This window comes from Panthera onca, chromosome B4, assembly GCF_046562875.1.
Source record: "Panthera onca isolate mPanOnc1 chromosome B4, mPanOnc1 haplotype 2, whole genome shotgun sequence".
Taxonomy (NCBI): domain Eukaryota; kingdom Metazoa; phylum Chordata; class Mammalia; order Carnivora; family Felidae; genus Panthera; species Panthera onca.
The window spans coordinates 117972690-118116868 of NC_138345.1; the positions used below are offsets into that span (position 1 = coordinate 117972690).

General features: G+C 38.3%; 1 protein-coding gene across 1 annotated transcript; it reads left to right on the forward strand.

Moving 5' to 3' along the window:
* Positions 1 to 35953: 35953 nt before the first annotated feature.
* LOC132693916 (uncharacterized) lies at positions 35954 to 106549 on the forward strand. The gene is made up of 10 exons (XM_078449574.2): positions 35954 to 36518; positions 37109 to 37217; positions 37744 to 37856; positions 38390 to 38581; positions 39638 to 39764; positions 74762 to 74966; positions 93628 to 93835; positions 97414 to 97504; positions 102024 to 102186; positions 102287 to 106549. Exons 7-10 carry the CDS (start codon positions 93775 to 93777, stop codon positions 102320 to 102322), a joined length of 351 nt encoding a protein of 116 aa, XP_078305700.2. The 5' UTR covers positions 35954 to 36518; positions 37109 to 37217; positions 37744 to 37856; positions 38390 to 38581; positions 39638 to 39764; positions 74762 to 74966; positions 93628 to 93774; the 3' UTR covers positions 102323 to 106549.
* The last annotated feature ends 37630 nt before the right edge of the window (positions 106550 to 144179 follow it).

Consider the following 144179-nt stretch of genomic DNA (forward strand, 5'->3'; position numbering starts at 1 on the left):
GGAATTTTTACCATATACATCAATTTATATTTTTCTCTTTCAAAATCCACTTTACAGCTTATTTTCTCTGATGAAAGTGAGATGAAAAGGAGAAGAAGAAATCTTATTATGGCACATAATTTTGTTCACACTGAATAAAAATTCAGAAATAGCTAGCCTATTTAGGCTATATGTTCTTTGGAAATTAAAAAAAAATAGCATGAGGCTGGGATAAAATATGTGTTGTAATAACCGTAGGGTAAGGCCCATAGATCTATATATCTTCTAGAAACTCAAAGACTTCATTATGAAATATATAAGAATATATTATATCTTAAGTACTTTCATAGAAGTGTCCTTTTTCTAAAATGACAATTATTTTTATGCTTATTACCATTTTAATAGCTTATTATATATAAATAGAACATGAACTTTAGCGGTAATTGGCAATGGTGTTATTTTTGTCACAATCTTAAAAAACACATTCAGAGCTAAAAGTTTACTTGTAAAACATCTACAGCATCGTGACAAGAATTCAATATACTTAATAAGTTGTTAGAGTACAGACATTTCTCTTAGGATTATAGCAACCTATGACTAGGATTATTCAGGTGCCAAGATTATTAAATAACATGAGAGTTGGAAGAAAAATCAGTATAACAGTTAACATTCATTTAAATGCTCGGTGTTCATAGGGAGAAGTACCTAAAACAACACAGAACTAAATTAAGGACTGAACCCTCACTTCATGAAGTGCTAGGCAGACATGCGTGTGTTTCTTCCACAAGTTTTTACTGTTTTGTGTGGACAGTCTGGATTAATTTAAAAATGCGGTGCCCTTTTTTTTTTTCTAACAGAAAAAAAAAATAGAATCAGCTGAGAGATAAGAAGAGAATAAACACTGAAATAAACATTGCAGCTGAAACTAAAGTAACTGAAGTAAGAATGTTTTCATAATGAACTTTTATGTTGAACAAGCCCAGACACTTGGAACAGTGTAAGCTATATTAAACCCTTTTATGAAAGGATTATGTTTTGCATGATGAGTGTTTTAATATAAGTACGGTACACAGCGTAAAATACTACTACATTTAACTCAAAGTAATTACGAGAATTCAGTCAAAATTATTTTCTTCTGCACTTTCACATTGATACAGAAGGGAAAAAAAATGCTTCTGGAACCTTTCACCAACATGTCTCTGTTTCAATTATTTTTGGCAGTATATATTGCGTCTCTGCCTCAGCTACCTTTTATATCGACAGTTGGTAGCACAAGCCTTTTAACGCACAAAGGGTAGCAGCTCTTCAGCCAATCTGTGATAAAAGGAAAAAAATGAAATCACTATGGAAACTGCAGGAAGGATCTAAAAGCTCTCTTTATAAAGTAAACGTCTGATGTTTGTGACTGCAGGGGTAAAAAATTCATAAATCTGTATGATGCTATCGTTTCTGATTTGTTATCACTGCAAATGCCAACTCAAAGTAGCCTGACCTTAGCTTCATTAAGTGCCGTCTATTCAGAAATAGTTACTATTCAACAGGAGGAAGACGTGGTCTGCAGAGAGGTCAGGGGTTTAAGGGGATAGTGTGGGACTGAGCGAAGAAACTAATTTGCTTAGAATGTTTCCTTTCTTTTCTCATTTGATTGTCTTTTTCTTTTAAATCACAGTGATTTGATGGAATCAGGCACACCGAATTGTTCTGCTCTGCGTTTGATTTTGATTTGTTTTTCGTTCAGAAATGGAGCAAATCTCAAACCCAAATTCAACTTAGGAAACTATGTCTGTCTGTGATTTTGAATTGAAAAAACAAAATAGCTAACCCTCTCCTTCCAATCAAAAAGCCAATAAATATGAGGGGGAAGCCATTCTCACTTCAGCACCCTGGACCCCCAGGAGGAAGAAAATGCAGGAAACCGCAGCTACGGAGACAACTGATGAATCTGATCTGACGGGCGGACAGCAACAGACACCTGTGTCATGGAGGAAGTTTCAGGGTGTCTCGACAGTTCTCAGAAGTTAAGTGACTCTCAAAAGATAGTTGTATGGTTTGTTCAAATAGGAAGCTTTTTATTTGATAATAGGTCACCTGTGGAGGAGGGACGATGAGGTCAAGAGGACACTGAAAAATTCTCAAACACAAAAGTCTGCAAATTCAGTAACAGTCTTGACTGAGAGGAAGACGAATATTCAAGTAAGTAGACCAGTTTCAGCATTGCATATGCTACTATGCTTATTTTTCCGGTGTTTACAACTGAATACTGCTTCATTAGTTAGGTTTTCAGGCAATAGAAACTATGGCTTTTTTAAATTAATTAATTAATTAATTTATTTATTTAGTTAATTAGTTAGTTAGTTTATGGCAACTTTACCACAGTTACAATGCATTGAAATGTCAAAGATTGATGTGCATGGTAATTGATTTCCTGTCGTCATGCCGTATTTAGACAATTATAAACATTGCTAATCTAATGTTTCAAGGTACTTATGAACAATTAGTGATTCTGCACTAGCATCTCAAACACACTTTTGATGATAATAATATACTGAGACAAGTTCTATAAATCCTAAAAGGGCTGTTGTGTAAATGATGATTAGGACAAAATTAGTGTTTTTTTCTCCCCCCCCCCCCCCCCAGTGAAATGATTAAGGCTTTGAAAATGAAAACACAAGTATTTTGGTTGTGAGCATGCAAAAATTCAGCACAATTAGCAGGGAGAAGACATTACTTTATAGTGATATACTTGTTTAAAATGAAAGAATATGACTAACTTTATTGAACTTCTACTACCACTAATGACTAACTCAGCTGTTTGTGTAACCTTTACAGTCTCATATTAGGAGAATGTTAATGGTCAATGATACAGAATCAAATGGAAGTATGTGTTTGGGTGCCCAAACATAAGTACATGCATACTTTCATTTGAAAATATTTAAATGCCTCATACATATTGACTACACTGATGCTTTTTGTGCACATAATGAAAACCAATTATCTGTGGAGAAAACTTGACTGGGTGGAAGGAAATTAAATTGGTTTTTAAAGACTTTCTTAAACAGCAGTAGCTAGGGAAAGGTCCACTAACATTTTAGCTCAGGATTATAATGACTTTGCTATATTAATAAATCATGTTTTATCCTGACTTTTATCATGGATCAGGCCACTCTCCCAGTCCCTGTGAAGCCTGGAAACCACTGTAGGAGAAGGCAGGTACATCCTAACTCACTCAAAGGATGGGATACAGGACAACATGTGTCTGTTAACAAAAACTTTCAAATTGTAATTCTTGAAGGAAATGGTCATATCCTGGAATATTCTGTGATTTTTTTTTTAAATGCTGTACAGGGAAATCTTTACCAACTTTTCTGCATAATTCCCTTCTGGGAGTTTCCCAACTTCTATGAAATGCTTTTGTGTTGAGTATCAACTCTCATCAATCAGCTCCATATTACTTTTTTTTTCATTGTGCTTAAGTCTGAGACCACTTACGAGGACATTTATGGAAACATGGAGAACACATTGTTTCACTTACACGTGCAACAATGCAAATTCTTATCCTTTGTTACTATGCAAAATAGTAACATTCTGTTCTCTGTGGGCTCTCAGAGTTGACTTCCAGCAGCTATTGTAAACTAAGGAAGGCAAAATACTTCACTGTTACCTCAAAATATCTGACGGCTTACTAACTGAAGAGTAAAATATTTCACTGAGTTTTTCTGAAATCAAATATTTAATTAGTTTAAACTGTATGTCAGTAAGTTGGTCAGGTGGACTCTGTGAAGTATATACATTATTGTACTGCAGTGAGGGGCTTGTTAGGGATCAGTGTGCATCTTTCCCTCCGTTAATTATCCAATGGGTAAACATTAAATATTGCAGGTGTTTGGGTGATGTAAAGTAGTCCCTGATCCTTTCCGTTACGTTTTCGTTGCCTTTTCAGAGCAGTGCTCTCAGAAGTAGTGTTTAATTTAGTGGATTAAACCCAACTAGCCTTTACCCCATCCTGGATCTTAAATATTGAAACCTTTAGCTCTTATATTTTATGATATATTTTCTAATTACCCAGTTTTCACAATCACATTTTTAAGGTTTCAGGCTGGAATGTAATCATGGTTAATATTTTACTCACACCCCACAGAAATTTCACCTCTCATGTCTGTCTCTCTCCAACTCTCAAGAAAGTCAGATTCTGTGGGATAAGTCACCAGGGAATGCCTTCATGACACTGAATACCCGTGGTCTAAAGGGGGTCTTGGAAGTTGTTCGTAGTTTGGTATTATTTTCTTTCCGTTAGAAATACTTTGTAACTCTGCCATTCACTTCCAACTTTGCAACCATCAGAAATCTCAATTCCATATGAGCTTTCACTCTGAAATTTACTTTCTGATCTCAAATCGGCCAACTGAGATAAGACAAAAAGTTTTAATTAGAATTTTAATATGTAACTGAAGGCATTTATAGATCATACACACAGGTGATCTTCTATGTATTTAATAACTGTGTGGAGAACTTAGATAATGTTTAATTTTGTGCAGAGACTATTTTTAACTTTACTGGAATCGGGTTACCTGCAATGTTCCCGGAGTGTCTCTCAGAAGTTTTAACAGTGTGAGGTTTATTGTGTGAATGAGTAACTGTAGGTGTCTCTAGCAAGGCCTGGGGGGGGGAAATTATAAAAATTGGAATATTCTTTAATATAAAGAAGCTATTCTGTTTTCCTTTCACATTTCTCCTGGAAAATCTAGCTTCACATCCCTCAGTTCAAGCGTTGTAGATGAAAAGAGATAAATGCCCAGCGGAGTACCAGGGGGATTAGCCTCCCCCTTGCTACTATTAATGAGTGGTGCCCCTAACCTCATGTGTTTATTCCTTAAAAACCTAGCACATGAAACAGTTTTTTTTTTCTTTCAAGAAATAGTTGGCACTTTATCTTGGACTTCTGCTTGACATGAATTATTTGGCAAATTGGGGACTGAAGTGTGAACTATAAACTTGGGACTGTGTAATAGGCTTCAGGGGTATTCTAGGGACAAAGACATCCTGGTAGGGATGTCACAAAAACAAAGTTTGTTGAGAAAAAAAATGATCTTTTCCTCTAATTCATGAGACAACAACAAAAAAACGTATACCTTATACAGATACCAGTATCCACACACACACACACACACACACACACACACACACACGCACACACGCACACATGCACACGCACACACACACTTTGCTGGAGTGTATCCTCTGTTTTTTATTTACATGTGCACATGAGTCTCATTAATGTTGATAACCCTCTTCATATGCCTCCAGAAAATAATGGACCCCGACTGTGAGAACTGTCTGTATTCAGACATGTTAAGAGCTGAATATTTAAAATCTGTTTGGCACACTAAGCTTGGTTTTCTGAAGACAACAGAAGTTGGACAGAAAGATCAAAGGAAAAAAAAAAAACTACTGTAAAAGATAATGACATCTGGATGGGGCCTGGGTAATGCTCTAATTAAATGTACTTACACCTAAGTCTTATCACATGCTCAGGAGTGAGAGCTTAGATGCTCCTTTTAAACTGCAGCCTTAGAGGCAGTCATGGGGGCCTTGCCTGGGAGCTGTCACCTCTGCTGTGATCCAGCTCGTTCTATATGTGGACCCATAATCCATCCTCCTTTCTTTCACTGAATGGGCTTCCGCTATTTTGCTATTCAGATAGTCATGATAAATTAGGTTATCCCTTAAGCTTACAAAGATATGCATGTTCTTTAAAATAGATTTGAAAAAAAAAAAAAATCCGTTTATCCACTTAGAAAAAAACAAGCTACAAGATTTCTTGCCTTGTTGCTGGTCATAGGTAAAGGTGAGCTTCATAAGAAACCTTGGATACTTTTTTCCCTGTTTGGGTAGTCATTTGACATCCTTTCCCTTCTGAACATAATAGCAGCTCGCCCTGAGTACAAAACACAAAGTAGACTTTCAGAAGTCACTGAATCAGGCAATTTTAACTTCTAAAAGAGTTTCTAAAGCCTATATTAATTGCACAGAGTTCTTTTTAAATTGGCATGACTTGAACTGATTTCAGAATTCTGGGATTTAGGGCAAGAAAAAGGAGGGAACTGTGTTTTCTAAGTCTTTTTTCTTTCTTTTTTTAAATGGAGTTTTGAAACATCATGATGCAATCTCTGATTAGGATTTTATTTTTTAATAAATAAAACAAACCCTACATATTTAGAAGAAACAATTGGGCAATGCATAGACATAAACTGCATATCTCATTACTATTGACAGCCATGCATAGTTAAACCTCCCCCTATTGCGCAGAGCATTTACCCTCTGGCTTTGTAAAGTGATGCTTGAGTGTGGGTTTTACAAAGGAATTTCATAACCATTTTATAGACTCTGCAGCACACCTACAAAATCAGAATATGCACCACGTTTCTTGGTTATATGGTAACAATTAATGAAATTGGCGTTCATTCTAGAAAAAAAGTCTAAAGTGCTTGTACATTGAGTCTTTTGCGGGGTGGGGTGGGGGGGTGGAGAATAAGTCCATCTCTTATTTTAATTCAATGAGAAACTACTTTTTCTTTTTTTTCTTTTTCTTTTGTTTTTCTATGCTCTGCCTTCTAATAGTTCCAGACAATCAGATGCAAAGCATTTTGCCTTCTACCACTCCTTAGGAGAAAATTAGTTCATTAATACACAAAGGTGAAAATTAGAAACCCACTGTAATCCAGGAAGGTCCAAGAATTTAAACAATCAAATATACCCTCTGGATCTCAGAATTCATCAGGGAAAATTTAGAACAAGTTATTTTTCTCTGAGCTTCCTTAATTTTGTGTTACTGCCTTAGACATAATTTAAATACTAATAATTTAAATACTGGTGAGGTTTGGGGAAGGCAGATGGTTTTTTTTGGGGGGGGGGTGTTTGAGAAAGCAGTAAAGTCTAGAAAGAGAGAGTTCAAAACCCTCCAGCCCCTAGGAAAACAGAGGTCTACCAGGTTAGGTTTTTGAGCGGGATGTAGTCAATGTGCCACACCCCTGTGCAAAAGGTTGGAACCTTTTGGCTAAGGTAACACCACTCATGTTCTGAAGTATATATATTTATATTCAGGGTGCTGTGAATAACCCCAGTTTCTGCCTTCCTTTGAAAATTGGCTGTGCTATTCATCTTGGATGTCAAGATTTTCTTCTACTGGCTAGGTCGTCCTGGTTTAATCTAATGTTTCATTTCCTCCCAACAAAATAAGATATTTGCATCAAATTCAGCATTTCAATAACAGTAGTGAAAAGTCCCTCTTTGTAAAAAGATACAGCATTACTTCCTGCCATGAGTTCATCCGAATCATCTCCATTTATTTCTCCTGGGTGATGAGAAGACCTTTTGCATTTGACCAAAAAGCGCTAGTAAATAAGGAGTTAAAATGAAGGCAGGCTCACTGGTTTGCTGAGATCTGTCAGAGTCTGACTGGCTGGCTACATATCTGTCTCTGGAACAATAGGTACCTGTATTCTGCACGGACTGCTGGGCAGCACTGACACTCTGGAGAAGGTCTGCCTCTGTCTGCGCTTTCCTGGTGAGAATCCCCAATGACAGTTCCACTTTTCAGTGGAGGAGAAAAAAAATATCTGTCTACTCTCTTGATGAAGGACAGAGCTTTGATCATTTTTATTCAGGCTTGTCGTGGCTGGAGGTTTTAGGTTCTTAGTCTCAAGTCAGCAGTCTCTCTCTCCCTTTCCCTCTCTCTCTCTCTCTCTCTCTCTCTCACACACACACACACACACATACACACACACACACAAGCACACACACACATCCACTCCCTCCCTCTCTCTTACTCTCTTCCTCTCTCTCTCCCTCCCTTATTTCCCCTCATAGGTTCTATGCAGGCAGATGAGTGCCACAGCTGTAACTGAGGCACAGAATGATAAACACAGTGAAGCCAATTTCCAGGATGGCGAGAGGGGGCACCGGAGGTGACAACAATGACAAGGACCCAAGGACCACCCTTTGGACAAGTTTTAGGTAAGAAAACGTGTACGCCCCGATTCTTGCATGTTTGCACGCTTGTGGCTGAGAGAGACGTTGAGATAGAAAGCGAGTCTCAGTAGGAAAATATTTTCGCGAGGGTATCATCTGTGCTGTCACTTGCCTGCAAACCTGTGTTCTCAGGGCTTTGTGTTACGAGAATCGTTGGAGGTGAGGCGTGAGCAGGGCTGGGCGGACGGGTGAGCTGCTTTTTATGTCTGTCTGCTGACATTTATCATGCTGTTTAAATTTGTATCTGGAAAAAATTCTGTTTGATGATAGTTAGCAATGTTTTGTGCAACGTAGAGCATATGGCCGTGTAGAATTCAAGTGATGCTCTTTCATTCTTAATTTGAAATTATTTTTATACTCAACTGTACTGAGGTCAGAGAGTTTTAAAAATTAATGAGATTCCCTGTGGAGTTCAAATAGTAATGTCTACGTGAGCTGACACAAAAAAGATAAGATATAGCTGGTATATTTTTAAGGTGGATTTAACTGTCTTAATGGAACATACTCCATTTGAAATGTATGAATTGTACAATAGTTTATGGAAACCTAAGTATTGGGGGATATTAGTCCTTAAATTTTTTTTTTTAATGACCTGGAGACATTTTGTCAAAACTAGCTATAGAAGAGGAATATATTGTGTGGAGGCATTGCTAAAACTTGATAGACATAATTGTTCTGGCAGTGGAGAATACCTTACACTTTCGAGGAAATGACAAATAATGAATGAACCACATGCTAAAAAATATGCAAGAGGGTGCTTTCATCTTAAGTAATATATAAAAATTCAGGAGATTTTTAGGGTGAAAAACTGCTGGCACGAACAAAGAAGCAAGTGTACCCATAGATGAGAATTCTTTGTCACAAAAATGAATCCCGGGCATGGATTTAGGAGGTTAAGTGATTTCTACATTCTCAGTGCCCCACAGAAGGGGTGAGTCCAGACATTTAAAAATGTACTGAAAACTTTCATTTCCCACAATTTAAAAACATTGTTTATGTTCTTGATACAACACATTGTTTAAATGAAGGGGACTGAAAAGCAGTCTGAGTATACAGTAATCGGGGCTAAAGATGCTTTTTATCTGAGTTCCCCATTTACAAGACCCATTCTGAGCTTCCTGTGATATATTGTTATGTAAATACTGTGCAGCCGGGGAAAGCAGTACTATGGAGATTCAATTTACTTTGAAAGTTGTTCATTATAGCAAGGATGAATGTTATTTATTTGATGTGATTCAAAGGCTGGAAATGACTTTTTCATTGTGGCGCCTTTTGTAATGGGTGCAGGGTGATCTAATCTTTTTAATTTTGGCTTTCACACCAGTGGAGATGAAAAGAGATCTGAACTCATTTATCGGTTGCTAGGTCCTTCTGGAGACCCAAGTCCTGTTCTTGGTTGCTATGGCCAGTCTGACCTCAATCTCTGTGGTTTTGGGGACTTAGGCAGTCTTTTCTCTTTCTTTCTTTCTTTCTTTCTTTCTTTCCTTTCTTTTTCTTTTCTTTTCTTTTTTTTTATTGAGGAGCATGCACCTTGATTTATGTCCAAAATTGTGGCTGAATGTCTTTGTCTGTAAGTGATAAATGGTGCCGAACAATTCATCAGTTCTTACAAGTAAACACCGCTGTCCCACTAAAAATATGTTTTGTTCTGAGTTAATGGTATGGAACAAGGCAGCCTCCGCAAACAGCTATCTTTTATTGCGGAGGGGCCTCTGAAACTTGGAGCAAAGTGGAGGAAATTGGCACGTATTTTCTTGTGCATTAGCATTTCACTTGTGACTCGGTGATACCACTTTAGGCGGATTGGGGATGAGAGGGCAAACCTTCCGTGTCCTCACTTTCTCCCCAGCTGGGGCTGCCTGAGACACAGGCCCTCTCCGGACGCCTGGATTCGGCCGGGGGGCCCTCGGAAGTCAGGCGGAGTCCCTGATGGGGATGGGGTGGGCCTCCGCTCTGCAAGCGCCCAGCGCTGAGGCATAAATGGGCAGATGTGGTGCGGCTCTGCTGCCTTCAGTCTCGGGCTGGTTCTTTGAGGGAAAGTTGTATCCAATACTGGCGACTCCCAGGGATGTTCTGCTTGTGTGCTACTTAATGGTCCCTGGATGTGCTTGCATTCTAGAACCTTGTTAAGAAAGGAGCCGCGCTGATTAAGGGGTTGTGGAGTATACAGCCGTGCTTAGCAGATGAGCCCTCCTGCATTTCCCGCTCCCTTAAAAAGTGCTTAATTGATGCTGCAGGGAGCATACAGTCCGCTAATAAGATGATGCTGACAAAACAGCTACCAGAACCAGGCACTTATTGCTTATAAGCGCCGTCCGCTTCCCTCTGAGAGATTGCAGCTTTGTAGGGTGGTTTTTTCTTTTAATAGTAACGTGCTAATGGTTTTTATCCTAAATCAGCCAGCGCTGAGTATCTTCAGGAAAAATGAGTTCCATAAGAAGTGGCATCCTCCTCCAATGGGAAGGTAAAAAATTAAACATTTTTTAGAGTGCGATTTTCAAGCCATTTCATGTACTTCTTGCCAGTAGCATTAGAAAGCCGCTTTCTGAATAAAACTAAGATTTGCGCCATTCTTTCTAGCCATAAGAGGTTTAAAGAAGAGAGTATTAGGGAATTTTATCGTTAGTCATTTTCTAAGGGTTGTCCAGCTTTTGTTAGCAAAATGCAATCGGGTACTTCGTATGTTTCCTGTCAGCCTTGAAAAACAGCAGGTTTTTGGTTTTTAGAGGACATTATCCTTTGGGGGATCAATAAAAACGATCTTTATTTTATGTAGATTTTATTCCTAGGACTGGTAAATAAGCACAGGGATTAGGTGATGTCGAAGGTCTTCTGTCAGCCTGAAAATTCCTCAAAGAGCACTAGTTTTCAGAAAGAAGGCATAAGGACGCCTTTATTGGTGTTAATTGAGCTTCTTCAACTGTTCAGCTCTTTTTCGTTGAGTAGCAGTTAAAAGTTCTGTGCTCTGTGGGACAGGTAACCACTGTGGCTGGAAGTCATTTTCAAAAACTGGATTTTTGGAGGTATTTTTTTTTTTTTTAGTGCTTTATGAAGACTTGGGTTTTGCAAAGCCCAATTGGGGCTCCTTAACTTGGGTTTCTCACTTCAGGTCTTCTTGAAGGTAATACTTTATATGAGTGGCTAATTTCACGAGAAATGTTTAATTCTAGGTATCTGAAGGCAAATGTTTCCCAGTATGTGGTATGTATCTCTGTGTGTATGTGAACATATTTTAATATAAAATGTCTTATAAATTTTACATCGTGCTTTGCTTTGCTGTTATTTCAAAGGATTTAAGTGAATGTTGGATAGCGCTCAATTTCCTGAAATGATTAAATTCCATCTCTGAAGAATCTGGGGAAAAGGCCTATAATGACATTTTGATGACTTTCATTTTAAGGAATAATAGAAATTGAGTAAAATATTTTAATAGCTATTCTCTAATATCTCATTCCAAATACAATGTTTTTACTGCTCATTCTAGCTTACAATTTTCTGGTGATAATAATGTTGGCTGGTAATTGTTTCTTATATAGAAATCATTCTATCCTTATGTAAAAGTTATTTCAGAAAAGTCTTCATGCATTTATCTCAGCTGAAGCAACCGCATTGAACTCTTGAGATAAAACAGTGAGTATTTCCAGATTCCTCCTATTTTATTTTGTACTTCCTTACAAGAATTAGGTGTATCTTAAAGGGAGGAATATGACAAATGATAGTTTGTGGTATAAAGAGGGAAAACAATGAGACAAGTCAGGAGAAGGCTGAGAAGACAGAATAAATATTATGCGCTATCACAAAATTGACTTGGCATCTCCCAGATGTCAGGTACTTTTAAAATTTAAAAACAGACTAATATCAAATATATGTATGTAAATATGCAGTCATTATATCTGTCTATATTGAACAGGTAAATGCATGTATGTAAACTTACTGTAATTCCAGCTAATGTTACCAGGAACACCTTAGCACCTCAATTCTTTCAGGAGATGTAGACACAAGTAAAGTTAATCACGTAGCTTTTAAAGAATCAAATCTTTTGGGAACTGGAGTTGTGACATGTTAGATCAATTTTCACGTAACTCAGAATAAAAATCTTAAATCGGTTTTTCTGTGCAAGTTACACAAAGCCATTAGCTTCCAAACTGCGTTGTTCTAAACACTAATTAGAAAAATTTGTATGCAATTTAACTTGATTGTAGTGAATATTTACAGTCAGAATATTACATTATTGCCGAGTTAACATGCCATCCATGCAATTTTTTATAGAAGCAAAATTAAGCTCTACTATCTGCTTATTCTCCTCTCTTAATATGTTTACCAGATTTCCCCAAGTTTGCTTTCTTTTTGCACTTCATACTGCCTTCCAGATACCAGTGTTGTGGAGAAATTAGTTACTCTTAGTTTCTTTCTGCCTACTATAATTCTGGGTTTTGTCTTTTTTGGTATGCCATTATTCTTATCTGTCATCTAGACAGTTATATTGACTTTGAAGCTATTTGTGTGACCTATTCGTCTGTGTTTGGGCGGGAGAAGCTTATTTCATTAGAAATTGTGTATCGAGTGCTGAAAGATTTGAGTTGCCTTTGGGATGTTGTGCAAGGGCCTCATATTGGGATCTAGAGTTTCCCAGTGGTAGCAAGTTACTTGCATAATTCAATAAAATCTTTCCTTCAAGCTACCTTACCTTATTTTCCACCAAGTGGCAAGCCTCAGATTTTCACTGAGCATCATCTAGGAAACTTAGTATGAGAAAAACTGGCAGGGGTGGGACCCTCTTGGATAGCTAGTGAAGGTGTCACTCTAGGTTACTCTTCTGAGATGTTGGCAAGGATACATTGGAAAGTTTTATCTACTGGTATGTTGTGTTTAATCACCTCTGTGATCCAACAGCAGATTTTAATTTACATTACCATCAGTCAGATTCTTTTGTTTAGAGTACCAGAATGACTTAAGAAAATACAAGCTATGCTAAAAATCTTAATTACACACTCTCTCACTCACTAATAATTAATCGAAGCATTAAAAAATTTGTTCAGATTTTAAAATGTGAAAATTGTAGCTTGCTTAATGGTATTTATAATTTTTTTTTCATCAAGAGATGGCTCGTATAGAATCATAATCCCTGAGATTCTCTAAAGTTGGTAGACTTTATGATCCTACACCCTATAGTGAACAGAACTGTTTTACATTTTTAATAACATCTCTGAGCCATAATTTATGTTCTTAATGTTGCCTGGCATTATTTAAGCACAACGTACTTGTGATCTATAAATCTTTGAAATTCCTGTATTTTTCTGACGATCGAATTCACAGTTCAACTGCAGACTGAAATATACCATAAGGCTAAGAATTTCCTTAGAGAAAGAAAGACAAGGTAGCAGGCACACCGTGGTCAGGAACATATGGTGTACAGTTAATTATCAAAATCTCAAGGGTTTTAACATAGTTTACTGCAGGCATCTTCAACAATACTGGATTTTCAGAATATGTTTGAAGACGAATTTGATTTGCTAGAAATTTGAAACCGGGAAACCAAATAAATTATTTTTAAAATGTTCTCCCATAAGGATTTAGAAAATATTCATTCATTCATTCCATAAACATTTATTCAGTGCCTGCCTTGTGCCAGACACTATTCTTGTGGCTCTTAATTTAATATTCACCATTAATTCAACAGTCATTATTTGCCTGGTTTTGCAGATTATAGGAGTCTCGCCAGTTAGTCATACCCTATCAGCTAATCACATCACAATCCATAACATTTTGGAACTTGTTCTTCAATGATCTGTTCTTTAAATGGCTTAAAATATATTCTCTGCATATATACCAATTTAGAAGAATATATTGGCAAAGCAGTCAGAATATGTTTTAAGAAGTTATCTTGTCGATGCGTATTTAGAAGTGTCCAAATGCATCCTTCCCCCCTCAGTAGCTAGGCCCATGATGCAGCAAATACTAAATGGGTTTGTTACATTTGCTTCCTTCTAATGCTGCTCATACTATGTTCAGGGACCTCTAATTCTAATTATTAATGGTTAACATTTATTTTCTATATGCCAGTCAAGGTACTAAATCCTTTACTTTTGTATTCTTGTTTAATCCTTCAATTACATTATGAGAAAGGTAGTGTCACTATCCTTGCTTGTAGAAGAGGAAACTGAGGTTTTGAGAAGTTAACTCCCTCGAGGTCACAGAGCTTGCAAGCAGCTGAGATGACTTAAAATCCAACCGTTTCAGATTCTATTCATCCTTCCAGTCATTCAACCGATGTTATCGAGCTTTGATGATGTCCTAGGCCTGCTCAACATGTTTAGAATAAAGCAGTGGCTAGAACAGGCAAGCCTCTGCCCTTAGAATAGGAGCACGTAGTCACTTGATACATTCATTATGTTATTTCCCTTTGCATCTATGGATTCTCCAGAACCAATAGCATAAAACATTTGAATTTCAAACCTTCTTTAGACCTCTCACTATTTGGCTTCAGTCTTTCTTTCCAACTGCATTATTTACAGATTTCAAAAGAGGAATTTGCTAACCCGGAAGACCGGTCTGCTCATTGCCTCCGTGAAGTTTGCCTTGTGTTTCCTCCCACCATTGCTGCCCCGAAACACTTTTGCCACTGCTTTCCCAACACTTCCCATCCTTCTGCATCTGGGTCAAAGCCCACGGTGCCAACGAAGTGTGTCTTAGAAACGAAATCCTAAAGTTGTTTCATCTGCATTGATCATTTGACACATGGCATTTGCAACAACTAAAGAGAGATGAGGCTAGGTAACATTTCACATGTTTCCTATGTCCTGGCTGCTTTAGTATTTGTACATGTGCCCAGCTGACGTGTTAGCAAAGAGTTCAGGGAACCAACAGTAAAATAAGAGAAGAAAATAGAAGAGGAAAAGGACTGGAAAGCTTGGAAACAAGAGCCCCCCAGTCTAGCACAGTGCCTGGTATAGAATATGCAGTTAGTGTACATTTGAGGCTGGGAAGGGGAGAAGAGCAGCACAAAGGAAGGAGAGACTGACAATAGGAGGAAAGTTAGCAGGGAAAGAGAAAATAATATTCCTAAATTGATAGCCCCAGGCCTTGAAAGATCTTTAAATACTTAATTGGTGTCAGAGAGCCCATTAAGGAATGCATAGATATGCAAAATCATGAAAGATACACACTTGCATGTATGTTTTTGCCTTTTCCAGGAATAAACTGTCCCTCTTATCAACATTAATACTTTATATATGGAATGAACTTTCTGGTGTTTCTAAGAGCAAGGGCAATTGTGTTATGTTTGTGTATGCTTATCATCACTATTCAGGCCCACGGTACAGGGGACTCTAAGTTGGTTGTGTTATTTTATGCTGTGTATGATTATTTCTCTATCCCTTGGGACATTATTTAGTATCACAGAAATTGCTGGCCACCTTACCCCCCCCCCCCAAGAGACTTCCTCTTAACCATCATAAAGTTTTATTGGTTAATACTTTATGTCAGATTTTTTTTTTCAATAAAAGCTAAGTTCGGTATTCAAAATCCTAATGCAATGTCCCCTCTACCAACAAGCAACTCTTGTGATTAATTTTATTTATGTTTTTCCTCCATTGTATTCAAAAGCATAGCCTTGAAATCTCTAGAAAAATATATATGTCTGTATTTTGTGTGGGTTCTCAAATCAAGTGCTTAAGGTAGAAATTTTATTTCATAGGAAAATCCAGGTAGATATTTCTTAAAGCAACTACTATGCGTGACCTTTGCTATGGAGTTATTTTATGGACTCACTATAAGAGCCATGGCTTGTATACGTAGTTATGAGTTGTAGGGCTTACTTCAAGGATGGATCACTAATACATAATGTATCTGTACCGTGTATTAATCTCCCTGGGTAAAGTAAGGTAGAAAGGCTGCACCTTGAACCAGGGAACATGATAGCCTGTGTGTACCCTCTACTTTTATGGGAGTACTCTGTTGAAGCAGCCCCATTCTTTGGAAATCCCTACTTGCCAGTTGAGGTAAGTGAGGATAAAGCTTTCTCCATGAGGCTTTGAGCTACATCCTGCTTTTAGGAAACAAGGAATATTTCCACAGTCTGTATTTGTAATAGTAGCAGTTGAACAGCCCATGAGAGTTCCAAAAACGAAAATGTGCTCCAAGTGCTTATCACAAGCCGTATTGATGTCAGTAAAATGCTGAGGATGAGCTCGTCTCCCTCCCCCTTAACCCTGACTTTCCATGGTCCTTTCATTTTGACACTAATTTCAGGCATGAACCTTGGCACTTAGCTATAGTGTGTAATTGTTGGTATCTCGCTGCCACCTGGGTGCACAATGGCGAACAATATTTAGCCCCTGTGATTTGCCATAAGAACACACCACATGCAGTTGGAGAGGGAAATATTTAATCAGCCAATTTTCTCCATGCAGTCATAATCCGTTGAGTTGGTTGAAGACTCTGTTTTCTCTGAATTGACTGTTTGTTTTGTCACTGCAAAAATAAAACCTTTGGCTCCCTCCCAGATTCTTGTCATGCAAATTGGGGGACGTGGTCTATCAATTTGAATGTCCAAACGAAACGAAGGTATTTTAACAATGCAAAATTAAAAACTCATTTTGGTCAAAAGATCTTTTTTTAAGTTCCCTGAGTCCTCCGGTTTGTTGGCTCACTGTGGACGTAACATGTGAAAGGCTGTGACGCATGAATGATACTCTTCCATTTTTAGGCATGATGAGGCTGTTGATCTTTAAAATAAATTCCCTTTGGTGATATTTACAAAAATAGTTTCACTTTAGCTGCTTTTAATTTTAATTTTTTAATAAATGACAAAAATGGTATAACTTTCCAGTGATGAGAAAGTCACCTAGGAAGTGGGTACTTACTTAATGGAAACAGGAAATACCCATTGCTTCCCATCAGATGCTGTGCTTATAATCAGTCCAGAGAAATAGCTTTGACTAGTAGGAAAATGGCATAAGAAAAGGATTGTCTGTCTAAACAGGCAGCATATCATCTTAAAGACTAAGGTCTATTTTTTTAATCCTGGTGCTTTCAAAGTGCTGGAAAGATTTGAATCCAGAACTTAGTCCTCATTGTACTTTAATTCTGCTAATTCAGTGTAGTGCAGTGTGATCCAGACTAACCTGCTTCAATTCACTGTTACTCATTGGATTTCTGATATTTATGAATATTTTAAACTTCCTTCCGTCAATTATCTCTTTGATAGTATTTATTTTTTTAGCTGGGTAAGTATAATAAGAGATGTTAGTACATAGGACAAAGAATTTCTCATCTTTACCACAGAATATAATATTTTAAAGAGTTCAGAATTTCTGTGTAGTTTGGGGGCTTTATTGTTTTCATTCTAAGCTGAATTGAAGTTGGTACAGTGTGAGACCTTTCTAACTAAAATGGTATTGTTTTTACTTAGTAATCATGATTATTGTCATAAATTGGGAGAGACTTCAAATCATTTATTTACTCAATTATTCAGTTGGCTTTTTTCCCCCTTAATTATCTTGTCTGACCAGTGTTGCTAAAGGCACTGAGGATTTTACAACAGGCAAAAATATGATGTTTCCCTCATCAACTATCATATAATTGGAGAGAGAAAAAGAACTTTCAAGAATTAATTGGATAATATAATAAAATTACTTTTAGCAATCATACTTCAGTTCTGTGAAGAGAGAAGCTATTCCCTCACAGGTAGAAAGCAGTATTAACAATCAAATGTAGCTTTTTGGCTCACAACATTGTTTCAGACTGTTTGTTGTGAGAACAGTAATGAGTACGTTCAGAATAAAAGCTAGTTCTTGAAAATGGATTTTACAATTTTCAATTTATTTCATCAGCGAAAAGATTTCATTTCAAGAAGACTTAAAAAAAATTAACCATGTCACAGGGTTAGTTATGAACTGTCCAAAACTTACAAATACTTTATTGAAGGTTTATAATAAACAATGTGTGTGTGTGTGGATGGGGGTGGAGTTTATTTACCATTGCCTCAATTGTACGTCATGATAGTCTTTTAAAATTTGGACCCAAATGAAAATTGAAACGTTTTTTGAAATACTTCAACTTCCTTGCTGTCTTGAGAAGACAGACTGAACATATATATTCTAGGCAATGGAAAATTTTTCAAAGCTGTATTTAACAGTATCCTTAGGTGTGTAAAGCCCTGCCCGGACTTTGTTCCCTGGCAGAAATATTACACCACTCACCCACATGGCTGAAAACACTGGGCCAAGCAACACCTAACATTAAGCAAAGAGCTTTCAGATTTGTTCCTTATTCGTTCTTACTACAATTATAAAATTTGAGGATTTTAAGGAAAAGCAACTTCGGATGTAGGTACTTGCCATTTACCAGGGCAGCCAAAGATCAGCTAGCCAAAAAATTGTTAAACTTTAATTTACAAACCTTGAAGTTGTTGCCCTTAGTTATGTTAAGACCTCCATATTGAAAAGCCCAGTAATAATCCAATTATTCTTACTTTTGATCTTGTGGAGTTTATAGACATAGAGAAAAGAGCCTTGAGCATTTCTGCCCTCTCTTCTCAGGGAAGGGAAGAATTGGAAACAAATGAGCACCCCAGTCCTAGGAGACATCGCCTGTGGACAGTGTATATAGCATTTGATAAACCAGGAGGACAGATCCCCTCATATTAAGGGACCAGGGGGAGGGTGCAGCAAAGGACTCATTCTCCCGAGTCTCCTATTATGAATGGACTTGTACTAGATGCATCATAGGGAGACTCAGACAGAAGGATACTTAATGATCCCCACTCAGAGAGCAGCTTCCTGTCTAAAAAGTGGCAGCTCTGGGTTCTCAGTGTCTTTGAGAAGCAGGATCCACCATCCGTCTAAACAGATAAAGAGAGCAAAGACATTATGCACCTTCTCTCTGTGACTTGTGAATGCCTTTGGTGTCCCCAAATAAGGAAGTCCTTTCACTGCTGTCTACTCTAAGCTGTATTTCATTTTTGATAGACATTTGCAGAAGACATTTTCAGACTCCATGAAATGTAAAGAAAGTATGTCTGAGAAATTCTTCAGTTATATCTTTCCTACCTCCCCCAGCAGGTGATTTGGAACATGAAGTTTATAAACTTAGACACCTCCTATCAATCTCTACCTTTAAAACTATACATTAGGGATGCCTGGGCAGCTCAGTTGGTTGAGTGTTCAACTTCGGCTCAGGTCACGATCTCGCAGTTGAGGAGTTCGAGCCCCTCGTCAGGTTCTGTGCTGACGGCTTGGAGCCTGAGTTGGATTCTGTCTGTCTGTCTCTCTCTCTCTCTCTCTCCCTCCCTCTGCCCCTCCCCCGCTCATGCTCTGTCTCTCTCTGTCTCAAAAATAAAATAAACATTAAAAAAAAACTACACATTTAGACTCACACCATTTGAAGAAAAAATGAAACCAACAAAAAAACTTGAGAAGGCAAAAGCATTCTGTATTGGGGAACACAATATATGGTTAAATCTGTGAATCAGAAGGGATGAAAGACAGCGTTTAGAAACAAAGAGATCAAGTTTTTGTTGAATTATGGATTCATCTATTCGCAGTTTCGCTTCCTAGATCATAATGTCCACTGTCTTCTTAAAATTTGATTTACCTCTAAGTATGGTTCAGTGTAGACATCCTTTCCTTGTTTGCTCTTTCTGGGGATGACACCTTTCTGGCACCTCTCGAGGGTGTTCATACATGACAACTTAACATTGGTATAATTTGCTTTTTGTCATCCAAGTCTTTACCCCAGAGTATTTTGATTAATAATGCTTCTGATGGCAAATACAAATTCCTGTGCTTCATCTTGAAATATTTAAATATGAAATCAATATTACAGTGCTGTGTCAATGGCCAGGAGCACAGAGCATTTTTCTCACACCTATGGTGAATCCATATCTTGTCAATAATTGACCGTTAGCTTTTCAGGTTCGTGTTCATTTTTTAGGCTACCTCAACTGGTCATGTCATTGTTATGTTTGAGCTTAATGTCCTGTGATTTGAGGGTCTCAGATGTTTTTCAAAAGTCTAATATTCTAATATCTGAGCACACACTTTGAAGACAGGGTGATAAGAACTCAGACCTCCTTAAAGGATCATCCAGATGGCAGTTGGAGCATTTTCTCAGTTGATGTCTCCTGTTGTTGTTCACTCTAGGGCCCTAAATTAAGCAGCAACCTTTGAGGCAGGGAGGAGATAGTCTTTGGAATCAAACCAAATTAGATTCAAATCCAAACTTTGCTATTACTTTGGACCAATTAGTTAGCATCTTTGAAACAGTTTTTTTCCTCTGCAAAATAGGGATTCTAATACTCACCTTACTAACACTTCTTGAACATTTCCCACATGCCAGGCATCAGACCCACAGGGGCTATAAGGCAAATACTGTTATTATTCATGGTTTACAAATTACCACACTGAGGCTGAGAGAGGTAAAGTAAATCCACTCCAAAATACACATTGGTGCTAAGTAGTGGGGCCTCTTGTTGGTTCTTTTATTTCCGTAGAATTTCTTTTTAAGAAAGGACTTGCAGGGTCAAAAGGTATGTACATAATAAATTTAGTTCATTTCTAAACATCTTCTAGTTTTAAGCCCTTGACTATGAGAAGCAGTATTAAAGCTGTATTTTATATTTCACCATGTTGCTGCATTGCAGACTGTTGCTGTTTGAGAGTGTTCTTTGTAAGTGGCCGTGGAGAGCTATATGCTATGAGAACTGCTTTATATTTTTCTTCTTGAAGATAGTGATGATGCTCTCATCTTGATGAGCACAGTTCCTTTTCAGTAACGATTCTGGATAAATGGCTGTTGCATGGAATTGGATACTAGCCTACGAGGCAATTGTTATGCCTTAGATGAAGAGTGGATGCCATTTCCAGAAGAGTTTGACATTCTCAAGGAGGAGTTTTATAGCCTTGAAGAATTTTATATTTGTGATTTGTATGGCTCTTGATAAAGAAAAAAAGAGAATTATTTCCTAGGAATTTAAAACTTTGATTCTGTTGTGCTTCATCTCCTGCCCATTCCCCATTCACAAGACCCTGCTAACTTCAGCTTCTTCTCCTACTTCATCTGCAGGCTCTTGAAATCTGTGGGATGCCTAAGTGTGTACGGAAACACGGAAATAGCACAGTCCCTTTGGTTAAGAATAACATGTCAGTTTTCTTTTTTTGCTTTTGTGTGCTCTCTGGAGCTCACCCATGCATGATGTTCCAGTTGACTTCAAAGGCAAGTCTGTGGTTGGATTAGCTCCACAGGACAGAAAGCAAGGTAAGAAACAGGCTTAGTGCTTTCAAGGCCCACTGGGGAGCTGATAGAGCCAAGCTATGGGGTTACCGAGACGATTTGTTCATTTATGTCCTCGTGGAAAAACAGGGAAATTCGCATAATACTTTCTATCTTATTGTCACTATTAAAATCATTTTTAAGTGGTGACTGGACAATCCTCAAAAGGTTGCTTTAGAGCTATATAATTCCTATACTCGGGGAGTTTAAAGTCTAATAAAGAAAATATAAATATAACAACGATTCGGAGTGAGAAAATACTACTAAAGTCACGAAGACATGGAATATGCAAATAGGGTGATTTTAGGGTTAAAAAGGGATGGCCTAAAGAATAGTGTGTGTTTGGAAATTGCTACTAAGGCACGTTTGCTCTCCAGATTTTGCCAGCAAAAGCAGAGTCCTGACAGAAAGCTAGAGCCAGGAGTTGCTGAGGGAAGTATGGAGAAGGCATCATCACAAATGAGGGCACACTCTGGGAGAAGGCTGAGAAATGGAAGAGACACGGCTGGATGACGTAGGCATCAAGATGACATGCTGGAGAAGAATATGGCAGACTGGAAGGGGTGGAGAAGAATATGGCAGGCTGGAAAGGGTGCGGAGGCAAAGCAGATAGGGCAGGGTGAGGTGCCCATGTGGGCTGTGAGGCTGGGGAAACCTCCCAGATGAAATGCCAATGTGGAAACCTAAGGAGCAATTGGGAGACATGAGGTCCATGGAAAAGCATGGGAAACAGCCCTGGTGGTTCTGCTGTGTATTGACAGTAGGCTTATTCAGGACGTCTGGAAGCGGCACAAAGGCAGATGAAGAGTCTTAAGTTGAGAAATCAGAGGACCCGCTGAAAGAGGCCACAGTCATCCAGGTGAGGGATCACCAAGCCCTGGACTAACACTGAGGACACCGTGTAAAAACGAGGGTAACGTGGTAGTGACGGAGGATATAATCAAACAGAATAACAATTACATCCACAAAACCCAACATCAAAGAAGGAGGGCTCCGAAACAGTAAAGGATGGAAAGGGACTAATAGTTTGAAGGTCTTGCTTCTTCTCTGATGGTGAAATGATGGATAGAGCAAGTCCAAAGATAGACAGGATCCCAGCAAATCCTAGAAAAAGGACCAGGCATACCTATTGTTATGTTTTTGTGTTTTTTTTTTTTTTTTCTTCTGTCTCTGGAAAGAAGAAGAAAGAGAATAAGATTATTTCTTTGCACTATGACTTACTCCATTTTATCTCCAGGATCACAAAATATGTATTAGTTAAATTTATATTAAACTAAAAGCATTTTTTTAATTTCCTAGTCCTCACCCACTAGAGTTCTTTGAGATCATTTTATTCCCCATTGTCTAGGGAGACACTACAGAGAAACTGCTGTCTTTGTATTACTGAACCTCAGACTGAATCTTGACTGTAGTTATGTTCTTCTAGTGAATAGAGCAGAAACAGAAATGAATCATTTGTCTCCAGAAACTGTCATTCTGACTTTGCTTTTGGAGACACTGGCATGTGTACTGTGACTGGAACAATCCTGCTTTGATTTGTCATCAAACACTTGTTACTGGACTTTGAAAGGGAAGAAAAATATTGTGAGATTCAAATGAGCTTTTCATTTGGAAAAAGAAAAGGCTATGTGTGTAGCTCTCTGTTCTAATTATTGTCAGTAGGTGTTTCTCTCCCAAGAAGTATGCCGTAATTTTATGACCTCAGTACTGCTCAATATTTGCTTCAGTATCTAGAAACCATATTTTGATTTAATTTCCTAAATCTTACAAAATATAATGGAAGTGTCGGTCATAGTTGTCTTTTGGCTGGAAATTCTAGAAGAGGAAACCATTGAGTGGAAGCACCTCAGTTCAAAGTTACAAGAGAGGCTGAACTTGGAGAAGGAGTTTGTTTAGAAGGTCACAGGCCTACGTAGTGACAGAGCCAGGAAAAGCTCACATCTATTCATACCCAGATGACCCTCTTTTAACTATGCTGTGCTGTCCCTTTCCAGTGTAGGAATTTCTGTGCTGTAGAAGGCTAACTGCACATATAATTGCCATCCACCAACAAATCAGATTTCATGTGTGATATCTCATAAGGTACCTGCACATCTGTCTCAACAGCATTATGACAAAGTACCATATAAGCGCTCTGGTAATGACAGGGCTTAAATAGGAGTTAAAGAGGTTTGGTTTTTTTAAATCCTGGGAGCAGGGCAAATTGCCCAAAAGGTTTCTCAGCTGGGAATGTGGTATAATAGAAAGCGTAAGTAAAAGAAGATAAGAGGGTGGAACAGCCACTGATGGAGCCACGGCTGAGTTTGCTGTGGGCTGGGTTAGCAGTTCAGAACAGCAGTTCAGGGCCGGGTTAGCAGTTGTTTCATTCTTTAGCACAGCACAGTTCATTAGTTCAAGTGTATCCCTGTGTTTCTCCTGTTTTAAGTTTCCTCCCCTTGTCCTGGTTCCTGTCCATCTTCATTCCAATATCTCTCTCCCCATCTCATTCTAACCACTCGAAAATTTGATGTATATGTATTTTGTGCATTTCCTTGTCTCCACTTTGCAGTCCCCAGCATCTGGCACCTGCTCTCAGTTCACAACTGAACTCATGGTTCCTAAATTGCTCAACCAAGTGGGTGTTTTGAGCCTTTCCTGGATCTCTCTGCACATTTGGACTGATGGATCACTCTCTCCTTATTAAAGTTTCTCTGGTTGTTCCTTCCCCGTCTCTTTTGTGACTGTCTCTTCTTCCTCCTTCTTCCCCAGGGTTCTTCCTCAGCCCATTGCTCCCCTCCCGTATTCTCTTCGACTTTCAAGATTTGCAGTTACTCATAATTTTATTTGTAGTTCAAATACCTTTTTTTTTTCAAATATACAACTGTCTGCTGTATCCATCAGGCACTCTCCAGTTTAATGTGTAAACTGATCTTATCATGGTCCCCCTTAACCTGGTCTCTCATTCTGTGCTCATTCTACATCATATTGTGGAACCACGTCCACGCGTTCACCTGGACTAGACCCCTGAGATTCATTTTTGGTTTCCTTTTCACCACTGTCGTTATCTTCCGTGTCCAACCCATTGCCAGGACTGGCTCGTCTTCCATCGTAAATACTTCTTGCATTCGTCTGTAATGCCCATCATTACTACCACTGGTATAGTTCAGAACGGCTGCTATTTGGCTATGATTTCTCTTTTTCTTGGGCATCTGCATTATTTAAATGGCCTTTCTTCCATCAACCTTATGACCATCAAGTCCCCCTGACATATTCATCCCAAGGCAGACCTGCCTCTTGCAAGCTTGAAACATGGGTGTGTTTTCCTGCCCTGCTGGATAAAATCCAAAATAGTCCCAACTTAAATTCTAGCCTAAAAAAAACTACATCCTGCCCTGCTCATCTTATCTCTAACAATTTCCTGTTTTAAACTTTGCTTTCCAGGCACAGACAACAGCTGGGAATTCTGCCTATGAACCCTATCATTTCTTGGCTTTTTCTGTCTCATTTGCCTTTAAGTCACTTCTCTGTCCTCTGTCCTGGCCCACTCCTAGGTCTCTTTTACTAAACACAAATGTGTCACCTCTTCTAAGAATCCTTCTTTTGTGTGTTTTCTCACCCTCCACCTCAACTATCCTTACCCATGCCCTGAGCATATTCCAGTCATGGCATGAGCTACATCATATTCTAGTTTGTGTTTGTGTGAGCTCTACAGTCGATTGACTGTTGTGAACAACTTGTTAGCAACTGATTTCTTTCAACTGAATTCAGACTGACTTCTTTGGATGAGAACTTGGTAAGTATTGGAAAGATCTCTCTTCCTCTGCTGATTTCGAGTCAGGGAGCTCTTCATGTAAGGAGTTATATGTATATAATTTACCTTTAATTTAATTTTACCTTTCATTCTTTAGCGAGCAGTAACCTAAGTCACAAATATACAAGTATCTTTATTTTACCTTCTCTCCCAACATCCACACTTTACCTACATTTTACTGCCAAAACAAGCTGAAATTGAAAAAGATGAAGTTGGGGCACCTGGGTGGTTCAATCGGCTCAGCCCCATGTGGGGCTCCATGCTCCCTTAAGATTCTCTTTCTCCCTCTCCCTCTTCCTCTCCCCCCACCGCTCCCCCCTCCCAAAAAAAAAAAAGAAAAGAAAAGAAAAGAAAAGAAAAGAAAGAAAGAAAAAGACTAAGTTATTGGCTTGCATGGAACACCCCCGTTCGTTTAGAAGGGTCACAGGAATCTGTTTTCTCAGTTTCCAGATCTAGGCTCTTACTGCTTTGTGACATTGCTTCTCTGTGATTTTTAAAACATTTAAAGATAAATTTTATATGACCTTCATTCACTCACATGTCTAAAACATTGATTTTACAGGATAGTCAGTTACCATGCCAGAGGAAAAATTTTAAAGCTTTATTTATCCACATACACTTTTTTTCATACCAAGAAGTAGCACACTGAACTTTGCTGTCCCCAAAAATACTATAAATGCTATTTTCTCAGGAAAAAGAGTGAGGTTTATTTTTTGTTAATGAAGTGCCAAACAAGCTAGCCAACTTGCTGGGCATAATTAAATTGGAGCATGTTTGGCAGCACACTATGTATCTCCCTCCATGCAAATGTTTTGCAAAAATTTAGCTTAAGCAATTTTTTTTTTTTTTTTTTTTGGACAGATTCTCTTCAGGAAGAGACATTCAGGAATTGGGGGCAGTTCTCCCAATATTATAAACATTTTCAAAGACTGGTTAAATAAGCTCCATTATTTTCCTAATCACTTAATTCAAGTCTTTTCTTCTAGGCCCACCTACACACATTCAAATTTCAGCACTTGACCTATATAGGTGCGAATAAAGTGGTGGCCAAGTTCAGATTTAAAAACGTTGTTTGTAAAGTCCCTCCATTTCTAGTTTATATTCCTTCTTCCTGTGTTTTACAGTACTGTTTATTCACTATCTCTTTTTGTTCTTCCTAGAATCAGAGAGGGAACACACACATTCCTTAAGAAATCACTCTTAGAATATCCTACAGAAATAGATTTCCAAAGAGAACATGCCAAAATGGAAGACAAATAGATACTTTGTTTTTTTTAAGTACACCTTCTGATTTCACTTAATACATTCTCTCTTGTGTCTGCTCACCTCTTCTCTTGTAGCTCAAAAGCAGGCACAGATAATACATAAACAGATGAGCGTGACTGTGTCCCAAAGAAATTATGTACACAAACAGGTGGCAGGCTGGATTTGGCCCCCTGTCATACTTTGCCAACTCCTCATTTAACTCGGAACTCTTTTATTTTGATTTTTAAAGTCATGGACATGAAAATTAATGCTTCCTTCCTTAGTGAGTAAAATTTTATGATCAGAGACAAATACGTGAATTCTTCAAAGATTACAAAAGATTAATACTTTTTAAGATCTTTTCTATATCTGAAGTTATTGCTTGTACAGTTGCAAGTTTCTTGAGGGAAGTGCAGGGATGATAATTTATCACATACTTTCACCATGACCAAATGCCTGCTTCATGATACAGGCATCTTTTTATTCTTTTCTTTTTTCTTTTCTTTTCTTTACTTTTCTTTTCTTTTCTCTTCTTTTCTCTTTTCTTTTCTTTGTGCTTCTCTTCTTTCTTTCTTTCTTTCTTTCTTTCTTTCTTTCTTTCAAGTGTTTATTTATTTTTGAGAGAGAGAGAGTGCATGAGCAGGGAGGCACAGAGAGAAAGAACAGAGGATCCAAAGCAGGCTCCGCATGCTGACAATGGAGAGTCCGATGTGGGGCTTGAACCAGAAACCATGAGATCACGCCCTGAGCTCAAGTCTGAAGCTCAAAGGACTGAGCCTTGCAGGCACCCCCAGGCATATTTTCAAACAAATGAATGAATGATTAAGGCTCTATATGCCAACTGGTAAGTCAAGCTGATCCTGTTGCAGACAAAGTGTCAGACCCAATCTTTAAGACTTAGTTCCTTGCACTCTCCTATTTCCAAAGATGCTGGCTTAAATGCACTGATAATGGTATAAAGAACAAGGCCATGGTCAGTGGCGAAAGTGGTGTGTGCTTCCACCTGAGCCCGTGTTCTGCAACAGCTGATCGTGGGAGTGTTTTATGGTAAGCATGTATGGATAGGATTTTAACAAGTATGGTGTGGTTTTTTCTTTAGCGCTGTAATCTGTCACATTAAAAACAAGAAGGAAAACCCTTTTGCCTGTGAATGTGGGCTGAGGAGCATGATGGATTTACTAGTATTTTTGACTCCTTACATTTGAGGTTATCATGGGCATAGCGTCTTGGGTAGAGCTTTGGAAGTACTTGTAACAGATAAGTGGTCATATGCCAAAAAGATGCTATTTACATCGGTTAAGAATATCTACTCTACAGATCTCAGTGAGCAATAAAGATAGTGGTAGGCTCAATTACAAAAGACCTGTAATTACATTCAACATTCCTTGAGTATAGGTGCCATAACTTGTATTTCTTTAAACTTATGTTTCTTTAAAAATTAATTACAAAAAATAATAATAATCACAGTGAAATTTTAAGAGGCAAAAGGAGCTCCCTCTCCTCCTCCTGCTCCCCCCTCCCTAATTCTACTTCCCTTCCCAGACAGGACATCTATTAACAGATTGAGCTTCATCTTCTTTTTACACTTTATCATACATACACTTTGTTTGTGTGTTTGAAACCTACCTGGGGCTATGTTTCTACTAGTTGCTTTTTATCTCTTTCTGTCTATCTATCTATCTATCTATCTATCTATCTATCTATCTATCTAGTGACCATTCCATGCTGGCTGATTTAAAGCTCCCTCATTCTATTTAGGAAAGGAGTGCCCATTACACAACCACTTTATACTTTTCTCCACTGCCCCCTTTAAGCTGTGTGCTGTGCTTATAGCCGTTCCAAATATACTTGCATTAGAAATTAAGGAGGTGAAAACAGCCCTTTCTGTGTGGAGAAATGAGCACCAACTTTAATTAATCTAGTTGTACTTTCAATTGATTTTTGGATGATTGTTGATCGCTTTGTAGAGTTTTATAGCACTCTGCCAAATGTGTCCTGGGTTCTTCCTATGGCATATTTTTGTATAACTGTGTGTTTATAATTATTCAACCATAAGGACCCATGCCTGCACACGCATGCCCATGCACATGTGCAGATTTGTTTATTTCAAAGAGGCAATTCAGATGGCTAAGCTCAGAGTGGAAATCATCATGACATGAATCTGCCTTTTGTGACAATGGCACCCTAACAGATACAGTGTGCAAACACTGAACTTTCAGAACATTCTACTATCCTGCAATAATTGCTACATGCTTTTGGCCTTATTAACAAGAAGTTTCTTTCCCCTTCTACGTACAGAAACCTTTATACCTTACCATTCAGAGACAGCTATTTTTAAAATTTCCAAATTCACTTGCGGCTCTGTTCACTGCAAGATCTTCCCATCTATTCCAACTGTGTCAAACTATGACAAAAACAGAAGAAAACAAGAATAGACTATACATGTCACTCATGTTGGCTGAGAGTTGAGCTGAGAAAGCAAGAACTGGATGATGGAGGAATAAACATGCCATCGTTTGAAAAAGAACTCTTCTCTTTCAATCTATATATAACATCCATCATAAACTGAGCAAGACTATTGAGAGTAATAATTACAATACTATCTTACACTTGTCTAGTGCCATATAACTTGCAACGTCTTCTTCAAATTTTAACTCATTTCATCTTTCTGACAGTCCTATCAATTAGTCAGGACCGAGCTTATTATTTCCACCTTCTCTCCCAGCCCTGCAGTTACTTCCTGCTGTTCTTTCCAAACCTGGTACATCCGATTCAGAGAAGTAGAACTCCTGGCCTTCAGTGCCACCCAAAAGTCATCATGTTGGGCAATATGCTTGGTGATATGTTTCACTGTGTACCTTTCTGTCGTGGTTCACATCGCCCTAGAGAGAATACAAATCACTAATAAGCTGAGGTCAGATAATTTAGAATTATTGAGGTAATGCTACTTTTTTTTTTTTTTTAAATAGAGACCTGTAGTAGTATCCCAAATAGGTAGCAGGGATTAATGCCTAGGATTTATTCTCAGTTGTAACGTAGAGTCATTTGGATTCCATCCATTTCTCTAGGAAATTAGCCACTGATAATCATAATTATGACCCCTAGGTGTAGTAAGACAATGAAATGCCTCCTGAATTATTAAGACGTGTTAATTTATGTCTACTCTGTATGTAGTTTCAAATAGTTTACTGCATTGTCATTTCTTGAAAATTGGTCACCTGTATAGATGATATATACATAAGATTAAATTTTAAGTAATGGTAATATTTCTTTAGAAAAAAGCCCTGTTATTGGTGCTGAATAAACATGCCATTGTTTTATATGGATTTTTCCCCTAGATTTCTGTTTGATGTCCATCTTGACATATTTCCTCATTAGCTGTAGGTCGTTATTTGAGAAAAAATAATGCCCAGCATTTGTATCCCATTTTATTATGCTATATATTGCTTTCACTGTCACATACATTGTCCAATTTATTATATAAAATAAGCCTCAGGGAGCGTTGGTGGTTTGTTCAAAGACACATGGCTAATAATAAGTGGTAGAGAAGAAATCCAGTTCCATCTGTCCAAGTCAAGAACTTTGTCCATCAATCTACAGCCATCTTGGAAACCAGTCTCCCAGAATTTACATCAGGAGGTGTCAGCTGGCCGTGGGCCTCTCTACTTGTAAGCCCATCTGGCTGAGTTTCTTTCAAGAGCTTGTCAGTGTAGCTAATATCAACCAACAAGTCAGAGATTCAGGAAATTTGTTGTGATCCTGATTATCAGTGAAAAGGGATAATGTTCCCAGTATTAGATTGCTTTCCATCCACTTGAAGAAGTGCATAGGATACACCATTTTGGAGGCAGATGACTTTATTCATCCTACAATACAACCAAGAACGGGCACCTTTGTTAGCTTTCCTTTTTTCTTTCTTTTTTCTTTCTTTCTTTCTTTCTTTCTTTCTTTCTTTCTTTCTTTCTTTCTTTTTTTAACATATATGAGAATAGTAAGCTTTAAAAGAAATATAGGTGTGGGCATTCTCCATTCACCTTGGATACAAAATAGATTTTCAGCCTTTGATGAAAAGAACAGGCAGTGCCCCATTCCAAGGAAAGAGTGTGAAATCAGAGAGAGAACTCTGAAAAAAAGCTCCTGCTTACCCCCCATTCTAATCAGAATGTTTTTAAACAAGCTGCCCTGATATTAAGTGACAGAGCAAAGTCACTGCTTTTATGAAAAGTGGCGCGAGAAGGTGAGGGACACCTCTAAGGAAGAAGGGCCTTTGCCATTAATAATTATCTATAAGGAACAAATAGTGCCTGGGAAGTGGGGCTGGATTCAGAGAAATAGAAATCTAAAACATTAGGGCAGACCTCTGCTTTTTCATGAGATATTGCTGATGCTGAATGCATATCTCCAACGAGAACAAAGCTGATAACAAAGCCATCTTGCACGCATCCATTCTGGAATGTTAAAGAGAAATGTCTCCCATGTTATTAAGCCACTTATAATTATTTCTGACATGTCAAAAATACTGAGGATACAGAGAATAGTCGAAGATTGGGGGTAACATCTTCTTAATGTGATGTCAGTCTTCAAAGAATTGAACAAGTGGCCCCAGAAATGATCATTTCTTTAAGTATGACACTGCCACTTAATAAACCAGCAGAGAAAATATTGGAAGGAATTCTGTCAACATTCTGAGACTAGTGTAATTTTGAACAATCAAGCATAATGGCAAGATCAAGCCTCGTGTCAGGCTGTATGACTTGTAATTCTGTGAAATTATAAAACTTGTGAACAAAAGGGAATGAGAAATATGTGACTATGGAGTGGAGGTAAAGAATCAGGAAGCATGAAATTCCAGTTCTGTCCCCTCTGACCTTACTGATATGCAAATTGGCTCATTATGTCAAATCGGCCGAGTTGAAACAATAAAGGTTTCCTAAGAAAAGAATTTCCAGTTTTACCACAGAAAAAGATAAGTTTTGCATTTGGAATGTCTGAGAGCATCTGAAGTGTTGTCTCATTAAAATTTATGATCAGAATTAATTCACATTCATTTTGTTAAGAGCCAAATCACCTGGGTTGAATTTGTGTGGGGAATCTTAAAAACAGATAATGAGAAGTGACAGCAGGTCTGCAGAGTGGCCAGTGAGGACCACTCATAAATCTGATTTTTTTCTTTTTCTTTTGTTAACTTTCCATTTGGCGTTTAGCGATTGGCGTTGGGGAATCAATGTCATTTATTGGCATTTGCGTTTGTTATGAAATAAGTAGAATCTTTTTTTTTAAATAAGTAGAATCCTTTATAAATCACTCAGGTTGAAGGATTTTAACAGCCTTAAATAAGACCCAAACATGTGGCAATAAGACTGCTGGAAGAAAATAATAATTTTGTGCCTGGTACTGTGCTCAGGTGACTTAATGATGCCCGCAGACAGAAAGCCTGAGCATGGAATGGATACCCTTCCCACAAAGTTGCTGAAATGGTCTGTTTCCTTTGCTATGGATGGCTCATCATCTCAAGTGAGAGACCAGATCGTGCTGTTAGGCTCCAAATCGTCCCCTATTCTCCACATCCTCTTGGTGGCAAAGGGCTGAGCAGAGCATTTCCTCTTCATTCCCTTGTTGTCCGCGTAGATAATTCCTAGTGGAGGATGCTGGCATCTCTTGCCAGTAAAAGTCGCCGTGCATTTCCTGGCCCTCCATTTCCCTTCTAACTGAATTACTATCAGGAAATGTACTTCTTCTCTAACACTTTAACCACCTTCTTCTACCTCCATTAGTTCTAATCCCTCACTTGATAATACTATAGGCAGGGATTATCATCCCTCACTTGATAATACTATAGGCAGATGAGTATTTCTGGAACACACCTCGCTCATCTACAGAACCAGAGGCTAATTATTGTTAAAATCTCATTTCAGAATGAAAGTCAGCTGCCCTGGGGAGTTTAGGAGTCCATGCCTTCTGAATGTTGATGGCAGTAAGCTTTCATGGGCACAGATGTAGGATTAAAAATGGAGATCTTGTGGGCTTTCTTTCACCATTCCATTTTCTGTCTACTTTCTTTATGCCAGACGAGGCTGCACATTGACCTCTCTATTCAAAAATTTAAATCTTGACGGGGATGCTACACTAGACATTAGTACTTCCTTCCCCTCTGGATCGCCATGGAATATGCCATCTCTGAGGTACTGGGACATGAGTTAAAGATTCTTCTCCTCAAGTGGTTCCCAAGTCCCACGGTACCTGAACCACAAAAAGGTAGTTCTGTGCATCCTGGGAGTCTACAGGCAGAAGTTTGAGCTTTACCCAGAATAGCTTCTCTCTGGTTCTTCTGCTGGGCCTCCAGCCTTCCCACTCTCTCTCTGGTGACAGTGTCCATTTTAGAACCAAAAAGAAGAAAAGTTTTAATCTGTTCTTTCTGCTTTGTATAACACTTACCAAATAGCTCAGTGCAGGTGGGTACTCAGTGAGTCATTTTCCTCTAATACTTGTGTTACCCTCTCTTTGCAATGGAAATGTCTATTTCAGGTTCCTGAGCAGCCATTTGTAAATCACCCATGTGCCCTCAAAGAGTTGGGACTTAACCATAAGCCTAAGCTTTTAGAATATAGAGAAGGTAAAGGAGCGAAGAAAGAAACAGACAAGCTGAATATGTGGATAGTTTTACTACTGTTGAAGTGCACAATTGTTAAAATTGCATCCCTACTGTCCAGGTCTGTCCAGATCAATTTCACTTCAGCAACTCTGGGCAGAAATCTGGATTGTGTTATAAAAAACAAATAATTAGGCAAGCAATCCTTTTATGTTACGTAAAACTTTACTATATAGAAAAATCTATTCCTGGCTTTTGAGGTAAGTGTCTGACAACATTGTTAGCTCTGATGACTTTTTGAGTAGTTCTGTCATATTCTGTGATTTGCCTGAGCTCTTGCAACATAAAGGGGAATAAAATTATTTGTGGGATCTGTCACAGTGAATTTTTAAAGCCAAATTGTCCCCAGGCTGAAAGGGTTTCCTGTGACTACAACTGATTTTCCTAAAATCCATGTTAAGACTTGCAAACCCAAATGACAAAACTTTTGATTGTTAGTGCTTGGTGGCCGCTGAAGGCTACAGGCTTAGTTGCAGCCACAAACTAGATGTAATAAAAGCAATGACATGTGTTTATTGAGTGCTTGGTTGAATCATTTTATGTGGATTAGTTTATTTAATCCTCATAACTCTAAGCAGTAGTACTATTTTTATTCCCATTTTATAGATGAGGAATCTAAGTCATGGAAAAAACTACCTGCCCAACTTGTAGCATCAGGATTTGACCTGAGGAGGCCTGATTCCATGAGGCAACAATTAGGTACATGCTCTATTCAAAGCCCCTATTTAATTAACAATTTTTATACTAGCATTTTATTCCTTATTTGTTATTTTCCACATTCAGTAAGCATCTTCCAGAATTTAAGTTTCAAAGGAGTAAATGGTGGGGGGCCTGGGTGGCTCAGTTGGTTGAGCTTCTGACTCTTGATTTCTGCTCAGGTCCTGATGTCACAATTTGTGAGATCGAGCCCCGGGTCGGTCTCTGTGCTGTCAGTGTGGACCCTGCTTGGGATCCTCTCTCTCCCTCTCTCTGTCTCTCTCCTGCTTATGCTCTCTCTCTCTCTCAAAACAAATAAATAAACACTAAAAAACAAATTAAGGAGTAAAGCGTATCCTGAAATGATGATCAGTGAGAACTGATTTTGCTTCTGACTACATCTAACTTATTCTGAAAGAAGGAGATAATGGCTCAATATGGAACAAAATGCCTGTGAAGAAGAAGCAGAAAATGAGCCAAGGGGCCAGAGCAGTTCATAGAGCGAAGCTTTTAGTTGCAGGCAAATTAATTCCACGCCTATAGGAAAGAAAGTACCAATTTAAAGGAATCACCGTTTGATATAAATCCCTGTCCATAATGACATCAGTTTGGCTAGCATGGCTGGGCAAGGAGAAGAGCAGCCAAGTAAAAGCATAGACTCTGGAGCCAGACTCTCTGGATTCAAATCCTAGCCCCACCACTTTCTAACCATGTGATCCAGGGCAAGTCCCTCCTTGCCTCTTTGACTCTGTGTTCTTATCTGTAAAAGAATGATAACAGTACTTGCCTTATAGGGTAGTCATGGGGATTCAATGAGACCATGTATATAAGGCATGTAGAACGGTGCCCAGCATATACTAAGTACCAGAAGGATGTTTGCTTTATATGTCCTTATGAGGTACTCAGTGTGCGACCAAGATACAGACAGTGGTTTTATATTTAGACATTCTTAGGGCTTTCATATAGGAAAAGGACACAGTAGATTTGATTCATCTTAGATGCACTTTGCTAAATAAAGTAATTTTTAGATCACCTAGATTTATTTTAGTTTTAGAACTTGAGTGTTAATTTGTAAGGTCAATCAACTAACCTGTTGCCATGACTCAGTCGGAAGGTGGAATTTTGCTCCCAGCAAAAGGGGATTTAGCATATAAATTGAACGATTATCAAACAGAGACAGACTGGCCACTATCTTGAAAATGGGAGTGGCAAAAATGGGTGATAATGCTGCCTGCAAAATCCAAGGGATTAGGGAAACCAACCAGGGTTTAGAGTTTGACGTAGCAAATGTATTTTGAGGTGATATTGATAGAAATAAAGTGTAGCTCATAGATTATAGTCTGGATAGACTTCCGCACATTTAAATCTTCCCTCCTGCTTTCTTCAAAGAGTTGGAATGGATGGTCCGTGACAAAGCCTTCCATGGAGGTAAGAGAGGCTTTATTCCTTCAAGGCAATTTGGTCCAACTCTGCTAGTTCATCCATGGGGGAAGCCTGGCAAAATTCCAAAGGTGATTAATGTTGCATCTATTATTTCACAGGGTGGAGTGTGTTTGGGTAGATGGAGGGGGAAACCTATAATTTCATAGCTGCTGGTTGAACATTTCTGCTAAACTTCTTTTTATTTTAAAAATTGGTGAAAAGATCTCAACATTCAAGATGATACGAGGGCATTGAACTATCCCCAGAATAGAACGTACCCACAGTGGTTGCTAAATCTTGGTGTGGTGCAGGTTGGAAGTCTCTAAAATATTTCCTGCAAAATATGAGTTACTGTTTTGGCCCATTTTTCTGGGAGATCTAAATCAAGTTTTTAATTACTTGAAGTCTGAAGGTTTTTCCCCATAAATAGAAGATCAGAAGTGAAAGCTTAACCTAGACCTTTTAGGAAAAAAGGTTGCATTTTAAAATCATGCCACCACTGTCTTGTTTGGGAAGAGTTCAAGTTGGGTCCAATCAAATGTTGAGTCATCAACTATTTCAATGCCCATATTCATCATGCCTAAGAAATATAAGCATTCTTATTTTTTTAATAGGCTCTTTGAATCATATTCTAAATGAGTGCCATGTAAATAAATTAGCACAACAATCACGCCATGCTTTTTTGTCATCATGGGTCATTTTCATCGGATGCTTAGTGATTTCATTGCACTTGTGTAATCAGGTGAAGAAGCTCCACCGGAGCATCCATGGGTCAGCTATGTAGACTCTAGCTGCCAAAGGCGCTTCTCCTTCTGAACAGAGCGCTTTGCTCAGCCAGTGTAGACATGGCCTGATAAACAATGGAACTTCTCCCTTGAGCTGGAGTTTGGATTGATCTAATTCTTTAACTCAAACATGTGCACAGGTTTGATGAGTGTTTAAATGCCTGAATTTTAGTAAAACAGGAACTTAAATTGACAGTAATGTGAGGAATCGCATAATTTATAATGAACTTGAAAGGCAGGAGCACTCACTGTTGCTCAAGCTAATCAAGGGACTATCAAATCAAGGGTTTAACATGAGCTTAAATATATGTGGCAGGAGGGTTGTTCTTGCAGGCTTATATCTGTCAGATCTTAACACTAAACCTGTCAGGGTGCAACATGGCCGTGTCACTTTTAACCAAGATGTCACATATATTGTGAGAAACAACCTGCTTTGTGTTTTCTTCTCTGGGATTTTACTGGGAAAAGCAAATGTAAAAGGGATTTTTTTTTAACACTGCATTTTTATTTTGCAGATTCTCAGGCTGATGGAGAGAGTGACGAGTGGGTTGCCAGCTATAGTCAGCGTGCACAATGGCTGCGGGGAATATATTCAGACATGCCCAAGGAGGTCTGCCCAGGGGGAAACACATACCTTTGAGGTTTAAATCAGGTGTGTGAAGAATGCTAGAACCGTGACTTCTCCGATTTTGTTTTGTTTTGGTTTGGTTTTTGCATTTATGTTTTTCAAGGAAAACAGGATGGATGGTGGCTCTTGGCTGTTCCTCAGACCCTTTTAATGCCACGAAATACACCCCAAGTTTAACCTACTCTCTCTCCTAGGATGTGATATACTCTACTTGCTGCTCAAAAGGGTTGTCCTCTATTTTATCAAAACTTTAGATTTTAAAGAGGTGGTTTTTCATCTTCAAAAAGGGTTTTGATTTTGGAGATATTTTAAAACTGAGAACTGAAGTTTTTCAGTTTGTTTTTTACCACTTGTCTATTTGCTGGGAAAAATAAATGCTATTTGTAATATAGGAGTTAGCCACAAGAGACCTAAGAAAAATTATGTTCACATTATCTTTAGAAATACGTGTTCTCATTATCTTTAAAAAGTTGTTAAATGTCTCAGAAATGTCAAGAAGATGTAACATTGTTTAGAAAATATAAACCACATTTCCTTGAAGGATGAAGTTGTGCTTAATAGCTCTGTTTAATTCATTCAGAGACTACACGATTTTTGTTGCTATATTTTGTTAGAAAGGAAGGAGAGGCTGTTTCTACAGGTGTCATAGAAAAATCAATATTGAGCCACGGATTATTGGATCCCATAGAACCATGGAGACTTGGCAGTGAAATTCTTCCAAAGGTGAGTAGGGGCATTGATTTTCCTTCTCATGCCTGAAGAAATATGACACAGGAACGGAGGCTAAATTTAGACTGGAAACAAGTCTGATTTGAAACTATGTGCCTTTAAAAAACTTTGTGACAGTTTTTTTTTAATTAAATGAGGAAATTGAATGTGAGCATATAAAATTTTTCTCATATATGTTTCTTAGATTTACTTTTTTCTTTATTCCTTTGCGTGCTTTTGAAAAAAAAAAAACGACTATTTGACCAACATTTTGTCTATAATTAAGATCCAGTGATTTCCTGTACAACATAAAACAGTCTCGCTCTTAAACCTATAACCAAGACTGCAATAGTCCTTCACCTTCTAAGAAAAAGCATATTATTTATACAATCACACTTAAAAATATGTGCCATGATTTTTAGACACATACTTGCTTACTTGTTTATTTGTTTTACAGTTTCTCCTAGATTTTGAAAAGTTGAAAAGCTCGACATAACGCATTGGTTGTTTTCCTGCATTGCTTAGCATTCCATCCTTGCAGGCAGACCGTGTTCCTAGGTTTGGAAGGATAAATCCCAGGGGAAGTGAGCTGAAGAACATTTCATGCATCACTCATCCTATTATGAGCCCTGTGCTGTTCCATCTCTCTACAAGGTAAGAGATTTATTGTGAGTTGGCTTCTGCCAGTGGAAAATGACATATGCTAATGGCTCGTGCTTCCCAGTGTGTGTTTGTGGAACTCATAATTGAGAGTATAGCAATTGTTTATACGCTGAAGAATAATTGGAAAATTTAAGTTACTCATACACGCTCTATCATGCACATCTGTCCCCAGGTAGCATGTGGTTGCCCTATCCTGGGACCCACATTCTGTAGTATTGTCTTCCACATGTGAAGTGGGGTGGCAAATTGGTCATTTTTATAATGAATTTGAGCAGAGTAGATGATCAAGAAAGATAATTCATGTCCTAAAGTAGAAAATGGCCAAATTACCACTTTGCTGTGTCTGGGCATAGATACAATTTAAGTTTTAATACTTTGTGGGATCAAGAACTGATCATAAGAAAGTTAAAATATAAAATGCTGGTGAGTTCATAGTAATGCATAGAATTATATTAATATTAAGCTTTTCTTTCTGCTGTCCAGTGGAAAATTCTTAATTCCTTATCCTTTTCCTGAACTTGCAGGCTGGCTGAAACAACAACAGAAATTGGTGTGTAATTCGTATTCTAACTTTGGATCACCTGGTTAATACTCTGACTCTGACTACCCAGAAAGACAATGTTCTATAAGAAGAACTATCTGTTAAAAGGCCTGCTGCTGCATTATTAATAAAATAACAGGGAAAATGCGATAATCTGGATGTCCCATCTGATGAGGTAAGGTTTTATCATGTCCCATAAAACGAGATTACATTTGATTTTATTTATCATTATCCCAGCCCCAAGAAAGTTCGCATTTGTCAATTTGACACAGAAATCTGTAATATAAAGCTTAATATACACTATCTAAACTGCGACCAATTTCAGGTATTAAAAGCCAGGCTATTTAATGTATTTTATTTATGTGTAAATTACATTATCGTTACTGTTTTTCTATCCTTTTCAGCTTGGAAAATTGTAACTCAGTATATCACACAACATACTTCAATAAAAATAAATTGTGTATATTATAGTTCTGATGGGGGGCAAAGGCATACTATTTTACTGACCTTTGGTGAGGTTTCACTTTTGATGTGTGAATTTTTAAATGTGAACAAACCAAAAACAGTGGCATACTTGGAAGTAATCTAAAGCTAAAATGGGAAATGAAGATTTTGTGGTAAGTGCCAGCCTCCTGTTTGCTATTGCCATACTTCAGCATCCGCCTGAGAAGAAAAAAAAGTACAGAAGACAATGGAGAGATGATGGAGGAGCTGGGCATATGGAAAGTTCCAGGTGCCTGTGGATACAATATGAGGATACTCAAATATCTAGTCCTCTTTTTTTGATACCTATCCTGTAATCCATCAGAGTGGCCAGGTGCTCTCTTTGTAGTTCAAAAATATTAGTGTTTTCAACATCAGTGCCCATTATGGCTATACCAAAATCCCCTTCTATGTGTAAAATATATCTTACCCATATCTGAGCAACATGATTGTAGCCCTTCTCTCTTTAGGTTAAGCACATTGTATGACTTCTCTTAAAATGTTGCAAAGATGAATTTCCACTAGATAATTTGTAGTTGGTAAAATATCATGAATTTTTCAGGGGAAAAGTGGCAATTAATGGAAACATAATTATCTTCAATGTGAAAATAGTCTGGGATGCTAACTTTGGCGAGCACAATGTCTCTAACTCATTATCATTTTCTTTGCTTATTTTGTTGTCATTCTTCGGGTTCTTTCTGGATCCATCTCTCTTTTGTTTCCCTTCGACTCCTCTATTGTATTCCAGTTGGCAGTTAAAGAACCGAAACAGCAATAAGACTGCGCAGCCACATTTTCCCAGTGCCACCAACTGGGCGTTAAGCTGACTAACGTTTTGAAAGCCCAGCCCATTTCGTTCACAGCAGGCAAGGCAGGTAAAAGCATTTCTGTATTAAAGTACACACTTTGTTTCTGTGGGTTCTTCTGATCTAAATTGTCTTGTTTGCCAGTTGGGGGAGAGAGACGAAAAGAAGGTTGGGGACCAAATGTCTGGAGTATTTGATCAAATGCCCAGCAACTCCTGATTATAGGAGGCAGAAATTTCACTTTCTGGGATAACTGTGGTGGATTTTGTCAACCCAAATGGGTGTCCACCTTCACCCAGCATGTTATTGGGCTGCTCCCTACCACTGTCTAAATACAAAGCAATGGAAGAATTCCAAATAGTTTTAATAGTAACTCCTGGGTTAGAGGAAGCTACATATGCAGGGTGAAAATTCCCATAAAACATAGGTATACGGGAAGTTCCTCAAACAGTACATTTTACATGTTGTTGTTTTCTTCTATTAGAAGAAGAACGTGAGCATTTATTTCACTATGTTTTGTTAATTTGATTACTGTTTCGTAAGTGGTAAGTATACACCTCCTTAAATGTTTTAGGAAGCTCACTTAATCAAGCAAATATGCTAAAGCACATCACTGTATTGATCCTTGACCTTTTGACCCGTCTCTCTGCCATGCGGGGTGCCTTTTTCTCAAGTTCTCCCAAATGAAAGCTTAGGGAGCCGACAGAGTGAGGAGAGGCGTCAGCCTTCTGTCTGAGCAGCAGCAGACTGTAGAGTTGTGTCACTGGAGGGGATTTCCTTGCGAGTGACAAAATTGGGATGAATAATATCAGTTTGCATTTTAAGGAAGCTTATGAGCACTATGCTGAATTGTCTAGGAGGGATGAACGTAACATACAGTTAAGGCGGGAAGACTAAAGTTCTGAGATGTGTTAGATTACTGCAATAATGCTATGGCTCATTTTATGAATGAATCAACATATTCCCCACCTGGTGCCCACATGCCATATATTGAAATAAATTTAACAGAGCCTCTTTCACTGGAGTCAGAGCCTTTACACACACCATCTTACCACGGAGTAGATCCCTAGTTTGTTTTATGTTCTATGACCATCGTATGGCCATTTCTCACCAAACGGGATCAAAAGTTAATAGAAGGTGCAGTGGAAAAATGCAATAACTTTGTCTTTGAACTTTTAGTGAAAGAAAGAAAGAAAGAAAGAAAGAAAGAAAGAAAGAAAGAAAGAAAGGAAGAAAGATAGATGACAGGCCATGGATGCCCATACCATGACTATCCGTGGAATCTTTTCAAGAATGTGAAGTCCCTTCTACTTGAGCAGTTAGACAAATTCTTCAGCCAATTTGACTTCAACTTGGCAAAGATTTTCTATTTATAAATGTCCCTTGGGGGTCCATGAGGAATTTCAGATACCCACTTACTTTCTAAAAGAGAGTTCAGGATCAATAAGTTCAAAATATTTCAAAGTTACCATGTACTTTGCTTGACTGAAGCGGTAATGCCGTGGATATGGTCATATCCTTTCAGGCGCTTGACCCGGCTAAACTCCACTGCACTATATGGCCTTCTGGAGGCCCAACATCATGACGTCTCACATTGTTCGCTTAGTGCTTTCTGGTTTCACGACTCTTTCCCAGGATGGTCATGGTTGGGGGCAAGGGGTACAAGGGTAGGGGATAATTTTTGTGTGTATATTTCTTTTCCAATTTGTTAAGTGAAAAATGCTGGAGAATAAAATGTCCTCCTTTTGTTTATCGTTCAAATAATTGCATGAAATGCGAATCAAAGCATAATGGTCATGGTGAGTGAGGGGAGGAGGCAGTTACCCTTCAGCTACTATGGTTCTCAGGGGCCCACTATACTATCTTAATAAGCTGAAAGGAATGATGTACCATTTCTCTCTAACATGACATAAAGTTCCTTTAAATGGAACAGTTCCTTTAAATGGATTCATTTTTAAATCTGAAAGGCAATGGCCGTGATCCAGGTTGAATACGTGCACACATGTAGTCACATGCATGTACTTCTTGTACACGTTTTTTAGCCAAGTAATAAAACTGGTGGAAAGGTGACCACAAGGACTCCTCTAAGGGTCTGGGGGATGGGTGTTACCCTAAACAGGTACAAAGGCAGGTCCGTTTTTTAATTTGAAGCTTTGGGCTTTAGCTTAGAAATTCACTGACATTTTACACTCTGTTTCATTATATGTCATGATTGTTTTACTTAAAAGAAAGTTTTAATTTGCTTACTGTTGAGTGAATCTGATATTTTAGATGAGTATGCTGTGTTTTCCCTTTCATGAGTCACTCGAAGAACATTTATTGAGCTTCTGCTGTATGCCAGGTACTATTTTACCCCCCCTTCTCCAACACCGTCACATATCCCAGACACTCCTATTTGAGGCTGAAAAGCACAGAATAGAGACACACAGAGATGTGAAATAGGTGGACTGGTAACAGATCTGTGAATTGTAAATTACTGTAACTCCTTGATACTGGGCACATTTTTCTACCCAGGGATTTTAGATGATCATTGTCAGAATTTCGCAGAAAGCCCCATCAAATCTGTACATTTTTGTTGAAGTTAAAGCAATTCCTTCAAGCTCTAGAAGGTTCCCTTCTTACTTTCGGTTTTTCGGGGACACAGAAAGGTCTTCGTTTCCCATTTCTACTTTGACACATGCTCCACACCTAAAGACTGACACCCTTCCATTTTCCCTCTTTCCCTCTTTGTTTCCCATCTTTTCTGAAGATAAACTCCTGCATTTTTTTTTTTTACTTCTTTGTCTAATTTTTGTCTACTTGACATGTGTAAAGTGAAGAGATTAAAAAAAAATCAATGGATGGGGGGGGATCTGACCTCTCTGCTGCAGGGTCTAGAATGTTGATTGGTGTGTGTGTGTGTGCACGTGTCTGTGTCATATCATGAAAATATTGCAGCTTACGTGTAGTGCATAAATGTAATGGTTACACAGGAACTGGATTGACTGATTTGAATTCCTGCTGTACTGCTTAGTAGCTGTATAAGCGGTTTCTAACCCTGCTTTTCAGCTATAAAATGAGGAAAGTAATCGTACTCACCTCCATTGGGTTGCTGTAAAGATTACAGGGAATAATGAGCGTAAAGCACGGTGCTTGGCATATGGTAGGAGGTCAATAAACGTTAGCAATGATCTTTAGTGTTGCCATTACTTATTTCATGTCTATGCAGACACACACATACCCCCAAATACACAACTTTCCTATATGCTGCATTCGTCAAAGAATGATGGTCTTAGCCAGCATTGTGAAAAGGCCTTCAGAACTGTCAGCTTTTTGTTGTGAAGGTGCATTCTGTCTTTACCCCCTTTGAAGGCCCAGTACTCTGCCTCTCTTCTTGCCATTACTGGTAAAACCTCCTTCCAAGCAAGGACCTGAGATTTATCCACACAAAGGTCTAGATGACGGAGAACATTTGAGGTGTTGCCCTTGTAAAGTTCACGGCCCTCTTATCAAAGATCAAATACTAAGCTGATGAGATCGCAGTCATCCAGCAGCAGCTGGAGAAATGTATTCACCAGTGTGATTTCTCCTGGTCCTTCTGGAGATCTCCCCAGAGTAGGAATGGTTAACTAGGCCAAGAGGTGAGGTTAGTTCTGCTGTGGAAGGTGCCTGCTGGGGCTCTCCTAGGGGTTGTCTGACATCCTCAAAGGCTGCCTCTCCAAGCCTGGGGCCATTTAGGAATATCTGTCAGCTTTTCCATTTTTTTTTTTTTTTTTTTCACAATTGTGACTCTGGGTTTTGAATCTAGTTATGCTTTAGACCACAAGCTATAGCCCTTTGAACATTTTTTTTCCTAATACTCTCCTTTATTTTTGGATATGTACATTTTTTTTCTGTACACACCCCATCCACATATTTATTCTTGGTTGCCCATTGTATTTCTCTCACAAAGGCCTGTGTTCGTGATCTAAAGTTGTTTGCATGTCAAACTATTATGCTGAGACATTCTCCTAAAATATTCTCTCTCTATATATAACAGTACTTCACCGGTATTTTTCATGCCTATATTTGAGAGTTTGAAGGGCTGGGTTCAAGTTAAGGTGTGCCTTCACCCCCAAAATATGCTTGGAAAACCATTTAATTCTCAGCCTCAGCTTGTCAGTGAAGCGGTAATAAAAGGATTTGCCATTGGGTTGTAAGAATCAAATCAAAGTGTTCACTAAACTCAAAAGTAGCGTAGAACTTTTTGGGTCTTCCCTTTATCCATCAGAACTACCTCCTCAAGCAATTTTTTTTAATAGAGGACATGAAGAAACACATTATGTTTAGTAATTTGTGAAAGAAGAGATCGAATTACCTTTGACATTTTCCCTCATTACCTGAAATCGCTCTTCTGTGCATTCTTTTATCACTGTCATTTGCCCTCTGTGGTCTTCTGTGTATTTTTTTTTTTATCACTGAATCAGGATGGTCCAGGGGAGAACGTTCTCAGTGAAAATCTTAGAAGAGACATGTCCACTGGTAAAGAAGGGCCCACACGGATGGGCTAGGTCCACAAACAGCTTCTCAAAGGATCCAAATCGTTCTATAGAATATGTGGCATGGTCAAGCTATGATGCCCCACGTCACTCAGAAGTTTGAACTAAAGCCACGAAGCTCAACATTTTCAGGATCCTCTACACAAGTGAGAAAATAATAAATAAAAGCTAATATTTATTGAGTAGCTACTATGTGCAGATACGTTTGATAATAACAATTAACTCTGGATTTTTGTAGATACCAAATAGGCACCGAGGTACAAATCTTACCCAATTATCTAATCCTTACAACAATTTAGGGACATTGCTATTAGGTCCATTTTACAGTTGAGGAGACTGAAATCTCTCTGACACCAAACCATTGTTTTCTGGATTTTCCCAAGGATCCTGAGATAGAGGCAGGATTAGGTACATTTTGTACATGAGGTAGTTGGGTCACATAGGGCTTCAGTAACGTCCCCACCACTGTAGGTGGAATCCCATCCAGGTCAGCCTCACCCTGCACACTATGCCACACTGCCATTCTGAGTGCTTTAATTTTCAAAAAGGACCCCCTTTTTTTACCCCCCTCTTAATTTGTAATCTGTTGTGGATTGATACTTTTGTAAAATATAATAAAAATGCACTACTGGAAAAATAAAATTAAAAAAGACATACAAAACACAAACTCAATTATTTATTATTAGATCCAACAAACATGAAATTACCCAGGTTGAAAATAAAATTAAAAGCCATGGCCCCTATTTTTTGTGTTTTTTATCTCACCAAAGTTCAAAAGCATGTCTTAACAATAGACCTTCACAAACTAAATTAATTTTGTATGAGATATGTCTATTGTTGGAAGGCCTATCATCTCAGAACCTACAGAACCAAGAAAACGTAGAGCACTGTAAATTAGCTTACTTGATATAATGGAGATACCACTGTGTCACTGGTATATCATTCTCTCTCCAGAGGGCGGGCTCATGGTGGTGTTGATTAATAATATTCTCTCACGCTGCATCCAAGTAGGTTAAAGAAATTAAAAGGAGCATGATAACACAAAGCAGCAAAGCAAACTGGTTAGCCCCCATGGTGACTAGTGCTGTGCTGGGCAGAGCAAGTTAGCTTAGTGGATTCCACTTTTCAGCATTCCTGAAAGCAGATTTTCAAATAGAATGGCCATGAAAAATAGCAAATGCATATTTCCCAAGGGAGAACAGGATCCATAGCAGGTGCCTATCTCCATATCCATCTGTAGAAGTGTCTGCCGTAAAGATGAGAGAAAAAAGGCTTAATAAACAGAAAATGTCAGAGTCTCTATTTTTGATTTTTATTTAGCAACATCATATCTCAGATTTCGAGACAAAACTGTTTTCGCCTGATTCCTGGCCCAGCCCTCCAGGCGAATCCCTGCTGTTAGGAATGCAGCATCTACAGGCAGAAGTGTTGGTATGGTTAATCTTAATTGGGTTTTAACTTCAAGGAAGAGACGCTAGGTTAGAGGATCTGTTTGCAGCAATCACTGTGTCACCAGTGTTATGTTAATGTAGAACTTTCTCTGCATTCCATGGAGGTAAAAACGGTGACAGAATACAGGGATTCTTGTTTGCACTTATAGTGGGCCCTTTGCTGACCATTACATTGGTGACCTTAGTCCCCTGAAATTCAGATGGAGCTCCATTCTTGTTCTTAAGCAATGCCCTGCTTTGGTATCTAATCCATTATTGAAATATAATATAATCATTTATATACTAATCATTCATTTATGGACTACCCACTAAGTGCCAGGTCTTGTGAGAGATAGCTAGATGGTGAAGAAACAATTGTGGCAACTTGGTTCCACCTTCAAACAGTTTCCAGCCTGGTGGGGAGGCACAGGATACAGAGGTAGATTTAGGACATTGCAGCACTGGCCATAATGAATGAAGGGACTGATTGGCCTGTGAATGTAGAAGTGACAAACTCAGGCAGTGGAGTCAGAAAATGCTCCACAGAATAGGTGACACACAGCCTAGAGCCGGAAAAGTAAATAAGAGTTTAAAAGTTAGTAATGGTGGGGTGCCTGACGGCTCACTTGGTGGAGCACGTGACTCTTGATCTCAGGGTCATGAGTTCAAGCCCCACTTTGGGCGTGGAGCCTACTTTAAAAAGTTTAGTAATGGTAAATACTTACAACAGTATTTTTATACAATGTGATTTCTTTGAACTCTTTTCATTGATTGGGACTCATATTTGGTCTCCCAGTGGAATTAGTGTCTTAATGGATTATTTCATATTGTTTCTCTGCTTCTCCACATCACATTTCTTGTGTGTGGACCGTAGCTAAAAGTCAGAGTGGTTAAAAGCAAAATTTTATTTATGCTTTCCAACATCTCCCTACTGTCTTTGCCATACTGACTGTCAGGAGTTTCCTTCTAGTTTCAAAAACTCAGCATCTGTGATGATTTTTATTTCCTTCTTCCCCCATGATAAAATTCATCAGTAGTTAATGGGCTCCTAAATATAAAATAGGACTTCAGCCTTGCCTCAAGGATCTAGGAGACAAGGCATACCTAAGATAGCTTTTGATTAAGAAAAAGAAAAAGTAAGCTTATGCTTACTCAATATTAGCTATGGGAGCCTTGACAAAATAAGGGCTTTTGTTTTAGAAAATGAAAGTAAGTAAGCAATCTGTAAGGAGATTAGAAAATGTTTTAAAATACTTAAAAAAAAATAATTCCAGAGAAAAAGAATGGTACAATAAATAAACACTTTTTTTAAAATGTCTATTTATTTTGAGAGAGAGCAAGCATGAGCAGAGGAGGGGCAGAGAGAGAGAGAGAGAGAAAAAGAGAGAGAGAGAACCCCAAACAAGCTCCACGCTCAGTGCAGAGCCCAATGTGGGCCTTGATCTCACAAGATCATGACCAGAGCTGAAATTAAGATTTAGACACTCAACTGGCTGAGCCACCCAGGTGCCCCAATAAATAAACACTTTAAAGAATAAAAACTATAACCATGCACTGCTAATTGGCAAACTATACATGGCCAACAAATAAAAAAGATAATGTTGAAGAGCAGGAAAAATTGCCCAAGTGAGTTACATTGGCTGCCTGACAAAGCTTAGCTATGAACTAGACATTGGATGGGGCCACATAGAATTTAAGGGTCATTGGCAAGGAGTGTCACGACTATGGTCAATGTCAGCTAAAGGATGAAGGTAGCATATCCCCGTGTACAACAAGAAAGTGGCAAGAATAAATCCCAGTATCTTATTTGTGAACAAACATACACTGTGTCCCCATCCTGAATCCTACAACTCTGATATGAATTAAGACATCTGAACATCCGAAAAAGTTTGATAGTAAGTACTCAATAAATGTCAGTCGCTATTCATTTAAGGTAGACTGACACAATTAAAACACTATTTTTAAAACCAAAACCAAAACCTTGACATCATGCCTTCACATGCCAGTACTGTTATTCTAGGGATGGAGACACTGCAGTAAATGAGAAACACTTATTCCCCATTCTGTAGCACTTATGGCTCAGACAGGGAAACAGATATTCATGTGGTGTTAAGCATGTGACAACAGGGTAAGTAGAGGCACAATGGGCGTAACTAACAAGGAGAGATATAGCCAAGTGAGGTTTCAGTTGGGAACTGCAGGATCTATTGAAGCTAGCCAGGAGTAAATAGAGGCTAATATTGGGCAGAGTTTGGAGTCCAGGAATAAGATAGAGTGGGGGAAAATGTTGGGCAGATGTGAGTGATAGGCCTGGATGTCATAATATGGTAGACCTGTTGGCTAAAGCCCAGGATATAAGAATTTGGGGTCTAGCCCTGGGAGCTCACAGGAGTGGGAAGACCAATTACCAGGGGACGAAAGCCCTGAGAACTGGTGCCAAGTCAGACACTTACCAGGGGTCAGCTTAGATGTCTCTCTTGATCTGTTACAGTTTCCTTTCTTTCATCTGTAAAATGGTGGAAATATATACCTTGCCTAGTTCTTGGGTGACTGTGTGGATTGTATTATGAAAGGTCTTGTAAGTGATAGTCTGTATATGAAGATAGGTTTTCTTTATTAGTAATTTACATGGCTGGGGAAACCATTTGGGAAAATTCTCTCAAAATATAAATCCATTTGGAAGATCTAGATCCAAGATTGTGAACTCAAATGAGCCAGGCAGGTCACATTAATATTGAAGGGGGCTCAAGCAGAGTAATGATACAGAATAGTGGGGACGGTGGCAAAGTGGAGAAGGCATGCCCTGTCCGAAAATCAGAGTAATGTGTTGTTATCTAAGAATATAGATCTAGCGATGCCACATCTTCTAATTTTAACCTCTAAATTTTTAAAGACCTTCTAATTTTAAACCTAGAAATTCAAATGTTTATGTGAACCTAGTTGGTGACTAGTTCAAGTATTCAACGCTGATACCTTGGGTCAATGTGAAACGATGTCCCTCTCCGCACACACCCCAAAGAGCTGTGAATTCTGACCTGTGGACTGTGATGTCAGGTTCAGATGAATAATGGAGAGTAAATATATCCCTAATCATTTGAAATTAATATCAATGTCATATAAGTGAGCCACATTCTTTGGTGCATAAAGACAGTTATACGAGGGTAGACTATTTCAGGAGGTGCATGATGGTCTTTGTGTTTCTTGTCACTGGGCTGCTAAGACGCTTTGCTTACTCCTTCACCTTCTTTCCCTTCTATAAAAGTCATTGCAGTCCTCGGAGTCCTACTTGCTGACTTCTGTATTAAATATGTCACTCCCATCACACACAGATTTGATCTCAGCCTACTTTCTCTTGCTTTGTTTTCTTCACTCATCCCACCTAATCTCTTCTTTCTGTTCTATTCTTTCTTGTCTACAGCTTACTGAAAGCCAGCTACGTGCCTTTTTCCATGCAAATTGAGCCTTCTGAACCCATTTTATTGGCTGTCCACTCTCAGAGTTCTTTAAAACCACAAATAGACAGTTGCAGAGCTTATAGTTGTTTTTCAAGGGCTTACAGGAATTTTCTTAAGCTGAGCAAGAAATGTGGATCTTGTTAATCGTTTATTATTATGGCTCTGTCTTATTAAACTTTATTAAATCTCAAGCCAACTGAAAGAAGATGTAAACACCTGATTAAGAATGCAAAGACACACACACTTTAATGGCTAGGTTTAATCCAAACTTTAATGAGTACGTTTCCTAAAATACACTTCCTATTTTATCTTAGCATTTCCATCATAATATTAAAATATCAGCCTAAAAGTATTATTAGCCCAATAGCCTACATGTGTAATGGGTGTGATATCATAAAACCTCAGCTTTTGTCTTTGGCTTTTGCGTTACCAATAAAGGAGGACTCTGAGTATTGTATGCCTTTTTTAGAAACATGAAGAAAAATGTTCTTAGAAAAAAATTACATGTGCTAAAATGGGTCACTTATATTTATTTTTCTATTTATTTTCATCCTAATACGTATGGTTTCAGACTTCAATTTGTTTTATATCCAGGATATGAGGATGAGGAAAATGAGTGATTTCCTTTCACTTATTGCTGTACTGAGTTCTACCCTTTGGAAACATGGAAAATGACTCTTAGACTTGTTCTCTATGATTGGAGAAGGAAGTGGTAAAGGAAATAATAGAAGAAGGATTACCTTCCTGGAAACCTTGTCACCCCTGTTTGAGAGCCTCTCATTTTTATTTTCATGGTGTGTTCACTATTATTTCACTTTGCTGTTGATGGCCTATGAAAGATTTTACTTAGAAAATGTGAGGTTCTCATTTCTTTCTAGGATCTATACTTGAAATGGGTGAAATTTGGTTGTCATGTATGTGCAAATTATTCAGAGGTGTCAGAGGCAAAATCAACGTGATGGTTTCCCTTCAGGTAGTCAATTAGAAAAATAGTAATACTTAACTCCTATTATTATGCTCTGGGATCACAAGTGAGCATAGAAACAGTTTGGAGTTAAGAATACCTAGGTAATCGGCGAGGAACACAAATCTCAAATGAACGACCGCTTGCAAAGAACTTGGGTTTTGACAAAAATTTACACAGAACTTGACAGCTGCATAGGACTGTGTTCAGATTTCTTCTACTGTGGTGCAGCAGATGCTTGGATATGACAACAAAGACTGAAAAGGTTTACAGTGAAAACTAACTGAGAGCAACACTTGTCTTTGGCAGTAATAAATACATCAGGCTTTTTACTGTGAATTGCAAATGGTCTCTTTCATGAAAACCATAAATACATGTGGTGCCAACACCATGCATTACTAACTCTCTCATTCTTTTCCATTAACCGACAAGGCGTATGTAGTTGTGGTTGCACGTTCACAAGGGAGTGGATAATTCACAGGTGGCTTCTGTTTTACTAAAATCACTTTCATTTTTATTCTTCTAGAGCTCTCAATATAATCCAAAGAGAAATTTCAGAGGTGGATGTAAGTTTTAAAACCACTGCCACGACGGAGTGTTTAAAACAACTTTAGGAAAACTTCTACTTAAATAATTCTTATTGCAAAAAAAAAAAAAAAATCAAAGTTTGATAACTGTCCAATAGGATGGAAAGAAAATATGGTCAGATCTAAGTATCTGAAAAGTAGTTTATTTTCTGATACATCGCCAAGAGGATAAACACACAATACATTAAAATAGGAAGCTATGGATCATGTAAAATATTTAGTGACTTCTATATGTATGAAGTAATTTTCTTATTGAAAACCATTTATCTTAATAAAAGTAGCCATTAAGCTATTGTAAGTTCATGTAATGGTACATTATATTCTCTTCTTATTTATTTATTTTGAGAGAGAGAGAAAGTGCACACAAGCTAGGGAGGGGCAGAGAGAGAGGGAGAGAGAGGATCCCAAGCAGGCTTTGTGCTGTCAGCACAGAGCCTGGTGCTGGGCTTAAACTCATGAACCGTGAGACCATGACCCGAGCCGAAATCAAAAGTCGGATGCTTAACCAACTGAGCTACCCAGGCGCCCCTATGATACATTATATTCTTAATATATGTCAGATAGATAGACTGAAAAATATAAACATGCACGACCACCCAAGATTTTATATAATAGACAAGAATGTGTTAGTTATCAAGCTCTCTTGTCAACTGTCCAAATTTATCTCATTAATACAGCTTTATAAAATGACTTAAAAATCTACTTCCTTTATGACCTCTTTACCTAATTTGTGAAAGTAGCCTATGTATTTAACACAATAGACATATTGAAATGAAAACAGTAGTGAGTTACTTTCCCTGATTTCAATTTTATAGGTACTCACTGCTTCCTATATCCCAGGCACTGTGCTATGTTCTGGAGATACAGAGAGGAGTGAAATAAATTCTCTGTCCTAAAAGACTTCACTGTCAAGTCAGAGTGACAGGAAAATGGATAAATTGCCACACAAAAAATTAGTGAAGATTTAGTTTCAGTTACCCACTGGGGTAACTGGGACAGGTTTTACCTAAAAGGATGACATTGAAGCTGATTATTAAAGGGTGCAGAATGGAGACATGGGGGAAATCATTCTAGGCGGAGAAAATAATACCCACAAAGTTTGCCCACAATTACAGTGAGAAAATCAATACGGTGAGGCTTTGGGTATACGTACCTATGAAGGAAGAGAGGTAAACAGTGACTTAGAAAAATGTGATGAGGCCAGATGGTGATGAGCTTTGAATGCAAAGGAAAGGAATCTGAATTTTTAATCTTGCAGAAAATGGCCAACCAAGCTACATGATTGCATTTTTGTTTTCCAAATGGGCTAATGATTTGAAATACCCTGTTTTTATTACTGTTTTTTTTTTTTTTTTGAGATAGCTAAATATGCCAATCATGGAAAAAATATACATATTGCCTGTAAGGAGAAACAAGAAGGGAAAGATAAGAAAGATGTTATAATTTTCTATCCCTCCAAATAATAAGGAGCTGATTTTATGCATGGTGATGAGAATGAAGAAAAGAAGCTAGATTCAATAAACATTTCTGAGTTTGATAAATGTTAGTGACCAACAAATGTGATGGAACAGAGAGAGGGAAGAGTTAGGGACGGTACCAAATGTTCTGGTTCAGATGACTGAAATGGATGATAATGCCATTATGATTAGTATTAAAAGGGGGGTAATTTGCCAGAGACAGGGAGAGAGAGAAATATTAAGCTTGAAATACTTAAAAGAAATGCTAGTAGCGATCTCCAGAGGTCATGGAACTCAAAAAGAATTGTGATTATTTCATTATTATTTATACCTTTTGAGGCAGGTGAATGTTGGTTGAACAGAGGAGGTAGAATATATGTAACAGTAGAACACCTTTCTCTTCCACCTCTAATCTGGGAGAATGAGTTGAAAGCATTGAAGAGTGCCCCCATGGAAACTTGGCAAACTACTGCACATTTAAAGGATGAATAGGATGACAGAGTCTACCAAAGGAGACAGAAAGAAGCAAGGGAACTTTAGGGAAGAGTGATGCCGTGGGAACCAAGGCATAAAAGAAAAACATGGATTTTGAACAGAAGGGAGTCTTACTGGTGCCAAATTTCACTAAGCTGCCGAGCAGTATAAAGATGAAGCATCCAACCTTTGGTTGGAAATAAGAAAGTTTATGGTCATCTCAGAAAGATTGAATTAGTGGGAATGTAAGCCATATTATACTAGATGGAAAAATAAATGTGACTGAGGAAGTTAAGAGTAATAGTAGGCAGTCTACATTTTCTACACATTTGGTGTTGAAAGAAAAGAGGGGAATAGAATGCTACCGACAAGGAGTGGTAGGCTCAAAGGAGGTTTCTGAAAAAGCAAGAGAATTGAGCACATTTGAAGGGAAAGATACCGATAATTAAAGAGAGAAACAGAAGCCAAGCAGATTACCTAATGGAGCACCTCCTGGGGGAAGTGGAAGAAGTTAATCCACCTGGAGGAGAGACCTTAGAAAGAAAAAGGCATACCTGGGCGCCTGGGTGGCTCAGGTCATGATCTCGAGGTCTGTGAGTTCGAGCCCCGCATCGGGCTCTGTGCTGACAGCTCAGAGCCTGGAGCCTGTTTCAGATTCTGTGTCTCCCTCTCTCTGACCGTCCCCGTTCATGCTCTGTCTCTCTCTGTCTCAAAAATAAATAAATGTTAAAAAAAATTTAAAGAAAAAGGTATACCTTTCTCCTCTAAGAGGGGACGAAAGAAGCTAAGGATGCTTGTCAGCTGGTACAATGAAGATCTTGCCACCTCACGGGCTCTTTTATCCTTTAGGATGTAGGAAGCAAGGTAGTCAACGAGGGTGGACAAGAGAAGAGTAGTAAAGGTTTGTAACATCTCTCTTGAGAACCAGGGCAGGGAGACGTGTTGGTGTAAGCGTAGGAGTTTCCGAAGGCATCCCTTTGTAATGGCATCAATCTGCCCGTTAGTGTAAGCTTTTACAGCACCAGCGAATAGCTTTGGAGCAGGAATAGAGAACATCTATTAATTAAACTACCCAGAGTTAGAAATCAATCCAGGGATATGACAGAAGGACAGCGGGGCAAAATATAAAAGTCTGAAATTGATGGTGCAGGGATGTAGGCTGGCAGAGACTAAATAATCAAGACTTACAACATTGCTTTTATTTTTTACTGCTATCTTGGAGGTTTAGGTGGAAAGACTTAATGTATTCTAAGTCAGCTTTAAAAGAAGACACATATTTAGACAGGAATCAGCTTGTCTTCTTCACTAGATTTATCATTGTGGAAGATGGCATTAGTGGAGGACACCTCGACTCATTGGCTTAATTTTTTTTTAAGTTTTTGTAGAAAAATGAGTTCTTAGAAAGTTCATCGTTTGAATAGGATCTTATCCAGGAGACCATTATTACTTTGTCTCACCAGCTTTCTTTGTAATTGCTTGAATTCTCACTCACATTCTAGTTAGTAGGAGAGAATAAAGATAGACCTTTGAGAAGGCGTAATTATAAATTTATTTGTAAAGACCGTTGCAGGTATACAACCGATACTAGACCTACTCTATTCTGTTGGTGTCTTAAAGTCAAATCTTTAATTTACTGTCACAAAAATTTGTTGAAGTCGGCCTTCAAGTATAAAAAGCTTTTTCATTAATATGTTCTCTGGGATGTGACATAGTGAACTATATGCTGAACTTACTGGCCCCGTTCTGCTCTCAACCACTTAAATCCAAATACATCACTTTGTAACTTAGGGCTTCGGTGTAATCGGTATGAAAATGACTGTGCTTTCCTGCAAGGTTCAGGTTGAGAGCCTGCCATTCAGGAGAAATCATCTTATAATAAAATTGTCTTAGATCGACAGTTAAGATGGCTCTATCTTCTCTGGCTCCCTTTCCCTTTCTCCTTCCTGCCCCCATAGTGAATGGGGTCAGAATATCCTGGAAACGAATACAAGTAAAGTCAAACATCTCCTCATCTGTCACTCTAGTCTGCAGCACAAGTGTCCTAGCTTGATGTAGGTGCCTCCCGTGTTTGTTTCTAGTGCAATCGGGATTCATTCAATTGTTCATCTAGTCAACAAATATCTGTTGAGTGCCTGCTGTGTGATAGTCACATTTCTGGGTGACATCTGTGAACTTAATTCTCTGTGATGCTATTTTTATCCCACTGTGTTGAAATTTTATGCTCATATTTATGTCTTATCCACTAGACTGTACCTACCTGAAGAAAAGGATTGTGCCTTAATTCTTCAATTTCCCATGATGTAGCATAGTGTTTGACACATAGAGGGTCAAAGATTTGTTGAGGAAGTTACTTAGCGTAGTTAGATCAGTTAACCTGAGCACATTTGTACTCTGAGACTTACAATTGAGGAAACATATTTAGTTTATACTAAAGAAGACTTAGTATAACTATCTCTCAAGATGTCAAGATCTTCCACGTTAAATACAAAAAAATAATAATTTTAATTAACTTGCTTTGTTTGGTGACCTCAGAAATAAAGCAACTTTGTTATTTTGGTGAAAGTTACAGTTAAACTTCTATGAGGAACATTTACTGAAAGTACCAACAATAGTTGGCAGTGAAAAATCCTATTCATGAAAACCAGAGAGGGGCAGTTTAAGCCCATAAAGAAAATAAGATCTTTGGTTTTCATTGTTGTCATCTAATAAGTAATTTCTGCGAGTCGCTTATTTACTTTGTAATTGAGCAAGTCATGAAATGAATTGAGCATCCACAGATTTGTTGCAAATAAAGATGAAGCATCCTGTGCTTTTATTTAATAAGAAATTGAATTTTCAAGATAGTTAAAAAGGTTGGTACATTGTATGGTCATAATGCCATTATTCAAACAAGTGATTATCCAGTTTGCCTCAGTAGAATGTTAGTTAGCCTGTTTGAGGGGAATATTTCTGTAAAATTGGCAGTTGCTTGAATTCCTTGGTCAAAATTGCCTTGATCTTTTATCACATAGGGAGTTACTCCTGAAAAACTGGTGATACAAACATTTGTCATGCATGTTTACTCTATGTGACACCCACCAAATGGCCAACATTTTTTAAAAAAAAAATTCAGTTTACCACTAGTCTCCTTTGGCTTATTTTCATCAAAGAAGAAGCGCTGAATTTTTTTTCATGCACAATTTTTTGAAATTGCATTTAGTAGTTCACTTGCCATTGTGGAAACATAGTTTCTTCACACGAGTCCGTGACTGGGATCTTGTTTCTCCTCTCCTGAAGTGTTTTACTGTTTTCTACCTCTACCAGTTTTTTCAGTAATAGGAGTGAAAATTCAAACTTTGATGTAAATTTCAAAGTTAAAAATTTCTTTTAGTATTTTAATCTCTAATCTTACAGACTGTAGAGCAAAGAAGGGAAATATCTTAAGGAAAAATGATTTTCTACTAGAAATTTGTAATAAACTCTTTGGAAAAGTGATACTTCTCTTGATCAGGAAGATAAAGTGTCTCTCTTTAGAAATTCCTTGCCATTATTTTCCCTTTCACGTCATCTTTCAACTTTATAAAACGGGGAGCATGGAATGGTGAAGAACACATAGGACTTGGTTTTGAGATACCTGAATTTGAATCTTGATCCTGGAATTTACTTATGGTATGAGCCAAGGTGTCTCAGGTAGGAAATGATAACTATCATTTGAAGAGTAATGAAGTAACTGTTTACAACAGGAATAAAAATGAAGTTAGTTAACATATAGAGAGGTGTTTACTTCGCACTTGAAAACTATAGGGTATGATAATGACTAAGCTCATAGGCTATAATAAAGCCCATTGTTTACAGTAACATTTTGTTCATGCATATGCATTTGGATATAGTTTTAGCTCTTGCAAAGGCTTGATCTAATCCAAGACAATATTTAGCAGATACAAAACCCTATGTTTGGATGTTTAAAATCAGTTCCATGAGTATAGAATAGAAATGACGTGGCTTGTTAACAGTGCAGAGAAGCAACGATCTAGCCGCTTTAAATGACCGTTTTATCCCTACATTTATTCACCAAGTATTTATTGAGTGCATAGGTGTGCTCAGTGCTGAAGATGGAGCAGTGAACAAGAGAGTCAAGAATTCCTGCCTCCATGGTGCTTCTGCTCTGATCGATCATAAACTCAACCAAAAACAAATCCAGTGAAGGTACTTGAGAAAGAAAGAAGGAATCCGCTTTTATGTTGTAGTTTCCAACTACGGTAAATCAGGTCTCTGATGGATTTAATGCTTCTTGAACATACTTGTTTTCTTATGTTTATTTTTGGTGGTACAAATTAAAAGGCGTACTGAGAAATTGGACTATCTTGGGAAGAATTTTCTGCATTCACTGTGAATTTTCTGAAACCATGTGCACAGCGAATAGCGTAGTAGGAGAAATGGGTGAAGGAACTAGAAAAGAAAAGGGCCAGAGGAAATGATAGTTGACCTCAAGCATCTAAAAGGCTGATGCAGGGGCGCCTGGGTGGCGCAGTCGGTTAAGCGTCCGACTTCAGCCTTGTCACGATCTCGCGGTCCGTGAGTTCGAGCCCCGCGTCAGGCTCTGGGCTGATGGCTCGGAGCCTGGAGCCTGTTTCCGATTCTGTGTCTCCCTCTCTCTCTGCCCCTCCCCCGTTCATGCTCTGTCTCTCTCTGTCCCAAAAACAAATAAAAAACGTTGAAAAAAAAATTAAAAAAATAAAATAAAATAAAAGGCTGATGCAAAGGAAGGGCGACAGACTGACTTTATGTTGTTCCAAATATAGGACTAGAACCAAAGAGTAGCAGTTTTTTCAAAAGTAGATTTCAGCTCAAGACAGAGAACTCTCTATTTAGAAGAGAGTTATTCTACAGACAGGACGTTGTCAAGGGGCAAGCTTCCTTTCTGCTGAAGGTAACAGGAAGCTGGAAGAACAGGATGAGAGGTCCTCTCTGAGAGGGAGACTGGCAAGATGTGCTTTGGAGTCTCCAACTCTACAACACCATTGTGCCCTGTAGTTAACCACGGCAACAGATTACAGCCCCGAAAAGCTCAGAGCCAAAATATTTCCAGTGGCAATATCCTTAGAGATTTCTGACCTTGAAGGTTTTTTACATTTATGCAACTCTAAAAGCATTCCTCTATCTGGCACATTTTATAAGGAAATGAGAGAATGAACTTATCAGCCACATTCAAGAAATGTTTTCTTGGTATATGGATTTCACTTTTGTTTTTTAAAATGGTGTCCCCTTGGAGATTTGCCATCTAAATCCATTTTCTTATCAGGATTGGAGATGACAGGTTATTCTACTGCCCAAATATTAATTTCTATGGCCTATGTATATATTTCATTGGCCAACTTTCTGTGAATTTTCTGGATTTCTATTATCTCGTCCTAAACTCCTGGCAAGCCAAATTTCTCTAATAGTCTTCAATTCATTGCATTAAATGCCTGTTCAGCCTTGGAAGATATATTGATTTTTTTTTTTTTTTCTCAGCAAAGTGACAAATACCATTTTCATGACCATAATAGAGATTGATTACATTTTATAGAACGCAGAGAGAGAGCTGATCTTAGTGAGACAACCTTGGAGCTTACAAAAATGAAAAAATCATTTGAATTAATAATGTTCATAAATTCATCTGTTGCTGATGAAGTAGAAGTATTTTGAGAAAAAGCCAAAAGTTTTTTAGCTGCACAACCACTGTGAAGAATTAAGATAATTTCAGTACTTTGGAGGTGCTGGTTTGTGAAACCTTTAGAAAAGTTCATAGTAATTATTTTCCAGTTTAAAGCTATGACATTAACCCCAGGCACACATGGATATGTTGCGGGATAGTATTCATATCGAAGACCAATTTCAATTAAATCAGGACAAAAGTAAATCTCGATCAATGTCGGCTAAACTGGAAATGTTAAGAAGTCTGTGGGGAGAAGTTTCTGTTTCTGATATGATTTGTGTAGCCTAAATTTAACATTGAACCAATTTCCTTTGCGTTCAAAGCTTTTTACAGTTAGGCCTAAACTAGAACGAATGTTAACACGTTTGTATTGTTCTGCCTTGCTTGTCAGTAGCTTTTGCCTTGTGACCTAAAAAGTATTTTAGAAACAAACAAAAAACCACGTACACATATCATAAGCCTTGCACATGTAAAGGGTACCTAGTGTGTTTTTTAGAGCAAATAGAAATGAGAAACAAAGGCTAAGTATTTTAAGGTGTTGAAAAAAGCTATGATGGACCTGGAAAACATTGCTAGAGATGATTATGGAATTACTTTCTCTGAAAAGAAAAAAAAGAAAACCTTTACACCAGGAAAACCAATTCATATCTGTTTAGGGACCTTTATCCGTTTGTTCATCTTCTATTCCCGTCATCCAGCATTATATCAAACATAGTATGCAGCACATAGTGGAGCTCATTTGTTAAATGATTTTCTGATAGCAAGATTTTCTGATAGCAGAAAGAAATAAAAATCGTCCTAGTAAACAATGTTGTTAAGCTACTGATACATGCCATGGAAGTTTACTGTTTTTACCTCTAATTTGTGGAATTCTTACATGGCTACAAGGTGATCAAACTCACCTGGGGTGAGTTTGGGAGGGGAGGGGGGGACAGCTAGCACTGGTGTAGCTGAAAATAAATGCATATTCTAAAATATGTGCTTTTATGTTTGCCATACTTAAGAGGAAAAATGACCATACCTGAGGATTCGAGAAATACCAGAGGAATTATGGATGTTTTTGTAGCTCACTTTTTTATTCTATGATTGTACCACACGTAGTGACACTCAAACATTTGTAAAATATTTTCTAATTGTTTCACAGGTGGATGTTTTGTCTCTTCTATAAGCTCCTTGTTGGTAAATTATTGTTGGTCTTTCCTAGATGTTCTCTATCAACCTGAGCATAACTTTGATCATACATCTAGAGAGAACATTTATATTGTTTATCTTACTGAACTTTCTAATTTTACATTTATGGAAAGAATACTTTGTTCAAGAACTTAATGTTTACTTATGTATTCTCACAGTTTGTAAAACAGGACTTAAAAAAAGGTACTTTAAATAAAATAATAGCTGTAGGACTTGCTAATTGCCATCAAACTCTAGAAAACTCTGCAGTAAGTAGTTTTCTCCTTATTTCCTATCTGAATAGGCTTGATAAAGTTGTTCCTTTCACTGTGACAAAGTATACAGCTGACTGTATACAGTCAGCAAAGGATACGTGCCTTGTGTCGGTGCTATGAAATATATGAAAATGAGATTTAATTTACTCCACAACTGTTTCATATTTTATTTTTCCTTTCATATTTCTTAGAATTGGAATGGAGCTAGAATTCCACTAAAGCCAAATGAGATCTGGGAAATACATAACTCTATTCAACTATAGAGAATTTTATAATGAAGTTATGGGTTTTTTTTTCCATGATGTTTAAAAATTTTCTGTAATGTTTAAGAATTAAAAGACATTTTTTGACTTTTAAAAATACATAAATTAGCTTTATGTTAATTTTTAAAAATCACCATGTTGGTGTAGGGAAAACCTACCTTGTACACAGTATGAAGTTAGTGATTTAAACAGCATCTTTTGGAAGCGTTTTGAAAACAGATTGCTATTAAACTTAAATATAAAATAAATGTTCATATTCAGCATCTCCATATACTATAAGTTATGATATTTTGTGGAAACCAAGTATCTAATAGTGCTAAATCAGTGAAGGTGGGTTTATGAAATGTATCTAATGAATAGTCAAGTAGCGTAATTACCCAATTTAGCCTCTAAGCTCTGATATTATGCGGATCTACTTATATCAGACTCTGGTCTTTAAAGATGTGAATATAAAGTTTTCCCCCATCAGATGGAAAGATTGATAGATTAATTAAAATAGAAAGGCTTTTGTAAAGTAGAAGTCAATACTTAAATCGTTAACGTTTCTGAATGGTTTTTAAAGGCTGTAAGTCCATTAAATTTTGAGAGTTAATTAATCAAAATGAAAGGAAGCCAGTTTCCTCTCTACACCATCTTCAAAAGTGACACTTATTTTCAGAAGTTATTTACAATCCTTAGCAAGTACTTAATAGATTTTGCAAATACTGCGTAAATTTTTGTAGCTACTTCAAAGATAAATATTAATTTTTTTTAAGTTACAGAAGAACTTTTGCTTGTTGTTAAAGAAAAATGGTACAGATGTGTAAATTAAAGAGTGAAAACCCTTCTTTTACTATTTTTCTTTTTTTTTTTTTTTTTTTTCTTTTACTATTTTTCAATCCTACTATTGTTAATGAGCTTTTTCTATAAACAAACATGCATAAATGCACTTATTAACACACATTGCATTTTTCATTAAAAATTTGATTATTCAAAGTGGCCCAGTCGGTTGAGCGTCCGACTTCGGCTCAGGTCATGATCTCGCAGTCTCTGAGTTCGAGCCCTGCATCGGGCTCTGTGCTGAGAGCTCAGATCTGGAGCCTGCTTTGGATTCTGTGTCTCCCTCTTTCTGCCCCTTCCCTGCTTGCTGTCTCTCTGTCTCTGTCTCTCTCTCCCTCTCAAAAATAATAAACATTAAAAAAATTAATAAAAAATTTGATTATTCAATACATACTTTTCTATAATTTGGTTTTTAAATTATTTATCTTGAACATCATTCAACAACACAAAGATTTTCAGAATTTGTGGCTGTAACTACACCATTTTCTGTAATGTATATGTACCTTCATATACCTATTCCCTTCCTGATGTTCTTGTAAATTATTTCCATCCTTTTTCTGTAAAATAATGATTATATAAGCATGTGTGTATGTGTGTGTGCATGTACTATCTATCCTTGTACACTTCTGGAGATACTTTTCTAAGCTAGACTTTCAGAAGTACTTTTTTTGTTGGACATTTAAACTTTTGTTAGACATTACCAATTGCTCCTTGAATAGGTGTATAAATTTAAACTCTCAAAAATAGTTATTAATAATCCTCTCAGTACCTTCACTAGCACTGAATATTATTTATTGTCTTAATTTTTGGTCCATATGATAGTATTTATGGATGATTTTGATAACTACTCTAAGGATTAATGAAACAAGTATTTATTTATCTGAAGAGTCAGATTTGAATGAGAACTTCTGAAAATGGGCACTAAAGTAGTTATTAGAAGTAGATTAGTGTACTTTTAAAATATATATAATTTTTAATTTGAGAGTCAGAGAGAAAGTGAGAGAGAGAGAGAGAGAGAATCTTAAGCAGGCTTCACGTCCAGCACAGGACCCCACATGGGGCTTGATCCCACAACCCTGGGATCATGACCTGAGCTGAAATCAAGAGTCAGAAGCTCAACCGACTAACCCACTCAGGAGCTCCTAAAAAGTTTTTTTAAGGTGACAGTAATGTCTTACTGAAATGAGTTGGACTTCAAAGTCATTCTTAAAAACATATTGGAATATTGTGATGCCAGGGTGACTCTTTCGATTGAGTGTCTAACTCTTGATTTCGGCTCAGGTCATGATCTCAGGTTTTCTGAGGTGGAGCCCTGCATCAGGCTCCGTGCTGGCAGAATTGAGCCTGTTTGGGATTCTCTCTTCCTCTCTCTCTCTCTGCCCCTCCTCCCCTTGCTCATTCTCTGTCTTTTTCTCACTCTCTCTCCCAAAATAAAAACTAAAAATAAACATATTGGAATATTAATATGTAGGAAATTTTGATGAGATTTGGGATTAAGGGCTTCTGCTTTTGAGAGAAATGGAAATATGGATGTTTATTTGGATGTTTATTCTTACCACATACCTAGATTAAAACGAGAACTTCTGATTTGGACTTCCTGCCCAGAGGTTTTTTTTTGTCTCCCAATCCACCCTTCCCAAAGTCCTTCTAACCTATCCTTCAGTTCACTTCTTCCTGAATACTTTAAAGGTTTCCCGTTACCTCTAAGAGATGAAAAATAACATCCACACTTGTGAATTTGTTCAAAAATCCAGTTTCTCCGTTCTCATCACCAAAGATTCTGATTCACAATGTCTGGATTGTGAGTTTTTAATAGGAAAGCCAAGTGATTCTGCAGATGACATCTAGAGAAAGACTGAGGGGAAAGCAGTTTGTGTGCTAGTCAAGACTCCTCAAAATTACCTTTCTTTCCTTTTCAAGCTTGCACATAAGGTTCTGTATCTGCTAGTTAAGTGCAACGGTGAGTCTTCTCTCTCCAAGTGGAGTGTAGGCCCTTCTATCTCTGTACTTTCCCCCGGAGAACCAGTTCCCTCCTCTTCACCTCATACCTCATGTCCTAAGTGAGATCCCATCTCTTAAATGAAGACTTTGAGCTCTTCATCCCACAGTGTTTTTCACTTCTACAGCATTTACCCACATCACACATTTGACACTTTCAGTTTGGTATTGTTACGTACCGTTCGTGTGTAATTCTCTGTATCTCTCACAGTGCCTTACAAGTAATCAACACTGTAAAAATGTTGGTTGGTTGGTTGGTTGGTTGGTTGGTTGGTTGAGTGAGTGACAATGTAATTAGACTACCAGGGAGCAGGTCAAAGACTGCACTTCAACCCCACAAAGCCACTTCTTGACATTTTGCAGCTTGTTCTACTCCTGAGAGACTCTGTTGCTCTCACTGCAAATTGGATTGCTTGTTTTGGTGAATTAAACAAAAGCCGATGCTTACCATATATTTGTGTCTATTAATTGCGTGTTTAAATCACCCTACATGCTGTGCTTGAGAAAGTTAATCCATACCAAAGGTAAAGTTTTTAAATTTTATTTGAAGTCTAATGTTATAACTCCATACGATCTTTTCCCAGTAGGGTCTAAAGGCCCAGCGTGCTTAGCTTAGCTTTCTTAAAAGAAAATTGTATTTATGTTCAGAATAATTTCTTATCAGTAGCTACAACATAACATTGTGGAGAAGTCATTAGAATAAATGTACCATTTGTCATGGGCCCAGAGCCTTAAGTGCATTTGATTTCTGTGCTGTATTCTTGCTATATGGAACTGAATTGTGTAATTTAGCATAGCTCTGAGTATAACCTGGCACGGTGTTCATAAAAATTGGGATATACTACTAAAAATGATAATTTCCTGAGAATGGAAAATAGAATTAGCATATATTTACCAGTGTTACTCAAGATTGTCTCAAGAAAAGCACCATTTATTGGAAAAAAAATTGATCACAAGGTAGGCTTCTCCCTAACACAGTTTCATGACCTAGGAAAACATGCATTCTGTTTTTTCTCCACTTCGAAAAGTAAGCACTTGCTAAGTCACCTTGGAAAAATGGAGGCGACTTATTAATTTGTCATTTTTCCTGGACTGAAAATACCTTGACAAATAAAAAAAAAGACATTCTTAGGACATACATTCCTTTTTCTTAAAACTAGTACATTAGTGGAACATCTTTGGTCAGGCTGGTCTCCTGTATGTTTGACTGGAGGAGCAGGTGTGCTCTTCCAAAGTGTCTTTACAAGTGTCTCAGTGGGGCTTCCCTCCCACGCCTCTGCAGGAGACAGCTCATCTGTTTAATCCTTATGTTTTAGGCAACCTTTCTTATTATGCAGACAGGGCTCCAAGGCTCAGCTGGATTCTGACTCTCCGAATGAATTGATGGGGCTCTTTGATCTTAACTGTGTTTTCCATCTGTTTCATCTCCTCTTAATGCATCCTCTTCCAAACTCCCATCTTCACTGGTGCTCTTAAAATAAATGGATAATTATACAAATAAACAAATAAAAATTGCCATTTAAAACTCAGGTACAAATTTCACTTTTCATTTTGAATCTTTTTTTTTTTTTTTGGGGGGGGCCATAATAAACTTTCTTGAAAAAGTCCCCCAAATGATTTAATTATGTCACTCTGTAAAGGACCACCACACTTGAGAGTGTTTAACGACGTGTGTATGAACGGGCATGTGCTTTGTAGGATTAGATTTGCGTAGAAAGTAAGAATGACGGATCTTTGCAATTTAGTAAATTGTACAGTAACATAATATCTTATTAATAGATCATATAAGAGCGAGAGGCATACAATCTACTTAGAAAAATCTACCATGTAACTGAAAGATCTTGCTGGGAATATTTCTTTTTCTTTCTCTTTTTCTTTTCCTTTTCCTTTTTTTTTTTTTTTTTTTTTTTTTTTAATGAGAGTGACTGAGGCTGAGTTACAGAGAAAATCAGTTGGAATTAGAACTAATCCACATTAAGAAATCTTTCCGGGATGTTAAAATGTCATCATTTCTTTTAAGCACATCTTTGAAATGAGACGTACGTGTTTTTGTGTGAGGAGGAAGTGGAGGGCTGTTGATGGAACAACATGAATCATTTGCTTACCTGTATAAAGGTGATTAAGTGAACAAGAAGTATCAAATTTTTATCTGAGTAACCTTTGATATTCTAACCTCAAATTATGGAAACAGGCATTAATTCTTTCTGTTTTTAATTCTCCATGAATCCTCATTTATCTTTAAGTATACCCCAATCTTGTAATGATAATGTAATGTCAAAGCTGTCAGAATAATTTCAGCTGAGAGCAAAAAAACTGATGTTTACTAAGAGCCAGAGGCCCTTGAGAGAGTTATGAAAAGGTCTTTCTCTGAGAGGAGTAATATTGCGATATGCCCTGCTAGTCTGTTCAACATATCTTTATCCCAACATATATACCTTAAATAGGCCATTAACTGTCAGTGAATTGTCAGAATACACATCTGCCTTAGAAACATTGAAAGATAAAATATATAAGGAATATGATCTCTGATCATCACTAAAATATTGCTGTTTTAAAAATATTCAGCTAATTCTTTTCCACTCAAAAGTATCACTTAAGCCTCTGCATGGTACCCAACTCTGAACTAGGGAGATTTTCTTCACTATTTTTGTACTCCCCATATGGAATCTGAGAATAACTGTGCAGGAGGAAATATAAAAGGTTACCCCATCTTTCTTCATGCAGAGCAACTCTTGAAACCCACTAAAGATAGCAATACTCCCCTCTAGCCTGTTTGTCTCTCTTGCTACCAACTGGGGTGTGCTTTGTCTTTGTTTGCTTGCTCGTGTTTCAATGGGAAAGAAAAGATCGAGCAAGTAGCCAGGCATGGACGTGTGGCTTCAACATACTTCATTTAGGATCCATGACTTCATTTACTTGAGCTTCTTATCTCACACACCTGATTCCTGTGTTCCTTCTATAAAATGGAAACTAGAATGCCTGCCCTCTCCGTCTGTAATGATTCTGTGCTGTTGGAAATTCTGAAAGGTACAGGTTGGCTTTTCCCTCATGAAATGGACAAACACAAACCAAAATCTCATTTTCTCTGCACTTTTTGTGATTGACCGGTACTTAAAAGTTCCAATTTATTTTAGAATACTGTCTACTTGGATCACCGATGTGACTCCCAGGTCAATGCAGCTCGCTATATTCAAGTTTATTTAAAAGATGCTAAATTGCTACCTGCACGTTTCCTTGTATTCATCAGTGCTGGTCCATAGTCATTCTTCACTTGCTTCCTCATTACTTCCTAATAGTAATTGGATAAGTCACTGAAACTCCATTATTCTACCTAATTGTCAGAGGCGATTTTCTTACATTATCCTCCAAAGAAGGGAGGGGAGAAAGCATTTATACTGATTGTATTGGTGGAGATGTGGTTAACTGCCACTAAAATGCCCCTGTACGGTCTCTCTGACCAGGCCGTTGGTCTATGAATGTCGCAGCATGGCCACAGTTCCTGGACATCTCTTGCATCCATAAACCACTAGAGAAGCTGCCTCAGCTCTCAGACGTTTGTCAAGGTTTCTGCATTTTCAAACTTGGAAGTTTGAATGACCCATGAGTGGTCTATGAAGTCACCTTAGTAGGTCATAGCCAGCATTGAAAACGAATAATAATAAAATAAAGTAAGAGAAAGAATAGAATTATCAGAGTACACTGTATGTTATAAATATTGTTTCATGAACACATTTTTTTTCGCCAAAAATATTCTTGAGTGTGTGTGGTACTTAGGTCTGTTGTAAATATTTTCTTACCAAGGATCTCACTTTGGAAAACGACAACAACAACAACAAAAGCCTGAAAAAACAAAAACAAAATTGAGTTGGATCATATAACCCATAGTTAGCTCTTGCCTGGATGCTGGGTTTTAGAAATTTAAAGTATTGCTTTACCATATTCAAATTCTGTTATTTTTTTCACCCATTATCCTCAAGCATATCAAGGGAACTAGCTCATGGCAATAGAAATGATAATGAAAGCTTAGCAAATATTTCCAGAATTGTTAAGAGTTAGACCATATCAGCTTATGAGGGTACAGTATTCTTACTGATTAAACTGTTTACCTTAAGTAGTTGTTTTAAGAAACAGATGTAAATATTTAGTTACACAAGAGAAGCAACACAGATCACAGAAAAAAAGATTTTGTTAATACCTTATTTTGTTGTTGGGTCAAATAGAATGAATATAAACATTGACTTGGGTTATGGTAAGAAAGGAAATAACAGTTATCACTCACTCTTTTAAATATCTCAAGGTGAGGGGCGCCTGGGTGGCGCAGTCGGTTAAGCGTCCGACTTCAGCCAGGTCACGATCTCGCGGTCTGTGAGTTCGAGCCCCGCGTCAGGCTCTGGGCTGATGGCTCAGAGCCTGGAGCCTGTTTCAGATTCTGTGTCTCCCTCTCTCTGCCCCTCCCCCGTTCATGCTCTGTCTCTCTCTGTCCCAAAAATAAATAAAAAACGTTGAAAAAAAAAAATATCTCAAGGTGAAAATCTTTGCCTTTTCACTTAAAAGATTTTTTTTTGGTAAATGCGCCCCTTCCTTTATGAATGATAGCATTGATTTTTTCCTCTTGCCTTGTATCCACCTATAGTCAGCATAGAGAGGAAACTAGTTGTACTTTTATTGTGTACCTGCATTTTGTTTGAAGACTGAGAAATGTAAATGCAGAGAGATAAGCTTGAGAGAAAGAAGAAAGAAACATTACTTGGTTGCACACATAAGTATATAGTTTAATATTCATTGCGTTTATTACCAAGCATGTCGTTCTTACCCTGTGTAAAGTTCAGGGTGTGCATAAGCCTGGTACCTAGCGGCCAGCAGCAGCAGGGTCCCTCCAGACCCTGTCAGAAATGTGGCATGATAGGCTCCGCCCAGATCTACTGAATCAAAATCTACATTTTAACAAGATCCCTAAGCGGTTGTCATGATCATGAAAGTCTGAAAAGTGCTGACATAGGAGTATTACCAGTCGCTGTATGGACCTGTATTCATTTCATGGATAAGATTTACTCTGGAAAAGAAAAATTCACAAGTGGAGAGAACCAGCAGTTTTTCATATCCTAGTGCAGCAATTGGCCATCTAATGGTGTTTAAAATTAGTGATGATGACAATGAGGTTGCTGCTGATGAAAACACCCGTTATTAGGGTTCCCAAGTGCTGGCCATTGAGTCTACTGTATCAACTAACCTGTTTAGCCATCATCTTTCTACTGTGAGTTCAATGCTGCTTTACAGACAGGCAGGAGAGGCCACCGGTTGCCTATCACCCCATTGCAAAGCCAAGCATTCTGATGGCTAACATCTGTGATTGGTAGTTGCACCTTTCGAAAGTAGGAAAGACTATTTGTTCCATATAAGGAGAAAAGGTGACACGTGAAAGATTCCTATGAAGGTATCAATTGATGTTTGTTTAGATAACATTTATAATTATCAATGAATCCTCAAATCTGCATATTTGAAAAGACAAGAACGGTTTTAAATTTGAAGCCCATACCAAACTTTCAAGTTATCAGTGTAGAATTTATTATATACCAGGAATATGTAATGTTGCATCTTGTGACCCATTGGAAACCCTTAGCTCTGAGCATTCTGCTGGCAACCTAGGGAACCTAGTCTTGAGAGTGAACTGCCTGTCTGACGACCAACATTTGTCCATTTGTAACATGAAGACCACTCCTGACTTGAAATGATTCTAGAATCATCCAGAATGTAGGAATGCAGTTAGTCTCTCATGTGCTGAATTAAATCCTTGATAAGGAAGACATCCTTTGAGAAAGGAGAGGCTGCAAGAATATTAACATTTTGGCAGTTATTGGGTGGGGAAAATCCCCTCCTACAACAAATGCTATTGAAAATAGCATGGAAAGGAGAGTTGGAAGGGAAAGGTCATGCTATGGTGCAAACAACACTATGGGGGAACCTGGCTGTCAGTCACTGGAGTGTGCAGCTCTTGATCTCAGGGTTCTAAGTTTGAGCCCCACATTGAGTATAGAGATTACTTAAAAGTAAAATCTTAAAACACACACACACACACACACACACACACACACACACAAACCCCCCAAAAACCAGCACTCTGTGTCCTGCAGATCAACTGGGCAGACGTAAGCTGGTGAATTGTGCCTACTAGCGTGGGAAATGAAGGCTGTCTCTTTTTTATAAAGAAACTAAAATAGACTGCCCATTCAAGTAGGGATAATGACTTTTTTTAAGTTGTTAAATTTGTTAATGTTTTTAAAAGAGAGCTACATATGTATAACACAAACTCATACAGTAGCAAAGAATATATAGACAGTCCCTGACTTACAGTGGTTTAGCTTACAATTCTTTGATGTTAAAAAACAGTATTTTGAATTCTGAATTTTTATCTTCTCCTGGGCTAATGAAATAAGGTAAAATCCCCTCTCATGATGCTGGCCAGCAGCTCCCAGGCAGCCACTGAGGGTGCACAGCCGACACACTCACAACCCTTAACTCTTCTCTATCGATACAGCCTTTCCGTTTTTCACTTCCTGTACAGCATTCAGGAAATTACATGAGATATTCAACACTTTATTATAAAATAAGCTTGGCGTTGGGTGATTTTACCCAACAGTAGGCTAGTGTGAGTGTTCTGAGCACAGTTAAGGTAGGCGAGGCTAAGCTATGATGTTTGGTAGATGAAGTGTATTAAAGGCATTTTTGACTTACGGTATTTTCAATTGGCGATGGGTTTGTCAAGACGTAACTCCATCCTAGATCGAGGAAGATCCGTACTGTGAAGAGAGCTTTTCCATTCCTGTCCCTCAAGCCCCACATTCCTTACTGAAATCACTGTTCGCTATTTCTTGTGTATTTTTTCAGAGATTCTCTAAATATACAAATATTATGTGCAAATCTTTATTAAACAAAATGATAACGTGCAATACACTGTTCTGTGCAATTCTTCCTTCCCTTAAGATGTGTCATAGAAATAATTTCTGCTTTGCCCTCCACAGCATGGATATAACCTTATTTAACCAGTTATCTTTGGTGATTTTTTAGATCTTTCTCAGCCTTTTGCTACTGGAAATAGTGCTGCATTGAGGACCCTTGTGTACATATTTTCAAGCACATATGAATGTATGTGTCCTCAGGTCTAAACATTCTAAGTTATGATTTATTTTTACAACAGTTAAGCAAAGGGGAAGAAATAACCAATTGGCACGATAGGCAGGATAATAATAATATTTACATTACATTATTTACTATGTGGTAAGTACTTTATAGTAGTCATTTAACTCTGATAACTCCATGAGGAAGTTATTAATATTCTTACTGTTTTCATTGTTGTTAGTAATCACCAAAGGAAGAAAACCAGGATGTAAATTCACCCAAGGAGGTTGATTGTGGATCTCTTGCTCCCCTTACTGAGCTGTGTTGTTTCCCAATGATTTCACTGTGACTTCAGTAATGACAGAGCATTTTTGAATACCTACTGTGTGCTAAGCAACTGATATGTATAATTTAATCTTCACAATAGCACTACAAGGTGGTGTTATTTTTTTAAGAGTGTTGATGAGATTTCATAACTTGCCCAAAGTCCCAGAGCCAGTAAGTGGGGAGCCAGGAATGGAATGGAAGCAGGCTGTCTGATGCCTGAGACCATGGCACAACAGAGAAGGGGCATTAGGCATTTGATTCTACATCCAGTGGGTCAGAAGGCAGAAATGAAATAAATATATGTATGAGATTTAATTTAAACATATTTAGGTGATCAGAGGGATTAGGATGGGCAGTTTCAAGGGCCAGTGGAAGATAGTTTATGGGACACGAATAAAAGCATCCCGTAGCAGAATAGGATTTAGTGGTCTGTGTGGATCCACAGTGGCCACTTCTACATGCTTCTCCATGGACAGTGTTTCCAAGGCTAGATTGCCTTGTTCTCACTGACTGTTTCCATCTGTGCAGAAGTCCATACCTATGCAATGCATTTGTATAATAACCCATTGGGAGGTATGGCACTGGCGTGCCCCAGGGAGAGAGCAGCTCTCTGATTCTGCTCTAAGTTGGAATTTGTGCCCTCGGGGAACAGAAATCAGCAGGTACCACGTTGGAAAAATGAAAGGAAGAGCACTGAGGTTCTAGGAGGTGTGTCAATTCCTCCAGGTCAGTTTCTCCTATTTCCACTTCAGTTTTTCCAGCAGTCCTGCTTCTTTACTGGCATGTCAGAAGTTGAAACCGGAGCCGTCTATAAGACCTCTTGGTCTTCTAAAAATAATAAAGGTCTTAGAGGTCTTATGCAAAATATAATTTGCAACTGATCACATTTCTTTGTTCATTATTATTATTGCCATTAGTTTTTTATTGATGTATATTTGACATACAATGTTATGTTCATGTGTATGGTGACAGGTGGTGACTACAGTCATGGTGAGAATTGAGTAACGTATAGAATTATTGAATCAACATGTTGTCATTATTTTGTAAATTATTTTATAAACCAGTTTTATCATCTAGGCTATATTTCTGTTCCTGGTGAGTTTTCCTTGTTTCAGATTGCATCATTTATTTATTTTTTTAATGTTCATTTTTTATATTAAAATTTTTTTGAATGTTTATTTATTTTGAGGGAGAGAGAGACAGAGTGCAAGCAGGGGAAGGGCAAAGACAGAGGGAGACACAGAATTTGAAGCCGACTCCAGTCTCTGAGCTGTCAGCACAAAGCCCAACATGGGGCTCTAACTCACAAACTGTGAGATCATGACCTGAGCTGAAGTCGGATACTTAACCAACTGATGCCCCTAATGTTCATTTATTTTTGAGACAGAGAGAGAGAGAGCAAGCATGAGCACATGGGGGAGGGGCAGAGAGAGAGAGAGAGAGGGAGACACAGAATCCAAAGCTGGCTCCAGGCTCTGAGCTGTCAGCACAGAGCCCAGTGTGGGGCTTGAACCCATGAACTGTGAGTCATGACATGAGTCGAAGTTGAACACTTCACTGACTGAGCCACCCAGGCGCCCCAGATTGCATCATTTAATTCAGTGACTTTTTGGTGATATTTCATAGAAAAAAATAAAAGATGCGGTATAGATAGATGTGTCAGGATTATTTATATGGTGGTTATAGTAAAGGTAATAACTAAGATATGTTAACAAGTGTTTACTGCAGGTGAGGAAAGATGCAGAAGGTTTTATTCCCATTATCTGATTTAATACCAAAGCTCTTTCAGGAGGGTTTTATTCTTGTTGTTCCCATTTTACAGATGGGGCCTTTTGTTCATACTTGTTGAGATTAACAATTCTAGTGGTGTTAAAACAAGCTTCTGTGTAAGAAGAAAACACGCTTTAACCCTGCAGAGCTCATATTTTCTTTTTGGGTATTTCTCCTTCCAATCTTTGTCCAAATGTACTCAGTCATCAGTATATGTGCAATTCTCTATTTTGCTCTTTTCATTCACTATAGTCGTAAGATGGTTTTCTTGGTCATCTTCATTTTCACATAATAACTGCATACAAGTAATTGCCCTAATTGATTTAATAATCTCCCTCTTTGGGAATGTTAGATTGTTTTCATTTTCTTTTATAGATGAAAAACTCTGTGTAAGTAGTATATTTTATCCTCTTGGATTTCCAAAGAAAAGGTCTTATTTTCAGTCAAAGAGCAAAAAAGCTTTTGACTCATTTTAACTTTGAGTTGGGATTATTTTCACGGGAGCAGATAGTGAGCACTATTGAAACACTTATTTTGGAATCTTAAGAAAAATTGTATCTTGAACTCTGTAGGTATGGACTGTTTTTTTTGGTATTTTAAAGATACGATTTTGAATGTATATATGACGATTGATATATAGTAACATAAGGCCTAAAGAATGATTTTTTTGCATCACTTGTTAAAATGTGTAAATTGAGCTTTGAGGAGGATGGTGTGTGCCACAAAAGTATTCATTCTTTATCGACATGTATTTCTTGAGAAACTACCACGTGTCAGGCCCCATGGTGGTCACTGAGTCTGTGATGGGGAAGGTGAAAGCCCAGCTCCTTTCCTAATGGAGCATTACGAAAGTCATGTCTAAGATTGTGTTGTTGTTGTTGTTGTTCTCGAGATTGTGCTGCAACACACCCTCATCCTCTAATATTTCCGACTCCTTTGTTCTTTTGCTTCCATGGACTCTGCCATATTTCTTAACTGCAGCCCCAGACATGAAGGACAAAAAATATTTTCCTTTCAGAAAGATATTTACATAGATATAATTTCTGAGAATTCCTGAAGCCCAATTTTCCTCTCTCATCTCTGTCCTGGTAGGATTTATCTTCCTAGAATGAACCGATGTTTCTCATAGTTTAGGGGATCCCTACATCACCTTAGCCCTGTGGCACATATCTTAGATTGCACCCAGATACATTTATATTTTCAGCACTCTGTGCTAAATAAACCAAGTGCAGGCACTTTGGACTTTCTGTTACTGGAACATCCGCATGTGAAAGTAAAATGTAAATTTAGGATACATCCATACATTATTTTTAATACCGCACACTAAACTGCAGTTTTCACAGGTGGAGAACCATTTTGGTCCCTTTAGGGGACCAAATGTATAAAATTCCTATTTAAAATGCAACTCAAAATTGCATTTTAATTTTTCACCAAATTCTTCCATCCCAGAAAGACCTACTAGTCTGTTGACGAATATAATTTTATTGTTGTATTGTATAGTACTCTTTTTTTTATTGTTTCTTTTTGAGAAGTGGGGAGGGTCAGAGAGAGAGTCTAAGATTGTCTGAAGCAGGGCGCAAACTCACGAACCCGTGAGACCATGACCTGAGCTGAAGTCGGACACCTAAGTGACCGAGCAGCCCAGGTGCCCCGTAACTGTTCTTTAAAGTCTGCAGTGCAAACTGTTTTTACTTCACTGATGTTTAAACATTTCAATGGGGAAAAATAATCATTTAATAAATATTACATTGATTTACTGGCTCACCATGCAGATCACACTTTTTACTGGTCAACTGGATGTTGCACTTTAAAGAATATTGTAACGTCATTTTGTAGGAATGTTATTATGTGTGCTACCAATATACATTTACATTTCAGTAAATTCCTTAATGCATGTGTGTGTATATCTACCTATCAACTGATGGATCCATAGATACACACTTCTATATGATTTCAGTAGACCGATATTTTTGAAGGAAAATTTTTGAATAGAATGTTAAAATGTCTGTCTCTCAGTCTCAAGTTGCATAAGTTATTCTTAACTGTGATGCCCAAATTAGTTTCTCACCTTTTTGTGTATAAATTTGATTTCAACTTTTCTGTGAGGAAAAGTTCCAGGAGTGGGAATTTATAGAGTACTCTTCTTGACGAAAAGGGGATAGATGGAGACAATTTCATAATGTCAGAATACTGTTTCCAATGGGTTGACTTAAGGCCACTTCGCTGTGAAGCTGGCTCCGCGGGGTAACAGTCTGTCCGTAGACATTACCAAGGTAGCACAGAGGTGGAAAAGGAAATACAAAGGCATCTGAAAAAGGAACTCTGATAGATTTTTTTAATTCTCCTTAAATTTCTAATATCCCATATCCTTAACATTGGGATTAAAGTACTCTCTGTTGCAACTTTGCACATACCCTACTGTTTGAACTCAAAACCCTAAGAACTACATGTCTGAGATCTGAATGTATTCTGGATCCCAAATCAATCTTGTCACTCCTCAGAAAGCAATGCAAGATAATAAGTAGTATTCACCTGATTGCTTTCCTGCTCCGAGACAGCTGGTGACGCGTGTCTTCCTGATAACCAAGAGTTTCAGATCTAAGGCAGGGATAAAGGGAAGCCGGGAGCTCGCAGAATCTAAATTTGACAGTCGATGGCTGAGGAGAGGGTCAGAAAGGATAGAATCTGTGACACGTATGAGAAGGGAACAAAATTTATCTGCTCTGGTTGCAATGATTAGATGTCTCTTTGTCTGGCTTTCTTACAGCGGTTGACTGATTGTACCCGCCAGCTGGCTAATATCATAATTAACAAAGTTGCTACCACATCTGCAAAGTTTAATCGAAAAATTTGCCAGTGATATGATGGCATTGTCACAAAGATCACAAGGGACACGGAGTTGACTTTTGCTCAAGGTGGAATGGCAAAGCTGTATGGGCAAGATGAGAAATCGTGCACTTGTTCAGCCAAAGGTATGTTTTGTTTTTGGTTTCGTTTTCCATAATTCTACACCTGGGCTTTCTTACTGAGATTTGCATTTGATGGCTTGTGGGCTCTTCTTTGTTTTGTGACCAAAATGATTCATAAAAAAATCCATATGCATCTTGAGCATTGACGGCATGTTCTCTGAAAGCTTTGGGGTTATTTTTTTCCCAGATCTGGAAATTCAGAAATATAATGAAATGGCTTTTGATACAGAGAATGGAGTATAAAGCAATGTTTTGCCTGTTGTTGTGTCTAATCTTTATCAGTTTTCAGAATAACCATTTGTTAACAAATATCAATTGAACATTTATATCGTGTAGTATTGGATTTATTTTGCTCGACAATAAAAGCCATTGCTCTGCTTTATTCTATTGTGTCAACCTAGTTATAGGAGTGAAAAAAAGCAAGCATAGTTATAGAATATGAAGAGGTTCTATTTCAGTTGCAAGAAATGCTCAAAGCAAGGGGAAGGAAGGCTGAGCTCTTGACTTTTGTCAAAGTAATTGGGGCTTTTTACATTTAGAAAGACCAGTATTTCTTAAAATGATGTGCTATTCCTCAATGCCAGTCTGGCCATTGACTGTTATACCTGTATTTTCTTTTCACTGTCATTTGCTTTGCCTGATTGAATATTCAGGCTCTGGGGAGTTTCCCAAATTATAGCCAGCACGTATTCCTAATTAATGAACTTGAATATTGATGGGGAGGAGCACATGTGCCTCTGTGTACATGCCTGTGTGCTTCCTCTGAGTACAAAGAGAGAGGAAGGTATCTCAAAAAATACGCAGAAGGTGATGTTTGGGTTATTTATGCTGTCACACCACCACTATATACCAAGGTGATCAATTTCCAGTATAATTGGGACTTACACTGAGGTCTTTTACTTTCCCTCTGTGTTCATCCAGACCACTATATCATGGCAAAAATAAAGCAAGAATTTGTGTGTGTGTATGTGTGTGTGTGTGTGTGTGTTTTACCAACGCCATTCGTTGTGTGTGTTGATAGAAGTTTTTAAACATAATGAAATAACATTTTCGAAACAAATTAGTGCACAGCATGCATATTTTTAATAAACCCAGTTAAACTTTCTCATGGCTTTATTCCTAGTCATGGGAGACTAGCTACTCTGAACGTATTTATTTTAAAATGTGGCAATCAAGTTTCATATTCTTAAATTTAAAAAATAAGCCATTTACGGGACTGTGAATTCTAAAGCCGTTCAGTGTTCAAATAATAGAAAAACCTGTTTGTTGAAATTTTGGTTAAAATTTGACTTAACACATTTCCAATCTTCACTAAAATTTAATGATGACAAGAAAAGCTGAAAGTGGAGGTTTAAGATACTGTTTTATTGTATTTTGGACGTCATTTTCAAAAGAGAATGTTATTCTCATGAGAGAGACTCTTCTTTTTTTCTTCGGCTTTTCATCTCTCCCCTCCTGGAATCTGGTATGCACTAGGCACTCAATATATATTTATCGAGTGAGTGAATTAATGAATTTAAGTCCTTCTGTTGCTATTCAAATATGGTTAACATTGGCTTCTTCCAAATCAATAACTTTTGAATGCAGTAAACAGTATGGATAGGAGCAAGTAGATGAATGGCATAATCACAGACAACAGGGAGGATTAAGTTCCTAAAATAATGTAATGTTGTTTTAACCTAAACCCCCATAATATTTTGTGTAATTGAGATTTACTATTGTAAGAACTCAGTTGGAGTAGCGAAGGTCTATGAGGATTAGAAGAGGCCAGGAAAGTAGTTCACAGCTGATGCACCCGTTCTTTTAAACAGGATTATCTCCTGAGATGTTTAGAAATGAACTCTTGACAGAGTTTCAAAGGAATTAATATTTTTGGTAAAATGTGCTAATGTAAAGAGTTAGAAGATTAGCGATGCATAATGAAAGCAGTGCGTTCTTTCTCATGGAAATAGGAATATAATAAATGTCCTGCAGGTGATTGGGGCCGTGGCAATTTTATTGAAGATTAAAGTTTGATTGACCTTTGTTAGGGTGATTAACCCTTCTGAAATTAAAAGCCAGAGCTGAATTATTCTGGCCAATTTAAATGCAAACATTGAGCAGGTCGTATGTCATTCAAATAATAATAATAATAATAATAATAAACCGTCCTATTCTAATGTTCATTTGTGCACGTCTGGATGGGATGCCGGTTTGGAAGGCTCTCTGGTGAGAGCATCCCAGTGGCAGAGAGTATGGAATAATGTATAGATAATTGGGAGCACGTGGGCAGAGTCCCAGGCATCGCTCCCCCATCCAAACACGAAAACCACCACTCAGAAAAAGCAGGGAGCCTGAAGGCAATCACCACACACTGAAAATGCGTGCTCTCAATAGAAAACCAATCTATGAATATCCTGCAAAGGTTAGGAGTAAATAACAGTGACATCTTTATTCTAATCTGCTGGCAATCACCTAAACTGCGTATTATATCCGTGTTGAATCTGTATGATGTCTCCTGAAAATGGGGGCTTTGTCGGTACAGTGGCTTATGAAGCTGTTTGTAAAAGTTGATTGTTCCCAGTGTCTAGAATTTTATTGCCTGTGATCTCTGAGTCTATAAATACTTTCAGCATCTTTATTGTTAAAAAATGTTATAGGAGGGGCAAACTCTAGTTATTTACAAAGTCCCGTAAATGGTTTGGTTTTATTTTTCTTTGTTAAGTTTTTCAGACACGTTTGTGAAAAGTTGCATATGCATAATCACTTCAAAAAAAAACTGTTTCCATTTTTCATATCATGTTAAATTTTTTTATTACTCAGTCGGTGAATATTTTAAGTTTTAAGTCCCGCCACACAGTGAACACATCTTCCTTTTATGTGTCTGTGGACTATTAAAATGATAATACAGGTTCTCTTCATTCTATATGTAATTTACTACTCTCTTTTCATCAAAGCATTCACTCTGAATGTGTCAAGGTAGAAAAGTCCCAAGTATTATAGTGTAAAAATTAAGAAGCCTGAGGTGCTATGGTTTATTTTTGCACAAGCTTTTCATGTACTCTTTTAACATTTTTTCCTGAAAGATAGGCTTCTATTCCAGACCTATGAAGAAAGTCAAAGATGAAAAACCTGTGATAGAGTGACAGATAATTCAGCTAGCAAAGTGACTCTGGCATCCTCCAAAGAGCTGGCTAATACCTTGCAGCATAGATTAATAATATGTTTAGCTAAGATCTGTTTGTTATAAAGATAATTTCCTAATTCTTAATCTTGGGGCTAGTATTCAACCATAAATTGTAAACAAATATGTTGTTCTGTACCTTGCCTGATAAAGTGTAGATTATCAGCTTTGGCTTTGGTACATTCAATTGTCAAACTTTAAAAAAAAAAAAAAATCTAATTGTTCCATGATAATACTGGCTTTCTTATTAGAGATAATTTTCACTAAAAAAAATAAACTGCTAAATGAAATCTCTAAAATAAGCACTATTAATTCTTCAGCTATAATTCAATAATCTCCTCTAATTTGATTCTTCTTGTTTTACCTCTTACCAGAACTGAATGAAAATAATTGGGGGCATTAAAATGTGTTGTAAGAACGACGTTCTCCAAACATAAAAACCGAATATGCCAAACTACTGATAACATCCCTGCATTGCCATCCATTACCAGCAATCTTTCCCATAAAAGAAAATCATGGCTCGAGAAGGCGAGATACATATTGTCGTAGTGCAAGGAAAAGACGTGCTGAAAGAGCAGAGGCAAATAAGATTATATTTTGTTAAATCCCAAATCCAGTCATTTGTTTTGCTTCAGTGTATTTAGAAGGCATTTTTATTTCTTTGTTGCCTTTGTTTCTAGCAGTCTGTTCCCCTCCAATCCACCTAATCCCAGACCTGACATTTTCTCTTGTGGCTGTAAAATAACATTCTTTACCATTAACAAGCAAAATTAATCCGCTTGATATTTTCTTGGGGGGGGGGAGTCCTTCTGTTTAAAAAGGGACCGTTCAGAGAGTGACCAGTGGTGTCATTTTACTCATTGTATGTTGTACTGTTGACGAGTCAACAATTTCATTCAATTCCACAAAAATTTACAGTAGACCTACTGGGAGCATTTTTAATGGTGCCGGGCTAAAGAGACGTGACAAGTGGCAAATGCGAGGATTTTCAAGGGTTTTAAAATCACTAACAGTCCACCACGAAGGAGTCACGTATGAAGTTTTCAAGATGTTACTCTCCCTAACAGAGAGTACTTCTAGCATAAAATAATTCGGCTAATGTTGGTCAGGTGATTTTTTTCTGGTGATTTGTGTGACAAAATAATAGAGATGCTCTAGAAACAGTAAGCGCTCCGATGCTGACTTTCCGGCTAATTGTGAAAGTTTTGTAACATTCGTGTTCAGGCGAATTGGAAGACTACCAAATGTAGTGTGGTGGCACATGGCCTGGTGATGCACTCCATGCTATTTGTATTGACACCACCTCTCCATATGACTCTGGAACATGGAGAGCTGCTTGATAAAATAACTCTGACTAGAATGCCTCTAGCATTAGTATTTCTGGGGCCATCACGGACTACTCTGTATTGGGTTTCAGCAAGCATTATTCGAGCACCCCCTACGTGCCAGGCATTCCCTCCAACCCAGTGAGGTGGGTCCGTGAGCCATGTTTTATGGACCAGTAACCAAGGCTGGGGGTGGAGAAGGATTTGCCTAGGTTGAAAGCTGGCGCCATACTTCAAGGCCTTCTTCGCCAGAGCTGGTGTTGCCGTATCCATTGCATTCCACTTTGCTACAAACTTGGGGACTATGATCGTGGGAGTTTTAGATGAATTTAAACTCTTTCCTCAGACAAAAGGATTTGCTAAGTTGCAGGGACTACGGGGAAAGAATTTATTCTCCCCTGCTTCACTCCTAAGGAAGTAAGAGAAGAGGTGCTTTAGAATGACATAGATTATTCACGGGCACATTCATGCAATAAACTTCATTTAGTTCATTTTGTGGAGACTAAAAATTATCCTCCCCAAATATTAATCATTTAGTTCATTTAAAGTCAGCCGTTAGGCTTTAAAAAAAATTGTCTTTAAAATGTTTGTATTTACATATCTTTCACTTGAAGTTTGTAAATAATTCTGTTAACAGAGTCGAAGTCAGAGGTACCCCTTCTCACCTCATACACTTTCATTGGTGGAAGACAACCAATGATAAATGTGCCTCCATGTTTTATAATCCCTGCTCTTGAAACCAGATATGAGCACAGAGTCTGTCAGATTTCTATTCCATAGGGAATTGTCCAGTCGTTTATGCCAAATGAGCTTAAGGAAGTATGTGGAAAAAATCTTTGTGATAAATATATACATATATGTATGTATGTAAATATATATGTATGTATGTAAATATATATACATACTTCTATAAATATAAATATAAATATATATATGTATATTATATATATATATAAAATACAAGTTGTGTGAGGTTACTGAAATATGAGAGAAAGACATCACACTACTTGCAAAACCCATCTTAGTTCTCGTTTCCTGATTTATTATGAGAACAAAAAATTATCATGGGTTAAACAAAAAGTAAACCTTTGCAAAATTAGCATAGGAGGTTCTAAAAGTTTGGAATGGAGAGATACTATTTTCAGCTGGAGATTTGGTCCCCTTTTTAAAAGATGATTCTTTTGGTCTGTGAACTCTCAGAGTTTGGCTCAGAGGAGTGTGGTAGGTCTAAAGCCATCTCTGTATCCGCCCACAGGGCCTCGAAGCCTGCCTGAAGCACAGTAGGTACTGAGGAAATGTTTGTTAAACTAGATTGCGACTATTACCATTAAAATAAAGCTAGGGACACTGAACTCAGTACTTTATTATAAGGTCCTGGTATCTGCATCAAGAAATAAATCTAAGGTTCAAAGTTAGAAAAGAGAAAGGCGAAATTGAGATAGGTAGATAGAAAGGTAGGTAGGTAGATAGATAGATAGATAGTAGACAGACAGATAGATGATAGATAGATTCCATATCTACTATAGAATCCTTTTGAAAATGACCCAATTTTCCCTTTACTTTTAGCTCTAACTCTAAGCCTGCCAATTCCCTCCCACCCTGAATTGGTTACCAACAGCTGAACTAGTTTTTCTGAACAGACTAGAAAATCTAATCAAAGTTATCAGATTGGTTTATGTTTACAGGAAGACAGAAAAATGATTCGCAATATTCATTTGGGGAATGAATGAAAGGCAGCTAGAGGGGATTGTGTAGACTCCGTGGCATAAGAGCATTCACAAGAAAATGAGAAATTGCTATTGTGATTCTCACTACAGCCCAAGTCCTTCGCAGCAGAGAACATGAAAGTGTGTAAGAAAACAAGACCTACTGAGAGCATCCTCCCTAAGAGATGCTAAGCAAGACGGAAGAGCAAGTTTGACCAACATCTCTTCTAAGTACATAAATACTTGACAATTCATTAACCATTTGAGTCCTGCTTGATGATGATTAAACCCTTAGGTGGATGTGAATCAGCTTCACTATGTGGAAACATGGAGAGAAACAGTTATGAAAAATATCCAATTTCTGAAAATACAGGCCAATTAAAGTTTGAGATTTAATTTAGGAATTTTTACTCTGTCTGCATGATGTATATATTAGTGATGATTTCTCTCCCCTCATTCTTCATCTTTATAAGCAAAAGGAGATTTTTTACTTATTGACGTATTACTGAAGAATCTAGCTTTTCTCCAAAATTACACATTTTTTTGCATAAATGTGCCTAATTACCTGAATTCAGTTTTGATTAGCAGTGTTAATTGATGCAGCTGTGGATGGTATCTGTTTACCTAAATTACCATGTGCAAACAGCAATATGTCTGGAAGTGAATATGCTAAACTGAAAATACTAATTAGCTAAGACAGATTGTTATTCAAGTCACATCGTGGAGCTTTCTAATGAAAGCCTGGATGTGTCAGGGTTGTATGATATTCAGACAGAAATGTCTATATTACATATGATTTCTAAATTTAATTCATAAGAACAGATGGGATGTCAGCCAGGGTTCTTCCGCCTTATTCCAGTATTAATGTGAATATTTGACTCAACTGGAGATATATTCATATGTTTTTTTGTTAAGAAACTCATCATGTGTTTAGGTAGTGTGCCAGCCCTGCTCATCCAGACTCATCTATTTCTTGACCAATGTATTTCCAGATTACATCCACCTACTGTCCCAAAGATGAAGATAAATAAGCCACCTTGCAAATTTAATCACATCAACTGATTAATTTAATGAAATCCAATAGTAGGAATGTTAGTTAAACAGACAGCTTACAGTGAGTAGCATTTTAGGGGGTGTTTTCTTTTTGCATCCCAAATAACCACTGCTAATAATAACTTGATCATACGATTCTTAAGAAGCAATGAGCAGGTTGCAGTGCTAAAAGGTAAGTTCTCATTGCCTTCCTGTTGTCTCATCTTCAATCATTTAAAAATGCATAGCAAAGCGGCACTTCTTTTCAGGTGCCCAGTTTTAAAGTATTATAGCTTTTACTGTGTCTTTGATTCCCATTACCTGTGTCCTAAAGCATGACCTGCTTTGCTTAAGGTTTCTCTCCAAAGAAAGCATTAATCTTTCACTGTCTGCTGTGGCACTCAGCGCTCCTTAATGGCAACGTAACTTAGAGGTACCCAAAGATTAGAGTACAAATCCTACACATCATATTGTGAAGAATAATGGACCCATCCTCCCTTTCCCAAGAGGCTGAATAACTGTGCTTAATACATAATAAGTCTCCTCTTCCCAAAGGCTGTGAAAGTAAGGCCTCTTGACTCAGACTTAAGAGTTTAAGATCCCTTATTAGATATTTTAAGATGCCATGAGCAAAATGGGGATAATTTTCATGATGCAAATTTGAACATAATTATAGTTTGGCATATTTAATTTAGGTGTAAGTGAGAGTTATAATTACCAAAAATTGAATTATTTCAATTATGCTAATTTCTACTCCCAAAGTTTTGTGTCACTTGGGTTCTCTAAGATAGGTTTAGATCCAGCAAAATTACAATGGAATCTATACTAAAAATAAGGAATTTGTGGAAATGACTCTGCTCTCATTACTTTTTGGCCCCAGAAATGTTAAAGTACTATTAAAAGGCCCAGGAAACCAGGAAGTGCTTGAAATAGCTTAAATCACGGTGGAAAAGGGGACTAGTCCTGCTTGGGCCGGTAGTCTTCCATTTTCTGTATCAATACCAATGGTAGCATGATTGCTATTTGCTGTGTAATCAATGAAGCTAATCCCAGTATTTTTAAAATAAAATGTGTATAATCATTATGGTAATTTAACAGTGTGCTTTGAGAAATCACCTTCAGCATTGTCTTGCCTTTGTCATTCTAGCGTTCGTCTTTTCAAAAATGCTTAGTGCAAAATTCCTTTATTTTTTTAAATGTCTCTATTTTTTGAGAACTTGGGAGTATTGTATTTCCCAGTAGTTAAAGGTAGTAGTTAAAGGTATCCCCATGTTTTGTGCGTAGTCTCGGGAGTTCACTGTTAAAGAACCAAAATGTGTGTGTATGCACGTGTGTGTACATTCATTCATAAAATCGCCTAAATGGAGAGATGAATGTAGACATTATAGTCCACCCACCCGTTTGATTGTCAGGTGCGTTTACTTTTGTGCTGCTGTGTTCACTAAAGCAACTGCTAAATAAATATAAGTCTTCTTTCAGAGCATAGATAAAAGAAGAAAAATCCTCCCTCCCAAGTTCAGCCATCTCTTCTATTCCAAGTGATGTTTGGGGCACTCTTTGCTCGCCATGAGATTTCCTAGAGATTTCCTAGATATCCACAACCCAAAAGTTGTGGGTTTTTTGTCTCTATGTGTAGATGTGAACTTGTCTTGTGTCAGAATCTTTTCTATCATCTTTGTTGGCAAATGTTAGCCTTTCTACACAGTAACCTTAAAATAGGAAAACAGGTCAGTGATGTGAAAGGTAAACTAGAGTTACGGAGTTTTATCAGACATTCCAATGAATTGTCTTTAGGCAAATCACTTAACCTTGGTGTGCAAATTAGTTAATTTTAAGAATAAATACAGCTATCTTTCTGACTTATTAAGGATTTATCACTTGTGCCCAAGGTTCAATAGATCTGTAAATGAAGTGTATGAATCTTTTCTTTGAACTCTAATTGGCATGTGGGGGAAGCAGGTCAGACTGAGTTAAAGGCTGAGAGACTTAATCCTTTGAAGAAATTTTGATTTAGTTTTATTACTTCTAAGTATTGCTAATGTATTCAAAGACTAATTTGACTCTTTGACGGCTTCATGTATGCTGGTTTCTTTTCAAAAGGGTAGACTGTAGACTCCCTGAGGGATATCTTTGGCTTCTTTGTTAAGCCTTCCCCTGTACCTTCACATATTTCTATCACATGAAAAATGGTATGCACACAGTAGGAGCACTCAGGGTACACCTTGAGTGAACTGTGGGTGCCGATGAGTAAAAGTCATGGCCATTAACCCCTTTTATAACTCTCCATAAGTTATAAGATTGTGAGATTGTAAGATACTATATATTACCTGACCCAGAGGTAATAAACCCTCTGAAGATACATGAAAAACTTTTAAAGATATATTTGGAAAAAGTTGCATATTTTTTATCAGTTTATATTTGGTCAAAGGAGCCCTAACATGTTACAAGGACAGAATTCATTTGAATTTGCTCTTTGAGAGGTATAACATATGCTACACTTGAATTAATGCAAATTTCAGATGAATAGGATTTGACTTGGTAAGCAATGCTTTGTAAATAGGGAGACCTGAATGTAGATTTGGCCTCTGTCACTTTAGCAGTGTGACTTTGGGGCACTTCTTAATTCTTTTGGGCCTTAGTTTACCCATATGCAACAGAGAGATAATAATACCTACTTAAAGTGGTATTACGATGAATAAACCACATGATGTATATAAACACCTTAACTCAATGCCAATCATCAAGTTGACTCTATAAATAATAGATACAATTATTTTATAAAATACAGTAGCTCTGCATCAAAAACCAACAGAGATAGAGAAATTTTCTTAATGTGGCATTCATTAACTCTTAAAGTCTTAGGCAGTATAGTGGTTCAAATTTCCCACCAGTATATATAAAAGCGCATTTTGTCCCAGGTGTATACGTATGCGTATGTGTTCATACACATGCACATATCATTTACATAGAAAGAATGAAATTAAACATCTGGCTTTTCAAGGTATGTTGTACATGAATATACCTTCCTTCTTTTCTAATAATTTCTTACAGCTCTGTAGCATTTCATGCTCAAAAATTATTCTGTACACATTATCATATATAATCTTCACAGTACTGAGATAGGACAAGTGACATTTCATTCTTCTTTATGAATGAGATATGCGGAGATGTGAAGGGACCTACCCAGTGTCTCTTACTACAGTGAGGGTCAGGGAAGAAATGAAGATAGGAGAAAACGTTCAGAGACTTTTTGTGGACTGTTTGGAAAAAAGAAGCTAGTAATGCTGTTTTCTCCATGCAATATTAACAGAGCAACGTCCTATGAAATATTACTACATTTAAGTATAGGGCCCAGGGATGAGTATATTGTGAAATCCAGGACATTATCCAGGTTTTGACAGGTGGTGTGGAATTTGTTTCTCCTCGATAAAGATGTATTAAGAAATTCTGACTCATTGCATTGTTCACGACAGTTAAAGATTATTATTTCCACTGTTACTGCTAGGGTTTATATGGAAATGAGGCGAGCCATATTTTGAAAAGCTGGGACCAGGAATTTGGGTCTCCCTTAGGCCTGGCCAAAAGCCCAGAGGTCGAAACATGGGTGTGTGTCTAAGGATTTCTTAAGAAATTAGCACCGGGAGCCAGATGTTAGAAAAACCTATTCTTCCTTCATATAAGGAGCCGGTAATAGGAAACAGAAGATGACCCAAGGAAAATCATTTCAGTCATTTATTATGTGTTATGTTGGGTTACATTATTTCACTGATTCCACAAATATCTTATAAACACTTTGTATTTGTGAGGTATTGCAAAAGGTACCGTAGGAATATAGAGAGTATAAGACACAACTTCACCTTGAATAACTACCGCATTATTATATACCTACTATTACAACAGGATATAGTTTAAGTGGCAGATTCTGCCTCCTCTAATTTTAAGGATATTAAGTGTTACATTTATTCATTCAACAAATATTAGTTCCTCCTTGCATTGGTAGTGGAATGCAAATATGGTCTGTGAAATTAGATGACCTGGGTGTAGATCATTGGTTCTCCACTAATTAGAGGTGGGGCAAATTATTTGAATCTCCAGCTTGCTTGTCTATACAATTGAGTTGATCATAATAAGATCAATATGGGGTTAACAATCATTATAAGGCGCTTCCCACCGTGAGGGGCACACACAGGTGCTATCATTTCATGAAAGTGAGTGCTTCTCCGCTCAAGGGATGTAAAAGTAGTTGGAGTGGAAATCCACACACCTAGGGCAACTGGAGATTTCTACATGGCATTTAAGTAAGTACAGTCTAACATGGTCAGACTCCATAGGTGCTGACAGAATTTAGAAATAGGAAAGGTCTTTTAGAGAAAAGGAAAACAATAGCAAAACTGTTTTCTGAACCGTGTGGTGTCTAGATTCCAGCCATGCCGTTGTTCAGTACATACAGCCTGATGAGCATCTCCCTGGAGACCACTGTTAATTTGAGAACCTACAACATCTGTGTGGTTTAAATAGGACCAGAGCCCAAACCTACAACCACATAGAACACGATTTCCTATTCAGTGTGGTTGAATAGGACAGCGTCCATCCCTGGGCTTTGATCGATGAACTACATGGACCTAATTGATGCTGGGTTGTTGCCTTTTCAGACTGAAGGCATGGTAGAGTTTCGGTGTATGTGGACTCTTTCTGGGTTCTTATGTCCAGAAATTCCAAATTAGATTTTTGTCATTAGCTCGTCAAGCTTGTCTTAAGCCCACTTAATGAGGTCTGCCGGTGGAATGTCTTTTATGTTCTGTGGCCTTTATGCTTAGTCTCAGCTACTCTCAACTGTGGCTGAGAAGTTAATGAAGTCACCACAGTGCTCGCTTGTCTGCTGCTTTTGAAAACACACCTCGTATGTGTTTGGGTATTTAAATTCTGTTTTCTAGCTTTTAGGGTTTATATCCTCGTGGTGCATTCAAGTGCTATGGAAATAAGACCAGATGGATGTGACAACCAGCCATTCGGGAAATTACATACACATTACATTTTAGAAAACCAGCGTACATATGTCTATCTGGATGCGTTCATATGCTGGATTATTTTTGTTGCAGCCAAATGGTTGAGATTTCAGTGAGGCAGTTACCTAGAATGTCAGCTTGAGAATTCCTTTCAGAGGAAAAGCAGGGTCCGCAGTGAGCTGTTTTGTCAAACACAGTGAACGTGGGGACAGAGTTAAATGTCCTGTTGCATTTCTCTACCTCACTTTAGTTTTCTCCAGAGTACTCATCAGTCCAGACATTATATTCTTAATTTCTTTACTGCCTACCCTCCCCCCGATTCAAGGAGAGGAAATTCTTCTGCTTTGTCTAATACAAGCACTAGCTTGCCACATAGTAAGCACTCTACATATGATAATGAATAAATTGGCTATTGCTGAGATAATGAAATGGTATTTAATCTCCCCTTGTGCTAAAAGCCAGCAGAACGTGGAGGTTTTCTTTTGTCTCTGAAATGACGAACATGTAATCGTGAGCAATGGTGATGATGGGCATGATCGTGCCTGTCACTTGCTGCGTGCTAGGTACTGGTCCAAGTGCTCACAGACCTTTTGTGTGGAGGCTGTTTGTCTCCCTAGCTTGTGGATGGGGAATCTGAAGCACAAATACTCTGACATGCCAGAGCCAAGATTCAAACCCTTGGGCCTGCTCTTCTACACCCCGTGTGTTGTCAAAGGCTACTTTTAGGGTTTGAAAATAAGTTATCTCAGGAATTTATGCATCCTTTCATTTAGCAAAAATCATCCCGCAACTATGATCTATTAGTTCCGTGCTGTTCTTAAATACGCTATTTCGTGCAAGTATTCCCCTTGTACTCTAAGAAGTAGAAATGTGTAAAGGCAGTCACTTCTCTTATTTTATATTACTCTCTCCATTGATTTGCCCACCTACTTGGCTCTTGTGTGGAAGGGGAAAAAAAATGATGATAAATGCTGTAAACAAATACTCTGGGTTTCTATGCCAGTTAGGATATTGTGTTAACAATCCCAAAGCATATTGTCAAGCTAAACGGAAAAATTGGTACTGGGGATTCTACCTTGGCTTACTCATGGTTACTCAAGTTTCATTCTTACTGACACAAATGGGGATCGAATATTCAAATTTAGATCTGAATTCCAAATATATTAAAGAACTTTCAGCAACAAATGTGTCTGCCCAATTGGGGGTGGTTAAATTAAGATTAAAGATTGGTTTCTGTACCTCAGCACAGACCTCCCATGGTGGTGTATGCTTTGTCCCCGGTGAGTGCCAGAAGAAACGGAGAAGACAAATAGAATTGTAAATCCCCTACAAATTGGTGAAATCACCTCCAGACACATAGGTCATCAGGAAGTGGACAGTGTATAGCATTCAATGACTAATAAATCTTCAGAAGAATGGCAGTTTTTAGGGATAATTTGTGTAGTGGGGGAAATAGTGTTCCATAGGAAGAGGGACCATATCCTCATAAGAATTGGGAATTTTGTTCATGACCTATGCATTTCCCTGAAACCTTTCCTATTGTCCATCCACACGGCCACATTATTTTACCAGTTCATTTTTCCGATACTTCTTTCAGTCAGTCCAGATACCCAAGTCAGTCTTCCTACATTCCTTCTCTTAAATTTATCAGTTCCATGAAATCCCACTCAAAAATGAAATAGCCTTATTTGGGGCTTACATAACTCTATTGATTCCTTTTATATAATATGCATTTATATGTTATACATTCGTGATATTACCTAATTTGGTAGAATATCAATTCCTTGCCCCTACTGACTGAATGAGATAATTCATGCAAAATATTTAGCAAATTAAGGACATGGTAACAAACCCCAATAATGGCAACCATTACCTGTAAACATACTCAAATACATTGGAAGAAACTTGGAGAAATCCATTTTAAACAAGGACTTTGGGATGAACTCATGATTTTTTCCGTTCAGGGTCAGATAAACAAAATCATAGGTTTCTCTTAAATTACACTCCAGGACTTTATCTCCATACTCTCTCTAGAATGCTTCCTTATACCTTCCATTTCATACATTATGAAATCAACCGGTCCTCATGTAACAATCATCATCATCATCATCATCATCACCATTATAACCATTTCTCCAAAAAACACTTAACAATATTTACAGAGTACTTTACACTTTATAAGGTACTTCCCTTTGTGTTTTCTTCTTCCCACAACCCTCTGTGGTTGACATTGCAAGTACAGAGGAAACAAATCACGTTGCTAGTGTAGGACAGATCTAAGATTCAGAGTCTGATTCTCAGATTGCATATCACAATGATGAATGGGAGATCTGTGCAAAAATTGTACTGCAGACAATTTTTAATAACACCTGCAGGCATATCTCACCTTCAGAGAACAAATTTTGGAAATAATATTTTTGAACTAATCAGTGATTGAGCCTGACCTTAAGGAATGTAGACATTCTCTCTTGTATGTCTCTAGTTGGTGACTGTGGAAAGGGTTCTGAGACCTTGGTTTCCAGCTGCCCCCAAAGCTCTTGCAGCAGACAGAAAAGCAAGCAGGTAATCAGGGTATAGAGTTAAGAACATCTGCTTTCTTATCAGGACTGTAATGTGACAAGGCCAGAAGTATGACGGGTTATGGCATTTTTTTTAAAGACTTAACATTTTTAGAGCAGCTGTAGGTTTACAACAATATTGAAAGGAAGGTACAGAGACTTCCCATATACCCCCAGCTCCACACATGCACAGCCTCCCCCGTTATCATCACTTGCTAGAAAGGTACTTGTTTTCTTTTTTTAACCAAGGATGAACCTACATTGACACATCATAATGACCCAAATCCATAGCTTACCTTAGGGTTCACTCTTGGTGGTGTACATTCTGTGGGTTTGTACAAACAGCATAATGACATCTATCCATCATCGTAATATCATACAGAGTGTTTTGTCACCCTATAAATCCTCTGTGCTCTGCCTCTTCACCTCTTTCCTCACCCTACCTTTGGCAAACACTGATTTTCTTTCCACGTCCATAGTTTTGCCTTTTCCAAAGCATCATATAGTTGGAATCAAACAGTATGTAGCCTTTCAGATTGGCTTTTTTCATTTAATAATATGCATTTGAGGTCCCTCCATGTCTTTTCGTGGCTTGGTAGCTCATTTCTTTTTAGCACTGAATAATATTCCATTATCTGGATGTGCCACAGTTTATTTTTCCATTTACCTGCTTAAGGCCATCTCAGGAGCTTGGGTCATGGATTTCGATGAAGAAAAAATTCTAGGGATGAGCAAGTCTGTTCATTAATGTGTCTAATACTGCAATGTTACCAGGACTCCACATAAATATGTCTAACAGCTTTACAGCGAGAGATAAATGAGGCATGGATGTTTACAAATTATTTGTGTCGTTGGATGGGATGAGAAATGGGAATATGCCAGTTTCCTATTGAAACAACAGTTCAGCAGTTGACAAAACATTCCAGATAACAGGAAGGACTGTCTGTGGGTGCAGTGTGAGTGCTTAGTCACTGCCAGGTAAGACAGGTAATGGAGGCAGATGATTAAATAGAGCTAAAGGAGATAATGCCTCAGCCATTATTATTATTATCCACTAATTATTGCTGTGTTTCCACGATATACCCCAAATGTGGGTGCTGTCTTCATCCTCGAAGGGCTTATATCTGGGGTAGACGAACAGTGCTATTTTTGACTTGTTTTCCTAGTCATTGAGAATATTCGAAGAACATACTTGAGGGTTGGTGGGAGATTTAATGTTTCACATCTATGTTTCTAATTGAGGAAATGTTAGCGTCAAAGTGAATTTTGGAGATTTTGACTATTTTGCTGTGGTGGAAATGAAGAGAAAATATTTTGACCACATATGAAACAAATGAAGAAAAGCTTACCAACCGAATTTTAAAAATAACCAACGAAGGGCTGATTTGGAAGGTTTATTTTTATTTTATCAAGCCCTAACAGAACTCTAAGTTCTGAAAGCAGAAACTTTGGGGAGAATGATTTGGGTGGGTCGACAAAACAGAAAAAGGGTACAGAGTTTGCTGGAAGGAAGACAGGCCTGCCCATTCCCTGCTACTCACCTGGAAAGGTTTTAAACTCTGAAAACAACATAGAACAAACACATCTGCACATCATTAGCATTAAAATAAGGTTCTGTAAGAAGTCAGAATATCCTTTGGGAACAAATTGGTAGAGTCTCAAATCCTTTTCAAATTGCAGAAGAGAACATGTTTTACCTTACCATCCTGTGACTGGTAGAGCCTTGAGAATACCTTGTGTATACATATGTATTTATTTGATTTGTAAAACAGGCCCTTTTCCTTCATAGCCAGAGGAGCCATTCCCAGAAAGCGTGCAGGCAGTCAAAACATTTTCAAATCCCAAAAGCCAAAGGAAACTAGCTTTTGGTTTATTTACTGGGCTTTGTCTTTCTAAACATTTTCTTTTTTAAACTGGCCCTAAAAGGGCAATAAACTAAGTCCCTAGTAGGCCTGAGAGGAGAAAAAAAAAAGATAAAGATTAAAGGACATTCAGCAGGAATGTCCTGCAAATGATGTCTGCCTCAAGATGTATGGTCAGTGAGATAAGTCTAAACAGAAGAACAGTCTAGGACAATCTGTGCTCTCACAAAGCAGCTAAATGATCTCGGCAACATGCTTATCACAAACTCAACCAGGTAGCATATTTGTCAAAAAAAACTTACATGAGGGTTTTTCTCCATCCCAATCTCATTACTATGTGTCAGCAGTGCATTAGGTATTGATGAGGAAATATAAACATTCAAGAAATCGAGTGGTATTTTTTTGCTGGACATGTAGCGGTTGACATAGAAGCAGGTATTAGAAAATAAAGGGTAAGTTCAAGATCTGTGTTCCACAGAAAGAGAATGAAGTGACTTAAACCAAGTTTGGAGTTTCAAATCTCTACAGAATTCCATATTTTGTAAAGAATGAGTCCTTCCCCTTTTAAATACCAAGAGACCAACCCACACAATGTTTAAGTAATTAGCTTCAATCAAAAGTTCAAAGTTGAAAACAAATCGAGAAAATCGAATGGTATGATTGGCAAGGACCCTTTCTTAGTGTCCTAAATGCTGTACTGAAGCCTTCAAAAATAACTAAATACTATAAGAACTGAAATAATATAGATGGGGGTGCAGATGTAGGGACATTGACTGTGTTATGACAGTCCAGAAAGGGACTTCTTCAGGGAATTCACCCGGATCAGATACTTTAAGGTGTGGTTGGATCCCGTAGATCCAGAACAAAACATCATATTTTGTGGCATCTCTCCTTAATAAATCTCTTTAGACCATACATTCATCTGCATATGTGCAAAGTGGGGGTGGGGAAGTAGGCTTACCAAATCCCAGAATTTAAAATTTATGGAGTTTTCACTAAAGCCATCGAGGAGGGAATAGGGCTACCTTTACTGAGTCTCTGCTGTATTCCAGGTATTTATTATTAACCTCTACTTGTCACAACTATCTAGAAAAATAGATAACACTATCACTATTTTTAGAAAGAGAAATATGAAGGTAGTTGTGTTTAAGGAACTTTTCCAAGGTTACTCAGATCAGATTTTTAAGTGAGAGTTGCTTTCAAAGCAACTGACACCAAACGTGCAAGCTTACCACCTTGAGAGGCTGTACCAACTTGAAATTTAATCAGGTCACCTGGTGGCTCGGTCTGTTAAGCATCGAACTCTTGATTTCGGCTCAGGTCATGATCTCACGGTTGTGAAATTGAGCTGGGTGGGGAGCCTACTTAAGATTCTCTCTCTTCCCCCAACCCCCCCCCTCCCCCACTCTCTCAAAAAATAAATAAATAAATAAAAATAATCAGTGGTGGTTTTGGTCCATGGTTAACAAACGCAAAGTCCTGACCCCCTTTTCACAAAGCTCCTTGGGTCCTCTTGATAATTGAATTACCAGGCCTGGCATTTCTTATGCCATCTAGTGAAAGATAGAAGGGTAGCCAAAGGAGGGAAAAAAACAAGAGAAAGAATATTGGATCTGTCAGCTTGGTGGTTTCTCTTAGAGGAAGTAAAAGGAAGACACTTCTTTTCTTCTCTTTTTCTTTTCTTTTTTTTTTTCCTGCCTAAAAGGGAAAGGGTAGCATGGGGTAAAGGTAAATAGAGAATAGTGATGTCGTGACAATGAACCAAACAGCACAGGAGAATTGGTTTGGGGGTAATTTCTCCATCTCCCTGATCATCACATCCTTCACTGAATGAGAGAATATTCTGTTTGGCTTTCAGGCTGAGGTTGTCATGCAAGAAGTGTATATTAATTTCACATTTTCTCATAACTTTCTTTTGAGAATAACCATTTTGGTTTTCTGCTGTTTATTATTTCAAAGGCATCTATATGCTAATATATCTTATGCTAATTATTTTCATGTTTTCCCCTTAGGTTATGCTTCATATCACCCACCGGGGAGGATCATCTCTCATGAAAACTTCCAAATTTGATTTTGAAAATTATTCAGAAAAATTTAAGCCACGCTATCTCCCACTGTAGGAAAGAATATACTCTGGAGGTTCCTATAATTCAAAGAAAATGGACTGGGATAACATTTGGGTTTGCATGCCACCAAAATCCTCTCGAGAAGGACAGCCAGGTACACAAAGCATTTAACATTGTGACATTGAAGTGTTGGAAGAATAATTAAAATAAAAATCTAATAATGTTTTTTTTAGAAATTGCTAAACGACTATGTTTGATCCAGGGACGAGAAAGGGAAAAGCTGTTTTCATTCTCTTGGCATCTGAGGTGTAACTGCTTTACTGCTATAAATACCATATTTTAATTGTGTGTCATCACTTCTTAGCATCATTGCTGGAAAGTTCATTCTAATAATATTAATGCCTGAAGCTGAGTTTCTGCTTAAAGAAAGAATCCGGTAAAAGAGGAATTTCATATAATTAGCTAGTTTGATGTTTTCTTCCAGCTTTTTCTTTACAGTGTTTCGTTTTTGTATTTTGTTGTACTTTGTTTTGAAAGTAGGTTGCAATTTTGTAAAAAAAAAAAAAACATAGGAAATTAGCCAATTAACCTGTCTTAAAAATATTTTTTCAGGCATTTTCTTTGGAAGATAAGCAAGGCCTAAAGAAATGATTTCTCAACATGAGATACTAAAACTTAGATCACTTTGGAGGGTAGTTTACATGTCTCCCTTGGTTAAGAATTAGACCCCTCTTGTCCACAAGCACTGTCAGAGGCACAAGGAAAAGGCACCCCCCCCCCCCCTTCACCTGCTCTTCTCTCCACCTCTCGGTTGCTGCGCCTAATTTCATTTCTATTTCCTAAATGCTTTCACTTGGAGGCCTCCACAATGACTTCATTCTGGCACCTCAGCTGCTGCTCTTTCGCCTCTCGGCTCATGCGAATGCCTCTTGAGCTCCAAGACAGCTGTGTCAGGAGGAGAGTTTCCTTTGAGGGTGGGAAGAAAGGTCTCCTTCTGCAAGGGTGCCGGACAAGCAAACGCGGCTCTCCTCCAGACAGGGGGGTGCTCAGAGCGCCCCGACTCTAGACAGGTGTAGACAGGTACCTGGGCAGTGTGTGCTAGGACTGCAACCAGCATTTCACCATGTACAGTCATCACGTCTCCGTGAACAGGGAGAACCAGGGCTGGGGATACATTTGGTGAACTGGTTAGAAAAAATGATCGTCAGTTAAAGGTACAACAACAGTTTGTTGAAACCTGGCTATGTTCAGTACATTCTAATGAGATAAAAGACCTACCGTAGTTGATGTGCTAATAAGCCTATGCGACCCCTCATTCTTTTCTTCTCGTGCCACTTATTTGCCCGTGACTATAACAAAATAGCCACACATCTCCCCTTCTAAGATTGTGTGCAAAGAAGGATTCGACCTCAGTGCAGCCCCAGCTAAGAAGAAACTTTCTCTTCTCGCTCTTCTCTGAGCATAATTCAAAGACAACTCAAACAGAAAAGCAATTTGTGTGCAGTTAGGCTCCAAAATTTATTAGGTGGAGGTGAACCATGCAATGCGATTAAGGAGGCTGCTCTGAGTATCTTATTCCCTTCATGTACTAAATTCCATAAGGACAGGAAAGAGATCTATCAACAACTGTTAGCCTGTAGCTCTGGAAGGTGGCTGCATTTTGTGGACTGTCAGCAAATACTTGGTGGGCATGACTCAGTCTGTATTAGCAATGAAACTTGGTTCAACAACGCCCCAGAAATGCTGTGTGACCTGCGAGGAGTCGCATTCCTGGGTCCTGTAATGCTCATGGGGCATGCTTCAAAGCACAAGGCTTCAAATAATAGGGACTGGCATCACATAAGCCTGGAGTTGAGTTCCACATCAATACCTTCTAGTTTTCTGACCCAGATGAGTTTCTTGATCTCCTTGAGCCTCGTGCTCCTCGTGGGTAATATGGAAGGGGAAAAAAATTTAAGTTAGCTGTGCAGATTGAGTGTGTGGTGCCCACACCTAGTAAATGCTCAGCTAATGGTCACTACTTCTTTTATCATTATTATTTTTACTAGTTATACTACTTTTAGGATTGTTCTTCTTATTATTAATGACATTAATGTTTGGGTGAAATGTCCAGAATTTTTCCTCATAGAGAACTTAGGTAGTGGGGGTCAGGAGATACACACGTGAGATAGTGTTTTTGCTATGAAATGAAGATGTGGAAACCTCGAGTTTCAAGGGTGATTCACCGGAAGCCTCTGTACCATCACAAAGTGTCCGTAAACACTTTTTGTGGTTAAATCTACCATGTTGCACAAGGTAAAAATAATTTTAAATCCAAGCAAACGGTACTGCTTGTATCTAACCAATGCCAGACATTCAGGTAATATAGGAAAACAAGTCACTTGGAAGATAGATATTTTTATCCTCCCGGCCAAGAATTCAAATGTCCAGCTAATAAAACTGGCCTTTTCACTTGTCTTTGGGGAACCTGAGAGTATGAAAAGCCATTTTGTGAGTGGCTTTTTCCGTTGCTGGTAGCGGTGGTTGTTGATTGCAGGATACAATTTGAAACTCCTGAAGGTTGTGAGGCATGGCATGGATCAGGACGAAGGCTTTCTATAAGAAAAGCCATCTTGCTGATGGAAAAGCCCTAGTGAGCTGCCAGGCCATCTTTGTGGAGCCGGAACATCGTAAGAAAGCCTGCGGTTGGGTCTGTAGGCCATTAAAAAGTTTCAGCCTCACTACTAAACAAGAGAAGAGTCAAGAGTCTTGCGTTTGCCTCAAAAACACACGCCCCTCACAGACAGAAAAGTCAGATGTTAATTAAGCCTTTGAAGGGTTAGAGTGGATCATGCCATTCCATATCAAAAAGTCAGTTTTGACTTCTAATTGCATGCCAAAACAAACCAACCAACCAACCTGCAAATGTATTTGCTAACAAAGGTTCTTATTGCACACAAGTCACATTTAAAGTAAAAAGACAAATCTTTGTTTCTTTGTATTTGGAATGGTTCGAAGCCCAGCAGAGCCTTCATTGAGTCTATATTTGTATGTTCCATTTACTTTTTACCATTTCCTGTGGATTTCCTTCTTCATGAAGCCATCCCTCAAAGGAAATGCTGACAATAAATTAATGTCCATACCTTGGTATATTTTATGGTGTTTCATTTTAAGTATTCACACTTGGATTCGAGTGCAGCATCCTTTACCTTTGCTCAGCATATAGTAGAGGCTAAATAAATAGCAATTAAAAGAGACAGGCTCTCTAAAGTTACAGCAATATTTCCCTAGATTTTCTTTTCATTCTGTCATTCTTCTGTGAAGTTCGTGTAATTTGTCCTCAAATGGGCAAGATTTGGGATTGTTCACAGTCACAAGTGAGAGAACAAAATAAGAGATTTTCATTTGTAAGATTGCCTTTCTCTTATCTATTGGTCTTGCCTCCCAGACTGTCTGTCTGTCTCTGGAAAGCAAAGTCAATAAAAATGATTAGAGCTGGCATCTCACAAATGTACACCCTTAAACCATGAAGCAGTAATGCTGTGCAGGAAATATTTTTCTGACCTTTTCAAATTGCATCCAACTGTCTCGGGAATTTCTCAGTGACTAGAGGTAATAAGGTTCAATCCGTTTTACTGGCTGGCTTCAAATTTAGTTCCTCCACATCTCTAACTTATCTATTCTTTGCATCTTGGCTCTGGCATCCATTCAGCACAGAAATCCATGCATCTAATCTTTTCTCCCCCTTCTCAGGTTTTGCTAAAGGATCACACTGTGGAATCTACAACCGTGACAAACTTCTGCACTTACTGCCCCTTGAAAAACAAAATATTGGCATGGGAAGGTTAGTGGGCATGTTGTCTTTTCCGAAGCCCTTGTTGAATGTAATTAGCTTGTAGATTTCATCCCTGTCCTACACCACAGTTTTTACCTACGTGATTTATGCCTCAGTAATCTTCATTGTGTGAAACTTTTCCAACTTAACTATATCACAGGCACTCTGTAGAATATTAAAGGGGCAAACCTATGCGAATTTCTTTTGTGTTAAATTTTGATTTTTTTTTCTGCGAGTCCAAACGCAATGGGCATACTCTTCACCAGCAACCTGCACCCGCCCCCAGTAAGGACAGGAGTCATCCAAGTGTGACGCGCTAAAAGGCAGCTGGGCCCCCCCCCTTCGTCACCATGTTCCCTGAAGGAAAACAGAGAACAGAAGCTGGGGACACGTTTCTTGACCTCACAAAAGTGTTGGATGTCAGGAAGCCTTGACAAGGAGTTCAGAAATCTTGTCTTACTTTTCATATTTAGAGCATCTCCGTGCTGTGATTCTGGGGAGCTACCAGTGTTTCCTCGTTCCTCCAAATTCAACACACACTGTTGTTCCCACCCATCGCCTGCGCCCTGCCTTCTGCGGCGGTGATTAGAATCTTGGCTGGAAGTTCCTGTGGTCAGTGGGGCTTGGAGCCTCTTTCTGGAGCCTCTCTCTGTTCATGGGCAAATAGCCACCAGGAGGAAGAAATCTTTTTGAAGTTGCCCTTCTAAGAGTCTGTGTTTGCTTGTACACTAATTGTCAAGTTTGATCATCATAAGATAATTGGCTTTATAGAAATGAGATCATTTCAAACAACTCTATTCAGAAAAAAAGTTTAAAAAAAAATAAGTTTAGAGGGAAGAGGATGAAGAACAGGCTGGTTTTTTTCACTCACGTGCAGCAATGTGTTTTTTTTTTTTTTTCTTAAAAGAAAGTGAGTAGACTTATGCAAAAGCTCATCTTCATAATATAGCCTATTTTTTTTTTTCATTTGACAAAACAAAAATAATGGAGTTGGTGACAGTTGAAAGAAAAGATACAAAGTATGTTTAAGAATGGGTGTTTTTTGAAGTTGCTACTTCGTCATATGAAACTCAATCCATCTTGCTACTAGATGTTGACCTGGAAAGGGACAACAGTCCTCATGTTATCCCTTTACAGCCTGGGTGTGGGTAGCTGGTATTTTGTTCAGTAAAGACGAGGTATTCGGGCAGTTTTGCAAAGTCAGACTTACCCACTGTTTGCCGTGCAGGGCAGTGTTTTTACCACCAGCCGGGGCAGAGTGAGGGCTTCCCAGGGTGACAGTCGCTTGAATGGAACTGTGTGGTGCTCCTGACGGTGGTTCATGTAGGTGCGCATATGCCTGTGTGCACGCGTGCAAGCGCGTGTGAGGTGCCCAAGGTGTGCACACGAACTTGAGTGTGGCATTGGAAGACACCAAGCAGCTCCAAAACCAAGTGGCTTCTCAGCTCTGCCTGGGGACCTCAGGGTCTCAGTGGATTGCAGACTTTGCTCTGCCCAGGAACCCTCCCAGAACAGAGAGGGGGCTCGGCCTGCGGGCTCAGATTATTGTACAGTGGGCACCTCCTGTTTCCCGTTTCTAAGATCTTTCCTACCGTCGGGACCTGGAGGTAGAACAAAATCGGTGTCCAGCCCTTCCACTGCAAGTGTAAAGTGACTTGAATGTGGTGGGACAAAGGCATGAGGCAGCGCGGGGCTCCATTTGCCATGGCTTGTTTTGTTTTGCTGGGTAGTCTTAGAGTTGGAGCGCGATTGGGGAACGAAGGGGGAATTGCCAGGTGGAGAGGGTAAGGGGGATGAGAGGCCTGATTAGCAGTGCGGTGGAGACTAATTACTAGTCCTTCCTTATTGGGTAACTGCTATTTCCTGGGTGTGGCCTGCATCGCTCAAAACCACCCTTGCTCTTCCGAGGCCCCCCGGGAAGACGGGCTAACTACTCGGTTTACGGGGGGGGGGCGCAAAGTGAGGCGTGAGACCGTTGAAACGGAGTTTGTTTCTGAGCGGCAGGGCCATTGTATGAAGAGAGTTGTTTTTACACGGAAAGGAAGGAAATAACTCGTACCCAGTGGGCTTTGACCTTCCCTCTTCCTCTTTCCCCCTCCTCTGTCGCCTCCTTCCTCCTCTCGCAGGGCTTCTCCTCCTTTTTCTTTTCTCAAAGAGAGAATCAAAGGAGACCCAGCTGCTGAAACGCCATCCCACTGTGCCTCCTGCGACAGCGCATTCTTCTTTTCGTGCTTGCTGTTCAGCTACTTACTTGTTTTGAAAGTTTGATAAAGGGCGCCGAGTTCTGCCTCTAGTGGCTTCTATCATTTTCACATAAGGTAATTTTTATTACCTTAAAAGAGTACTACAGACGGCAGAAGATGGCGATTACAGGCTGTCCTCACAAGTTCACATTCTGCCCCGCCTAATCTGCCGTTCGTTCGTCCGAGTTAATGATTTATCGGGGTGAAAGAATGGATTGAGGGAGGCAGAGACGCAAAGGTATTTTTGTGAGTAGCCCAGCAAAACCTGTTTCTCCAAATATTATGTTTCTAAATCAGGATTGAACTTCAATTAAGGTCTCTTTTCTTCTTCTATTTGCCTCACATATCAATATTACAAAAATAAACATGTATGATTGCCGAAGCAGGCTTGTTATTGTGGCCTTGGCTCGATGGAGATGTCGATGCCCGAGGATTCAATTTCGCTCTTACAGTGATAACTAATACGCTCCAATTTGTTTCTCGGGGAAGGAGCTTGGTTATTTATTCCAGGTAAACTGGGCTGCTTCTGTTGCCACAGCATCGAGTAGTCCCTGAAACTGAGGCTGGCCACCTGATGGGGCCTCCTTTGTTCCCAGGCATATCAGAAGACAGAAAGGACTCAAATCTTCACCAGGCTGGTAGAATCTCAAAAGCTCAGTCACCACCGTTCACTGCAAATATATCTCTTCCTAGAGTGGGTGTTCTGGAAATTCAGACTGCATCTCACTTGCAATAAATAGCCCCCTTTAAAATTTCAAACAGAACCCCACAGGAAAAGCAGCATGGCTTTAGATGGAAAGATGATTTCAAGCTCTCTCTCTCTCTCTTTCTCTGAGGTCTGTTGAATATGCATGTGATCCCAGCCCAGAGTTCTTCCAGGAAAATCTTTATGTTTGCACAGGTCTCCTTCAATTCCCACTATCATCCTTATTGGAAATAAATCTAAATAAATCAAAATAATCTAAACAAGGATAAATTGTTCCGAAACTCTCTGCCACACACAGTTCATCTCCCACACTTTGCTTTCCATTACTGCTGAGGGAAGGGAAATGATGGCATCAGCTTTAAATCTATAGATTTAGTAGCGGGCACCTGCCTGTGCCTCTGTGATATACTGGCGATCTCCACTTATTGTTGGGGTTGCGGCAGTATTTATTTTTCCTTAATTGGAACCCCACGGATACCCCGTGGGATTTCCTCCCTTTGGCTAGACAGTATATCCATATAGACATAGAGCATAGCCACCGTGGTCTACTGTAATAGTATAGTCAGAAATATCAACATGGGGATCAAAATTAAACCAACACCTGGGCTAATGGAGTTTCTAGACTGGCTTTTGATATTATTAAGAAGACACCATTTTTCTCAGTGTTTATCTTTGGAGTTAAAGCAATGTCAGCAGAAATTCAAATTGAATATGCTTTATCACGATGTTTCCTCTTCTGTTTAATTCTTCATCGGGTTGCTTCCAGGGGTGAGGGATGACTGATAAAATTACCAAGTACCCCACGTAATGGACAAGTAAACAAGAAACACGAGAGGTTTGGGCACACTATGTGAAAACGTTACCCTTTTATTATATCTTCTTCCTTTTTAAGTGAATGAATATGTTAAGATCAGCTTTACACAAATGCTTTGAAAGCTCAATTTTCTTAAAATTACATTAATTACAGTGAAATTAACAAGTAAATCCCCTTTATGTTAACTTAGTGTCAAAACAGGATTCATCACCTTGGACATCAGAGGGCCCCTTCATTGTCTTTATTTGTGCTTCCAGCATTTGCATTTGCTTATCCCTTGTGCTATTTTTATTTTTGTCATTGGAGTTCATGAAGACTTAATCATCAGCCCTCTAATTTTCCAGAAAAAAAAAAAAATGTTGATTTATTGAACTGACTGCCGAAAAAGAAGAGGAAGACGAAGATGAAGAAGATCAATCTGACCTTGTAGGTTAATAGTAGGGAACAAAACACATTCATAATTAGAAGAGAAAAGGACTTTCCTTGTTCCTTCCAGTTTATAATAAAAAGCCCCTCGCCAAAGTGTCTTAGAAAATAATGCATTCAGACTGAGTCGAATTACCGCCTAGCAGATTCTATTTATCTGTAGCTTAAAAAGCAGCTGCGTTTTTGTAAAAAGCAATGAATGTGGCAGTCCTACTTAAAGGTAGGAGAAAAAGAACACCCCTTGTTTTGTAATAAGGGGATTTTCAATTTAAAAGAGAGAGCGAGCCTGTTGTGTGAAGTACGGTTATTACATTCACTGTATTCTATCTCACCCACCAGGAGGCTAATAATGAAGGGCCGGGGAAGGAGGCCAGTGCTAGGAGGGTTATCTCACTGCCTCAGATGCTGGATAAGTCGAAGGAAGCAGAATCGCTTTTGGATGACATTCAGAAAGGCCGGAGTGATTATTTGGGAGAGAAAAGCCTGCCTATTCTTTTCCAAGGTAAACAGTTCATTTCATCCGTCAGCTGCACGTTTCGATGTAAAAATATGTTTATGTAAAGATATCTATAAAGTTTGCCTTTAAAAAAAAATCATTTTAGGTGCGTGACTGTTCCCCTGGCCTGCCCATCCACTGATGAATTATTAGCAACGTGCCTTAGACAAAGGACGCACGGGAGCCCCACCACACCTAGAGCCACGCTTTGAAGGATCTGCCAAGCTCACTTTTAATCATGAGAAAGAAATTACCCACATGGAGTCAGCAGAAAATGAGAAAGTAGAGCTCGTGCTGCGAATAATTCCAGCAAGTGCCAAGGGGCTAGTTGAGGAATGGCTTCATGAAGTGAATATCTTTAGCTTGTACTTAGGGTTTGGTTAGCGTATAATCATTTTCTCTTTTAGGAGCGTTGACTATCCTCAGTGTCTTTCCTCACTAAAGAGTGCTCAGAGCATTCGTCAGGATGTTGACAGATTTAATATCAGTCTCGTCCTTGTTGTTATTTACTATGACTAATTTTACATGTGCAGATATGCAAAAATCAATTTAGGCGGAGAGGCGCTCCGGAGCCAACGACTGTTAACCGCTGTATGTGTGTGTGTCTCGCTTGCGAGTGGATGTCCAGTAATTTCTGTCTCTGTGTGTGTACGTGCCCTTGTTCTTGTCTTCTCTGCGTTGTGCCATAGGTTGGGAGGTTTGGCCAGCCAATGCCTGCTCAGATGTGGTCTGAGGCTTTCATTTGATTTTTGGACCAGGAAAAAAAGAATGTGTCACATCATGATTAATGGTCAATCTGAATTTTCAATTCATATGAAAGGAGAAGGGGGAGGAGGATATGAGCCCAGTGATGAGACTAACCTTTTCCCTTTGGGAAGAGCATGATTCAAATTAAACATCACTTTCAGTGTGAAATTAGTTTGAAGGCTTCTTTTTTTTCTCCCCCCGTGCCTGGTTTAACTCCATGGTGGCTGCTCCTGCAGAGAGGACCCTTCCATCCGGCCTCTGTGCCCGAATCTGTTCCCAGTAGGCCATAGTTCCTCTTCTTTTGTTTTATTTTTCTAAAGACCAGGTCCAAGAAACCAAAAAAAAAAAAAAAAAAAAAGAATATTTTACTATAAAAGCATCATTATTCACAAGATAAGATTTTCCCCAAAACATGTTATTTCTTTGTGTCCCACTTATGTTTCCAAAAAAGAAAAATAAATAAACAAACAAATAAGTAAACATGTAAATAATGTTCTTCTTTTGAGGATAATTTTGCCAGGGAGGAGGAATAGGGAAAGCGAGGGATCCTTTCCAAAGACCTTTGAGTGCCCTCTGTTTTATGCCAGTTTCTGCTAGCCGAGTGAGCCACATTGGAGAACAGCAGCCCCAAACCCCAAGCTTTCCCTCAGTTCTCTAGTTCCCCACGTAACCGAGTCACAGGATCGCCATGTCAACCTGCAGCAGCTCTGGCTTCAAGCAAGCATATGCCGGGACAGTCTGAAACTACCCTTCAGTACCTACCAGAGACTCAGGCCCAAGCTTGTAGAAAGAACCCACTGTCCATGGAAACGCTGGGCCGCTTGCCCATCTGTGCACATTCTGGATGCCACAGTTAGGCGTCATCAGGATTTGATATTCCATTGATGCTCTTTCTGGAATTTGGTGGCTTGTAGAGAAAGGACAAGTATAGAAAAGGCCAAGAGACAGGCTCGTTCTTCCATGTCTTTTCAAAAAGAAGATGCTAGGGCTTTGTAATCCCTTTCCTACAGGAAGAGAGGTGTGGTGGGGGAGGGGAAGCAGCTGGGTGGGTGAGGTAGGGGAGGGGAGGCAGCTGGGGGCAGAGGTAGAGGTGGAGTGGGGGAGGTGGAAGGTGGAGGCAGATGAGCAGCTGTGTTTATTTTAATACATATCATTTAACCCTCACCTAAAAACAAATTGGAGAGGTTTGGGAGTGCATTAATCTGGACCCAATTAGCATGTCTTTCTCCTTCAAAAGTGCAACCTGAGATTAATGAATATAAAGTAGAGTTTCAGATGCAGTGCTTAAATCATTTGCATGTTTCATGCATGATAATTGAATTTATGTATGCACTTCCTATCATTTAACTATTTCCAGTCTCCTCCCTGTGATTCACACAAACCAAGATTTCATTACAGTAACCTCCAGGTGGAAATAACTTGCCTAGACCTTACTCCTAATGAGGAACTCAAGTTCTTGTTTCTTTTATTTGAATTTGAATCATACGATATTTTTTTAAAAAGCAGAGGGAAGTTCTTATTAGTCTGGGACAGTCTTTTAGGAGTTGGTAAATAGGCATTCTGAGTTTATTTTTGGAAGGCCAGAAAATCCATGCGAACTTATGGCATTGACTTATCAGTGGTCACAGAGAATTGGGTTTCAGTGTGGTCACTTATCAATATATTAATAACTCTGAGAGCAATGTCACTTTAATGCAGCATAAAGAACGTTCTTGGGCTCTGGGCCTGAGGTATTTAGATCCCTGGGAGATTTAGTGCACCGGATTGTTTCTGGCATAGACCCTGGCTTCTATAGATGTGGGTGGGGGGATGGTGTCAGCCTCCATGAAGGTCTGTAGATGGGCAGTTAGCACTTGTGGTCTCTTAGTATGTTGTAGGGTTTTTTTCTCTTTTTTTTTTCTTTCTGTTTTGTTATTTAGGTGTAGAAGGCTTAATGCTGACTTAGTGTGAGCAGGTGCTAAGTTTCCCCCTCTCCACCTGCCCCAGAATGAAAAGTCTGAAAGCTGGCAGTGGGCATGGAAGAGAGCTTCCTGGGGAAGAAGGTGAAGCAAGCGGCTTAAAATAAATCCCCTGGTTTCAGTTCGTATCAGTGATTTGTCTGTCTTCTGTCTTTCCTCATGTGTTTCCAAGTCCGATGTCAAAGTGATAAGCTTTTCTCCAGGAATTCTTCCCAGTGTCCTTTGTTTTTGGTGAATTCAATGGCTGAGTGTCGCTGAGTGTCTCTGGTCTTGTTTCCTGGTCCTTGTAGCTAAGAATGTCGTTGAAGGATAAACTCTTGTTAATTTGTGATGTCACAATTTAAGTGTGCTTCCCGTCACTTATGTGTAGTTTAAAATGTTCCTTAATGTAGCATGAAATGATTGGTTAGCTTTGAAATGGTTGTGAAGTCATGTGAAGAAAATAAGTTTTGCATCCGACCAAGATAAATTCACTCTAGTGCTTTATGGCTTTTTATTCCTATGTGATAGTAATAAAGTCTCATGTAGGGATGGAAGCCATGAAATACATTGTGAAAAATCATCAACTAAGAAGGGGCCATCAGTATAGAAAACGGTAGCCTGTGCAGCTGTGAACATGATGGAGAAATGACTTAGTGCATAGCTCTGCTACATGTTTGGTGTCTCTTTGAGTTTCTTTATCCTTAGGTTTTTGACAGCTAAGGAATCTAGGTTACAAGAGTTGATTCATCTTCGTAATCATCGATTTACATGCACATTCGGGTTTGCACATTTCTGTTTATCATACATTTTTCTCCGTGTCCTATTATCCAATGCGTTCTAGGAGAACTGTTAATAGCCCACCAGTCTGGTAGGCAGTGATCAGTCCTCCCGTGGCTTCTTTCTCCCGTGGCAGTCTTTATTCTGACACAAAGAAGGAATCGTCAAGTCAGACTTGACCTCTTGGAAATGTGGTCCAGATTGCTCTACTCCCAAGCTCCAAAAAGGTGTACATTGCATGGGCTAGATCAACGCCTCCTCAGATCCATAAATCCACCAGGCCAGTTCCATGTACACGTGTAGCTCCGGTAGGGAAACACCCACTGTGGGAGAAGGAGGAGGGCTTCAGGGTGGAGTCAGGTTCTCCTCTCTGCCACTTGGAGCCCTGGGGCAAGTCTTTTCACTCTTTGTCTTTAAGATTGGGAGAAGTAACACGGCTGGCAAGGTTGTTGTAAGGATTAAATGAAGAAATGTATACAGGACCTGGCAAATTATTGAGCGCGTCCGAACAACAACAACAAAAAAGCCCATGAGATTTGTTTTTCTATTTTCTTCCCTTTCTTCCCACTCTCCTCCCCCTCCCCTTTCCCTGCCCTCCCCTCCCCACCCCTCCCTTTGGACATTGGTCCAAAAACAGAACCTTTGAGAGAGCAAAGAGTTCTTCTAGAATATCAAGTTGCACCTCCTTTCCATATGTGGCTTAAATGCCTTGGTTGGGTTCATAGTTTCATTTTTTTCTAAATGAATTATGTTAATGTTGATGATTGACCTATTTCACTTCTCTTTTTTCCTGTACATACATTTTTCCTTGATCTGTTTTAATATTGACTATTGACCTATACTCTTTTTTACTGGTTTTCTGTATTTTTTTTCGATGAGAATTCTAATAAAGATTATTTGTGTTATCTTTTGCCTCTCCATTTCCTCCACACAATGGGATTTTAGCTTGTGCTCTGAAAATGTGTGGGCTGCCCCTGTAAGATAAATGCTGCCTTTTCCTTGGAAACTGCCCAGGGCAAGGCAGAGAGAACCTTATTCTCCCTGCATTTGCATATCAATGGACTTGGGGAAGTTTGTCAGTTTAGTTGTAACTTTGGTGCTGGTTTAACTTTTAAACGTATAGAAGTTATCATTTGACTTTATCATGAAAGTCTGTAGAATACTTGTGAATAAAGAAAAGGACTTCACAAGTACACAAATGCCAAAACTTTAAAAATAAAAAAGTTGTAGAATGATGTAAGTGTATTACATGCTGTAAAAAAATAGAACATGGTGCAAATCAGTGACACCATATGTGTATCTAGAATTATTTTATTATGACCGAATATTTCTTTATTCTCTTAAGTTTATTTATTTTTGAGAGAGAGAGAGATTGAGGATGCAAGCAGGGGAGGGGAAGGGCAGAGAGGGAGGGAAAGAGAGAATCCCAAGCAGGTTCCCCACTGTCAACACAGAGCCTGACACGGTGCTCAAACCCATGAACCGTAAGATCATGACCTGAGCCTAAACCAAGAGTTAGATGCTTAACTGGCTGAGCCACTCAGGTGCCCCAAAATTTGTTCTTTAAACCCCATTGCTTACCTCTATATATCTATCCAGAACTTAGTAATGTCTCTGATGCTTAAGGACATTAGGTAGGTATTCAAATATTTGTGAATAAATGAATGGGGAAAGAGGGAAGGAGAAAGATGGAAGGAAATAAAGAAATAGACGGTCACATCACCCTAAGAAATATATTGTATGGTTAGGGAAATAGAGTAAACACACATACATAGTTAAGGGTGAACTGCAAGAAGGAGAGTTTAATTCTGTAGCAGAGTAAATATTCCTAAGTCATTCAAGATAAAATGTAATGAACAAAATGTAATGAACAGAATTACCATAGGGATCCAGAGCAGGAAAGTTCCCTAGATTCAGGGTAAGATCCATGTTAGGATTTAAAACATCAGCCAGATTTCCATAGGCAAGAGTCAAGGATTTAAACATTAATTTATCCAGGAATTTATGAAAAGCTCAAGTGAGTGGTTCTTGGAAAATTTTCCAACGTACAAAGTATTCTATCCTGGAGAACATATTTACTTCTAAATATCTTCACAAGTACCATTAAAAGCAGATAGTGGATTTTAATGGACCCACTTGCTTAGATTAGTTAATTACTGCAGAGTCTCCATGGGCTGCAATCAGCTATTATCCATGTGGGGTAGTCTAAGTTGCCATAAGTCTAAGTTGCCAGCATGCCCATGATTTCAAGGGTGGACATGTATTGGCTCAGTTTCTCCCCTCCTTTCTTTGTATGGTTGTATTTAAACTCTGGCACTTGATGGAACCTCGAGGCCACTTGTGCAGTAGTAGTAGCCTTCGAGAAGGACTCAGCCTCCCCCAACAGCTCTGGATATTGAGTCTGCCACTAGACATGGGCCTTTTCAGGATTATTGGTTGGCAATAAATCTCACAGTGATGTCTGTGTAAAGTGCATATAAATATGTTGGCCAGTGGAACAGGATGCTGCACTCACTCAGCAAGTGAACGAGCCCATCTCTGTCTTGCCAGTGGTCATGGATAAGCAGGAGACAGGAGCACCAGCAAAGAGTGAGATTATGATTAGGGGACAAACAGTTCTTCTCCTTTCCTCTCCCTCCATGTTCTCATCTGAAGTTCCACCTGGTCAGAGCCTTCACCAACAGCATCACCCTAATCAACAGAAGATACCATTCGTGGGATCTGGGTTTGGGCAGTTTAAGACAAACCAGATCGTCTTACACATTCAAATCACAAAATGTTGCAATTGTTGGAATTGTGAGGCCTCCTTAGAAGGCGAGATAGAGAGCTCAGAATGATGCTCTCATTTTTCCGATGGTCCCTGGTACTCTGAATCCATGGTTCAAATAGCAAAGCCCAATCTTTCTAGTCACAATTCGAATCTCACCAAGTAGGCATGTCTTCTGAGGTGTTTTTGCCAGAGTGGGGATGGGCTCGGGCTGGCCCTGGCCCACACACTCGCTCACCTGCCTCTGTCACCAGAGTCACCCCCATCTATGTGCAAGGCGTGACTAAGGGGGAGGTCCACCCAGCAGCTCTTGATCACAGTGGTGTCTGCACAGGAGAGCAGAGCCCAGAACTCAGTGAGCACCACATAACATGACCCTCTTGGTCATGGCCTTCAGGTGTCCCATCTCCAAACCCATTCTCGGAATCAGATCCCCAGAAAGGGATGCCCCAGACCCTGTTCTTCTAGATTAGACTGCCCTTGGGTTTGAAACGAGGATGGTAAAAGGGTGGAGTGGAATGGGGTCTAAGAGGATCTCTCATGATTTTACTGAATGGCTCTCCCCACACAGCCTTTCATAAAGCAGGCACCAAGACATATGATCCAGAGATTCAGGCCACTGATGCCAGGCCTCCTTACCTTTCTTTCCACCATCAGTCCTTGTCAAGAATATAAAATAAATTACTTGTTTTAAGTTAATAACATTAGCCACGTTTCTAACCAAGAAACATTAAACACATGAAAGAGATACACAAATATTCTGGGAATATGTTGGAGTAGAGAATATATAAGCAACTTATTCATCACCCCAAATTAGGTTACAAAATAAAGGCTCAAAATACACTGATGACTTAATGGCTTGCTTAATTAAATTCAAGGTCTGCAATCAACCACAGGGCCCCACATGCCTGTATTCCCTCCCCCTCTCCAACCTCATCACCTGTCCGTCATTCATCCAGTCCAGCCCCACTGACTTGTGGCATTTCATGAATGTACCAAATGTGCTCCTACTTCAGAGCCTTTGGAATTGCTGTTCCTTCTATTCAGAACACTCTTCTTGGATATTTACATATCTCACTTCTCACCGCCTCAGGTCTCTGCTTTAAAGTCTCCTTATCAGTGAGACCTGCAAGGACCGTCCTCTATAAAATAAGTCCCCTCCTCCTCCAGACACTGACCATTCTACTCTTATCCATCTCTCTCCACAGAAGGCACTTTTCATCATCTGATATACAACATATTTCCCTGCTTTTAAAATAGTGATTGATTGATCATCTTTCCTCACTAGAACAGAAGCTCCAGGAGGCCAGGGGGTTGATTTGTGTCTCTTGTTGACTGCCTTATCCCCAAAGCCTAGAACTGTATCTGCGCATAGTAGACACTCAAATATTTGTTGAGTGAGGTAATACTTATCTGGCATCCCCAGCCATCTATGTGTTAAGAGACAGACATTATGTATCATAATAACAAAGAATCGCTTCTATGTCTCACCATCTGAATTAACCATGCTTTAAGCATTGTATTTTCATAAGATGTGTAGCTTTGTTTTTCCAGTTTCCCCCCTTATAATAATGTTATATGCATCTCTGCCCTTGACTTTTATGCCAGTTCTTGGTTAGAATAATTTTTTTGTTTTTGTTTTGAGAGAGAGCACAAGCAGGAGAGAGAGGTGGAGAGAGAGAAAGAGAGAATCTTAAGCAGGCTCCACATTCACCATGGAGCCCGACATGGGGCTCAATCCCATGACCCTAGGACCTGAGCCAAAATCGAGTCAATTTTCAACCGACTGAACCACCCAGGTGCCCTAGGATAAATTCCTAATCATGGAATGACAGTATCAGAAGTTTATGGACATTTTTATTGTTCATCACATACATTACCAAATTCCTTTCCAGGCATGCTGTGCCAGTCCACACTCCTGGCAGAATGTAGATGTCAGAAAATTTTTGTTGGACTTCTTAAAAATCACTATTATGCCATTTCTATCAGGTTAGACATATTCCCTTGCTCCCTTGGGTCTTTTGCCTTATTCTTCCTGAGAGTCTCAAATTGTACTATATTTACTTTTTCAATTTTGGTTCTGGATTTCTAGGATGAAATAAATTATTTTAAATTGTATTTATTTATTTTGAAAGAGAGAGAGGGAGGGGCAGAGAAAAAGGGAGAGACTTCTAAGCAGTCTTTGCACTGTCAGCATGGACCCTGCCATGGGGCTTGATCTCATGACCCTAAAATCATGACCTGAGCAGAAATCAGGAGTTGGACACTTAACAGACCGAGCCGCCCAGGTGCCCCTGAAATAAATTATTTTAGAAAGAGAAGTAAAAAAATCATCCTTTTCAATTCCCTTATTCTACATATGAGGAAATGAAGTCCCAAGATCATTCCAGTGGTTGTAAGCAAGGCTATGAGTGAGGGACCCAGGACTGCTCTCGAGTCAGCACCTGAAAATATTTAAAAACCATGAGTCAACTAATAGGCATCAGAGTACTCCATGCTAACTCTGAACCATCAGAGCTACCTGTTCCTTATTAAAATGAATGTCAGAATGTCCACAAGAGTAGCTCTTGATGTTGAGAGATTAGCTATATTTACGATGTGTAGGATATAACTTTTAAGTTGAACTACCTGTTCTACTTGGCTGTGTTAACTTGTTCTAGAATCTTTTATTTTAGTCTCTCTTGCACAATCTGGCTCCTTCACATTTATCTTCTTTCTGAATTTCATAAAATTACAAGGCAACCAAGAAACCAGCAGCATTCATTGCATTTCTTTGAATACAGGTGAAACAATTAGATTGCTGGTCTGTTTACCAAAAAATAAGACCTTGTGCTTCTCTGGAACTGACACAAAACTGTCACTTAGAGACTTCGTGGGAATGACTATTCAAATCAGCATATACATTTATAAAAAGCTCTGGAGACATCTACACAGACAAACACACGTAATCCCCCATTTCTTTGTAGAAAAATGTACACTAATGAAAAATTTGGAAGTATACGTTGCCTTTCCTTTGAGATCCTCAAAACTGGCCCTATACATTTTTTTTTCTCATGTGTATATGCCTTCATAAGATCTCCTTTCAGATAAGGTGTTCATACTTTATTCATGAATTGAATTGTTATGAGAATGCCATAGCTAAAGATCAAACCGTGGCTAACATCCATGGTAAACAAGAACAATTAACAGAGCCCTCTTTAATTCCAGACACATCTTGAGGGATGAATCAATTGACAACTTAAATAGGACACTGTGTCCTCATAAAAAGCATTAGTATACAAATATATGTCTTATCCTGGTGCCTACTCTAAATTCAAGAAGTCTGAAATTCCAAACTATTTATGGAGAATACACTATTATTTACTGATAGGCATTAATGGCTCTATAGAAAATGTAAGAGCCCAGGTGAAATAAATAACTCAATTGACAGGAGACCTCTCAAGGGAACTAGAATGAATGAATTTAATAGTTGTTCACCATAGTTGCATGGTGTAGATGTATACATGTGGGTGAATCCCACTCCCATTGTTCAGGAGAACAAATTTATTTTAGATTAAAGGGCAGAGAGTAGGCTCGGCTGAAAGAAACCAGACTATACACACATAATACATATGGTTTTGCAATTTTTTTTATTTTAAATATGTATTTCTTGATCCATATTCCTAGATTACAGAAAATAATTTCAGTAAATACTTTTCTCATTTTTATCAAATCCAGATCCTTAAAGCCAGCTGGACCCCCAACATCTGTCAGAAGCTATACCCTCTCACATCTAGAAATAACCTTCTCTTAAGGCATTCATGGCCTCTTCCTTCCCATTTCATTTCCATACTCTCTCCCCCGACAAGGTGCAGAGGAGCTAAGAAAACAATAATCCACTAACAACCTGTCTCAGACCATATCTTTTACCATATCTTGGTTCATCCTCTCAACAACCTTACCAGGAGGATTTTATCTTAATTTTTTTTCCAGGTTTGGGAACTGAGTGAGAAATTGTGAGTCACTAGGCTGCTTTTCACAAGATTCTCATTATACCTCCAGTGTCCGTCCTCAGACCCAGGGCATGACTCATAGTAGGTGTGCCAGTTATTAAGATATTGTCTCTCAGCTCCAAATGTACCTTCAGTGCTTTGTATACAGTGATACAATATGAGTCTTTCCTACTTCTCTTCAGAGGTTTGAGATCAGAGGGAGTGCCCAACACCACCACCACACCACCCCTACACACGCGCGCGCGCACACACACACACACACACACACACCTTTCCTTGTTTCCTGTAATGGCTAACCTGCCCAGGAAAGGGAGGACTTGGGACTCCCAATCACTGCCCCCACAGATGTTTCTTTCTGTTCATTGTTGCCAGCATTTCCCCATAATTCTTGCTAAAGTTCAGAATGATGCTAGAAAAAAGCAGGGATGGTCCTATCAAGACAAAATATCCTCTGAGTACCTGAGTGGCAAGCTTCCTGCTTCCCATGAGGGAAACAAAGTATCAAGGATCACTGAGCCCCTGTGGGGACACTTTCTAGACCATACCCACTTCCTTGTGTAAATACTGCAGTTGTGGGAGGTCTGTATCCTAGGGCAGATGGCATCTAGAATAAAGGAGAATGAAGGAGTAGGTATTTCAAAGTGACTGAGCCATCCTTTTGCAATCCACACAAGCTTTCGATACTAGAATACAGAGCACATTGTCCAATGATGGCTGGTGAACGTGACGGTAGAATTACAGTCAGAGTGCCCAATGCTGCCCCTGGCTAGATGCATGACCATGAGACGTTCACTTCCTCTCCTGAAGCTGAAATTCCTCACCTGAGGAATTCATCCTTCCCATTTCAGGTTGCTTTGAAGCCCAGCTCAAGCTCTGCATAAAGCAGAAATATTTTGGTAAACTACCACTTTGGAAACGTAGCATCTCCAGGGTTGTTAGGTTGGAAACTGACACAAAATGGCAAAAATATAATTTCACTTGAAACTTAATGTGGAGATTTTAAGTTCATTCACTGGTTCACATGCTGAGCCCTGTGTCAGGGGCTGGGGATAGTGCCAAGAACAAGGCAGTCACAGTCCTCAGTGGGGCCTAGTGGCATGGGGGGAAGACACGGACTGAACAGGTGGTCACAGTAGGATGAGCGTCATGAAAGAGGGTGACCATGACTCAATGGATACATGGCAGTTTCCTTGGGGGAATCAGAGAAGGCCTCCGAGAGAAGTGACATTTAATCCTGGTTTCAGAGGTGGGAGGCCACAAGTTCCTGAATATCATAAAACTAGAGTGCACAAACCTGATACTCTCCTATCCTTCGATTGCCACATCTTACCTAAAGAGTCAAAGTCATTCCTTTTACTCTCACATACACATACAAATTAAAAGGAATTCTTAGGCTAAAGATAGATGTTTACACAATGCATATCCCTTTCGGACCCTCTTTGGCCAGCTGAACAGGGATTCAGCACCTCTGGAACCATGATTACGAGATGCAACTCCATTTCTCATGGTGGGTATAAACAGGGGCCATGTTTCCACTTCTCTGGAGGATAAAAATACATTTTCCTATCACTGCATAAGCAAATCAAGGGCTTCCCATCCAGCTACTTTCCTAAATAAATATCTCCTCTCTATGCACAAAACTTTTTCAGAGAGGTGTTATTGTGCATGACCTCAGACAAGGTATTGAACCTCTCTATAGAGGAAGAGTAAAACCACAGGGTGTTTCTTGGAGGGTTGTTGTAAGGGCTAAATGAGTTATGACTTAAAATAGAGCCTGAAACATACATAGTAAATGTTATACAAGTGGATGCTAATGTTACTATGATTACAATCACTGTTTCCTTTGTGTTACCTCCTACTTACTCCCGGTTTACTCCAATTTGCTTATACCCCATGACTCATAGCCATAAACAGCTCTTGTTAAGGCCACCAATAGCTTCTATGTAGCTGGAGCTGAGGAACTATTTCAGTTCTCATTTTACTAACTTCTCCATAGCAATCTACCCTGTTGATCAGTGCCTTTTGAAAATGTATATTCTCTTCTATTGATGTGATGACAAAACAATTTCCTGTTTTTCCTTAGATGTGTCTGGTTATGGTTCAATTTGCTTTGCTGACTTTTCCATCTCTGCCTAGACACTTAATATGAAATTACTCAAAATTTGGGCTTGGGTCTTTCCTCCTCCCTGCCTTAGGTAAGTCTTTTCAAGCTTGTGGCTTCAATAACTTCTTCCCCGATCTCTTTTCTGAGTTCCAATTCATATATGTAACTACCTTCTAGATATCCCCACTAGGACGTTACAAAGGTACACCACTGGCAATATGTTCAAAACAATTAATTATCTTCTGCTGCAAACCTGGGACTCCTCTAAATTCCTATCTCAGCAAATTGTATCCATTGCACAAAGTAGAAATCAAGGAATACTCCTTGATTCAGTTCTTTTCCCATTTTTTATCTAATTTCAAGTTATCTCTCATATGTATTTCTTGAATCCATCCACTTGTTTTTGTCCCACTGCCATTACTCAAGGTCAATATGCAGAATAACTGCAGCAGCCTGCAGCTTGGCATTTCCAATCTGTTCTGCACTCTCTCTGGGTCTCCAGCCTCAGGGCAGCCAACCCATAGTCCTTCAAATTCAAGTCTGACATGTCAGCTTCGTCTCCTTCTGAAAACCTTTTAAGGATTTGCTACTTGCTGTTAGAATAAAGGCCAAAGTCATCACCATACCTTCTAAGGTACTGTGGGATCTGGACCCTGTCTTCCTCTCCCACCTCTCTTTCCCCATTGCCCTGTGCACAGTGTTCATTTCAGTATCCATTGGTCTTTCAAACGTGTTAGTACTTTCCCATCTCTTTACACTCATGCCTGTTTCCATCTGGAAGTTTCTTCAAGCTCGCTACTCCACCTCCCTGTTTCTAGGGAGGGACTTCTATGCCACCTTCAGATTCTCCTCCTCCTGTGTGCTACCCACACCCCCTAGCTTCCCAGTCTAGATCAGTTTCATCTGTTACATGTTCCCAACAAAGTGTGTTTCTTTTTTTAAGACGATTTGATTCAGCTTGTAATTATTTATTAGGTGCATTAATTAAATGCTCTTATTCCCAAAGATAATTTAGGTTCCATGATAGAAAGGACTGTTTCTGGTCTTGCCCCTGTTTTCCCCAGTACTTACCAGAGGGCCTATCACACAGAAGGAACTTAGCATTTGTTGAATAATTGAATGAATGATTTCCACATCCTGGCCTATCAAACCATTTCATGTTTCTTTTCAAAACCCTCAGATCCTCTCCAAAGCTTGATCTTACCACATTCCAGGAAAGACTTGAAGATTATAATTCAATTTTTGGCTAAAACGTAGCAAGAGTTCCTTTTTAATAGATGTGATTTTCCTATAAAAGTGAGGTTCATTAAAGCAGAAGTTGAAAGAATTTGTGTAAACATCCTCAAATCAAGTATACAAGATTCAAATAGGATCGCAGCTGCAATGAATTGGAAACCTAAATTGCATTTTTACATCAACAAAGTTATAGAAAAATGAGTCATTAAGTAATTGCTATTGTGACATAGATTCATGCTATAGTTGAAATACTTTGCACAGCTGTAATCTCAAACCACCTTGAGGTTTGCCACATTCTTTAATTTTCTGATTGATTAAATGGATTATTTGACATTTTGGCAGATCATAGAAATTGCTGAATAACAAAGACTCCTTTCATTCCTCATTATTTGCTCTCTCTGAGCCTAATGCAAATTCTTTAGAAACAATGGTGTGATATTTCCTTTTCTATAATTCTATTTCAGTGTTGTAGTTTTACTGATAATAGTAGCAGTTCCTACACAACAATTTCACATCATTAACTTAGCATTCTCTGTAATTAAAATGTAATGCATAATGAGATATGAACTTCATATCACATTCAGACTTTTTTATTCTTGTCATTGTACAGGGGAGTTAAAAAAAACACTGGTGATGGAAAATTTCTTCAGTTTTGGCTGCCAATGAATCCTGTGGGAAGCTAGGTATTTCCAGGTGGCCAGTTAAATGATGGTTTGGACAGTGTTTACATTGACTAGACTGGCCAGAGAAGGGCTTTTTTGTTCCAAGTTCATTTGTTCTAGTCTATTCAGTTAGTACTGGTTACATAAATATTGCATTATTGTCCCTCATTCACTGGGATAACCACAGACCTTCGTTTGCAACCTACATCCAACTTCTGACTTGGGCAAGTTTCCCTAAGGTAGCCTCTCTAATTAGATTATCATGCCTTCTTCTCCAGGAGAGAGCTTATTTGTTATGGGGCTGATGGCCTAGAAAGACTATCCCGAACAAGCATTCACTGAGTCCCTACTAAGCTATAGGAGATGCACTAGTGTTAGAAATAGACACTGAAAAGACACCGAATTCTCTTTAGCACAAGATACTCATACTCAAGTGGGGAAAGCAATTACCATGTAGTATAATAACTGCTATATTGGAGGATTTAACCATCCCCTTCCCAGTCTTGGCAAGCAGGGAAGACTTGTCAAGAAAGAAACATGTCAGCTGAGATTTGAAGGATAAGTAGGAGGAAGCCTAGTGAAGAGGGGTGCAGGGGAAATGTACAGCATTTAGAATGAAGCAGCCACATATGTTAAGTGCGGAAGCATCATCCACCATGACAAGATTCTAGATCAGCAGTCAATTCCAACGCAGTACGTCCCAAGCACAGACTATAAAAGAGGTAGCTTAGAAGTGACTCAAGTAGAGACATGATGGGTGTGTCAGATATGGAACTCTGTGTTATCTTTGTATGCAATCGGGAGCCACTTGAGATTTAGAGACAGCGAGAACTATGATCAGCTTTGCTTCTCCAGAAAATGTCTCTAGAGCAAGGGTGGAAGGAAAAGATAAGATGGTGGCAGGGAAACTCATTAGGAGGCTGAAGCAATAATCCAGGAGAGAATTTATCAAGACCTGAAGTATATGGTGGCAAAGGAGAAGGCAACAACAGGCGACAGATTAGAAAGCCGCGTGGAAGCAATATTAGGCAGGAGTCTGCAACCATTGAACACAGGTAGGGAAGGAGGAATGGAGTTGAGGACAATGTTTAGGCTTTCTTGGGCTCCTGCATGGATGGCATGACATTCCGTGAGATAACACATGCTTCCTATTGGTAGTGCTAATTAAAAATAGCTGGACACACGCCTGGATTCTGGAAATTTTAAGCAGAAGGGATCTGTAGCATTCCCTAGCTGGAAACTTTCCTCTTTGTGCAAGAGGTTTGCGACTGTGGCCTTTTCCACCACAGGAGGCTTCTGTTAGGTGGCCTTTTATGTCCTCATGCTACCCTCCTCCTTGGACTTATCTCTTTTATAATACATAGCAGACTGTGCTGTAATTGTTTCTTTACTTAACTCTTTTCCTTACCAGACTGCGAGCACCTTTTGAGCAGGGACTGTGTCTTATGAATCATTACTCAGACATTCACGAACTCAAAAAGTTTCATAGGGTCTACTATGTGTCAGGCACCAATTCACTGTATGCTAGGCCCTTGCATTGTGCCTGGCACATATGGGATCTTTAATGAATACTTGATGAATTGAATTCAGCCCAACATAAGGTTTAGTTGGTTAGTGTTTCAAATATTTTTACACTAATGTGAGGAAATCTCAGAGTGTAAGTTCTGTGCAGACAGGTTGTGGAGTCAAGCCTTTCTGTTCATGTAGTCTGAGGACCAATAGCATTGGCATGACCTGGGAGCTTGTTAGAAACACAGTCTCAGGGGCACCTGGGTGGCCCAGTCAGTTAAGCGTCCGACTTGGGCTCAGGTCATGATCTCGTGGTTCGTGGGTTCCAGCCCCAGGTTGGGCTCTGTGCTGACAGCTCAGAGCCTGGACCTTGCTCTGTGTCTCTCTGTCTCTCTGCCCCTCCCCCACTCTCTGTCTCTCTCAAAAATAAATAAAACATTAAAAAATTAAAAAAAAAAGAAATACAGAATCTCAGTGCCCCCACACCCCTCACAACACACACATTTACTGAATCATAATCTATGTTGTAATAAGAGCCCCAGGAAATCTGGGTACATAGTAAAGTTTGAGAAGCCTGCCTCTGGGAAAATCAGTATGAATTGCTTTAGTCCTCAGGTGAGCGGCGTGCAAATGATACCACCCCGATACTCCCTGATTATGTCTTAGTGTGCTCCTACATTTAGTCCAAGCTAAACTTTCTTCTCTACTCAGCCACCACCAAACTCTAATTACAAGGAGGCAACTTTTTCTCCTGTCTTGTTTTATCAGTCTCTTACCCATCTGGTCAGACTGCTTTGTGGTAATGCCCAATATAGAGAGTAATAATGTCTGCTGTTTTTCCAGGATAATAGTGGTTATCCATTAGTACTCTGCAACTAATTCAGTATGTGTTTAAATCCAGAGTCTGTCACTGATTAGTGGACCCATTTTCTCATTATTAAAATGGGGATAACTACTAGTATCCACATCAAAGGATCATGGTGAGGAATAAATGAGGTATTAAAGTATCTGACTCAGTAATTGACACACAGAATTCATTACATGTAAATGCAATGATTCCTCTCATGGAAATCCTTTCAACTTTTCAGTAGCTATGTAATAACAGTAAAGATCTATAATGTGTAAAGCCTTATAGCATGGAGGATGCAAAGATCTACACCATAAGGCCAGTGAAGGAGGTAAAATAACAAGGAGACAAATTATTGTACCGAAAGAGAGCACCTACTAAGTGCCACATGTATGATATGTTGCTATAAGTCAGTGGTCCTCAATGTGGCTTTTATAAAATACTGATGCCAGACCCTTCCCTAGAAACTTTGATTTAATTAACCTATTTTGCATCTGGTATTTTTTGGGTGGTTCTATGTGCAGCAGGTTCCAGACCACAGACATAAGAAATCTCATGAGAAGAAATCACTTCTGGTTGAGATTCCTAAAGAAAACTTTATGTAGAAAGAGGTATTTTGAGAGCATGATATGATAATTATTAAGCTTAATTAAGAATCATACTTTTTTATTATAAAATTTTTAAATGGTGAAGCCTATTTTGAAAAAAAAATAAGCAAAAACCCCACCCTGTACCCCATAATTCTTTTATTTTGTATAGTTTTCTCCCTTCTTTTGTCCATATGCGTATATATTTGTCATACTACAGCAGAACTATTCAATAGATATATAATGTGAGCCTCAAATTCAAGCCATACATATAATTTTAAATTTCCCAAAATTTACGTTATAAAAATTTTAAAGATTCAGGTAAAAATAATGTTAATAATATATTTTATTTAATGTAATAATGCAAATATTATCATTCCAACATGTAATCAATATAAAATTAATGAGATAGAATTCGTTCTTTTCCATACCAAATATTCAAAATCCCAGTGCATATTTTACACTTAATGCAAATCTTAATTCAGACTCATTTCAAGAGCTCAATAGCAATATGTACCTGGTGGCTACCATGTTGGACAGCACAGTTCTAGAAAGCACGATTTATATAAGACATCGAAGGGATTCAGAAGAAGTAAATATTTTTTAACTATTATTTTTTTGTAGTTATTGCTGATATAACAATCTGATATAAGACAAGTCTTATAGAGTCAGACCACATTGGGAATTACCTCAATACTGGGTTAAGGTATTTTAATTTTATTTCATGGTTATGAGAAAGAACTTATTTTGAATAAGAATATTAATTTAGCTGGAATGTGTTAGATGAATTGGAAGAAAAGGCCAGTTGGAGGTGAGAAGGCCAATTAGAAGTCCAAGGGAGAGCTAATTATGGCATGGATTCCAGCCAATGCAGGGGAAATAGAAAGAAAAGAATTAATAGGTAATATTCACAAAGACATGGTGATTAGAGTAGAGAAACAGTAGAGTCAAAGATGACTCCTTGGCAGATGGCAAAGCCCAAGGAAAGAGTCTGTCAAGGGGGTACAGAAATGATTTTGTTCAATTTTAGTCATGTTGAGTTTGAGATGACTTCCTGATCGAGACATCTAGCTGGCAATGATTGGAATGTGGGCTTGGAGTTAACCAAGAGCAAGGGGTGAAACCAAAGAAGAGAGGGGACAACATAACAGAAGAGTTCTGTAGGGCAATATGAAAGCTGTCTTTAAATACCTAAGGAACTGATATCTGGGGAAATGAGCACCAGTGTGGCTCTGAAAAGCAAAAGCAGCATTAGTCAGGAATGTTATACAGAGGCAGAGTTTAGCTTCACATGTAAATAAATTATCTAATACTTAGACAATTGTCCATACATAGAATAGGTGGCCTCAAGAGGCAGTAAATTCCTTGGGCCTTTTTTAAACAGTTAGAAATCCAAGCACATGTAAACTCAAATCACATGCCTTTTTTTCCTTTCTAACTAGACTTTACACCATTTCTATAAGAGCTTATTTAAACCCCTGTCTTAAACACACAACCTGAGCAGACTGTTAGCCTCTGTTAAACTCCCTTACTCATAGGTTTCTGGGCTTCTGCTATACCATTCGTAGTTTAACCATCAGCAGGCAGGTTTTATTAGCCTCCCTGGACTCATCTTTCTTCTGCTTGTTCCTGAGTCTTTCTGACAGAGAGTATTCTCTCAACACATGGTTACTCAGTTCTCCAGCCAGGGATCGATCTTCTTTTGGCTTTCTTCTCTCCATCCTACCAATGGTAACTATTAAGAGGGCATGTGTGTTTTGGTTTCTAGAGAGAGCCTATTCCCTTTACTCCTTCTACCTCTTCTTAGATTTAATTGGAATCAATAAAAAGAACATTTAATCAATTATAGGGTTAAGTTGTGGTATGATTTTTGTATGATGTGAAAAGAAGTAAAACCTGAACCTGCATGAGGATGCATTGGCCTCTCTCTCTCTCTCTTTTCTCCCTTCTCCCTCTCCCTCATTTCTTTCTTCCTCCTCTTCCCTTGAATATTTTTGCTTATTTTGGCTTGACATTGGAAGTATTAGTGGTTATAAAGGGGCCTCATCCTTTTTCCCAAAAGACAGGAGGATTATTTTTCTTCAACCTTCACCTTTTTAGAAAACAAGCAGGACTCTGGGAGGATTTGAGACATGCCAGATGATGCCACTGTATTTTCTCTTTTGGCTTTAGGCCCAAATCCTGGAAGCAAAAGAAGTATTGTGGATACTCATGGCCCAGGCTATTAACTAAAACCCCATCCGTTAGGGAGAGTCCAGTGTAGTAGTAAGAGTATAGACTCTGGAGTCAAGCTGCCAGGTTCAATCCTAGCTCTACTACTAACTAGCTGTGTGCCTTGGGTCAGATTGTTTCACCTGTATGTTTCTTCCATCCCAGCCTATAAAGTAAGGATGCATTATTTCTGTAGTTATGTGGCTGGCACTGAGTATGGAACAGTAACAAAATAGATAACATCTCTATTCTGATAGAGCTTATATTCTAGCAAAGAAGACAGAAAACAAATATAGGATTTATTGAGTGGTGATAAGAGCAAAGAAGAAAACCAATACAAGGTAAAAGGATAGAGAGTGATGGAAGGGTACAATTTTTGTGGAACAATCAGAAAAAGCCTTTGTGAAGAGTGATGTTTCAGCAAAAACCTTGTACATATTTGGGCAAAGCATATCCAAACTGAGGAAATAGCTGGTGTAAGGCCGTGGTGAGGGAAGCTTCTTTGAGTTCTCAAGGAAGAGCAAGGAGACCAGCATCACTGGGCTAGAGTGAGGGGAATAAAAGGGTGCCAGGAGATGAAGTCAGAACGTAGAAGGCAGATCATTTATAGCCTGTAGGCCATGGTAAGAGGGTGGGTGGTATTCTGAGTGAAATGGAAAGCCATCGGAGAAGAGTTAGAAATGACTGCAAAGTGTTTTGCCAGTGCAATTAGAATTCTGTATAAAGCTGTCATTTACTGAGGTGAGGGAAGATTGAGGAAGAAACAGAATGGGGATATCAAAAGTTTATAACCAGACATATTAAATTTGAGATGACTATTAAATTTTTAATGGAAAAGTCAAGTACGAAGTTTTAATATATACATTTGGAGTTCAAATGCTGCCATGAGGCCATGTGAGATGAGAACTGAGAATTGACCCTTGAATTTGATAACAGAGAGGTCATTAGTGACTCGGACAGGAATATTTCAATATTTTAATATTTCCATATTTCAGTGGGAGGATGAATGCCTGACAGCAGGTAGAGAGCAGATAGAGAGATAGAGAAAGATGATTTTGCTTCTGGCTATGATGGTTGAGCTTGTGTCAAACCAAACTCCTGCTAAAATAACTAGAAAAACTGGATTTAAAAAATCTATTTGAAGATATTTGAGATATACTAAGACTAAAAGTATTTGAGAAGCCAAGATGCAGAAAGGAAATACATTGAGGTAAACTCAATATTTGATACTAGTTGTTTGTTTTTGTCTACTTAAGGAATTTGCCTATTCATAAATGGTCCCAGAAATAGAAGCTGGGAGAACAAGCAGGAAGTGATAGCCAAGGAATCTAAGAAGCTTACCAGACCCATGGACAGTATAATGGAGCTGTTGAGACAAAAATTAGAGGGGGCAGGGCTGGCAAATAAGTCAGGATTTCATTTGGGACCACTGATGGGCTTTATCTTAAGCAAGAGCAACCAGAAATAGACCAACCTTCCCAGAGAGTAAAACCCAGCTTCTACTCCCCTCAATCACACACTAGAGTAACTGTCTTCCAGAAGCAAAAATAAATTCTCTGGAGCAGCGCTGTCCAAGAGAACTTTGTGCGGTGATGGAAATGTGTTATATCTGTTCTGTATAATGAGGTAGCCACTAGTCACATGGGACTCTTGAGCATTTGCAATGTGACTGATATGACCGAGGAAATCATTTTCAATTGTTAAAAATTTTAATTAATTTAAATTTAAATGACCACTTGTACTTAGTTGCTATCATATTAGACAGTGTAGCTCTGGAGGAAGATGACATCATACAGAGCCTCAAATTATCTCTATAATTTTTCATATATCATGTCTCCTTTCAAAAACTAGCAGGCATATCAGAATATAAGCACAAATGACTAAAAGACAAGAGAAAAAATTAAGAAAGAGAACCATAGATGATCGAAATGTATTAACTATGATTAATATATTTTTAAAACTTAATGAAAAGATGAGAATTTCAGCACAAAACTGGTACTAGAAAAATAGAAATAAATGGAAATTTGAGAACAGAGAATTTTAAAATTCAGTAGATGGATTTGGTTATAGATTAGAAACAGCTGATGAGAAGATTAGTAAACTGGAAGATTGGGTCATTAGAAAATGTCTGTATTGAAGTGCAGGGAAAAAAGAGTGGAAAAATAGAAAAGTCTCTGTAAGATATGAGCACAGTGAACAGGTCTATCATTCGTGCAATTGAAGTACCAGGAGAGGAGAGAGAATGGGGCAGGAACAATCTTACAAAGCATACGAATATAAATAATCATTCAAGACATAAGAATTTTCAGAACTGATGAAAGTCCTCAAACTAGATTCAAGAAACTCTACACATTCTAGGGAAGATAAATGCAAGTAAAATACACCCGGGCACACTACCAAAAACTAAAAGACAAAAGATCTTTAAAACAGAGCACGGAAAAGTGTCATTACCTTTGAGGGAGCCACAGTAAGACTTAAACTGACTTCTAGCTGTAAATCATGGAAACAGGACAATGAAGCATCTTTAAAGAACTGAAAAAAGAAAACAAAAAACAAAACACAAAACCATGCCCATCTAGCATTCTATACTTCAGTGAAGATATCCATTTAAATGTAGGCAAAATGACATTTTCACACAAAAATGAAGAGAACAGATTCACAAACAAAGAAGAAATACTAAAGGAAGAGTTTTAGGCAAAAGGAAAAGGATTCCAGATAAAAGTGACAAAAGGAACAAAAATCCTTTGGAAGGGTAAAATGTGGAAAACCCACATAGAACTATTTAATGTCTTATTGTCAAGGAGCAGTGAGCTATGATAATACAAATTTAAGGGTCCTGGATTCAAACCAACCATAGACAATTCCATTTCATATATCTTGTATCAGTTCCTGGCCTAAATGAATCAAAACACTGTCTCTCTTACTCTACTAGCAGAAGCTGGCATAAATCTGTGCACAATGCGAGATTGGTTATCAGGTTACCCCTGTCAACTTAAGTACCTTCTTAGGACGGCCACAGTTAGAAAATTAAATGCATTGAGAGAACATAAGTGAAGACGAATAATTATTTTGTGTTGAACAGCTTATCACACCAGAAACTGCTGGCATAAAAAGAATGTGGTAATTCTAAGTATTTTATTCACCTCCAATTTGTTTTAAGACAAAGGACTGGATCATATACTTAACTTGAGAAACCTGCATCCTACTTCCCTTTCACACATTAATCAGAAGTACCTCCCTTCAAAAAAGAAAGAAGAAAGAAAGAAAGAAAGAAAGAAAAGAAGAAAGAATGGAAGGAAGGAAAACTACCTCCCTTCATTGAACTTTTACTTTAGAGGGAGGATGTAGAGAATGAAAATACTGACAATGGACCAGACACTTGAAATGGAAGCCTTATATAGATGTAAAATAATGGAACTAGAAAGGATCTAAAAGTTATTTAGTCCAGGGCGTTCTGGAGGTTTGGAAGGGTGATGGGGCTAGGTACAGGTGGGCAAGAAACCCACGGGGCTCTTTAGATTTCCTCCTTTAGCCAGAGCTATCCCAGTTTTTCAATTATGATTTTATTTGAAGGAATTTTTCTATTGATTACATTAAGAAAAACTGCTTTTCCTTTTTTTTCTTTAACTTTTCCCAATTAAATGGCAGTCACTGGTGTCATCCAACCCACTCAGCGAGGAAACTGCCTCAGAGAAGAGAACAACAAAGCAATTTTGTAGAGCTTCAAAGTAAACTTTTTTCCTGGAAAAGAAAGAAAGAAAGAAAGAAAGAAAGAAAGAAAGAAAGAAAAGAAACCCAAGCTTTTTCCAGTAGAAGTGCTCATGTGTGAAACTTTACATTAGTCAAGTTGAGGAAATTACTTGGATAATTTTACTGGCAAATAAATCAGTAATCCGAAATGATTTAGCATGGGACTAATGACACTTTATATCATTTTAAGTACAGTTAAATTTCTTAATTACAGATACTCTAGAGACTTAGAAAAATGGCTACAATTATGGCATGTCATTAATTCTAAGGAAACACAGCTTCCTGGGTAACACCTGCTAGGTATATGCAATTGCCAGGTTAATATGGACTATTAGAAATTAATAGTTTCCCTGCTTTTAAGCCACAGTTAACTCCTGAAATCTCTACCCAACTGCGCTGTTTGCAGTTTGATTTATTTTAATATTTTATGCCTATGTGCTTACATTTCATAACTTTCAATGGTTGAGATACACATATTGAGTATTACATGTAGAATAGGTAGAAACTGATTCCTTGATTCTGCATCTTCTGAAAATGCATTTTTAAGAGAAGAAAAATATGTTCTCAGTGCCAAATTATAGAAGAGAAAAAAAATGGCACTCCCTATATAACTCTTTCACTTCCAACTACAAAAGTTGAGTGAATAGTAATGTACTTTTTTTACCACTTCATATGTGTCTGATGGGCTAAGACATATATTTATGTTCATTTTCTTCCTTAATCGAATTATCCTGCAACTTTAACCAGAAAGCCTCCATATATTCTAGTTCTTAGCATTCAGGCCGAATTTTGCCTTCATGAGCCACAAGTAGTACATAACTTTAAGAAGGTAATTACAGTATATGATGCATCCGTGTTCTTTAAATATTTTTTTTAACGTTTATTTATTTTTGAGACAGAGAGAGACAAAGCATGAACGGGGGAGGGTCAGAGAGAGGGAGACACAGAATCTGAAACAGGCTCCAGGCTCTGAGCTGTCAGCACAGAGCCCGATGTGGGGCTCGAACTCATGGACCGCGAGATCATGACCTGGGCCGAAGTCGGCCGCCCGACCGACCGAGCCACCCAGGCGCCCCCATGTTCTTTAATATCAGGGCAGTGATAATGGTTAACAATGAGTACCAACTCAACAGCATGCCCAGTCACATGGTTTATACCTATTATCCCAATATCATCTATCCTACAGCCCCATAAGTACTTTAATAATACGTGTTTTATAGATTAAGAAACTTAGGTTCAGGAAAAAAAAAAAGAAAAGAAACTGTCCAATGTCACAGAGCTCATAGGGGTTAAGCTGGACCTTGAACTCTGCTTCTTACTCCAAAATGCATGCCTGAAAGACTATGATATTTAACTCTGCTTGCAATCCTATGGCCGGGAAAAATACTGTCTCATTTGAATAATAATATTTTGTATTTACAAAGTGCTTTATCACTTTGTCATATGAGATCCAAAAAGCTCTCTAACGTGTGGGAAGATAAGGAGTGGGAAGATAAGGAATCTAGGACATAAAAAGGATGTGATATACCCAATATCCTATACGTTCCTGCAAAACCCAACTTCTTTCCAATAACCAGAACTTCGCCCCATGCAGTAAGTTACATAATAATAATTTATAAAATAATGTAAACATGTGTTGAATGCCTCTCAGATGCCAAAACGCTTTTCTCCCTTCTGCTATCATTCTGTTTGAAAATCTTAACATTTCATAACATTTTTCTGTCTACAGTAGTCAATGGGCCCATAATTGTCTCAGCTTTCACTCTGGAATTACTTTTCCATTATGCACTGTTCCAGACATCTACACATGTTCATTCAGGAGCCATGTAGATCATTCTTTTACAGTTTTCTGGCTATTCCCAACAGTACTAACTTAATATAGGATCTCTTCATTTCTCACTGGAGTTACTACAGTTTTCTAATCCATCTTTTTTTTAAGACTTAATTTTTTTAAAAGCAGGGTTAGGTTTACAACAAAATTGAGGTGACTGTACAGATATTTACCACAAAATCCTTGCTCTTATATATGTAAAGTCTTTCCCATTACCAACACCGTTCAGCAAAGTGGTACTTTTTTTTTTTTTTTTTTTTTACAAAGAACAAACTCTAATTGACACATCATAATCACCCGAAGTCTATAGTTTACCCAAAGGTTCACTCTTGGTATCATATATTCTGTGGGTTTGGGCAAATGTATAATGACATGTTTCCATCATTATAACGTCATACAGAATATTTTCGCTGCCTTATAATCCTCTGTGCTTTGCCTATTCATCTCTCCTATCCTCTCTCACCTAGCAAACTGATAATTTTATTGTCTCCATACTTTTGCCTTTTCCAAAACATCATTTGGTTGGACTTATACAATATCTAGACTTTTCAGATTGAGTTCTTTCACTTGGTAATATACATTTGAAGTCCCTTCGTGTCTTTTTGTGACTTGATAGCTCATTTCATTTTAGCTCTGAATAATATGCCATTGTCTGGATTCACCACAGTTTATTCTTTCGCCTACTGAAAGATATCTTGGTTGCTTCCAGGTTTGGCAGTTATGAATGAAGCTGCTGTACACATCCGTGTGCAGAATCTTTTGTGGACATAAGTTTTCAATTCCTTTGGTTAAATACCAAGGAACATGATTGCTGGATCATATGGCAAGCGTATGTTTAGTCTGGTCAGAGGCCACCAAACTGTCTTCCAAAGTGGCTGCGCCATGTTTCCTTGCCACCAGCAATGTGTAAGAGCTCCTTTTGCCCCACATTCTCTTCAGCAGTTGGTGCTATCGATATTCCAGATTTTGGCCATCCTAATATGTATGCGGTGGTATGTTATTTTAATTTACATTTCTCTAGTAACATATAATGGAGAGCATCTTTTCATATACTTATTTTCTATCTGTACAGCTTTGGTGAGGTGTCTGTCGGGTTTTTGGACCATTTTTAAATAGGGTTCTTTGTTAGTGTTGAGTTTTAAAAAGCTCTTTGTATATTTTGGATAACAGTTATATATCAGATGTATCTTTTGCAAGTATTTTCTATGAGTCTGTGGCTTGTATTCTCATTCCCTTGACATTGCCCTTCACAGAGTAAAAGGTTTTAATTTTATGAAGTTTGGCTTATCAATGACTTCACTCATGGATGATGTCTTTGGTGTTGTATCTAACAAGGCAGCACCGCACCCAAGGTCATCTAGGTTTTCTCCTACACTGTCTTCTAGAAGTTTTATAGTTTTGCCTTTTACCTTTAGGTCCAGGATCCACTTTGAGTCCATTTTTGTGAAGGGTGTAAGGTCTGGATTCACTTTTTCGCACGTGGATGTCCACCTGTCCCAGCATCATTTGTCAAGGACTGTTTTTGCTTCATTGCATTGCTTTTGTTCCTTTGTCAAATACCAGTTGAATAAATTTATGGAAGTTCATTTCTGGGCACTCTATTCCATTGCATCGATCTATTTGTCTATTCTGTCACCAACGCCACACTGTCTTGATTACTATGGCTTTACAGTAACTCTTAAAGTTGGGTAGTGTCAGTTGTCCAACTTTGTTCTTCTCCATCAATACTGTGTTGGCCATTTGGGGTCTTCCAAACCCTTTTGCTTGCTCCACTTTTTATTATCTTTCTTCTTTACAGTGCTTTCTGTTAGCTGTTTGCTTTTGAGAAAAGTAGCTTATTTCAAAAATTCTTTCTCCCCTCCCTGTAATCCAAGTATCTGTGTTAGCAGAAAAGAGTGCCAAAGTTTCTTAAAATTCTGATATTCACTGATTCTCAAAACACTCTTCTTACCAGATCACCTCCCTGCTTAACATTCCATGGCTCCCGTTACCTACATTTTAAGCTCCAGTATTTTTAAACTTCAGGAAATATTCTTTTTAAATTACGTCTCAACTTGTCTTTCGAGTCTCCCATCTCTTTGTTTTGATCACGATCTACTCCATGAATGTCAAGTCGGTTGCGGGCTGCACACCGTGTTCTTCCCACTCATAATTTTTCTCATTAAACCTTATAACCTTCCCCACAGAGAGCACCAGGAGACCACTACAAACAGAAAAGAACACTCGGAGACAATAAAATAAACATGCTTAAAATATTTGAAGAGATAAAAGAAGGAACAGAATCAATAATGGAAAAATAGGACCTTATGAAATATGATCAGAAGAAGATTTGAAACAGAACCAAACAGGGTTTCTATAATGAAAAACTAAATGGACAGGCGAAAGCATAAATTAAATGCCGAAAAGAGAATCGATGAACTAGAAGATGGATTTGGAGAAATCATCCAGCATGCAAAGTAGAGAGATGAAGATGTAGAAGTTTTGAAAGAGCATTTAAAGATGTGAAAGCCAGAATGATAAATTCCAATAATATCTCTCAAAAGAGTTTTGCAGAGTGAGAGAGGTGAGAAGTTAATTTCAAACAAATAACGGCTGACAATGTTTCTTAATTGAAGAACACGTAAATGCGCAGACTAACGAAACACTGATTAGAAAGCAATTGCAGAAAATAGAAATAAATCTACTCCTCTGTAGATCCTAGTGAAATCGCTGCACAACATGAGAGACAGACAGGAAATATGATATGGAACGAGACAGAAATACAGATTGCCTCCATAACATCTTGACACTGACAACCTAAAATTCCATGTCCTGATAAATTCTCCTCCAAGAATTAGAGTGAATTAAATAACTACTTGGGAAACAATAAAATTACGTGACATCATGGTTCCCCCCAAATTCAAGAATCTGTAAATGTATTCCTTACCTGTAAGGAAGTTGTACCCTGCCAGAGAAAGTAGTGCATGTATTTTCTCACTTCTTTTCATTAATTACCATTTTATACTATCTCTATTGCTACAGTTCTTTGTCCACATTGTTGTCTGATCAACATACTTAAAAATCAACCTAGATCGTACTGCTCTTACTCCAAAATTCTCAAATATTGGCTAATGGCATCCAAATCAGGGGATCAGGAAACTTTTTCTGCAAATACTTTTAAAGTTTATTTATTTATTTTGGTACAGAAAGTGTGTGGGAGGGGCAGAGAGAGAGGGAGAGAATCCCAAGCAGGTTCTGCACTGTCAGTGTTGAGCCCGATGTGGGGTTCGAACTCATGAACTGTGAGATTATGACCTGAGCTGAAATTAAGAGTTGGACGCTTAACTAACTGAACCACCCAGGCGCCCCTGTAAATATTTTAAATATTCTGTAAATATTTTAGGCTTTGAGGACAGCATGCAATCTCTGTTGCATATTCTTACTATTTTTTAAAATTCCTTTTATTTATATATTTTTTAAAATTTTTATTAATTTTTTTAATGTTTACCTTTGAGAGAGAGAGAGAGAGACAGAGCACGAGCAGGGAAAGGGCAGAAAGAGAGGGAGACACCGAATCCGAAGTAAGCTCCAAGCTCTGAGCTATCAGCACAGAGCCCAACACAGGGCTTGAACTCAAGAACCTCAAGATCGTGACCTGAGCAGAAGTTGGACACTTAACTGACTGAGCTACCCAGCTGTCCCTAAAATTCCTTTTAAAATATCAAAACCATTCTTAGCTCTTGTGTTGTACAAAATCCAGCTCTAGGCAGATTTACCTGGGTCCTATGTCTGAGCCCTGATCTAAACTCTGAACTTGTCATTCAAAGCGCTCTATTCTTTTTGCAGGCTCTCATCTTAATCCTGTACTGCAGAGACCTTCTACTCTGATGTATTTAACAGAATGAAATATGTTTACCACAAACAATAGTAGAGGAATATACATTGCCTTTCTTGACCCTCTCGAATGCTATAGGTCGATGGGCCTGGGGGCGGCTATCGGTCACTGGGATTCAGAAGAGTTTCCTCTTTAACAAGGTTGTGATTTAAAAGCCAAGTGGTCAATGGGAGGCTTTATCAGCTTGTAGTTATCCTTGAAATTATGTTCATATATACTAGGCTGCAAAAATTAATAGGATTCTCATCCTAAACGTGAACAATTCAGTTTAACAGTTGCATTTTATGAATACCCGGAGCAGATCAAGCACTGGCTTAATTGCTGGGGCTGCAAAGATGAATATAACAGTCACTTCCTCAGAAGGCCTCAGAATCTCTGAAGAAGAGAATTTAGGTGAATTCATCAAAGAATAACATTTTAAGTTCATGATCATCGGTTTCTAACTATTGTCTGCCAAGAGGACATGGCAGGCAAAGTCTAGAGAGAAATCCTGAACACTTGCCAACAGTTACTTAAAAAGCAAAAACGAGATGCTTCTGTCATACAGAAAAATGCCTGGTTATTCCATGATTCTGTTTTGACTCTAATTTATTACTTACACAAACATTTCACATCTATCTGCTATTTCTGCTATTTGTTCAGATACAATCCTTGATCTCTTTGCGTCAGCCACCAAGATTAGGCAACACTTAGATTAAAGACTGTTCTAAATCAGTCATGCTTTCTGCAGAAAGTGTGGTTTTCTTAGTATGTGGTGTGTGTGTGTGTGTGTGTGTGTGTGTGTGTTTGTGTTTGGTAGAGGGCGGGGGAATGCATAGGGATGGGAAGGTCTCCCTTAGCAAAGAAGGAACTGCTTTGTTTTCTTGATCTTTTAAACAACTGAGAAATCCCTGTGAATTGTGTTCTCCCAATCATTAATTACATGGCTCAATCAAAACCCTAGCGCAATCATCTTGCAGCTCCCCACATAGCCGGTTCTACATAACACAAGTGCAGCCATCTCTGCACTGAAGCCACAACAGCATTAACAGAATGTATCAAGTTGTTTGTGATGCTTCATTCACAGTAATCAGAAAAAGAAGTCAAGCGGGCACATTTATCATGGTGACCGCTGAGTTTGTAGGTTAGCCGCTCCGAAGGGAGAAGATACCTTTGATTAAGTTAAGACAAACTATAATGGATGAGAGTTCTGCTCAAGTCCAATAAATCACCAGAGCCTTTCTAAGCTAGCAGGAATAGGAATCATCGGTAAATTAAAACTTGCTGCAATGGCCATGCTGATGCCTTTAGTGTAGATTCCGCCTGGACACCTCTGCAGAGGAAAGCTGGAAAAGGAAGTCTAAATAGTCTTGAGAGGATCTTCATGATTGACGACTATAAAACGTATTACCCATTGGACTTCTTCGGGGCTGTGCTTTCATAAACCCTGGCCCCTTTTAACTGTAGGATGTGGTAAAAGTCACTGGACTCAATTGTAGCACTCACACTGGCAGGCTGGAATGGCAATGGCATTGGGACCATCATGTACGTGGATCAGCAGCGTCTCCTCAGAGGGGCTGAGAGTCAGAAGGTATCGTTTGAAATAAGAATGTGTGAGTCTTTTTGTTTTGGATTTCTCCGTGTCTATAAATTTTTGGATTTTTTTTCCCTGGGATTCTGAGGCCATGAATAAAATATGAGTATGTTCTATTTCTTTTTCCTTAATGAGAGATTGCCTTGGATGGTAGGCCATTCCCTGCACAAAGAAAGCCACACGCTGGATTTATTAACTCTTAGCAAATGTTTGTTCGATGCTGAGTAATGAGGAGGTTTGCCGGTGCAGCAAGATAAAAGGCTTCCCCACTTTGTGTTTATCCTCTGGGTAATGAAAAAACAAATTGGCGATTTTGTATTTTTCCTGTTGGAAATTCATAAGGTCAGCCGGGGAAAACAGAGAAGGTTAACTGGCATGAACACTTGCCTGTAAGCACGGTGTCAGGAAAGAAAGGTCACAAATGGATGAAATACCCTAAACCATAACCAGTGCCACTGCAAATACAGGGCCCGAGGAAAAGAAATTGCATTCAATGAAAGCAGGGCCTTGGGAATTGCCCTGACTGGCATGCAACCTGTCCTGTGCTTGCAGCACGCAGACGTTGAAAAAACCTTTTGTAAACCCAGTAGAATAATATCTCCCTTTTTGAAAGTCCTTCATTTTTTTTGCCACCTTCCATTATCTCCCACTCTGTTGGCATTTTTTCCCCCTCTATGCCTTTGTATTCCATTCCTCCACCCCCTTTTCTTTTTCATCTCACTGAAGAGAAAAGCTACTTGCTAGGGGTCAAAAGGAAGCAGAAGAGGCTTGGAGAACAGGAAGCTGTAGCCTTCCAGCGATTGATAATCTACACAGAGTTGAGAGCCTTCAGACCTGCCTGAAGTTTCGGTTGATAACTTTTCTTAATATGGAGCAAGACTGATTTTTTTCCTTCCTTTGTTAGGCACTGACTCATAAGGAACCAGAGAAATAGGATTTCCTACAAGTTTGCAGAATATTTCGGTCGGATATTTTGCTGCAAAGTTACACCGGTCATTCCCTCTGGTTGAATAAGCCAGTTTGGTTTAAGGATTCTGTTAAATTAGAGAGAAGCCAGGGTCATTTCCTGCCAGTAATCTTATTTCTCCACCGTGGGGAGAAATTACCTTTCTCTCTCTTCCTTCAAGAGTCCCTCTTCGGCTTCACAACAATCTAGATTTGGTTAAACTTGGAAGAAAACTCTTCTGATTGACTACTTTCCCAGAATGCAAAATAACCTCTGTCTTCGATGGGGACGCAGGTGATGTTCGTCACCAGAATTGGAAAACTGAAGGAAAAATGAGAGACACAGTAAGAAGATGAAAGAAGAAGAAAAAACTGGAGAGAGAAATCTCAAGATGGAAGCAGTAATGCCCCAGTCTATGAGGAGGAGGGAGATTGTCAAATGGAGAAGAAACTGGGAGAAACCAAACGGGAAAGTTAAGTTGGTACAAGCTAGAGCAGACAAGGGTTGTGGGAGACAAGTTCATTCAGAAGCAGATAATGTTGCATTTGAATCATTCCTGTACACCTTCTGTCCTTCACAAATGGAAAATTACAAGGTTCTGATTTGAAAAATATAACCACTTCATTCTGTGTCTAGAAGCAAGGGAAGACCCGAAAATGCTCAGAGGAGAGGACATGTGTGCATGTTAAGTCTCAACTTTGAAGCTTTGAAGGAAGCCATGTGGATGGGATCTTCAAGTTGGAGGGGGCCCTTGGCATCTATCTGGCCTGATTTGCTCATTTTGCAGATGAGAAAATCCAGGTCCAGGTTATTGGAGGGGCTCATTCCAAAGTGGAGATGGGTTGTTATAGCGATGTAACTACACAATTTGGGAATTAAACCCAAATTTTCTGCTTCTCTGCCATGTGCCTTTTACGCTGCTGCTAGAGCTGGCCATTTGTTTCTCATTGCAGGCGCCTGGTCACTGATAGAGCACTGGGCTTCAGCCAGCTGCTGTCCCCTCACAGCTCTGACATTAGAAACAGTAGGGAGCTACAAAAGGTTTGTGAGCAGGGGAGTAATGTAACGAAACTGGGTTGGCAGGGATCATTCTAGCAGCTGAGTGAAGCGAGCAGGTGGAGGATAAAGAAATCGCAACACCGCAAAGCCCTGATAAAGTACCTGTGTGACCTTGAACAAACCTGTTAATCTCTGCACTCAATTTTCTCACGTATAAAATGACGACATCGGATGGTCCCACGCACCCCTAACATTTTAGGATCCTGAACCACCCTTTTCTGCAGTTGTGGCAGTTAACATGACTTAATTGCAGCAGCTGACAGGCTATGACATGCCTGTCATTTATTTCCCTCAATGTTGGCCACACGTGCCCTGAGGTAAATTGGCCACGCCACAAACAAATCCCTGAAAAATGGCAACTGTAGAAGCCGGCCAGAGGCTGGACCATGGGATCCAAATGGGGAAAAGACAGGAGCACACAAATGTCCACTTAACTCTACTGTCTTCGATTAATGAATATTATCCGAAGTAATAGCCATAAAATACAAAGAATTTACATAGCAAGAGACTCTACACCAGTTTTCCCAACCCCAACCCGGCCAATAGAGAAAGAATCCCTGGGGTTCTGGCTAAAATAGTTCAGTATCTAATTGAAGGCAAAGAAGTAATAGTCGTCTAATTCTGTCACTGATAACATTGTCATTGTGAAGAAAACCTAATTCCTTAATTATTTCAAACCAGTTGCTCTCTTACTTTACATTTTTAAAGATGTCATTTCAAAGAAATGTCTGTCTCTTAGCAGAATTTATCCTTCAGAATCAGGTTGATAAAAGCCCATTATATGGGAAAAAGGGGGTCAATGATGAGAGTCTGAAAAAATAGCTCTTGTCATATACGAAGATGGAAGTGTCCTCCAAAAGATACAATGTTATGTAGAGAATATTGTTGTAATATTTTCAGAAATGTTCTGTGGATTTTTTATAGAGCATTCTCCGAGGTTTGAGAAGAATTAAATTGTAAAAGCTAAATTAACAACCAGCTTTGGGATATTTGATAAACATGGGGAAACCAAACTAGCATTTATTATTAGATAATCAGAGCTCCTACTCACAAATGATAGGAGGAGCAAACCTGATGTCAAGGGAAATGGATTTGTCTGGAAGGAAGAACCAGGTAAACACTGAATGTCTACCTGCCCGGAAGTACGACAGTGTGTGACTTGAACTCAGTGATCAGACTGAAGAAAAACATAGGAGGCACCATCTTATTTCACTGATTATTTTTTTCTCAAGAGGAATTCCCAATTCATATCAGAGAATTAACCATCTCATAACTGATGCTTTTATTTTTATGGTAACCATTCTTTAGAGATTTCCATTTATTTTAATTGAGAAGATTTCTGTTTGATTCCATAATAAAGGATTTTTTTTTAATGCTTAGTTACTTATTTTGAAAGAGAGACAGAGATAGAGAGCAGAGGAGGGGCAGAGAATGAGGGAGAGAGAGAATCCCAAACAGGCTTCATGCTGTCAGCATTGTAAGGTCATGACCTGAGCCAAAATCAAGAGTTAGAAGCTTAACCAACTGAGTGTCCCAGGGCTTTTTATTTTATTTTATTTTTTTAGGTGCTCTGCAATGACATAAAGATGAATCCAAAAATCTAAGTAAACATTTAACAGTATTGGTGCCGGCTCTGTCCATAGATGGACATAGGTGTCTATGTCCATAGATGGAAATAAGAGAATGAAAAGAGAGAAGTTATTAATTCTCTTAAAATTATTTTGGGGTTTCCTTATGCCAGACATGGCTATATATGAAAATATCGATCTCTGAGTTTTCAAAAGTTTCCTCTGAATATTGTGTTGAATGACCATTATCTAACAACTTTTCATTCATAACTTATTGGAAGTCACGTATTTGATTAATAAAAAGAAAACTAATATACTTTGTCTCAGTTCTAATTTCTGATCATCCAGTCACTGTAGAAAAACCTATGTATCTCTTAGCACAATTTAAAAAATATCTCACAGCTGTAAAAATTTTAAATAAAGATATAATATTACCTGTTTGTCACTTCTCGTTCCTTTCCCCTTCTCCAATTTTTTTCAGATGGAAGGTACAAAAGTGTTTTGCTTTCATATTATCAAAGCTGATAGCATTTGTATTTTGTCCTCTGATTATAATGAAATTCGTATTTCTTTACCTAAATGTTGAAAGCATGTAAAACCATTTACATTATTATGATCATATAAATATGTCTCACTTCAGAGTCAATGTGTCCTTGGGTTCCAACTCTTTCTTTCCATTTTTTTCTGCCACTCAAAAATAGAATGTTTCCAGGAGCACCTGGGTGGCTCGGTTGAGCATTAGATTCTTGATTTTGTCTCAGGTCAGGATCCCAGGGTTGTGGGACTCCACACTCAGTACTTTATTTGGGACACAATGTTCTTGTTTGTTTTCTAGGATTTTTATTGTCTCTTGCCTTGAGAGAAAAATGTTATTGATATAGTTCAGCTCTGAATCACTGCAACTCCTTTTTGGAATCCATTCCCTTCTTCCTAAAGAATGCTCATTGGACCACAGTGGACCACAGTCACTTTTTGTTCTGTAGTTAGTCAAAATTTTTTTTTTTTTTACAGTTTTTCAGTGATCATCCCGATCATTTTTATCATTGTTTTCTTGGTTTCGTTCGCCCATATCTTATATCTTATGTCTTAATTTTCTTGTTCTTAACCTCTATTTTGCTGGAGGTATCCTTAAATAACAACTTTGAAATAAAGAGATAAACTTTAAGAGTCCCACACTTCTGAAAATAACTTGACTTTGCTTGCATTATATTAATTTGATTATTTATAGAACTCTACAATCAAAATAATTTTCTCTAAGAATTTTGAAGGCTTTTTTTTATTATTTTCTAGCATTGATTACTGATGGTGAGATGTTTGATAATTACCTGCTTCTTATTTTGTAAACTATCCTTGTTTTTTTCTCTTTGGGAACTTTTGAGATGTCTATCTTTGGTGTTAGGAAATTTTAAAAATTATACAGTGTTTGACACCTGAAAAATTCCTTTAAAGTAAAGCTTTATCTCCCTTCAGTGCTGGGAATTTTTTTCCATATTATTAATTATCTTTATTTTAAAATTTTTATTTATGTATAATCTACTTAGGTAAAAATGTACACTTACTACTTTTTCACAAACTGCAAATATCCTTGTAACTAGCACCAAAACGAAGAAAAATGGAATGACTCCATCATCCCAGAAGACTTTCTCATGTGCTCTTCCAACACTGCTGCCAATATAACCACTATCCTGATGCCTAACAGGAAGATTCATTTTGTCCATTTTTGTTTTTTATGTAAGTGGAGTCAATATATTATTTCTTTACCAATTTCCTTCTCTGCACATTTGTTTTCATCCTTTCTCTGGAACCTTTAGTAGTCAAATGTTGGGCCTTCTGGATTTTGTACTTTGTAGCTATTATCTGTTCTCTTATATTACCATCCTCATTTTTTGTACCAGGACATATTTTTAACTGTTCTTCTAATATTTTATTTTGGGGGCATTTTTTTGGTGGTCTGTTACTTTTTCATATTATGTAAGCTATTGATGAAAATCCAAGTTGCTGTCATAATAGGCCCCCAAATATAGTGACTTGAATAACACAGAGCTTGATTTCATTCTCATCTAACTGATGTGAGGTGAATGATGTGACTGTGCCACCTGAAGACATTCAGGAACTGCCATCTTGGCACTGTGCCATCTTTTAGGGTGTTGTTCTTATCTGCATGGTCAGTCAAAGCTGGGTCATGGCCACATCCACATAGACAGGGAAAAAAGAAACTATAGGACATGGCTGCACACATGACTTCCTCTTGCATTAAGTGGACTAGAACTTCATCACATATCACAACCAGTTGTAAGGGAAGATGCAAAGTACAACTCTGAGGTGGATGGCATCAGGAAGAAGGACAGAATGGATTTAGGGAGGAAAAGTAGAAGCTTATCACATTATCCTGTATTTTTATTATTGATAAAACATCTTTTCAACTTTCTCTGAAAATTATTAAAATATCCTTTCTTTATTTTTTCCCTTCCTTCCTTCCTTCCTTCCTTTCCTCTCTCTTTTCTCCTCTCTCTTTTGCTTTCTTCTTTTGATTTTTTTCTGTTTCCTAGATATGGTTATTTCCATTGGTATCATATTTTTTGGAGTATATTATTCTCTCACTTCAGGCTGGGAAAAAAAATCAATTGACTGAAACACACCCAGAAATGACACAGATAATAGAATTAAGAAAAAGAACATTACAACAGCTAACAGTATTCTATTTATTCAAGAAGATAGAGGAGTGATTTACTATGTTATATAGAAGTATGAAAGCATTTTTAAAAGACCCAAATCATTCTAGAAATGAAAACTGCATTATCTGAGATGAAAAATACACTGAATATAATTAATGGCATACTAGGCACTGCAGAAGAAAAAGTGAGAGAACTTGAAAACATAGCAATAGAAACTACTCAAAACTAAGCACACAGAAAAAACACTTAAAGAAAGTAAACAGACTCAGGGGAGCCTGGGTGGCTCAGCCAGTTAGGCAGCTGGCTCTTGGTTTCAGCTCAGGTCATGATCTCACAGTTTCATGAGTCAATCCCCACCTCAGGCTCCATGCTTACAGGGCAGAGTCTGCTTGAGATTCTCTGTCTCTCTCTCTCTCTCTCTCTCTGTCGCTCCCCCACTTGCACTGTCTGTATCTCTCTCAAAAATAAATACACTTAAAAACAATTTTTTAAAAAAGAAAGTAAACAGACTCTCTCTTTGTTATTTAAATCAAAAATTAATTGACTACTTAACACAAAAATAACTGGCTATTATGGGGTTTACCATATATGTAGAGAGAGAATATTGATAGCAATAACACAAAGACTAGCAGTGGGGAAATGCAAGTATACTATAGTAAAGCTTCTGTAATACATATGAGGTGGTATATCATTTGAAAGTAGACTTTAAAACAATAGGTCACCTCAGGAGCCCTACTCAATTCAAAGCAATTGAATTGGAAGGAAAAAAAAAAAACTTATCATGAAGAAAATTCCAAGTCTAGAGGGTTTAACTAGTGATTTCTACCAAACATTTAAGGAATAAATAATACTAATACTACATTAACTCTTCCAGAAATTGATGAGAAGAGTGTATTTCCAAATCCATTTTATGAGATTTTTATGAGATTTTTACCATTACTTTGACACCCAACCAGACACATTATAAGAAAAGAAAACCAAAGGCCAACATCACTGATGAAGGCAGATAGAAAAATTCTTAACAATTCCAAACAACGGGGTACATTCCAGGAATGCAAGATTGGTTTAACAAACAACAATTAATAAGTACAACTTATTAGCATTATTAATTTACTGGGCTGCCTGGGTGACTCAGTTGGTTAAGCAGCTAACTTTGGCTCAGGTCATGATCTCACGGTTCATGGGTTCGAGCCCCACATCAGGCCCTGTGCTGAGAGCTCAGAGCCTGGAGCCTGCTTCAGATTCTGTGTCTTCCTTGCTCTCTGCCCCTCCCCTGCTCACGCTTTGCCTCTCTCTCAAAATAATAAATAAACATTAAAGTATTTTTTAATATTATTAATGTACTAAATTATGTAGTATATTAATTTTTAATAGCCAAAAATTCAAGTCATATCAATCGATACAGGAAAAGCATTACATAAAATCCCAAGTCCATTTCTAGTACAAATGTCAAACCAGCAAAGTAGGACTAGAAAGAAACTTGTTCAATCTGGTAAAGAGCATCTAATAAAAATCTATAGCCAACACCAGACTTTACAGTGAAAGACCACATGCTTTCCCCTTAAGATCAGAAAGAAGACAAGGATGTCTGTTCTCACACTTCTCTCTCTCTTTTTTTTAAGATTTTATTTTTAAGTAATCTCTGCACCCAATGTGGGGCTCAAACTCACAACCCCGAGATCCAGGGTCACATGCTCTACTCACTGAGCCAACCAGGCACCCCTATTCTTGCCACGTCTATTCCACATTGTACTTGAGGTTTAACCAGTGCAAGCAAAGAGATAAAATACTTCCAGTTTGGAAATAAAGACTAAAATATCCTTTATTTTCAGACAATATGATCATTCTACAAAATCCTATAATCCTGTGTAATCTGCAAAAAAAAAGCTACTAAAACTAATAAGTAAGTATAACAAGTTACAGGATATGAGATCAATACACCAAATCAGTTGTATCCTCATATAATATTTACAATAAGAAATTAAAAATTTAAAAATATACTGTTTTCATAATGTCAAAAACCTGAAATACTTAGGGAAAAGTGTTAAAAAGATACACAAGGCCTATGCAATAAAAACTAGACATATTGTTAAGAGAAAGTAAAAAATACCTACATAAATTGAGAAATATACTGTATTCATAGATTGGGAAAATTAACATGTTGACAATTCTTCCCAAGTTGTACTATAGATTTGGCACAATACTAATAAAAATCTCAGCGGGCCTTTCTATAGCCTAAAAATTGGTAAGTTAATTCTAAAATACATATGAAAATGAAAAAGCTAAACAAGTTTGAAAAGAGATGCTAAAACAAGTTTGAAAAGTAGAATAAAATTATTGAGAGCTTTATTTCCTTATTTCAAAATTATTACAAATCTATAGAAATCAAGAAATCAAGACAATGTGGTATTGGCATAAATATATTGAAGTATATAATTTGAACAGATTAGAGAGTCCAGAAAAAGAAACAGATGTATGAAAAGAAGAGCTAAAGATAATTCAGTGGAGAAAGAATAAGCTTTTCAACAAATGATTCTGGAAAAGTTAGATATACATATATAAAATTTGAACTTCAATCTATTCTTCACACCAAATGTAAAAACTAACTCAAAATAAATTATAGACCTAAATTAAAAACAAAGATTATAAAACTCCTAGAGTAAAATATAGAAGCAAATCTTCATGACCTTGTGTTAGACAAAGTTTTCTTAGATATGACACTAAAAACATTTTCCAAAAAAGAGAAAAACTGATAAGTAAAATAACATCAAAATCGAGAACTTCTTTTCATAAGGCATTCATAAAAGCTTGGAAAGACAAACCACTGACTGGGAAAATATATTTGCAAGTTACATACCTGATGGAAGGTTTGTATCCAGAATACATAAAGAATATTCAAAACTCAATGATAAGCAGCTCAACGACTCAATTTAAAAATGGGCCAAAGACTTGAACAGATACTTCACCTAGGAAGGTATATGGATGAGAAATAACTACCTGAAAATATGTTCAACATAAGTAGTCGTTAGGGAAATGCAAAGTAAAAACACAGTGTGATACCACCGCGTACCCATTGCAATGGCTAAAATTCGAAGGACTAACCCTACCAAATGTTAGCAAGGATGTGGACCAACTGGAATTCTTCTACAGTGTTGATGGAAATCTAAAATAATGTAACCATTTTGAGAAACAGTTTAAGGAGTTTTTCAAAAGTTTCTTAAAAAGATGAACATACACGTACCATATGATTCAGCTCTTTAACTCCTATGACCTAAGCTGAGGGAGATGAAGTCATATGTTGAAATTCAAATTTATGTTCAAATGTTTATAGCAGTTTTTTTGGTAACATCAGGATTTGGAAACAATCTGAAAGTCCATTAATAGGTGAATAGATATGCTAATTGTAGCATATCCAAACATGGAGTAATAATAACGAACAAACTACGGATACACACAATAAATTACATGACTCTCAAAATAATTATGTGGAGTGAAAGAAGCCAGACCCAAATGACTACATATTGCATGATTCCAGTTATAACCTAGAATTCTAGAAATCATAACCTAATATAGAGTGATAGAAAGCAAATCAATATATGCTTGGAAATTAGATGTGGGGGAGGGATGGGAGGAGAGGATGACACAGGACCACAAGGAAACATTAAAGGTGATGGGTCTGTTTATGGTCTTGATTGTTGTGGTTCATGGGTATGCACACCCATAGAAAGCTATTACTTTGTTGTTTTTGTTGATTTTAATGAAGCTCAAGAGAGAAAGTACAGTAGAATAATCATACACCACATACACTCGCCATCTTTAAATTTTTTTCTGGAAGGTGTATTTGTAAGAAACACTTATGCCTTGAGAAATTGGTGTGATTCGTACAAGACCTACTGCATTGGAATTATTATGAAAAAATAACCTAGATCCATTCGACAGCATATACGGAATACTGCAAAACAGCTGAGACAAAAACATATCCTTCGCATGTAATTGAAAATAAAGTAACTAGCATCTTAATATTTTTGAAATCTGGACATTTTTTTTCTGCCCTGAAGACAAACGTTCAAAAACTTGAACTGTTTTGTTAGTCATAAGTTTATTAAGGATTGCGACTGGCCACAAACTTGGTATCAGCCATATTTGCTATTGTGAAAAAGCTACCATTATTCTAGGTCATATTAAGTGAGAATGAGGCAGAGGAAATTAGAATGTATACTTCTAGCAAACTTAGACCTTTATTTAAAAAAGTATGTAGTTTCATTCATAAATTTTTACTCTGCATCTTCTATCTATCCCAGGCTTTATGCTGGGCATTGAAGATATAATGAGGAAAAATTTTATCCCCATACTTTGAAGCGCCAAGCTTCCCTCTATGATCTGTGTGATTCCCACTAGAAATACCTTGCTCAAAATTTCCCATGTACCCATTTCTCTGCTTCAAGGGTGCTGTCCAAACCAATAGCTGACATGCTCAGATGCCCCTGGGAGTTCTGGGCCTTAGGCCTGTGAGGTCACCCTGGGCCTCAGAGCTGCCACCCGATTGCACGAGGGAGGCCTGGGAAGCAAATCTCTCTTGCTGACCAGTGTGATATTCCTTTCAGGATCCCATGAGCTTCTGGCATGATGCTGGTTTGTATTGTTTATGCAGACAGAAATCCTTGGGTATTTGCCCAGGACCCTGCCTACTTTAAGGCAAATCTGGGATAAGGAACATACTTTCTGCTAGTGGAACCAAATGTTCAGAGTCTGGGTGCAAGAAAGCACAATGGGACTAGGGCAAGTAATTTTGATGCTTAAAAATAAGGTGCCTTGTTTCCCAGTGGCAGGGGCTTAAAAAAGGAAGTTATTGGGTCAGATCACTGTCACTCTACTCCAAAAAACTGACAAAGACAGTACCTATGTCTGTAGAGCCAAGAGGAACAAAAATGACCCGAGGAAAGTAGTAGTCCTTAATGGAGATATTAGAGAGGTAACTTAAGTTTTATCTTCCCCTATATGACAGTTTGGGGTGGGAGAGAAGGACATGGAATTTCTCTATGGCTTTCTGAGAGGAAATGAACTTAACTTATATCAGAAGAAAAATTGTCTGACCGTTAAAAAGACGTTATCTCCTACAAGAATAATCTGCTTAATGTGTGGCTGGTCTATACCTGGAAACTTACAAGAAACCATATCACCTCCTGTGGCTTCTATCTTCTCTTTGCCCCAAATATGATGACAAAATAAAGAAACTTAGGAATTGCAGGGAGCTTTTCAGTTTCAAATGGCAGGGATGCATCTCCAACTCATTTAAATGAGGGGAGAATTTATTGATTTACACAATTAAGAAGTCAAGGAATTG

Bases quoted from the DNA above. Each gene is read 5' to 3' on its own strand.
- LOC132693916 (XM_078449574.2), top strand. From the start codon at position 93,775: ATGGACTGGGATAACATTTGGGTTTGCATGCCACCAAAATCCTCTCGA. The intron at 93,836-97,413 runs GTACACAAAGCA...CCCCCTTCTCAG, and splicing joins CTCTCGAGAAGGACAGCCAG to GTTTTGCTAAAGGATCACAC. The intron at 102,187-102,286 runs GTAAACAGTTCA...AAATCATTTTAG, and splicing joins CCTGCCTATTCTTTTCCAAG to GTGCGTGACTGTTCCCCTGG.